At 42.5% G+C, this 144,179-nt stretch overlaps 2 protein-coding genes and 1 pseudogene across 8 annotated transcripts; 1 reads left to right on the plus strand and 2 right to left on the minus strand.

The window, feature by feature from the left end:
• Window positions 1–4,924: 4,924 nt before the first annotated feature.
• On the minus strand, window positions 4,925–83,793 carry SOL1 (carboxypeptidase D). 7 transcript variants are annotated; one of them, XM_087375643.1, is made up of 16 exons: window positions 83,636–83,754; window positions 83,231–83,515; window positions 82,419–82,506; window positions 82,175–82,265; window positions 78,154–78,184; window positions 77,985–78,041; window positions 49,206–49,294; window positions 35,999–36,121; window positions 35,721–35,825; window positions 35,543–35,589; window positions 35,317–35,442; window positions 12,859–12,964; window positions 9,733–9,795; window positions 9,556–9,639; window positions 5,546–5,609; window positions 4,925–5,431 (listed from the first exon to the last, which is right to left on the minus strand). In XM_087375643.1, exons 4-16 carry the CDS (start codon window positions 82,199–82,201, stop codon window positions 4,983–4,985), a joined length of 1,371 nt encoding a protein of 456 aa, XP_087231769.1. In that variant the 5' UTR covers window positions 82,202–82,265; window positions 82,419–82,506; window positions 83,231–83,515; window positions 83,636–83,754; the 3' UTR covers window positions 4,925–4,982. The 7 variants fall into 7 exon arrangements, with proteins under 7 accessions (XP_087231769.1, XP_087231767.1, XP_087231768.1 ...); XM_087375641.1 differs by having other exon boundaries at window positions 49,206–49,301; XM_087375642.1 differs by having other exon boundaries at window positions 82,175–82,270.
• LOC147900932 (uncharacterized) lies at window positions 31,417–33,439 on the plus strand (annotated as a pseudogene).
• Window positions 83,794–128,313: 44,520 nt separating the features above from the next.
• On the minus strand, window positions 128,314–130,317 carry LOC147900933 (putative inactive receptor kinase At3g08680). The gene is made up of 2 exons (XM_087376401.1): window positions 129,108–130,317; window positions 128,314–128,990 (listed from the first exon to the last, which is right to left on the minus strand). Exons 1-2 carry the CDS (start codon window positions 130,315–130,317, stop codon window positions 128,314–128,316), a joined length of 1,887 nt encoding a protein of 628 aa, XP_087232527.1.
• Between the last annotated feature and the right edge of the window lie 13,862 nt (window positions 130,318–144,179).

Below are 144,179 nucleotides of genomic sequence, written 5' to 3' on the forward strand. Positions count from 1 at the left end.
TGATGTCATAATTGGCCACTTGCCCTTTCATCTTAATTAACTCAGTATCGCTAAAAGTTGTGTATCTCATTGCTGCTGTGGGCTTAGATAGGATATTATCAGGTGCATTGTTTAGTAACTTAGCAACAGACACACACAATAACACAAGCACTAATCTTTGAGAAGATCCTGCTAATTGAATCTACATTTGGTGAGCTCTAGAACTTCCCTCCATCTCCACGTCACACTCTGAGATCACCATCTCAGCCATCCAAAGATCATTGTTCCATGGATAATCTTTCAACTGATGAGGTTGAAGGCATCCAATGCACACGCCTTCTCCCCTCGCTTTCTCTGGGGTCAATTTGACCAAGCCCGGGTTGCCATTGGAGTTACTTTTCTTTTCACCTCTATGGTGGTACTTTGTTCGAAAGGAGCCTCTGCTGGGTTTGCCTGCTTGGCTTGCACAGTGAGAACTACCTTTGCTAACCCACTCTTTTTCGAGTACTCATATCGAGTCCCAACCTGCACAAACCCATGTTGCCTCTTCCCTTTGGCATCCTCATAGTTCAAGGCTATGGCTATTGCTTCATCGAGAGTATTCACGTATTTATCCCAAACTTCCATCTTGAGTCTATCATTCATTCCAAAAATAAAATCCTTTACTTGCACCGACCGGAGGAAGAGGTTCATAAACCCTCATAACACATTCTTTAAATTTATTCATTGTATTCAACCATTGAAAAATTTCTCTGACGAAGGTTCCTATTAATCCCAAGCTCTGGATGCTTCGACAAGAGGTAAGAAATGCTTTTTAAACTGTTTCTTGAACCCCTCCCAAACAAGTAGTGGATGCCTCACCATCATTTTGGGTTGTTTAATCCACCACCTATTCGTTGCCTCATTAAACATATGAGTGGCCTTGTGGAGTTTATTCATGTCATTCCTAATTTCACAAATAGTTAAAGCTTCTTCCCATTTGTGAAACCATGCTTCTATGACATTACAGCTATGGTCAGTCTTGACTCTTTCACTAGAATACTTTTCTCGCCTATAATTGAGCAATATTAGGTATCTTAGCCCTCCTAGGCTCAACCATTTTTAGGCTCCATCGGAGCTTTTTCTTTATCCTCCCTAGATGGTCTTGTAGACATGCTATGAACCATCTATCTAAGGTCAGATTGCCCTAGATTTGCTTGCAATTGGTGACCCAAGCTTTGTTGTAAGGCATCCTCTAACAAAGCAATCCTACCTGATAATGTGTGGGCCGCTAGACACGACACTTGCTGTGTCAGCCGAACTTTTGATTCTATAAGTCTTTAAAAAAACTTACTGGGCTGGTTGGTTTTTTTTTATAAAACTATCGACACTATATTTACAATCGGAAATCCCAACCTCCAATATGTATAACTACCAACTATAAATTCCAAATGGAGCTATACATGCGTATACTATAATATTTGCAACTTAAAATTGCCACACTTTTGCCTATGCTAGGGAAATCCCTCTACCACCGAGTTGCTGGAAATATCTACTAAAATCAGAAGACTCAAAATTTTCATAACACAACCAAACTGAAATCTAGATAAGGTAACCTTGTGGCACACGCCTTCTTCTAAGGGGCTTAGCACATGGAAAGAAATAGGATGGGAATGGGAAAAGGTGGTCCCATGCATATTTCTATCCTATTCCCATCCCACCATGTGCTGACAAAAAAAGAACTAAGTATGGGTTTAGGAGGAAGGAGGGAGGAAGAGGACACATGGCATCATTTCATGTGTTTAAGAGGTGGGGACCTTGTGGGGACAAGGACACATGTCATCCTTCCATGTTTTTGAATCCCTAAAAAAGGGGAATCCATCCTAGACCACTTGGTGTAGGATGGGAGTACTGATGACAAAAATATTCCCATCCTAAACCCATGCTAGCCCCATCCATGTGCTAAGGCCCTAACTGCACAATGGAGATGGCAAGAGAATTGAGATGCTCCCAATTCAGACCATCGTATATAACGTGTGGCCCAAGGCAAAGGCTTGCAAAGACAAGGATCTCGAGTGAACCCCCACTTGGGACTCTCTGGCCACTCACGAGCTCATGCTACAACAAACAAGACACTTGGGCTAAGCAGCCCCCCACCAACGAGGACAATCCACGCACAGTAGAGTCCGTGATGACGAGATTGGCTCCATTCCATCGGCCTTTGCATCGACTGAACCGGCTCAGGCCATCAACGTGCATTCCATGTCATCCAATGAACTCACGTGACCTCCGGCTCTTCCTTACCCAGCCCACGTGACCTTGCTCACCATCTCCACCCGCGCAACAAGTCAAGGCTAATCCTTGTGTCCTAAAAGCTTTTCCAAGCCCAACACACCACTCTCGCAATGCCAAATCAGCTGCAAGATGCAAGCTTTCTATGTGTTGTGTTTCTCCAGAGCCCTCATCTCCCTAGATGAATCTAGATGCCACATGTCAACCCTCCTCTCTTGGTAATTCACACATTTAGGTGCACCTAGTCCTCAGCCTTAGATTCACCTACTCTCTGCCATTTCTCCCTCACCATGGGCCTTGACATTGATTCCTTTGACGATTACGCAAAGCACAACAATATATAATATAAAACCGGTCCTCTAACGAAAAATGTCGGTTGACCCTTCCACGGTCATGTTACCTCACCTAGAGCATAGCCATAATGTGCCATTCCATTTATTGGCCATAACAATAAGAAGCTTCTGACACTCTAAAGGAGCCTTTATTGTGCAATCCCATCCTCATCAATGTAGACTAGAATAAGGTCTACATTATTGCAAGCAGTAAGGATGTGTAAAGAAATTCTCACTCAATGAAAGATGATGGATCCTTGGACTTGGCCATATTGTTTGCCAATACTCCATGAAGCCAACTACTAGTTGGTAGAAAGAGTTTCTCTTCAAAAGTTGACAATAATAAATTTATTATGGTCATGGATCATGGAAAGCTCCCAGTTATATTTTGAAAAGATCATCAATGCTTACCAAATTTCAAAGATATTACTATCGTTTCAAGATTTTGGGGTTGAAGTTGTACTTTGCTTAGGTAGAAAAAACTTATTGTTGGTCATATGTCTAGGACTCGAGATCCAAACGGTAAACAGGGTCCACGATTCCTTGCCCACTGTGGCATTGTTTCAAGATCAGGCAATGCCATAGTTTATAAAAGCGTGACAACCCTTCTTTCCACTAACACTTTTCCTCAAGGTTTGGTGACAAGCGTTAAATATCAGATCACAAGACATGATATCAAATCACGAGTCATGATGGTAGACTTTCAAGGTGCACCAACCTCTAAGAGATAGGAAAATTTAAGTGTTGCACGGATTGCCTTGGCAAAGGCTACTACTTTGCATTCATTACAACTAAATAATTATTTGTAAAGATTATGGTGGCATAAACTTTTATTATGATTCCAAGGATGTTGCATGTCAACAAGTTGGGTCACAAGCAAGCCATTTATCCCCCCCCCCCCCAAAAAAAAAAGGAGTTATGGAATCTCTTTGAGAACTTGGCAATCAACAATCTTTCACTCACTCCATCGAGAGGTTGCCAATATCTTTCGGTAGCTACAAGAAATGAAACCAACTGGACTAAGGACAAGGAAATCAAGAATAGCATACCTAACATATTCTATATGAGAACATCTTTGCTCAATATGGCTGCCCACTTTTGGAGCACTAGCCTAGAAGTTTCTGTTTCCTCCAACAATAGGAATAATCATGCGTGCAAATATATAGTAACTTTAAGTTTTCTTCGTATAGCATGTCACTTTGGATTAATTAACATCATAGCTTTATAAAGTTAACTTTGTGAAAGCTAAACGCAATAGACCTGTACGGGCCTAAGTTGCTCTTATGAATAGAACTACAAATTTGGCAAGTTTATATTAGGGAATTGCTGTTACATAACACCTTTTAAATTTTATTATAAATGAAGATACACCAGCCGGACTGGATTTCACTTGAAGATTTAACATCATCATTTTTGCAATTATTCATGCAATCTTGAAATAGAGTTTTGTATCCACTTTTACATTACAAACTACATTCATAGTTGAGTTGGTCAAGTCTTTCTAAGTACAAGTCTAACACACAAAACTAAGAATGGTTTTATTATGAGTTGTTACATGCAAATTTAGTAAACTTCGTTTTGAGATCCCGCAATGGTCCCTTGAGAGTGGCCATGCAATGCCTTAAACATTACTTTTGCTCTGTCGAAAAATCTGTATAGTGTCAAGATCACTCAAAACCTACTAATTAGAACATGGATATGTTTTACTTCCCAAATATTTGTAGATTTTTTAAACAGTTTACGGTGTATACATCCTAACCCTATTACAAGAAGTTTACCTTACCTATAAACTTTGCTTATTATAGACTTGCTGGGTAACTCTAAAAATTGACATTTACAGCTTTACAAGACAATCATGAGACATTGCAACGCATTTTATTTGTATAGATTCTTTTCAAACACTAAATCAAATCTCTAAATCCTGGGTTACACTTATTCACGAGTTAATTGGTTGATAGCACGAGAGATTGTATCTACTTCAATAATATGGTCTATATTTCCTTTAGTTGTGAAGAATTTATTATTTACGTACTTGAAGAGAATCAAAGGTGCATGAATGATTTTAGGAGTTGATGATGCATGTCAGACAATTTTTGTATGTAGTTGTTTAAAGTTTGCTACCATTTAAGACTTTTGATATTATTATAACGCTTCTGATCTTGGTGCACCAGCAATCATTCACATCCATGCTGTGAAAAACAGTGTGTAGCTAAGCTTTTCGCTGGAGGACATTTCTCTCAAGACAGTATGTACATCCTGTATGAATGCAAAACCCTATTAAGATTGACCTCCCTTTAATTGTCTTCATGTATTGCTTAACCTTTGAACAGAACCAAAGCAACTTGCAGGATTAGAGACATTCTCTCCCTTCTCGTATAAAAGTAGATTCAAGCTGAGTCATTACAACTTGATTAAGTGTCTGGCTTTTTGAGCCTTTGGCACACACCTCCATCTTATGAAAATAAAGAAGGAAAAAACAACTACACCCAGCATTAAACAAATACTGGACATTTTAAGGTGACCAGCTATCAATTCGGAAATAACATCCATATCATAAGCTGTCCTCAATTCCTTTCTGCTGGACATGACATTACCCCAAATTCTTTCTTTTGATGTTACAGCATTATCTGTTTTGATTCCAGCCACCTTCTGTAAGTATGTAGAAACTTCATCAAACACTTCACCTTGATGGAGGCTTATGGCATTTATTTCATGTAATGAGGAATCCTCTATTATTTCTTTGCTCCCAAGGACCACAGGGTCAAGGATAAAATCCAGACGAGTTGCTTTCCCCTGTTGGACGGAAACTCTAGATGTCTGGCTTTTGTAGCCAAACATGCTTGCAGTTACTGATGATCACAAATCAGAACAAAAATCGTTCAAGATACTCAGTCTCATGAAATACATTATATGTTAACCACCACTTAAACCACCAATGTTGGCTTGGAAAGAATGCCCTGTACCTTCATAAACATTGGCTGGACTAAGCAGTCTATGGTAGTCTCCAAATTTTTCACTTGCTGTGACCTGAAGATGCCATAATGAGTGAACTCAGTCCAACCACCATGAGATGGGCCAAAAAGAAAGTCAGAAATAATGATGCTAAACCAACATTCATTATCTGCCAAATCCAAATTAAAGGTTGGAAAATTTGATGCACAATTACTTTCAGAAAATGTTGTCAGGTCAAGAAGTCCTTGCAAAAGGTGCCTGTGCCTGTGCATGTGCCTGTGCCTGTGCCTGTGCCTGTGCCTGTGCCTGTGCCTGTGCCTGTGCCTGTGAGTGTGCGCATGCGCGTGCTGAGAGAGACTCATGAATGCTCATATGCCTCCCTTGGAGTACCTGGCCAGTCCTATTAAGATGAAATACAACCGTGAAAATACTTAGGTGCATGTGCCTGTGCGTATGAGTGTGCGCATATGCCTTCCTAGGAGTACTGGGCCAGTCCTATTAAGATGAAATACAACTGTGAAGATACTTACGGCGTTCGAAGGGATTATATGAGATGCAAAACAAAATGGAGCTCTGGTCGAGGCAATGGCAAAGTGCCTATATATTATGGTGGGTTAACTAGTAGTAATGAATGGTTGTCAATCATGGCACCAGAATTAGCCAAGAAATGTAAAAAGGAAACAGAATATGTGCTTAATAGTTTTTGTTAGGGGAGACCCAAACCTCTTACCCATTGTATCGATATGATTGGTATTTTCCTTTTGGAAGGTGAGGCACTGTGCTAGTATACATTCATTTTGTTTGACTATCATAAATAGCATGGGAGCAGATACACACCATCAAGACAACCAGAGAAAGGGATGGCATGAGCAGGGATAAACCGGTTTGAAACTTGAGGATCAGACAGACAATTGGCAAGCTATGGCGGTGAGTCAAAGGAGACAATGGACTTCTACAAGAGGGAGATCAGCCCATGATTATCTTATGGGACATGGATACTTCAAACAAAATCTCTGTTTTGAAATGCACATCATTTGTATGCATGATCCCTCAAAATTTGTTGAGCCTGAAAAGCCGGCCAAGCATGTGGAAGATTTCTAAAAGGACACAATGGAGTTGAGTCCAGGGGTCTTGAGGCCCCCCAGCTTCAACATTGATCAGCTTGACCAGCTGTATTCATTATTGGATACTGCCATTCATTTCTCCTACTTGATTAAATGTGTAACTAGAGGACATTAAATAAAGTTCAATGCTGTAATGTGACCGCTAGATAGACCTACATCAAAGCATTGTATAACAGCTGTATGGGGTGGCGTTTTGGGCACCTGACCTCCGTGATGCCCGAGAGTGGAGCATGATGCAGCAAATACTTGTCCCAATCAACTCTTCAAGTATATGGGGCCTTCTAGACAACCAGATACATACAAAACCCATGGAGATGGACACCACCAGGCTACGTCCTTTTGCCTTATGCAAATTGGCAACAGAGGGTAGCCCAATTAAGGAAGTTGATTGGCTTCTTTCAGGTTCAACAAAGCAAGGTGGAAAACTAAGTTCGGAATTGTGTTATTTATGTAAAGCTTTCTTTGAAGTATTTTGAATCACCCCTGATCATTGGTCAAATTAATCATATTTCTCTTTGCTTGTGCCTACCTCCACATTGGAAGATTCCGAGCTTGCTAAGCTACAATATAGAACAAGAGATGTCTAGATCCACCTAACATCCCAAGTATGTCGCCATCTACCCCTGAGGAATCCAACAAAAACCTAAGTATGCGCCCAAACCTGAATCTCCCGAATCCCTATGAGAAAGGCCACTAATTTATCCCAATTGATCTTAGCACTTGATGCCAAATCATGAACCTCCACTGAAAGCCTCACCCTCTGCAAACTCTTGGCTGAACCATCTGCAAACACGGCATGTCATCTGCAAACTCTGAATCCAACAACTTCTGTTGGATTGGGAGCTGCCTGGTGCATCCCTACTATACCCTAGTGCCTCAGCCACCAAGAGAGAGAGGAAGGGAGCGAGTTGGCAGCCCTTAAACACTAAACAAGAGAATGAGAAGGCCTCTCCACTGCACCCTCAAACAAGAATATGGCTGGAGCTTCCTACATACAAGACAGAAATCACGTGCACAACTTAGGTCCAATCTGCATATACAGCCTTCTAGGAAGGTCCCATTGACCCTCTCGTAGGTCTACTCAAAATCCAAGAGTGTGATTACGAGAAGCAAAGACTCCTCTCATTCCCAATCAATTGCCTCCAAAAAAATGAAGTCACGCTCAGTTCTCACCTCCCTGATGTTATCCATGATACCTGCACTAGTTTTGTTTAGGAGAGGAGCTTCCTGGACAACATCAAAACCTTTGGCTAAGATCTTGTAGGTGGTATCCAACAAGGTAATTAGGCACCACTAGTGAATATATGTGCAGTCCTTTCAAGCATATACATCCTTGCGCGAGTGTCTAATAGAGCAATCTCAAATCAAATATCTCCAGAAAGCCAATGAGTGTAAATCTGCTTCCAGAAACAATGAAAGAACAACGGGGACAAGCCATCCTCACTCGAGCATTTCTACAACCAAAGGGCCTTAAGCATCTCCCCATCCAAGAAGGGAGCCTCCACCTACATCACCATGCGCATGGTGACCACAGTGGGGATATGGGCCCAGACCTCCTCTTGGCTACCACCACTTGCAAAGTCTCCTCCTATGCCGAGAAGAGCTCACCGTAAAAAAAGGTATTCATATCCAATATCTCCTGTAGGTCCAAGTGGGACTGCACCCCATCAATCTCAAGCACTAGAGCTAAATCCTTGCCAATCAGGGCCCATGGACTAGAAGAATTGCCATGTCATCCTGAGACGTAGTGCGCTCGAGAGGAGTGATAGGAATACTCTGCTTGTTGAATCTTGAACCCACCAACGTCAGCAGCGATGGTACTCTCCAACGATGAAGTCTCGAGGGTGTGATTGACCATGGATGATCTTGGGCACCCTCTTGAGAAGGTATTGCTGGAGGCATTGAGCAGAGGAGTTTTCTGCTAGCGCGTTGAGGTTTCAAGCTTACGATCACGGACTTGTATCACCTTCTTTGGCTATTGGCTATGATTAGCAACCTTTCCCCACAACTAGCTGAGACCACCAAAAGGCACACTAACTTCTACAGGCAAGGTCATGCAATTCAATACTTTTCATCAGATGTTAGAGCACAACCCCTTTTTAGGTTGCCATTATTTAGTTTGGAACCCTAAACAGACTGCCGATGATTAGCTGGAGGAAGGTGGGGATGATGTCAAGTCAGCATACCCCTTACGCCCTGGGCCACACGTGCTACAATGGCCCGTAATCCTTCGGGCTTCACTATTATCTAATGGCTCCAGCTCTTCAATGTTCATTAGAAGACTAGATTGTATGTGTGTGGCCTTCATTTCATGAGTTATGCCTACATTCATTATGAAGGGAGGGTAAAAACCTGTTATTCAGACAAACAACCGTTCCTGTCATAGTCATTTAATGTTTTTACTGGATCTTGAGTATATAAGATGCCTCGAAACCGCCAAGCTCATGGTTTAAACAGAAGGCATTAAGTCAGGACAACAAAAACCCATTTGCCAAACTTCTTCAATGGTCATCTGGAAGTCAAAATTTACAAGCTTTTTTCAACAATATATATATTGATACATCAGCAATGTCCCTTGCTCTCTTGTCGAAACTCATATAATGGCACTGACAAACAAACAATTCTTAGAGGAAATCAGTACTATCAGGCAGGAGCCTCAGGGATATTTTATATATGCTTGCTTCTTTTATTTTTGTCTTTAAAAAAAGGAATGTACAAATAGGAGCACAAGTTGAAGGTCAAGGTAAGATTAATGCCCTTGGAGGAAATCACAGGTTACTATCAGGCACAAACCTCAGGGATACTTTATTATTGCTTGCTCCTTTATTTCTTGTTTAAAAAAACTGGAGGACAATAACAAAAAGGAATGAAAAATAGAGGCAAAAGTTGCAACTCACAGTAAGATTAATGCCCTTGATAGAAATGGTGGCAGAAAGAGGGTGACTAGTTGAAGATGACACAATTCTCCCATGTATGCCACACTAGGGGAGGGGGAAAAGAAAAAAAAGATAAACATGCAAGGATAGAGAATGAATTCACCAGAAAAAGATTATCCATTTAGCTTCAATATTCACCTTCACAAGACTCGCAACAAGCAACAGCATGCTAAGCCTGTTTTTCTCCCAGATGTCTTGTATCTGCAAGAATAAGATTAGATTGACGAATTCAACACAGTACCATTCTCAAAATCCCGTCTCGGCTCCTTTAAAAAAAGGCAAATGCATTAACTAAAAGAAATTTCCTTTATCATAGATGTGAACCATTCCATTCAGCACAATAGTTTGTATGTGTAGAGAGAAAAATAGCACAATGTTTTTGTTTGCATGCTCTGAGAAGCAGCCACCTTCCTTGCAAAAAGAAAGGTCGTATTAAATATATCGCCAGTTTCAAACTTCATTTGCTCACTGCATTCTGTAATTGCTATTGCCTTTCACGTGAGAAACCATTCTCTGGCCGTCACATCATAGTTACCAGGGAACGGGAACGTTTCGGAAATTCGGGTTTCAGAACAAGAACGCTCTGGGAAGGGGGAACCGGAACTGAAACGCCACGTCATACATGACATGTCATCATATGGCTTAAAACTATGTTAGAAAATGAAAGATACTAACATTTTACAGCTTTTAAACTTTATATACAAGCTCTAAAATACCCATTTGAAACTTTCAAAGAGCCCCCCCCCCCCCCAAAAAAAGACGTTCCGGGGCCGTTCCGGTTCCGGCCTGCTACTTGGAACGGTGTTCCAGACGTTCCAGATGTCGGTACGCCGTTCCCTAGTAATTATGCCCTACATAGCCTTGCCAGCTTTCATGTCCTAGCTTAATACCTTTAGTGGGGTTGAATTGTCCTTCACGTCCTTGATTTAACACACTTAGTAGAGTAAGCACGCCATGCTTGCCTCCAGTCCGAAAATCACAAGATGCAGCACAGGAAAAAAATGGCAACACTTCCTAAGACAAGCTGTACACTCTAAATTTTGTTCTCATTGCCCCTAAGCCCCTCCATTTTTTGCTTTACCTCTTCACACAAACCCAACTAAATTAAAGAATTCCCTTTTGCATGCTTCACGTCAAGCACTAGAAGGTATTGCCTTAGGTTTTTCTCCTTACTAGTAGCGATAATTCTTCTACCTATTCTTTGAGCATTCGCGTTTTTTGCTGCAGATCCTACTCACCACCAGGTTGCAACACAAATCTTACACGTTTTACAACCTAGCATTGTCTCACCTCAGCTCTCCTTTGCCGCCATTTCCTATATGCATCCTGCCCTTGCTCTCTTGGAAACCAAGTTTCTATTTAGGCTATTTGTTGTTCATCACTTTTTTTATGAAAAACGTCTTTCCACATAGTGTGCAATATATTTGTCGCACCAAAATCTTTAGGTCAAACTAACCTGAGATTTGCATCATCCATACTAGATCCACAGTTACATCAATTTCAACATGCTAGCTCAAGCAAATTATTGAAGTCACCATCCAAAAATACGCCAGAAACAGTAGAATGCAATTCTGACCAGTGAACCACATCGGCAAAAAATGCAATATGTATGGATGAGATCTGACAGAATATTTGTGAGAATGTTAGTGACCTACAATATAATCTCCCAACACATATAAACAACAACCTTCCTAATGTGTGGAATATGCTCCCTATCATCTCTTCAAAAAGACATCCAGAGCTTGCCTACTACAAGAGCAAATTCTGAGAAACCTGATCCTCACTCAACGTTATGCCCATGCCTTTGCCAATGTAACACCTGCATGTCACCTCCATGAATTTATTGAGGCTCTCTTTCTCGGGCTGGACTGCCTTATATAAAGAAGGCTCTTACCTCAGTTTATGCATCCATCAGAAGCCCTTCTTGCCAGAGGAAGCAGCAGCAGCCTTCATCTCCCTCAGTTTTGACACAGCATCCTTGGTTGTATTTTTAACAGCACCTGCTGGAGTTTATGCTCTCTCTTTGGTTACTGTTTCCTGGTGTTGTGGACGAATATACGAGGAAGTAGCAGCAGCCTTCATCTCCCTCAGTTTTGACACAGCATCCTTGGTGGCTGTATTTTCCCAGCACCTGCTGGATTTTATGCTGTTTCCAGCTGGCAATTGAACTGCTGCATTAGATGACTTGTGGTCAACGTTGGTGATTGATGCAAGGTCATTGTTGTGTTCCAATATGGTATCTGAGTATGTTGAGATTTTGCACAGCTACATGTGATCAAGCAAGAGCCTTAAATAGCTTACATGACCTACTTGACTTGTGTCAAGTTGTATGAGCATGATAAATGTTCCATCTTCCTTAAGAATGATATCATCCTTTTTGCACATAAAAGGCCAACAAGACTTTGCAATTTCAAGATCTATCAGCAAGCCATACAAGCCATTACTAAGGTCTTGTTTGAATGTATGGGACTCATCAAGATCCAGAAACTTTTTTTGAGATAAACAAGGTCCTACATGAGGCCATAGAGACAAAGCTGTCCAAGCAAGAAATTCAAGCTCCTTGAACACTAGCCCACAAAAGTTCTTTGGCCTGCACCAAGGCTATAACAAGCAGCTAGTAATTGGTCCATCCAACAATCCATCAACCATTAGCTGCCTGCCAAGAGCTGTAGTGCGGGTTCAAAGGCCATGCAAGCTTCATTGTTGCACAGGGATTGAAAGCCCCAAAGCAATAGTGAGCGACAATCGAGAGGTAGTTGAATTAGTAAGAGGAACAGCACCACAAACTTTGGGTCACTTCATTTGGTAACTTCGGCTATTTCATTGGGCTTTTGGGGTGATTTTAATACTTCTATATTTCAAGGTGCTGATTACATCATCATGGCCCACCATACAAACAATGTCCGCTTGTTTTGGAAATTTGCCATTCCATGGGCCTTACTAACAAGGCCCCTTCAAAGTTTCATGACCATCATACAAAAACACATATGGGATAAGGCTACCGATGCTCATCTCTTGACACTCGAGTGTTGTGCATGGTCAAAAATGAGAGGGAGAAGTTTGAAAGCTATCAAGAAGAGTTTTTCAAGTGTTTTGTCTTATTAAGTAGTTGCAACACAAATCAAACAAAGAACAGACAAACACACAAGCAATCTACTGGAGTTTTCTAGTCAATTCCCTACAACGCTCTGCAAAATCATTCCATTCAAGTAAAAAATGTAGATTCATCATACAACATTGAAACAATGCTTCAGGTGCAATTACCTCAGTGGTGACTGCTGGCCATTTGTTAAGACTTATCTCTAAAGTTAGCTCCAAACACTTTCCATGAATGTAGTTCCAATCTTGCATGCCTCCATACACAGGGTACCTATCAAAAAGCACAATATAAAGCTCTTTATAAATCCTAATCATTATTTAATGCTCATTTCCACACATATCATGATTTAAATTTAATTATCAACAAAATTGGAACTGTGAAGGTACTCACGTGAAATTAATTTATATGGTTTCTTTATGCTCCGCTAATCAAATGCACCCCTTCTACCTCCTCTTTCCTTAATTATCAACACATTAAATTTTGATAACGGCACTCACCCATATACTCTCTCCTTCCTCACCTACACATCCGCTATCTATACCTTCTTCTATCCTCACATTACACGTCTCTCTTCCTGCAATGTTTCTTTTCCCTGTTTGGTCCTACAATGCCTCCCAAATCCCTATGGCATTGTTAGAGTTAGCGTCTACTGTGTGTACCTAAGTGAGGGCCTTTGTTGTGGGTGTGCCCACCCTATGTGAGGATAGAGTAGGAGGGGAGTTCGCTGTGTACCCGAGCATGTGTCTCTGCCACCAGGGTCTTGTGGAGGATCCAGCCAACTTTGGGGCGAGGTAAATGTGGCTGCTTGCAGGCTGTGCCTAGATACCACATAGTTTGTGGGGACTCATACAAGCCTCTACGGCTCAGCGCAGAGCATGGTCATGGTCCTTTGGACCTGTTTGCAGGTCGCCATGGAGATGCACTAGTCGCGGTTGATTGTAGGAGGTGCAGGCAACTTAGGCCCGCCTTGGGCTCATCTACTGCTGCCATGTGGGTGCCACATGGGTGCCACCTAGGCGTCTAGATTGGAGGGTCAACTAGGCCTCCAACCAAGTCGGTGACCCAACCTGCAGATCAGGTTACAATGAACCCGGGGTCAGGCAGTCTAGTCGGCTGGTTGGCCAAGTTGGTTGGTAGGGGACCCTTATATATAGGGCTCTTCCCTCTTTGTTGTATCATCTCATGTTTTGGAGGTTTTGCCTAGTAGTAGAGGGCCTTTTCTTGAGATCCCTTGCAACCTCTCACTCTCCGTTTCACAATTCGATTCTTGTGGTGTTCTCGCTTTTTAGTTCATAGTCCTTCCCGACGGTCGCTCCGAGGCCTTGGTAGCTCTGCAGAAGGTAAGGAACCAATGTCATGACAAGAGAAATGATTATTTAGTTAATTAATAGTAATTAGAACTTTATTATTATTAGGCGCCAATTTGATGGTGCGGTTATATGTTTGTATTTATGATCGATCAAGCGGTGTAAATAGTACCGCAAAAACTATGTAACATTGGCCAATGATTAGTAATAAAGATGTGCACACACGTGTCTAGGTCCTAGGGGCAATAGAAAAGGGAAAGGGTGCATTAGAGTGCATTGAATGGTAGGTGCATGGGTCATAGGCTAAGGATAGGTGTAAATGGGAAGATGGAACTTGAGTGATCTCAAGGAACATTAATGAAAGGGTATCACCCTTTCATTGAAAATCTCACGTAGCATTCTCTCTACCACATCGCATTCATCCGTCATCTCTCTCCCACCTTACATGTAGGTCGAAAAAGAAACAAGTACTCTCAAGAGGGCGCTCTTCCCCATTGGAGGGCTAATCGGCATTCAAATTCTGCATGCATTGCACACATTTGCATTTTCGAAAAGTGTGGATCTTCACATTTAGTATCAGAGCGGCGACGATCCACGAGCGGGACGAGAAGAGGGCGACAGTTGCGAACGACGGAAGTCGCAAGAGAGGTTGCGGAAAAGGATCACGACTGACCGATCTCGAGGTTCTGAGACAAGGGATTTTTCTGAAAAATTCTGGCCTTCAACGGTGAACGGGGTGCCCCCCCCCCTTTAAACCGTGAGAAAAAGGGATTTCCGTTCTACCCAACAGGAAGTTGGATCGGAATAAAATTTTAAGGGAGTGATCCACCCATCAAGTACCCCCTATAACGGTATCTAGAGCTCCAATCCGCTCAAAACAAGTATCCCAAACGGAGCGTACCAGTTTACAGCAGAAATACAAGAAGAAAAGCTTGAAAGAGAAGGGAAAGGAGGTCATTTTAAGTGTCTTCTCAACACAAACGAAGCGGGAGTCGGATAAGTACCACCAACTCTACAACACTTGAAGTTTGCTGTAAAATAAACCTTTTTTTTGAAATTACAGCAAGACATTTTCTCTCTTGTATTACTAAAAGGAAAGAATGGAAGGGGAAGGGACATATAACAATGAACTTATTCCTTTTTCTCCATTACCCCAAGGAGAGAGAGAAAGAACACCTTCACCCCCTCTTGAAGAGGATGGATTAGGTGAGAGTTATACACATCTTGAGTATGATAACCTACAAATAGATTTACAGCAGTCTCTCCTTCAAGAACCTCTTGATAGGGAGTTCTCCTTTCGTAATGAAAGAAGAAATGATACCAACCAAGAACGAGGGGCTGAGTTCACGCTTCAACTCAAAACCCAATACACATGGATTATAATCCAAGTGCAAGAGGAAGAGAGGAGACTCATGTTGATAAGCTGGTTTTCCAACTTAGCAATATGATTGAGCAGTCCATTATGACAAGATTAGGGACTAAGAGGACTTTAAACTTCGGGGATGAAGAGTTGAGTAACCCTTCTAAGAGGTCCAAATTCCAACCGCGAGAGAGAATTGAGTTCCCCAAATATGATGGGGCAAGGGAGGCTGACAAAATCCTCAATTGGATTCGTCATTTTGAGCTATACTTTGCCCATCAAGACAAGACCGAGCAAGAGAAGCTTGCTCTTGCCACATTGCATCTGCAGAAGGATGCTCTAATGTGGTGGTCCTTGTTACAAACAGGAAAAGAGCCTATTCATGAATTGGCTAAATTCGTGGAGCAACTGAAAGCCACTTTCATGCCACCGAGGCATGAAGAGAACCTAACCTTTCGTTGGGAGAGGTTTAGGCAGTTCGATAATGAGAGTAATGCAGATTTTACAGCCAGATTTTGGAAACTCTCTCTAGAGTTACCCGAAAAGAGTGAGGAAGATAGGAGAAAGAAGTATTTAGCAGCTTTAAGCCCAAAAGTAAGGTACAAGGTTGAAATGTTTAACCCGACCACGCTTAAGGACCTCACTAAGCTGGCTGAAATAGCCGAGAGAAAATTGAATCCTCGTAAACCCTTCAATAAGGAGTATGGGTCATCATCTAAGACCAATAATATACCCACTTTTAGGAAACCAAACCGGTTTAAGAATAATAAAGGGAAGGGTAAAGCTCTTGTAAGGAATGTGAACAGCCAATCACATCCTGGATGGGTGCCATTTCCTTCTATGACTGACGAAGAGAAGAGAAAGTTGATTAAGGAAGGAAAATGTTTTAGGTGTAAGAAACATAAGCCAGGGCACGTATGGCATAAGTGTCCCGTTCTCTTGGCTAAGATTGCCAAGACGAATTCAGTAAAAGGGAAAACCAAGGCATCCAAGCAGGAGGGTGAGGCTTCTACCTTGTCACCCTCGAAATCTACTACTGTGACTATTGAGCCAATAGTGAATGCTGCCCATTCAGCCAATACCTTTGGGCCTCATGATCTTTTTAAGGTGTATGGATTCGTGAATGGACAGAGAATAGTGGTTCTCCTAGATGATGGATGTAATTATGACTTAGTAAGTGATAGATTGGCAAAATTACTCCATCTTAAACCAGAACCTATAAAAAACATGTCGCTTTCACGAGCTTTTAGGGGACACAATGAAGAAGACACATCCATAGTACGGAATATTCCTTTTCGTATACAAAAATATAGAGATCGAAGGGATTTTCTAGTAGCCCCTTTACAAGACGTTGACATGATTCTAGGTAAACCATGGCGGTATGATTTTAACCCTGCTATTCATCCTCATACTCATCATTGTTGCTTTGTACATAAGGATGAAAACATAAGGATCGTAGGGGATCGGGACGTGTATACAATTCCATTGATTACTCTTACCCAAGCAAAAAGATTGGTAAAAAGAGGGGTAGATTGTAATCTTGTGTATATATGGGAGTCACGAGATCTTCATATCTCAAAAGAAGATCGGAAGAAAAATGAGTTCCTTAGAGCTTATGAGGATCGATTTTCAAGAGATGACTCATTCGAATTGCCTATGGAGAGAGAAGATGATCATGCCATAGACTTAGAGCCAGGAGCTTCTCCTCCATGTAGAGCCCCATATAGGATGAACAGGATAGAAATGGAGGAGGTAGAAAAACAAATTGAAGATCTATTGCAAAAAGGCCTGATTCGACCAAGCAGTTCTCCATTTGGAGCACCTGTATTATTGGTTAAGAAGAAGGATGAATCATATTGTATGTGTATAGATTACCGTGCTTTGAATTAAGAACCGGTATCCGATTCCAAGAGTGGATGATTTATTGGATATGCTTAAAGGTGCTAAAGTTTTTAGCAAATTGGATTTGAAAATTGGATTTGAAATCTGGTTATCATCAACTTCGTATGAAAGCTGGGGATGAACATAAGACTGCTTTTCGCACTCTCACTGGACATTATGAGTTTTTGGTCATGCCTTTTGGCCTAACTAATGCTCCAGCCACTTTTAGTAGGCTGATGAGAAGGATTTTGCGACCCTACTTGGGAAAATTTGTCATAGTCTTTTTTAGTGTTCAGCCAGAATGAGGAAGAGCATAAGGATCACCTTGCTAAGGTGATGGAGCTCCTAAGGATCGATTGTTCCTAAATACCAAGAAGAGTGAGTTCTTCAAGACTGAAATAGAGTATTTCGGACACATTGTGTCTGCCGAGGGAATTCGGGTTGACCCTAAAAAGGTCAAGGCCATAATTGAATGGCCAATACCCAAAAACATACATGAGCTGAGATCCTTCCTAGGGATGTGTAGTTATTATCGCAAATTCATTAAGAATTTTGCACGTCTTGCTTCCCCACTAACAGATTTGTTGAAGAAGCATTCCTTGTATGAGTGGGGAGAGGTTCACCAAGTAGCTTTTGAGGAGCTTAAGAGAACATTGGTGACTGCAACAGTGTTAACACTTCCGGACATGGACAAAGAGTTCTTTGTTGTATGTACGGATGCAAGTGGTACCTCGATTGGGGCAGTGTTGATGCAAGGAGGACATCCCATTGCTTATGAGAGTAGAAAACTTCAAGGAGCTGAATTGAAATATATCACGTATGAGAAGGAGTTATTGGCAGTCATTCATGCTCTAAAGTTATGGAAGCATTATTTATATGGTTCTGCTTTCAAGATTAAGACTGACCATCAAAGTATCAAGCACTTGTTTTCTCAACCCATTGTCTCTTCAAGGCAAATCAAATGGGCTGAATATATTCAATCCTTTGGGCAACCAAATATCGAATATCAGCCAGGAAAGGAGAATTTAGTAGCTGATGCTTTGAGTAGACGGCCCCAAGTTAATCACGTTTCTGTGATTAAGGAGAAATCATTAGGAGCAATGGTTGAAGCTTATCCTTTAGATGAGGACTTTGCTGACATTTATGGGAAGATTCAGCGTAATGAGGTCGGGGATTTAGAGGCTTACTCCATCGTGGATGGATACTTATTTTTGGGACATGCCATATGTGTACCCAAAACATTTCGGTATCTAGTCATGAGTGAGTTACATGCGAGTCCATATTCTGGACATAGAGGCATTAGAGGGACCATTGACAATATTGAGAGATACTTCCAATGGCCTAAACTTCGCAAAGAAGTTTCGACGTTTGTTCAACAATGTGACGCATGTCAGCGCATTAAATCTGACACAAGTAAGACTGCTGGTCTTTTGCAGCCTTTGCCTATTCCTTCGGAAAGGTGGGAACACATTACAATGGATTTTGTGTCTGGTTTCCCCAAGGTTGGCCAGTTTGAGCAGATTTTCACTGTTATAGATAGGCTGAGTAAACAAGCTCATTTTATTCCCTGTAAAAAAGAGTTGTCTGCTCCTGAAACAGCAAGGTTATTCATTAGGGAAATCTTCAGGTTACATGGGTTACCAAAATCCATTGTATCCGATAATGATGGCCGTTTCACTAGCAACTTTTGGACAGCCCTATTAGAGAATCTCGGAACCAAACTGAAATTTACTACAGCCTTCCATCCTCAAGGAGATGGACAAAGTGAGAATGCCAATCAAACCATAATTACTTTACTTCGAGCTTCTGTCCATGACCAACCTAGAAGGTGGCCAGAGTTCTTACCCATGTTAGAGTTTGCTTATAATAACACTGTACATACTTCCACCAAGAAAGCCCCATTTGAAATCATCCATGGGCAATGTTTACCCACTCCAATAACACACTTGGGGGAGCGAATTTTTGCTGCTGACCAGTTTGCTGAGGATATGTCACAGGTTATTGAGCAGGTAAAAGAACATATTAAGAAGGCCCAGGTTCAACAATCCAAGGTAGCCAATAAAAAAAGAAAAGAAGTTTATTACAAGGAGGATGATTGGGTTTTATTGAAGATTGATAAAAGAAGAATCAAGTCAGTGAGAGGAAGTACCAAACATGTCAAGCTAGCACCGAAGTTTTATGGTCCATTTCAGATTTCAGCAGCTTTATATCCAGAAGAAGGATCCAGAGCGTATGAGCTGAAGTTACCAGCCCACTGGCGTATGAAGAACATCTTTCATGTGAGCAATTTGAAGAGATACCATGGCGATACTTCTGCGTTTTTGGATACTCAGCATCAAGAAGAACCTGAACTTGAAGATGGGACTGAAGTTCTTACTCCGGAACAGATCATGTACCATAAAGAGAAGAGTACTCGTGGAAAGAAGAGATATATGTATTTACTGAAGTTTAAAAACCAGCCAGCTAGTGATGCACAATGGATGGAAGAAGAGTTCTTTACAGATTTTCCACAAATACTCGCAGATTACAAAGAGGCGATGCAATGGCAGAAGTAACAACAGAAAGTGCACGTAAGAGGAAGAGACAAGCAATAATCCAGAAGAGGACTTCTGCTCATTCAAGCAGGAGGGAGTGTCATGACAAGAGAAATGATTATTTAGTTAATAATAGTCATTAGAACTTTATTATTGTTAGGCGCCAATTTGATGGTGCGGTTATATGTTTGTATTTATGATCGATCAAGCGGTGTAAATAGTACCGCAAAAACTATGTAACATTGGCCAATGATTAGTAATAAAGATGTGCACACACGTGTCTAGGTCTTAGGGGCAATAGGAAAGGGAAAGGGTGCATTAGAGTGCATTGAATGGTAGGTGCATGGGTCATAGGCTAAGGGTAGGTGTAAATGGGAAGATGGAACTTGAGTGATCTCAAGGGACATTAATGAAAGGGTATCACCCTTTCATTGAAAATCTCATGTAGCATTCTCTCTACCACATTGCATTCATCCGTCATCTCTCTCCCACCTTGCATGTAGGTCAAAAAAGAAACAAGTACTCTCACGAGGGCGCTCTTCCCCATTGGAGGGCCAATCGGCATTCAAATTCTGCATGCATTGCACACATTTGCATTTTCGAAAAGTGTGGATCTTCACAACCAAGGTCAAAAGGCAAATGTAGAAAAGAAAGCACTCAAGGTGGAGCATACATGCAATCATTGTGCCCAGAAAGGTCATTACTGGCGGCAGTGTCATTAAAGGAAACATGAAAGGCTTGGTGGGCAGACAAAGAAGACGGTTTCGCAGTTGTCACCACGCTTGTTCCTACCTTCTAGCAGCTTGTGGCAAAATGTACTGCCCGCAGGTATTCTAGTTCGAGATGGAGGATTGCTCGCTTGTGTGTGGGAGCGGTACCTGCTGTACGATGTAGTAGTCTAGGAGTTTAGTTTGAGGCAAGCTTTTAGGCAGGACCTCAAGCCACAGGAGTACTTTCTTGCTAACTCAAACGGCTATATGTATGCCATTTTGTACTTATTTGGATGGTATGACCTAGTAGACCTAGAGGGCGTTTCCTCTTGTTCTATTGCAGTTGTATGTATGATGAGATACTAGAAATCCAAATGAATCGGATTATTGCCGGTGTGGGATCCCAGACATCGCAAATTTGATCCTAGTGAGCAGTTGGATGCCTCGTTGTTTCTGGAGCACATTGGTTCATCGATTTGGAGTCTGTCTACCAGATTGGACCTCAGAGGGAGGTTCAGAGGGGGCTGTATAGCTCAATGATGCAGTGACCATGCAAGAAAGCAGATCTTTCAAAAATGGCAATATCAGTTGGGTCTTGATATCAACAAAGTACCCGGCAAGAGGAGTTTGCCTTGTACCCTTAGCCTGGGAGCATGGGGTTCAAGTTCCAGTGATCATGCTGAGACGGTTCATGTTGGGAGGGACCCTCTTCCGACAATACTTGCGATAGTCTTCAACGACAGTGGTTCATGCGATGGATTCCTTTAGACGCTCCAATAACATGCCCGGTTCCCTAGAGATGATGCTACATCTAGGAGCTAAGAGGAGGTGTTAGAGTTAGCATCTCTTGTCTGTAGTTGAGTGAGGGCCTTTGTTGTGGGTATGCCCGACCCATGTGAGGATAGAGTAGGAGGGTGGTTTGGTTGTATACTTGGGCATGTGTCTCTGCAAAGTCTTGTGGAGGATCCAACCAACTCTGGGGCATATCTCGTTACTTGCATGGTCGCAGCTGATTGCAGGTGTGCAGGGCGACTTAGGCCCGGCCTCAGGCTCATTTGCTACTGCCATGTGGGTGCCACATGGGCGCCACCTAGACGCCTAGATTGGGAGGCCAACGAGGCCCCCAACCAGGTCGATGACCCGACCTGCAGGTCAAGTTACACCCAACACTGGGCCGGCCACCCTAGATGGCTGCTTGGCCATGTTGGCTCCTAGGGGAACCACCATATATAGGGCTCCTCACCCTTTATTGTATCATCTCACGTTTTGGAGATTTTTCCTAGCAAATGACCTTTTCTTAAGATCCCTTGCAGTCTCTCTCTCTCCATTTCACAGTTCAGTTCTTGTGGTGTTTGATCTCTCTTTTTCTGTTCATTTTCCGTTGCACTCTCACAGACATTATATTTTCTTTTCTAACGCCCGCCCTGTCCATTTCTCCTCCCCTCCTGTTTTGTCCCAGGAATGTGTGTGTGAGTGCACGTGCGTGTGGGGGTGGCTGGGCTCCTCTACTCAAATGTGCCCCTTCTCCCTTGTCACGAGGGTGTGAGTTTTGATACTCACATGTGGCCTCAACCCCGTGGCGAGGTCACGGCCCACGGGATGAGGATGTGCAAGTTTCCCCCTGGGAAACTGTGCCTTCGAGGCAAATGCAAGTTCTAGGGCCAAGAAGGGGTCCACAGAACCTTAGAATTAAGATTGGTCATTGGTGGGGCTTTTAAAAAGGCCCCACTAGAGGGGACTTGGGCAAATAAAGGCCCTTGGGGGGGCAACCCAAGGCATGGGCTGCCACGTGGCAAGCCCATGCAGCCCCCTTTTGCAAAGGAAGGCCAAGGAAGGCCTTGGGCAAGAAATCGATGGGGGGATTACGCAGAGGAGACGACGGGACCTTGCAGGCAACGTGGATGTAGAGAATTTGCAAAGAGCCATGGTCAAATTCTATGCGATGAGAGAGAAATTCCCTCTTCGCATTCAACTTTACTTCTTCTCATTTCTACGTCCTTAATATATTTCTCTTTCATTGTACGGATGGCAAGCTAGTATTTGCTATAAAAATGGATGAAGCTCAGTTCGTAAAAAAGCACAAGCTAGAGAGGGTGAGCATTTGTATTATGAACAACGCCTTGTGTTTTGCTCAAGGGGATGAGGAAGCTGAGCAGGGTTTCTCAGTCTAATCTGAGAAGTACATATAGTGGCTTGTAGCATTTGAGACCTCAAAGGAGTGCCACGAGACACTGAAGTGGGTTTTGGAGAGAACCGGGATCCCATCAATTATTCAAAGACAAGAGGCAAGGCAAACATTGACAATGGATGGGCATGGAATGTTTCAAGTTGAATGGCATCTAGCTGGTGCTTTGAAGACCGTCAATGCTTGTATGGTTGTGATACAGGTGCATATGCAAAATGGATATGCTTGTATTACACCCACTCTCAGAAGATGCAAACGGAAAGCCTACAGTGGAAAAATGGCATCCTCGCTTGCAACCAAAGTGCAGCCCCTGATCATCACCAAAAGGATCCTAAGTGGGACCCCATTTTGCCGATTCCATTAGAGTGGGTACACATGTGTACTTTGCATGCTAAACCGCGTATACTTGACAAGATACTCTATCTCCATTTAGTTTATGCTTGGAATTTGAGGCCATAGCAAGTCTCTACACCATGCATTGCAAAAGCTTAAGAACTACTCTCATTGATGGGACTTCATAGAGGCAATGTGAAGCTTAAGCAGGCAAGAAACAATCAAGAAATACACAAAATCTTCCTGCTAAAGTATCCATGGGTGGAGGAAAGGCAAGGAGGTCCTTGTCCAACCACAATGCTAATAAAGAAAAACATACATTGGCTTAGAGCACCCTAGGTTGGGAGTATTAGAAAGCTTTGTGTGAGTGCACTACGAATTAAGCTTCACATTCGCAAATTGCTTCTTTGACAGCAAAACTGTGGACAAAGCTTGATGCATTTATAAAGTTGCTTAGACAGGGTCAAATGGATGAGCTTTATTATGAGAGATTCAGGGCAGCATTGAGAGAATTCATAACATTGATGCTAGAAGCATGGGGGTAGTCACATTGTCACCACAATGTAAATATCCTAAGTCAAAGTACAGTTGACCATTTATTTGATCATAATTAAAGAGTTTTATATGTGTTAATTATGATCAAAGAGTTCTTTTAATGGTCAAATAATTGACTACGGTCAAAGATACTTGACTCTGGTCAAGTAAACCTGACCTCGGTCGGGGAGACTTGGTTTATTACCAAGAGGGTTAACTACGGTTAACCACAGAACTACAGAGTTGCAGAGAGTGTTGACTTCGGTCAACGAGAGAATAAATATATATATTTATATATTTATATATACATATATATATATATATGTATATATATATGTGTATATATATATATATATATATATATGTACTTGACACGATACTCTATCTCCATTTAGTTTATGCTTGGAATTTGAGGCCATAGCAAGTCTCTACACCATGCATTGCAAAAGCTTAAGAACTACTCTCATTGATGGGACTTCATAGAGGCAATGTGAAGCTTAAGCAGGCAAGAAACAATCAAGAAATACACAAAATCTTCCTGCTAAAGTATCCATGGGTGGAGGAAAGGCAAGGAGGTCCTTGTCCAACCACAATGCTAATAAAGAAAAACATACATTGGCTTAGAGCACCCTAGGTTGGGAGTATTAGAAAGCTTTGTGTGAGTGCACTACGAATTAAGCTTCACATTCGCAAATTGCTTCTTTGACAGCAAAACTGTGGAAAAAGCTTGATGCATTTATAAAGTTGCTTAGACAGGGTCAAATGGATGAGCTTTATTATGAGAGATTCAAGGCAGCATTGAGAGAATTCATATCATTGATGCTAGAAGCATGGGGGTAGTCACATTATTACCACAATGTAAATATCCTAAGTCAAAGTACAGTGAACCATTTATTTGATCATAATTAAAGAGTTTTATATGTGTTAATTATGATCAAAGAGTTCTTTTAATGGTCAAAGAATTGACTACGGTCAAAGATACTTGACTCTGGTCAAGTAAACCTGACCTCGGTCGGGGAGACTTGGTTTATTACCAGGAGGGTTAACTATGGTTAACCCGAGAACTACAGAGTTGCAGAGAGTGTTGACTTCGGTCAACAAGAAGGGAGGTAGTCTATCCATGTGGAGCCCCAGTCGCTCAAACCATCTCTCTGTACATGCATACCAGCACCTCTGATCTCCTCCTACTGCAAGTGCCATAGAAAAGGATAGAGCTATCCATGGTAGCCTGCTATGCCCTGAGGTATAATCCCCATATTCCCTAACTCGGTACAGATATGTGATGATCTGAAATGCAGCATCTAGCTGTAAAGGGGGTGACCCAAACTCAGCCTAAATGATATGGTGAGGAATGGATGACTTACCACGAATCATCCGTGATAGCATGAGAACTTGTAGCCGCTCCACACGGGCCCACTCTGTATCCGACAAGTCTGGCCCCCAACAAGGACTACCGTACATCCCCGCTGGGCGAGCCAAGGAGTCAAAAAGCACCCCTTGGTGCATGGATCCTGAAAGTGTGAGCGGAAGCACTGCCTCTCTAGCCTGGCCAATGAGGCATACCCTCTACTCAAGCGTGCCTGCATCGCGGGTCTCATAGTGAAGCTCGGTTCGGAGAAGATAACCCCAAGATAAGTGTATGATGAAACTATCTCAACAGATGACCATGCAAATGTGAACTGCTCCTGACGCATGATGGCTCGAGATGTATTGAAGATCATGACCTTGGTGTGATCTTCAAATCATGAGACTCACAAAAGGACTGTAGTGCGTCTAGGTGTCTCTAAAGCCCCTCTGCTGAGGAAGACAAGAGAGCCACGTCATCTGCATAGAGCAAAATTTGGATCAGCGTGTCCGCAAGAGAGCAACCTACACCCCCCTGTGTCTACATCATTGTCTCAAGCTCGTTAATGTAGAGGCCAAACAAGGTAGGCGACAAAGGACACCCTTGTTTGACCCCGATGGTACTCATGATCTCGTCTGTCCACCCGGATCCTACCCGAACTCTACCAGAAACTCTCTCGTAAAGTGCCATGACAGCCCAAATTATCTCCTGGTCATAACCCAAGTCCTGTAGGTGCCGTATAAGGCGGGCTCTCGGGACCGTGTCAAATGCCTTGCGAAAATCCACAAAGCAACAATAAACCCTCTGCTTCCATGACCTCACCTCCTCGATGATACATCTAAGCGTCAGAATGTGGTCCATGGTTCCATGATCACGCCGGAATCCGGCCTGTCCTGTTGCTCTGAGTCCTCGACACTCTGCAAGTCTGCTAACCTCGGAGTCAAGTACTGATGCATAAATCTCGGACATGACATGTCCAATCATAAAGGTCCTGTAGTTCTCCGAGCTCATGAGATCCCCTGCCTTGTGGATGGGTGAGATAGTGTTAATGATCCAAGTGTGTGGAAATCCCAAACAAACCGCTTCATTAAAAAGCTTTGCTAAGATCGGGGCTAGGAGGTTAATCCCATATGCAATGAACTCAGTGCATAGTCCCTCATGATCCTTCGCTCGGCCATTATGAAGTTTCATTACAGCATCCTTTACCCCTCCTCTAGAGAAGAGGGTGCAGGATGTGGGACGAGGCATGTGTGAGAGCTTAGGGACTGGCTGATTTGGAATGTCATAAAGTGTGCGTGCATAATCAAACCAGATCTGGGTGTCAGTGAGTGGCAAAGGGGACCGTCCTTCTAGAAATTTCCGCCATAAGTCCTTAGAGTTGTTACTAAACAAAATGTTCAGTAGCCCCTCCTCGTTTCGACGAAGGAAGTCTAGTTTCTTCCTCCGTACCAATCTACGGTATTCACGTAGCGTATCTGGTGTGCTCGGAAGACTGTTTTTGGTTTCGAATCTAAGTTGACGGCGTAAGGCCTTACACTGATCATCGTACCAACTATTACAGGGTATGGTTCCAGGGGGTGGTGGGCGGGTGGAGCGGGTGGTGTGGGGAAAAGCGTGAATGGCAGCCTCGTGTAGTGAGCGGGTGACAAGGGCAGCACGATCCTCTAAAAGGATATGAAGTCCACATAAGCGAGAAGTATGTACAGACAGCCACAGTAAGAAGGTGAGTGATCCCGATCAAAGCGTATATCGTGGTAGGTGGAGTAAGCACTGAGTGGGGTGGAAGGTGCTGTGCGAAGGGAGGTGGAGATGCGAAAGTAAAGGTATGTATGATCAGCCCCTGGGGGGAGAGGTGCTACAATGAAGTCAGTAATGCAAGATGTGAAGACAGGGGATCCCATGATGTAATCAACAACACTGGAGCCCCCCCCATGTGGAAAGCATGTGAAACCACATGAAGCGGGCCATCTGTCAAGACCATTATAGATAATGAGATCATGTATTCTGCCTAGGTCTAATAGGGCCTACCCATAGGATGAGAGTGGACCTCGCCTATCAGCCGAAACCCGTAGCATACCTGCCTCCTCAAGGTCAACATCTGCCAGTAGAGTGGAATCATCTCTGAAATCAAGAAGTAGTACCTGACGGGCCCTTGTCCTCGCGTTGAAGTCCCCCACTAGAAGGACTTCTCCGCGGCTAGAAAAGTCAACGATGGACTGATAAAGGGCAGCAAATGGGGATGTCTCATCATCACCTCGAATATCTCTAGCAAAGTGCGAGGTCTCCGGGGGGAAGTAGCAAACTGCGACAAACAGATCCTGGTTGTCCATGTGTCATATCCGGATCCAAAGAAATCTGGAATGTGTCTCTCTCTGCTCTACTGAAATGATCCCCCGAAGTGTGGATCTGAAAAGGACTGCAACTCCACCTAAACCTCGAACTCCTCCTGTACCCCTCGTCTCATCTCTGTAGGCAGACTCCCATGTATATCCGCTGAGCAAAGAGCGCCTCTCCTCAACCTGTAGAGGTGTGAGGTCCTCATCCATAGAGATCGTTGGCTGATCTCGAAGGACTGACCTGCGTCGTAGAGCTGAAAGTCGTGCCTGAGTGTCATGAAATCGTATGATGAGGGGTTGCTCTCGCTTGGGATCTCTCCCCACCCGCCATGCCCTCTCTATCCTGTGCTCAGCCACACCCAGGGTAGCGGTCACGAACGTAGTCGCATCTACCATCGGTGTAGCCTCAGTGCGTGGGATCCCGCGTACTCTGATGTTGAGAGCCTTACTGGCTCTCTGCTACTGCTCCATGAGGGTAGCTGAAACGGTGACCCTTGCGGGTTCCCGTTTGGCCACATCAACCCATCTGGAAGTCTCCTCAATAGCAGATTGCATGCATGTCTGAGTCCCTGAATAAGACCCGCCTGCTCCCGAATGGCCCTAGCCTGCTCCTGTCTGATGCGGCTCTACTCCTGGTTGAAGCGGACCTGCTCCCGTGCGAAGCAAGCCAGCTCCATCTCACGCTCACGAAAACTATGTATCTCTGTGAGTAGGGTCTCACGGGCCTCTGGTGTGTCAGTCCACCCATGTCCATGCTGAAACTGTGGTGACTGTGGCATGAAAAAGTGGGACTGAGTCCGAAAACTGGACGGTGGCTGAGTGAGGAATGGAGATGACAGTGGAATGGATGAGGCAGCCCCAATGGGCTGTGGGAGGGTGGGCTGACTGAGAGGGAGAGGGGAGAGTGAAGCGTAATGCGGCACAGTGTATGACACCTCCAAAGTAGGGGTCATAAGCTGTGCGAGAGCTATAACAGGAGAAGAGGGAAAGGGAACAACAACCGGTGCCATGGGCATGAGTATGTCACTGATCGTAGATGTAGATGGAGCTGATACTAGAACTAGAGCTGGGCTTGAAGCGGGGACTGAAGTCGAAGTAGAGATAGAGATAGAGGGAGCTGAGGTTGGAGCTGAAAACGAAACTGACACTGTAGCAGGAGTTAAGGTTGAGGTTGAGATTGAGGTAGAGATAGAGGCTGAAGAAGGCATGAGGGAGCAATATGCTAATGATGCAGGATTTTGTGAGATTTTACAGCAAATGCAAGAGGGGCAGTCCACCAGCCACTATTCCCTAAAAGATGGGTATCTAATGAAAGATGACTGCCTATGCATCACCCAAGAGATGAGGAAAAAGATTTTAGAGGAATGCCATGCACCTCCCTATGCTGGACATAGAGGAATTACAGCAACAACTCTAGCACTAGAGAGGTATTTCTTTTGGCCAGGGATGCAGAAAGATGCCTTACGTGTCAGAAAGTGAAGTATGATAGACGAAAGGCACCTGGCCTACTTATGCCTCTTCCCATGTCTCAGGCACTGTGGGAAAGTATTACAATGGACTTCATTTTCAATTTGCCAAGATCAAAGTCAAAGAATGATGGGATTTGGACTATCATTGATAGATTCAGCAAGCAAGCTCATTTTAGATCCCAGAATGACCAGTCTATTCTGGAGAGCTTTATTTGATAACATGGGGACGAATCTGAATTTTTCTTCTTCTTTCCATCCCCAGACAGATGGTCAAAGTGAAGTAGCAAATTCTACAGCATATGCTGAAATGCTACGTGGGTGACCAAGGTTCAGACTGGGAAAAGTACCTACCATTGGTAGAGTTTGCTTACAATAATATAGTACACAGCTCTACAGGGAAAGCCCCCTTTGAGGTCATTTATGGGAAGGTGATTCTGCCACCTATCCTGAGGACCAAGGATGAAATATTTGCAGCTGATCGGTTTGTGAGAGACCTCCAGACAGCTTACAGCCAAGTCCGGACAGCAATCGAAAGGTCTCAAGAGAAACATAAAAGAGCTGCAGATAAGCATAGGAGACAGTTAGATCTCAAGGAAGGGATTGGGTACTTTTGAAGTTTGAAAAAGCTAGGCTCCGCAAGTTAAAGGCAAACAAAAAGTGTATGCAAAGTTATCTTCCAGATACTATGGCCCTTCTATTCCAGGGGCCAAAGCCTACAGAGCCAATATCAGAGGATCCACCAGAAGTGGATGAGCTGAAGGAGGTCCTTCAGCCAGAGCAAATTGTGTACCATACTGTACGCAAAGGCCCTCAGGGCAAGGAGTTTTATAGGTATCTTGTAAAATTCAAGAATTATACGGCATTAGATGCCAAGTGGATGGATGAAGACATGTTATCCGATCATCCACAGCTTTTGGATGTTTACAAGGAAGCTTTTCAGTTGAGATCAACTGAATAGAAACCGAGGGGATGTCACCACAATGTAAATATTCTAAGTCAAAGTACAGTCGACCATTTATTTGATCATAATTAAAGAGTTTTATATGTGTTAATTATGGTCAAAGAGTTCTTTTAATGGTCTAAGAATTGACTATGGTCAAAGATACATGACTCTGGTCAAGTAAACCTGACCTAGATCGGGAAGACTTGGTTTATTACCAAGAGGGCTAACTACGGTTAACCAGAGAACTACAGAGCTGACTACGGTCAGAGAGTTGACTTCGGTCAACGAGACTTGGCATGCGCCAAGAGGGTTAACCACGGTTAACCAAGATGTGCCAACTTCGGTTGGAGAGTTGTGCCAACTTCGGTTGGAGAGACTTGGCTATAATTAAGGCGCCTTGACCCTTGGTCAAAGCCTCTTAATTATAATCAAGAGCGTTGACTTCGGTCAACAAGAGAATAAATATATATATATATTTATTTATTTATTATATTTGTTATGTGTGCACATGTGTTCAGTGGGACGCCCACCATAACTAGAATTAGTCCATAGTGTGTTATTTGCATGCAAAGCGCTAATAATTAATGGGTGCCATGGTGGTGCGCTTTAATTAATTATTGCAACTACTAGGAAGAGTTATTTTCCTAAGCGCTACGGGAGCCTAATCAGAGTTTAGGAGGCAGTTCGCGTGACCAAGTGCTTCGAAGACTCCACAGTTGCCCTTAGTGGCATGTAATTGGGAAAGTAGTGTAGAAATTTGACAAGTGGCTTGTTCCCAAGAAGGGGAGCCTTAGAGCCCATGTAATGATTCCTTCTACGTTGGATTTTTGGAAATGTACAGCTTCCACGCTGAACTCTTGTACTCATTTTCTCTCGAATGAATAAAAACCTTCGGGGGGGTCCAGCCCAACGATTGTCCTGGGCCCTAGTGTCTCTGTTGAGAGAGGGAGAGAGGGAGAGCAAATGAGAAGTGTTTTGGCTGTCCTTTGCGGGTAGTATTACACACATATTACACATTACATGGTAATCCTCCTTAGGTTGAAATTTTGTGCATTAACGTTGAGTCAGTTTATGTTTCTAATACAATGTCTTTCTTTACAGCATATTCTTTATGCACATGCAATGTGCTTTGTGGAGCAATGGGTGCCATTGTCCATTTGGAATACTCAAGACATGGAGGAATCGCACTATAGAGCAAAGGCAACCTACTTCAAGAATACAAGGCATGGGGGTGGTATCACATAAAACAATGCACTACACAAAATGTTCAACTGGTTTTATAGATGTCTAGGACTCTCAAGCGTGACAAGATAGAGGTCTCAACTCTCGCAAAAGCAGTTCGACATGTCAAGAAGACAAGGAGATGTGATGCTTGGAAGTCCTCCACAAGGAGTCAATGGGTTGCACTTTGGATACAACATAGAGTCAGACAAGGGAGGTGTTGGGTCCTAAGAGAACCCCAAATGTAAAATGTTTGTTAACACTATTTTCACAAATTCACAAATTTGTTTGAAAATTGCACAGTTGGTGTGCATGTGTGACATGGCAGGGCAGAGGGGTGGGTGGGTGGGTGGGGAGGAGGGTGGTGAAGAGTGAATCCATTGGATGGACAGCTTCCAGTAATGCCAAATGTACAGGAGCTTCAAACAGCAGCCCTTTCAAGGTCCTGGTATGTTTATGTACGGTCAAAGGGCTGATTTTCAGAATTTAAATCAAGGGCAGCAAGAACTTCCCCAACCCTTTATGCATCCAGGGTATTTTGGTGGGGGTTTGGTATTTCAAGCAATGGCTGGTCAAGTTAATGATGGTCAAGGAATGCTTGAGAATTACCCTGTTGGTTTACAGCCTAGGATGCAAGGGATGCAAGGCAATGTATTTGGGGAAATGCAGCCCGCAATGCCTAATATGATGTATGGCAATATTGGCATGCAGCCAGGAATGCAAAGTGGAAGGTCAGGAACCTTTGGAGCTCCTACACGTATGTTTGGTATGCTTGGGGCTGGTTTGATGGGTAGTGGTAATGCAGGGTAGGCTGGAGGGAATGCAATTCAACCTCCATTTTTACAACCACCTATGTAAGATAATCTAACACTCAAAGGGAAGTTAAAAGATTACAAAGGGGGTAGTGCAGTAGTGAAGTTTGAGACCTTTAATGGGGCTCAGGACAGGCTGAAGGCTTTAACTTTTGTGCAGCAGTTTTATTTCAGCCTTTTCAGCAAGAGGGAACTTCGTAGTCATCTAAAATGCGAAACGCAGCCACCTTCTTGAAGAAGAATGCTCTACAATGGTGGACAAATTTGCTGCTCCAAAATAGAGCACCCACGAGTTGGGTTCAGTTTAAGAAGGGGTTTTCAGCAACCTGGTTGACCACTACCTTTGACGTAGATGTTATGACAGCATGGCACAAGTTGGATGCAACTCACTATCATAACTTGGAAGAGTACAACAAAAAGTTTTGGGAAGATCTCTTGCCGGTCAGCTCTTATAGACATGTGCCCTTGTCAGAACAGATTGAAAAATACTATTGTGGGCTGCCAAAGGAAATCAGGGACTACTGTACTAAAACAAGAGTTACCAACATGTCTCAACTCATTGAGAAGGCTACCACAGCTGATGCATTATTGTTGGGAAAAACCAGCGGCTATAAAAACAGTAAGTCTGAGAGTTTCAAGAAAGCAGGGAAGCCAGGGAATGCTTCCAAGCCTCCTTTTAACAAAGGGAAGAAGCGTGATAGGCCAGGTTCTAATTCGCTGTCACGTGAGGAAAGGAAAGCCTTGATGGAGACTAACAATTGCTTTCACTGTAAAGAAGAGGGGGATATGGCATGGGATTGCCCAAAACATAAGAAAAAAGGGAAAGTGGACGATAGGGAAGAGCAAAAAGGTAAGCAACCTAAACCATCTGCAGGGTTAATGCCTAATGTTATCAGTGAACAACCTAATGATGATGCTACAGAGCTTTGCAGGGCATGGGGCAAAGTCAGGGATCATATGACATTCATTTTCTTTGACCCGGACGCTCATGCAAATTTTCTCTCTCCTGAATTGGCAAAATCCGTGCAGAGGAGATGGGGCCTATGAGTGAAGCAGGATTGGCTTGTCTTGGCTTTAGCCCTACGGTTACTCCTATCATTGGAAAGATCTGATTGCATATACAAAGCTTTATGGACAGTGAGGAATTTTATATAATGCCTCTTGAGGGCTGTGATGTTTTGCTCGGAATGCCTTGGTGTCACAGGGTTCATGCTTTGGTGGGCACGTTTAATCGAAAGATCTCCCTGGAACATAGAGGGAAGAAGCATGTTTTGGATGTCAAACTAAAGGGAGAGTCAGCCCTTGTCGTATCCACTCCAGCTATATGCTCAGTAATTAAACATCACATTTTTGTCTACTTAGTTTTTGCAAAGAATACTAAGTCTGATGATCCACAATTTGTAATCTTTAAGCTTGATAAAGAGCAGACAGGTTTCCTAATCAGTTTAGAGAATGTTTTTCTGACTCGTTACCGGGTGAACTTCCACCTGAGAGGCTTGAGGATCATGCAATTGATACAGTGCCAGGCACTAGTCCACCAAACAGGACCTTATAGGGTGAGTGCAGCTCAGCAAGAAGAAATCATGAGCCAAGTGAAGGACGTTTTGGCTAAGGGGCTAATTCAGCCCAGTTCTTCCCCTTACTATTCATCGGTTTTGTTGGTGCAAAAGAGTTATGGTTCCTGGAGAATGTGCATTGATTATCGTGCACTCAACAAGATAACCATAAAAAACAGATTTCCAATTCCAAGGATTGATGATATCTTTGATATATAGAAAGGTCAGCCATTTTCAGTCGCATAGATCTCAAGAGTGGGTATCATCAGATACGCATTCGTCCAAAGGATGTGTCCAATCCATTTGGGCTTACGAATGCTCCTGCCACTTTTAATCGGATGATGGATAGAATCTTCCGTGAGCATAGGGCTTTTGTGGGAACTTTCTTTAATGACATCATTGTGTACTCAAAAGATGAGGCAGAGCATAGGAAGCATCTAGCAATTGTGTTTGCAGAACTCAGCAAGCATAGGCTGATTGTAAATGCAAAGAAAAGTGAGCTCCTCATGCCTGAGATTCACTTTCTGGGCATATTATCTCCAAGGATGGAGTGCGCATGGATCCCGCGAAGATTGAAGCAATTCGCAGCTGGCCACAGGTTCATAATTTGCATGAAGTACGAAGCTTTTTGCGCTTATGCTCGTACTACAGGCGATTTATACACCATTTTTCTGAATTTGCTTCACCACTCTATGCAATGTAGAAGAAGGGAGCATCCTTCGTGTGGGCTGGAAAAAAAAATTGCAGCATTTGACATGCTAAAAGAAAAGCTTACCACAGACCCAGTATTGATCTTACCAGATCTTCGGAAAGCTTTTCACGTCCAAGCTGATGCATGTGGAAAGAATGGCCTTGGAGCGGTCGCTATGCACGAAGGACGGGTAGTGGCCTATGAGAGTAGAATTTTGCAAGATGATGAGAAACATCTGGGCATTTATGAGAAGGAATTGCTGGTTATAATTCATGCCCTCGCTACGTGGAAGCACTATTTGCTTGGGGCTGATTTCACAGTGCAGACAGATCATCAGTCTTTAAGATATTTCCTCAATCAGACGAAGTTATTTGAGAAGCATATGCGATGGGCTGATTTCTTATTCATATTTCACTTTCAGTTAGTGCATGTGGAAGGTAAAAGGAATGTAGTGGCCGATGCATTGTCAAGGAAGCCTCAGGTTTCCGCAGTAACCATTGCTTACCATAGTGAGTTGGATGTAATGAAGGACCAGTATGCTCAGGATGAGGATTTCTCAAGGATTTATGACCAACTATCTAATGATCAGCGGCATGACCATTATACTCTCAAAGATGGCTTCATTATGATGCATGGGCGCCTTTGTGTCACAAAGCAGCTAAGGTCAAAGGTTATAATAGAAAGTCATGCTCCACCATATGCAGGACATAGAGGCATTGATGCTACGGTTAAAGCAGTGGAACACTTTTTCTATTGGCCAGCTTTGAGACAGGATGTGGATACCTTTGTCAGAACATACATCATCTGCCACAAGGTCAAGTTTGACAGGCAGAAGACACCTGGATTGTTGTAGCCATTGCCAATCCCAGATAGACCGTGGGAGAGCACTGCCATGGATTTTATATTTGATCTTCCTAGGACGCCTACGGGGATTGATGGTCTCTGGACTATTATATGCTGGTTCAGTAAGCAGGCACACTTCAATCCAGTAAAGAAGAAAATTACAGCGGATCATATGGCAAAGTTGTTCATGTAGAACATTTTCAAATACCATGGGATGCATCAATCTATCGGAAGTGACAGAGATCTGCACATGACGAGTCTCTTTTGGAGAGGGCTCTTCAAAAATATGGGCACTACGCTGAATTGTTGCAACCCAAAGGTCCAGAAGAATAAGAAAGGGGGGAGGGGTGTATTTCATAGTGACATGTTTGGCATAAGACCTAAAACATGAAAAATAAATGTACTTGGCAAGTAAAGATAACACCCATGGTCTCCTGAATAGCCAAACACAACATGCCCTCTAGATCACATTGATGTGCTGTCTTTTAAACTTAGTAAAAAAGTCTTCTGGAAGTACAAATGAGAATTTTCAAGGTACTCTGAAAGTACAAAATCAACTGACCAGGCAGCTCCATTAGTAATCCCATTGGAGAATTCCTTACTGCCAGACATGCTGACATGAGATTGACTATAAGTCCTTGCAAGGTAACGAAAGGTGTCATCATCATCACACTTGGAGTAGTTTGTTCTGCCTCAGAAACAACCGCATTACTTATCAGAATCTTCCAAGGAAAACACTCAGACGACCATAGAAAAACTTATGCTCTCTCCACAAACCTCTAATTTACCTTCCATCTGGAGTGCCATCCCAAGGATAGTTTGCAACAAGAGCCCCCTTAAACACAGCACACCAGCAGCAAATACACGGAAAATTTTATAAGTTTCACCAAAAGAGGTTGCATAGTCGTTGTGACTGCAAATAAATGATATCATGCAGGAAGCAAGACACATTTTCATCTTTATTACCCCATGCAAACTTGCAGATGCCACAAATCTGTTGCTGCTGGTCCAATTCATGACTGCCTTTGTCTCTGGCTGTCGCAGGTTTTCATCATTATTCTGAGGCCAAAACTGTATAATGCTCCTTATGTTAGGTGCATTCTAGCCACCTCACTGAAAATAAAGTACATTAGAGATGTCACCCAAGAGGACCTAGCTTGCGGCAAATTTAGTATGTACTATGACCTTCCATTTCATTTAAGCAAAAGCTTCCTAAAAGCACTATACAATAATGTAAACATTACCTGGTCTGGGAAATCCCGGTTCAAATCGACATTATTGGCATTGTTCCGAGATTTCAACTTGAATCCGTCAGGATTCATTGAAGGCAAGAGATGTAGGTGCACACCTTTGACAATAAGGGTTGCCTGCAAGACGAATTTCATCCCAGTATTAATACTGTTACCTCACATATAAAACCATCACTGCAAGGTACGATAAATCAGTGACAAAAGTAGGAGGGGAGGAGAGGAGAGAGTGGAGACGGAGCAGAGAGAGCACAGCTAGAAGCACACATATGTCACTATACACTAACGAATGAATGCATACACCTTTGACCAACCGTTCAGGTTTAGGATTGGATCCTATTTGCCTTTGTACCACTCTTTGAGTGTTCGTGCGTATTTAACATTATTGCACATGTAATTTTGACATTGTTCCTCAACACCTTCCCTCAAATCTCTCCCTAACTGAGTTTTATGATCGGGGCGTGGGGTGGGGGGTTCAATTTTCACCTTTGTGGTTGAACTGTTGTTGATGTTGCTTTTCTACTTTGTTGATGCTGAGTCACTTTGCATGCGGTGTTTCTCTTGTATCTGATAGTTGGTTGTTGGTTTTGGACATTAAAGGCCATTTGTCTCTGCTGGACTGGATGTCATCATCCATGGTTGGCAGATCACATATGAGTGTATCAGGCATTATATATAGCAATCTCATGGATTATCCACAAATATGGCCTCATAAAGAAACTATGCTGTATAATCATATATTGGTACCTCAACTCTGTTTTGCTTTGCATTGTCTGGATCAGCAGGTAATTGCATCCTTTTGTCTGTTGCACTTTCTCTAATATGTTTTGCATTTGACTTTACATATTGGTCTTGCACATTTTACTTTTGTTGCTTGTTGCTTGATGTCCGTGGCCTTTGTCTCATGTTTCCAAAGGATTCATAAAGAAACTATGCTGTAAAATCATACGTTGGTATCTCAACTCTGTTTTGCTTCGCATTGTCTGTATCGAGAGATACTTGCATCTGTTTGTCAGTTGCAGTTTCTAATGTGCTTTGCTTCTGATTTTGCATATTGCTCTTGCATATGCACTTTTATTGCTTGTTGCTAGATGTCTATGGGCTTTCTGTCATGTTTGTATAAGTTCCAATAGGCCATTCAAATGCTCATTGTGATAGAAGCAGAACATTGGTCTATCAATGTTGCTTGTCTTGTATCCTGTCTTTCTGCAAGATTTGATTCTTTTACATAGCCCAAGGGGTTCTCGATATCTATCTATCTATCTATCACAGCTTTCCTCAAGGGAGACCGCACAAGACGAGGGGTCACTCTAAACATAGCCCAAGGGGTTCAGAGATCGAGGAGACCACGGCCTCCCTCGCCACCACAGTGTGAGAGCCCGATAGACGCATATCCGACACATTTTTGCTGCTAGCAAACAAGCTACCACAATGTCGGGCTTCAATTTCTGAGTCCCAGCTCTCAGCCTACTTCAGCTAGTCTCTGATTTATATCTGATTTTTGCTCTAGCTATTGAGCTCTGTAGACCAGTTTAGCACTTACCAAGGGCCCTAGCATGCCCTTTGCTCCAGCCCACTGAGGCTTGTATGAGATTTTCCTTTTTGGTATACTTTGTACTTTGTCCCATAGGCCTGCAAGGCCTCCCGTGGTCTCTCTCTCTCTCTCTCTCTCTCTCTCTCTCTCTCTCTCGCGTGCACTACAGTCATCATTCCACGGTTCTGCATAGGACGGGCAGAGTTATTGAGGGTGTGTTCTAGGCTCCTTGCCCATTACAAGAAGAGCTCGACACTAGCCTATCAATGCCCCTCCGAAGCTACCAAGGACTGCTATCTCAGATCACCAAGTGAACACCGAGGCCTGAGGACAAGAAGCACCACCTTGGCTCTACTAGTAGATTAAAGGGCCATGCCTACTCAAGCCTATTCTTGAAATTCACACATAAGTGGCCCGGACTGACCCAAGGAACCCAGCTCTTAGTTACCCCGAGTCCCAAGCTTTTTCTTGGATTCACGCTGAAAGTTTGCGCAAAATGTTAACCCCTGGCTTAGGTGACCTGAACATTGGATGCACATAGCTTTGTGTAGGCTCAAGCGTACCTATTTTGGCAAAGGTCCCACATGCACATGTAAGGAATCCCCATCATGAGCCTCATGTGAATTAATGAAATGGATTCCCTCATCACTTGGTTTGAATATATAGAGTAAAGGGTTCTTGAGTCCAAACACAATTTTGGGAAGGTTTCTTAATTGTGCATCCGGATGTCTATATGAGCATGGGGAATGCTCTTGCTACAAGGTTCCTCTCTCTTTTAACAGTTGTGTTTGTGAAATGAAACAGGGTGATTGTGTGTGCGAGAAGACAAAATGTGAATTGCTAGCGCTCTGCAAAATGCCAATTGAATGGATTATGTAGCATCCTCCCACTTTGATTGTTCTCTTTCAAAGCCTTATAATATTGTCTAGGACCCTATAGGATTTTGGGTGTCGTACTGAAATCAATTGCCTTGCTATTACATTCTTGTTACGGAAATTATATTTCTGATATATATCTTTCTTTGAACATTATTATTTTAGTCAAGTGTGACTATGGCAAAGTACTCCATAGGAGTGCATTGGACACGGCGGGGGTCCTAGTGGATACTTTGTGTGGTTAGTTGGGGATGCCTGACTAGCTTGTGTTTTGCCATGCTAGATGATCGGTATTGTGGGTGATTCCATGTTAATATTGATGTCGCCAATGTTATTGGTGTTGTGCTTGATTATTTTGCTTTGAGCGCGGTTATGTTGGGATCGGTTGATTCGGTGATTTGTTCAATCGATTGTTAATAACTAATGTAATTGGTGGCTGGAGTACAGGTGATGGAACTCATAGCGAGAATTGGAGTTAGTACAAGGGTACCGATCGAGGTGTCGCACAGCGCCTTATATATGGCCATGGGCCAATTTTGTATTGGTTTATTTATTGCAAGTTTGAACAATATATTTTGTAGTGGACATAATTCATTTTGGGCCCTAAGATGGCTATGTAAAGCAAATCCCTCATTTTTGGATGACAGGGATAATTTTGGCTCCTTGGTGCTTTTATAAAATATCATAAATACTCTAGATGAGGAAGCGTGAGCCACTTATCTAGGGGGGGGAGATTGTACCCAACTTGCTGTCGCTTTCGTGGTGTGATTGTGTTCTTCTTCTCCAATTGATTAAGTGGTGACTTCGTGTGTGGAAAGAATTACCTTTTGGTTTCAATTCTCATATCTCAAACTTATGTTTTTATTGTTAATCATCTAGTAATAGACGGAAATGGAGCACAAATGCATATTTCTTAAACATTGTAAGGTGTAGTCTTCATTGCATGCAACCAAGTAGTTAACAAGGTGTACCAGTGTAGTTCAAGCGACTCTATATGTACTTCTGAATGGACATCTAAGCAACAGTAATGCACAATTTTTGTGCGATCCACATACAAATGGCTCAATACATATCTAACCCTATCAGTCTCCTTGCCGATGCTCACCCCCACTAGCACCAACAAAACAAGACACTCTTGGGGGTTTTTGCCTCTAGCTTCTTAATTTTTGCCCCTTGTCCATTAGTAGCTCTCATTTGGAGGCCGAGTGAATTAATTAGATGCTGATTAACTCCTAAGGCAAGATATTTCCTAGTACAAAGAGACAAAAAATCATTAACAATTTGCCCCCTCAGGCCTTGGGCGTGTGCCTACCGAAGGGGGCACTTTTCACCACGATTATGTTACTTGGCTTACCAATTGTGAACATCCCTATACATACAAACATACATATACACGTACATGCATACATATATATGTGTAAGTATGCACATACATACATACAAACATATATGCATGCATACATGTATATGTGTAAGCACATATGTATGTATGTATGTAAGTATGTATGTATGTGTGTGTGTGTGTGTGTGTGTGTGTGTGTGTGTGTGTGAGGTGAGAGCGTGAGAGCATGAGAGAGCGAGAGAGAGGAGGTCAACGCAGAGACAGGTCCCCGTACAGCTCCCCTTTCCGTCCGTACATCTGTACGGACGCCGTACGCTCACCGTACGGTGGTACGAACAGATTCGGTCATCCCTGCGCAACCTCGACTGATCCCGCTGCTTTTTACCTCACCATCGTTTTTCCCCTTCTGAAGTTTCCTCCGTACGTCCGTACTTCCCAAACTCTTCTGTACAACTTAGCGTCGGCATCTCTGTTCCGTACAGTCCTGTCAGATTCTCCGTGTGAAAGTTCCGTACAGCTCTGTCTACTAATCCGTAAGTCCGTACAGTGCATCAGTCCCAGCGTCTCTTCCGTAAGTCCGTACATCCCTGGCTCTTCCATACAGCTTAGCCCCTTTGTGTCCTGTCAGCATCTCTGTTCCGTACTTTTTTGTTAGATTCTCCGTGTGAAAATTCCGTACAGTTCAGTCAACTTCTCCGTACGTCCGTTCTCTGACTCAGTACAACGTCACTTCCGTACAGTTCTGTCAGCTTCTCCTTTCTTTCGTACAGTGCTTCAGCCCTATCTCATTCTCATCGTTTGATATCTATTTGAATCCCTTAGCCTCCATGGCAGAAGCAAACAAGTATTATGTCAAGAGAGCACTCTCTCCTGAACCCAAAAGACAATCAAGGAAAACCTCTCCCCCCATATCTCCTTCATCTGAAGATGCTTCCTATGTGTTTAATATGTTGAATGATGATTTTCAACAAAGTAGAAGGGAATGGACTCAACCTCCTCCAGAACTCACTTACAAAATGAAGTTGCCCTCTCTTGTACATCCTTTGAAGAAGCTTTCTCCAACTGCAGTTATCATCTTTTTTCCAGGCAAAATTCCCTCTCCTAATGATGTGGGTCAATGGGTGAATTCTCTCGTAGGTGGATGCTATGTAGAAGGAGTCTATTTTGCCTCTCGAGGATTTTATGAACTTCATCTTTTGGATGCCCTGACAAAACAAAAGATGCTGGAAATGTCCCCTTTATTTTTTGGTCGACAAATGGTGCATATCATGACCTGGTCCCCTAATAAGGACTACCAGAACCTCATCAAGCATCATTGCCCTGTGTGGGTTGAAGTGGTTGATTTTCCAGATTACATGAGAACAGAGCTTCCAAGTTTAGCTATGACATTGGGACAAGTGATCTGTCCCCCTCGTCCCACAGGTAATAAAAATCGTTTTTGCATCTTATGGAATACTGATAGACCGACCCCCTCCTCTATTGCAGTTGAGATTGAGGGTGTTAATTTGGGAAGGAAATATTTCACTCTAAAATGGGGCATTTTTGCTGGAGCTTGTTTTTCTTGTCACAAGTTTGGGCATCTTGCTTCAGAGTGTCCCTCTATCCTTCATCCACCTCCTCCAGCAGCTATCCCTCTGCCTTCTAATAAAGGAGGTCAGAAGACATATGTGGAAAAGATTGAGGCTAAAGGAGCAAAGCCTTCACTGCATACAAGGAGCCAGGCCAATTCAGCTCAAAATAAGGATAAAGGAAAAAGCAAGTTAGGGGAAAATAACACATCTTCTCATGAGGGATGGCAGACTGCAAAGAAGACGGTGCCTCTCAAACAAAGACCTCTCCAATCTTGTAATTGGGATGCCTCTGCTCCTTCTCCAGGACAATCTTCTACCTCTCCAAGCAACCCCATCTCAAAGGCATGGATTAATGCAGTCAAGAAAGGTCTTCCTCTTTGTGAAGAAGATGATATTATCAGGGAATTAGATGCTGAGGGTCAGCAAGACCCTGTGGCAATGGCAGAGGCTTGAGGCCTCCCTTTCTTTTGGAGGAATGATCATCTCTTGTATATATCTTCATGCATGCTTCTCTTAAATGATCATCTCTTGTATATATCTTCTAGCCCACGCCGGAGGCGTATTCAGTCACGGTGAATAATGTTGATATGGGAAGTGCTTTTTATAAATTGAAATGGGGATTGTTTGCAGGGGCTTGTTTTGAATATAAAAAATGTAGGCACATGGCTTCGCAGTGTCCAATGCGTCAGCATAAAATGCCTCCTGCTACCAAAGATGCCCACTAAGGATGCTCCTGCCTCTATTGGAATAGACAGCTTTTTGTGAATCAGGATAAAGGCAAAGCCCCAGTTGTTTCAAATGAGAATGCTTCTTCCCCTGTTAGAATTATTGTTATTATTTAGCAGTGACCAATGTAATGTAATAAGTAGGTTAGGGGATACAGACATTACGCACAGATAGAGGAGGGGAGTATTTGTCTGCAGATTTTGATGCATTTTGGAAAGACAAGGGCATTGCACATCAGCTTACAGTGAGGCTAACACCTCAGCAAAATGGCAAAGCTGAGAGGAAAAATCGTACTCTTATGGAGATGGATAGATGCATGCTAAAAAGCAAAAAATTTCCTCACAAATTTTGGCTTGAAGGTCTCATGTGTGCCAATTATGTTTTGAATCGGGCTCCCACAAAAGCTTTAAAAACCAAGACTCCCTATAGAGTTTGGCAAGGGAGAAAGCCTTATGTGGATCATTTTCGTGTTTTTGGATGCCTTGCATATGCTCATGTGCCCGTTGAGTTTCGGCATAAGTCGTCTGATAAGGCAATCAAATGCATTTTTGTTGGGTACACTACAAAAAGCAAGGGCTACCGTCTCTACAATCCTGTCACACGCAAGATTATTGTCAGTAGAGATGTTATATTTTCAGAAAATTCAGCTCACACTCAAGCTGAATTTGATATGCCTACTTCTTCCGATGATGTGGAGGTATCTGTTATTGTGATTTGCATCAGATATATCAGCAGGGGAACCCAAGGCAATGGGTAGTAATCCCTCCATGCTCCGATTCAGCCACAGGATGTCTTACCACCTCCAGAAGCAATGGAAGAGGTTGTTCAGCAAGAAATTGCAGATATACATGCAGCAAAAACAGTTCCAAATTGGCTGTTACAAACTCTCAGGGAGAGTAAAATTGATGCTCCATTACCTGGCAGAACTCGGAGTGCAGTAAGGCATGGGGGGGGAGCTCTTTCAGTTGAATCAGCTTATGCACGTACTCTTCTTGATGAGGAGCAGCCTAAGACATTTGAAGAGGCATAGGATAATGTGCATTGGATGAATGCCATGCACGATTAATTGCAGTCCATTCAGAAAAATCAGACATGGGAAGTTGTCGATTTGCCACCAGGTAAACATGCCATAGGTACACGGTGGGTTTCCAAAGTCAAAAGAAAGCCAGATGGGTCCGTTGATCGGTACAAGGCAAGGCTGGTTGCAAAAGGATATGCTCAAAAAAAGGGCATAGACTATGAGGAGACTTTTGCTCCTACATCCAGAATGACAACCATCCGATCAGTTATAGCCATGGCTGCAAATTTTGAATGGAATGTTCATCAGTTGGACATTAAACAGCCTTCCTTAATGGAGACTTGTTGGAAGAGGTTTATGTCAAACAACCTCCGGGCTTTGAAATTTCAGAAAATGCACATCAAGTATGCAAGCTGAATAAAGCTTTGTATGGGCTGAAACAAGCCCCACGTGCATGGTATGCCAAAATTCATGCCTTTCTGACCAGCAAGGGGCTGCACAATAGTCCAACTGAAAGCACTCTCTACATCAAGAAGGATGGGGGGGATATTTTAGTCATCATTCTTTATGTAGATGACTTACTGCTCACAGGGTCAAATGAGGATAATATTGCAGATTTTAAAGCTGAATTGCGGACCACTTTTGACATGTCAGATTTGGGGTTGCTACACTTTTATTTGGGGATCCAGTTCACTCAAGAGAAAAGTGGCATCGTTATGTCTCAATCCAAGTATGTGCAGAAACTCTTGGACAGATTCAACATGCAAGATTGTAAGCCCATAGCTACTCCCATGGAGCCGGGGCTGAAGCTTACAATGCATGATGCAGGTGAATCAATTGATGTCACACTCTACAGTCAGGTTGTTGGATGCCTCATTTATCGCTGCAATACACGACCTGATATTCAGTTTGCAGTTTCAGGTGAGCACGTATATGCACAGCCCAAAGACTATGCATTGGCAGGCTGTAAAACGCATCTTCCGTTGATAGGAAAATCTGTATATATTTCTCTACACATAGATTGTGCATGAGGGTAGACACTGAACACATGATAGTGTTAACTTGCGGGTTGTGTGTGAATAAGCCAATGTAACTGGCTGCACATGTAAAAAGACACTTTTATTTTGAACTTGAAAGACTAAAAGCTTTTTGCAAGGACTTATCAGGGAGATGATGAAATGCAATGTGGTTGTATCAGACTTCCAGAGCAAGGGTATCCAGTGTGTGGTCAAGTGAAATGTTTTTGGGGTCATGTAAAGTCAAGTCATGTACGGGTGGTACGGACTGAAGTGCCGGTTTTGTACGGGCTGCAGTACGAGATTGTACACATGTGTTTTCGTCAATCAGTACGGACTGGTAGTACGGTGCCTTGATCGCAGGCTGAACAGGCACGTACGGGTCATCGAAAGTGGCTTCTACGAGCTGTACGGAAGGTGGTCGACATTTAATGCAGACTGTACGGATTACTGAATGGTTGTACGGACCTGCCGTCGTACGTACAGTTGTACGGCTGTTTGCACGGTGAATAAACCTGCAGTTTTTCAGATGATGGTATCGGCCAGTTCTTCTTTTGGAATAGCTTGTGGCCTTGGGAGTCGTGTTGGCCATTGAGCACTGGACTGTGGGTTCGTAGTGTTTGAGGTTGACTGCTTTCTGAGATTTTTTTTTTGGGGAAAAGTGCAGTTCTAAATTCAGTTTGTTTTGGGCTGTGTAGTCTCTCCCCTCTTTCAAAAAGTCTGGGTGTGCCAGTCGGATTATGTGGGAGGTCGACTTGTCTCTTGTGTGCTCTGGATACCCGCTCTGAAAGTCGGTGCATAGGCTCTACCTTAAGAGCTACCATATTTCAGTACTGATCCCAAAGAAGTCCTGAAAATACGTCTTTGCCTCTAGAGTTGGATTCTGAAGAAGTGGATATGATTGTATGGGGGTCAGCGATGAAGTATTGAGTCATTTTGAGTTTGTTTGAGGATAGTCTTGTGTTTCTTTTTTTTTCACATCACCGTTACTTGCAAGGTACCAAGTCTTTTGGCTTGATGTTTCCCGGGGGGGTAACTTGCAGATGCATGCCTACAGTGACTCAGATTGGGCTGGAGACTATGACACTAGGCAGTCCACAAGTGGCAATTGTTTCTTTTTAGGCAAAGCTTGTATTTCTTGGTTGAGCAAGAAACAGTCTACAGTGGCTACCTCCTCATGTGAAGCTGGCTGAGTACAGGGCAGCTTTCACAGCGACAGTTAAATGTGTTTTGCTGCGTCGTTTATTTGCTGATCTTCATCTTTCATTGGAGGGTCCTTCTCCAATTCTCACTGATAGTCAGAGTGCTATTGCAGTGGCAAAGAATCCTGTGTTTCATGCTCGCACGAAGCACATTGAGGTTTACTATCACTGCACTTCCACGTGAAAAGTTTGAGGCATTTCGCAGTGCCCTGAACTTATCTCCTTTTGGTGATTGATCATTTCCTTGTACATGACATTGGCACTGCAGGGGGGTGTTAGAATTATTGTTATAATTTAGCAGTGACCAATGTAATGTAATAAGTAGGTTAGGGGCACTTTTCCCTCATTTTAGAGGTTTTCCCCCCTAACCACAGTTAGTTCACTAACTACGGTTAGTGAAGGATAAGGTTGTCACTTAGACAAAACCTATCCCACTCTTCAGTAGTAACACACTCTTCTATTGCAACTATTGCTTTCAGCTCTCACTCTCCTACTCTCTTACTCTCCTCCTGCTCTCACACTCTGCTCTCTCTCCCTCTCTGACTCGCATCCCCTTCACTTCCTGCTATTCAACCTTCAGCAAAAGGACCAAAAACTCCAATTGATGGATGGCAAAGTCCAAGAAAAGTTATTTCTATTAGAAGACCTCCCCCCTCGCACTTGGAATGGTGCATCTTCTAGTGGAAATTCTCCAGAGGTCAACTCAGGAATTGGAATCACGTGGGCTGCAGTGACAGCTAGCAAAACCCTCTTCGTTGAAAAAGAGGTTGCTGCATTGCTGTCCAATCCTCACGCGGATGTTTCTTCTCAGGAAAGAGGCCCTGACCCTGAGGTAGAAATGCAGGGTTGACATCCTAAAGGTTGCTGCTGTACATAATTGTTTTTTTCCTATCAATATCTGTAAATATGCTTGCTCATATCAAATGCCTTACCTTAAATGTTCAGGGGATGTGCGACAGTAGGAAATGGAAATATGTGTGGCTGTATATCAATCGATTTCAGCCTGATATAGTGAGGATACACTTTTCAACATAATGCCCTTTCTTCTAACCAGGCACGTCTGGATCGCTGGTATAGCGTAGCCCCACAACAAAATGATGATTTCACATGCAAAATGTGGGTTGACTATGCCTTTGTGCATTCAGATCACACACCGTTATGGTTGAGGCTATCTTTTCATGATATGCCAAATGATAGACTGCCTCAAAGGCGACATCTGGTTGTGAACAATAGCTATTTGCAGCATGTTACTTTCAAGGCAATGGTTACTAATGCCTATCAATCTCTATCTTCTCAGAGCCACTTTGATATTGATAATGCATGGGATTTTTTTGTTTCCAAAATGCAAGTTGTAATTAGAGGTTATGGCAAGTCTTACATGAAGACTATGAGGGAAACTATTACTCAGGCTAAACTGACTTGCCAAGACCTCACTGAACTCAGTCAATTTCGTCCTTTGTTCTTACATGAGCAAACAACACTATGCCAAGCTAAACATTATCTCCAAATCAATGATCACAGGAAACTTGCCAAATGGGAGACTTGAGCAAGACAAAGAGCTTTCATAGATAAAGGCTGTTCTTCCAAACAATTTTTTAAAAGCTTGCATCAGAAGAGATTAAACACAAACATTTGCAGGGTGCTTACGCCTGATGGTTCATGGACTACATCACGATCATAGCTTGCTTCTGTTTGTGTACATCATTTCTCGCAGTAGTTTGGTTATGCAGATCCTCCTTCACAGCAAGTTTTGTCTACAAGAAATTTGCTTTTACAGCATGTCTCTCCTATTATCTCCACTACTCAGGCTTTGGAATTGGAAGAACCTTTTACTGAAAGGGAATTGTCAGATTCAATCAAATCTTGTGGTAGATGGAAATCTCCAGGATTAGATGGTCTTACAATTGAGTTTTTCTTAGAATATTGGCCTCTTTTAAAGCATACTTTGCTGCATATGGTGAATTCTGCATGGCAAAATCAGAAAATGCCAAACACATGGAAGAGAGGTCTTGTTAAACTCCTTCTAAAAAAGCAAATCTGTGAATCTTTGGCTGATTGGAGACCTATCACGCTTATGCCAGTTATTTACAAAATTACTACCAAAATGATTGTTGATCGGATAAAAGGCTATTTGCATGATGGGTTGCATCCTGCGCAATATGGTTTTGTTCCTCGTAGGCATATCACATGGAAGAAAATGCATGATGGGTTGCATCCTGCGCGATATGGTTTTGTTCCTCGTAGGCATATCATGGTGAATTCTGCATGGCAAAATCAAAAAATGCCAGACACATGGAAGAGAGATCTTGTTAAACTCCTTCTAAAAAAACAAATCTGTGAATCTTTGGCTGATTGGAGACCTATCACGCTTATGTCAGTTATTTACAAAATTACTACCAAAATGATTGTTGATCGGATAAAAGGCTATTTGCATGATGGGTTGCATCCTGTGCAATATGGTTTTGTTCCTCGTAGGCATATCACAGACAACATTGCTAATGCCCATGTTGAAATAGAATATGCCAAATATATGCAGCTGGATGTTTTACTATTATAAGTTGATATTGCCAAAGCTTTTGACACTGTTTAGTGGGACTTTATATCACAAACAATGCAGGCCTTGGGATTTGGCAAAAAAATGCAACAAGTTATCAATTGGCTATATTAAGATAGCAAAGCTGCCTGCATACTTTTAGGAGATATTTTTACAACCTGGACTCTTGGTTGTTCTGTTCGGCAAGGCTGTCCCCTTAGTGCTTTACTATTTGCCATAGTCACTCATCCAACGCTTACATACATACATACATACATACATACATACATACATACATATATATATATATATATATATATATACATATACATATACATACATATACATATATAAACATATACATATACATATACATATATATATATATACATATATATATATATGTGTGTGTGTGTGTGTGTATGTATATGTATAACATTTGAGCTTCAAAACTCCCTCTTCGACAAAAGTTTTTCTTACGGCACGTCATGCTTGCGGTTCTTCCATTCGGACATATCTTAGCTCGTCGTCATATTGCTCCTGCCACTTGTCGATGATGTCTGTCTCTACGAGAGTCCATACCTCATCTGTGTTTTTCTTGCTTTTGCTACAACAGCCGCTTCAAGCTCATTTTCCCAATGCTGTTTTTGGCAAGAAATTACGGCTCTTTGGTTTTCATCTAGTAAGGCAAGTACTCTAGCTAAATACCAGTTCTTCCGTGCATCTCTATGACAATCATTTTATGACAGTACCCATGCGCGGGATCTAGACTATCTTACCTTCTTGTCATATAATGATATCTTCTGATGTTTGTAGCTGGTTGTACCACTTTTCCGGACTGCTCTTTGTATTACAATGACAAATGGTTTCACCCCAAAAACAAAAAAAAAGTGTATGTGTATGTACATTGTATATACATACACACATACATATGAGTAGTAGCTGTCTCACTTTGGGACAGCTATGAATGTATATTCTTCTAAACGAAAGGTTCTCTTAACCCCCCCCAAAAAAAAGTATGTGTGTGTGTACATACATCCATATCTCTCTCTCTCTCTCTCTCTCTCTCTCTCTCTCTCTATCTATCTATATATATATATATAAGAGGAGGTTCCACGGAGATTGCAGGCCACTTTCCCCTGATAGCACTTCCCTTTTGGAGAACAAGCTCACCATCTGTCCTGCCTCTATAAGCTTTGACAAACATAGATACAATGTGGTATGTGGACAACTCTGCATAAATATGTAAGTAGGCTTCCTTGCTTCAGCATTTTTCCTTAATAAACCCTCCAAAAAATAGCTTACTAAGATCCTCCTAAAAGTAGATACTGTATAGCAGCCAACAGTACAAAATAAGGGATTGCAACAGAGGATAAAGTAGACTTACAAGAGGATCCTTCAAGTAGTTTCTGCAAAGCCAATGCGCTAGAAGCAAAAGTATCTCACGACCAACAGGTTCGTCTCCATGCATGTTACCTACATACTGTTCAGAGAGTTACAAAATTGTTGCAAATGAAACTTATTTAAGGTAGAATTCTAATAGAGACAGACATGGCCATCTCCTATCATCCGCTGACAAATCTTTGAGCCACCAACTTAACAATACATGAGACTATCCTCACCCGTCTACACACTGCCACACAGATAAGCATCACGGTCCCCGAGAGTCTCAGCTATCCTGGTCAGGATTATGCTGAGGCTGTAAGCAGTAGTACTTTCCATTTAACAGAAGTTTAACAGCATAACTACAATTCAATCTGTTCATAGCACGATTCTCCCACTTTTATACCACACATGGTATAGCAAAAGCATTTCCAAACCAGGTGTCAAACGCTAATTCTTGCAGCATGTGACGTATGATAACCATCGAGCCTCAATGCTTTTTTCCAACTGTCTGGAAAGCATGGTTGTTTGATTGTACTTTTTTCTTACATTTACTGGAAACAAGAAAAAATCTTGTGACTTTCAAATATCAACAGAAGGACAGAATTGTGCGAGTGCAGTGGAAATAGGAGCAGAAAACTGAGAGTAGAACAGCGAACTGGCATAGCAAGAAAACTTGATGGCAATCGACACAGCGATCAGGGAAAAAACTCTGCTGATAATGCTGAGAAAAAACTCCACGTGGATGATACAAGAGGGAAAGGGAGGTCTCTACATATAGGGGAGGCCCCCCTTGATGCTGGTCAGCCTGCTTATGCAGCTGAAAGGCCGACCTGCTGGTTGGCCTGCCAAACCCACATGGGTCAGCTCTGGTTGGTTCTACCAGACCAAGCTGGTCGATGTTAACCGACCTGGTGGGTGGACAAACGTCGACCCAACCCCGGCTGGTGAGGCGGCCAACTGTATCCCTTACCAGCTTCCAAACCTGGCCTGGCAAAGCCCAAACTCAAGCAAGGAATCCTGGCGTACATGTCCCTCCAAATCTGTGAAAATACACTGAGAAAGGATGAATATCCTATGCCTCTCTCTGCTCCTGGATGTCTAACGCCCTCTCTCAGCTCCTGGATGTCAGATCAACCCAAGGGAGCTAGAATGTTCACTGACCAGCTGCTGTGTCAGAGGCTTGGTAACCAGAAGGCTAGCAAGATATCCCCGCAAGGATCTTTTCATGGACAATGTGGTAACATATCTCAATGTGCTTGGTACAGGCATGGGAACACCAGATTCCTCGGAATCGCCATACAAATCTTATTGTCGCATTTGATGATGGTCGGATTTCTCTATGGGAGCCCAACTTCTCCAAGTAGTCTCTGAAGCTAGATGACCTCGTAGGTGGTTGAACACGCAGCCCAGTACTCAGCCTCTGTGGAAGACAAGGCCACAGTAGGCTGCTTCATATTACTCCACATAAAGGCAGATGAACCAAGGGAAAAACCGTAGCCGGTTGTCGATCTCAATGTGTCCCGATCCCCCCTAGTCAGAATCCCACCATCCCTATGGGTAGATCCTAGGCTTTACTCTAATTAGATGAATCCAGGAACATGCCAAAACTCATCCTCTAAAAAAACAACACAGTGTGCAGTTTCAATCTCACAATAGCCACTCATAAGATTGAAAGCCATAAACTCCATCATGCATAGCAGGGACTAGCTAGTATGGCATCCCCACTGACGTCATCAGCACCTATCATCTCAAGTTCCTATGACAAAGAAGCCTTTGTCTCAGCAATGTGGGCCACATAGCTTCCTATCAAAATGAGATCATCGACATACAAGATGATGAGGGTCACCACACTTAACTCCCGGAAGCCATACAAGTTCAAATCTGACTTACCTTCGAAACCCTTCCGAAGAAAGAATGCATCAATCTTTTGATTTCACATCCAAGGTGCCTGCTTCAAGCCATAACGCCTTCCTCAACCTACCATCCCCTTTGGGTTGGGAACTTCAAATCTTGAGGGTTATTCCACATATCTCCTCTGCAAGTCACTATTCAAAAAGTCTTATTTAACGTCCATCTAATAGATTGGCCGCATCTGGTAAGAAGCAATGCCAGAACTATTCAAATTTAGCCATCCTCGCAATTGGGGCAAAGGTATCTCCGTAATCGATTCCTGAGCACTGTGTGTATGCTTTAGCCACAAGGCGGGTTTTGTATTTGTCCACAGCTCCATCAAATGTGTACTTGGTCTTATGGACCCACTTGACATGTAATGAAGGGGGGGAAAGAGCTACTTTAGTGGCCCTTTAGCTTATATTTACTGGGAAATGTGGGAGGACTACTAAGTCCCCATCCACCACTCGTTGTACACTTTTGATGTGACATCCTATCCTATCTACCCCCTCCTCCTTCCTCCTACTTGCAACCTACTCTCTCTCTCTCTCTCTCTCTCTCTCTCTCTCTCTCTCCACCCCTTCTCCTTCTCTCCCACATTCTCTCTCCCTTACGCTCTTCTATCCTCCTCCTCTAATCTGCCCCTACCCCCTTTCCTACATTGGTATCAAAGCTCCGACTCAGCACCTTTGCTTCCCCTTTCACCTTTCAGCCATTAGTAGCTTCAGTTGGAACATGAAGTCAAAGTGAGTGATATTTGTGTGTATTTAGTCTAGTGAGTCCTAGACATGCCGCCATGTGTCACATTGGGAGTTATCCCATTTACACTATGGCTTTCTAGAGTCTAGTGTCACACTGTATATGTGTTGTACGTGTCTAGTCTTGTCACATCAGTCAACATCAAGCTTTTATATCATGTGAGTATTTTGGTTATCATTGCCTTGCACTTGTACTTTCTATTCTTGCCTTCCATTATACTTTCCATCTTTCCATTCCGTTCCTAGTTCTAGATTGGTGCTCTCCCTGCCACCATGTCTCTTCATGTGGTATCAGAGCTAGCTTTCCACTTTTCCCTTCTTCTCACTCTCCCTAGAGGATGAGAGAAGCCTGCAAATGGAAGCTCCTCTCTCCTCCTAGATAGAGTCTCCATTCCCTTAGCCTCGCCATCAACTATCCCTTCCGCTCCAAATGCCTAACCAACGGCCAATCCTTTAGTCAGCACGGAAGCCCCTTCATCGCGACCTACAAGAAGATCGTACAGCCCACTGCAAATCAGTTGTACAACCTCTATGGCTTGCTTGCCGTACGAACGTACTTGCACCGTACATTTGGTCCTGCTTGCCTAACGTCCGTACTGTTTGTGCCGTTCATGGTCTTGGTCGCGCTTCAAATGGTCGATCAAAACTATATGTTTGAGTTAAAGGTTCTCTCCCTTGAGTAGTCCCTCTAAAATGAATGTTTGAAGAGTCAATAAAGGTCCTCTGCCTTCGATAGTCCTCCTAAAATCATGTATTTTATTTTATATTTTTGGGGTGTGACTCCATGTTCCTAGTTAGTCCCTCGAGTCAAGAGGGGGATGTACTGTGCGAGCCATGTATTGACATTGATAGGGTCTATTAGAAATGACCCAACAGAGGGTATGCACAGCGGAAGACTTATAGTAATGCCCAGGAGCTCACATAGTGTGTGTGTGGGGTGTGGAATCACAAACTTCTTATGTGCTTAGATGTGCAAGCCAATAAATAGACAACGCTCAGAGACAAATATAGAAGCAACACTTTATATTTCCGTCCGTCCAGAAACTAGGATAGGATACAATACCAAAAGGTCCTTCTACTACAAGCCCGCACTTCTAGATCTCTGAGCCCGCGTGCTCCACCTCGAGCATATGTAGACTCTCTATCTAGATCCCTTCCACCTTGCTGTCCGGAAGCCAGCCTAGGTGGGCAGCACCTTGAGCTCAGTCTGCAGCCCTATGTCAGCCTCCTTCTCCTTCTGTGTGTAGGTCCAAGGGTGGGCAATCCCCATGAAAGGCGCGATGACTCAGCAAGATGTACGGAGCTGTACGGCGCTGAAGAAGGGGCTGGCAGAAGCGCAACATGGCAGGGGTTATCCGCAGGTTGGTCAGCCAGGTGTAGGGCTGGTAGGGCTGGTTCCAGCCAGCCTACCATGCCTAGAAATGGCAGGGCAAAAGGGGGCTGGACCCTGCATATATAAGAGGGCATCAGCCCTTGAAGTGAGGGCCAAAGACCTAATTTTGTGGGCCAGGGGCCCTGGTTAAGTGAGCCTCAGTCCTATAAAAGGAGGGCCTTCAGCCCTCATTCAGCATCACTTGCAGCAGCAGTTGGGGAGCAGTTACAGGCCATACGCCTGCCATGAAGCTTTGTCTTGCCAAGCCAGATCCAAGGCTACATGCCCCCGCCATCTTTCCTGCACAAGGTCTTGTTTGGCTGCCCATGTAGCAGGCTAATCATTCCTTGGTCTACCTTCCCCATGCTCTCCTCATTTGGGGGCTCACAGATGGGGAGGTGACCATTCCAACACCCCCTCTCACCGACACATCCAAGCCTAATGCCAACACGTCGATGACGATGCTCTAGTAACTCCTTGATCATAGTCCTCTGGAACATTCTGATGTCGAAATCTTTTCCTGGCTTTTCATCCAGTGGCTCCTGCTCCACCAGGTCTGGTTCCGCTTCCGCACACCATCCTGGTACACAGGTCCATCTTTGGTAGCACCTCCTGGCACCACCTCCTTCAGTCATGTTCTTGCCATCCACCTTTTTCTTTCTGCAATCCTTTGCAAAATGTCCTGGCGTATCATAGTAGAAGCACTTCTTCTACTTCCTCTTCGAAGTCTCCTCGTCGTCAGAGTCGTCTTTCTTGGACTTGCCACCATTAGGCTTGCTCTTTCCTTTGCCAGTGTAATCCTTCGCCAACATCGCCTTGTCGTCTTTGTCGTCATTGTAGAGCTTCTCCTAAGCTTTCTCGTGTAGCAGTAATGGACCCAACTCTTCAAACGTCAAAGGTTTGGTCCTCTGTCCTGCTGTTACGATCGTAACAAAGCTCTTGAAACTCCGAGGTAGTCTCCTCAGTACCATCAAGGCCAAATGGCATGAGTCTGTCTTCTGACCAACTGCTCCCAGATGATCCCTCACCACCTTGACCTTTGTCAACTCGCTATGTACCGTATCTCCTTCTTCCATATCAAGATTGTAGAGTTGATGATGAAGAAGCAAAATCGGGGAGGTGTTGTCAGTCTCGTACAGATCCTTCAGAGTGACCCACGTCTCTACTAACGTCTCGGCCATCTAGATATGTGGAAGAATAGAGTCCGCCGTAGTCCCTATGATTAATGCCAGGGAATGGGCATCTCTGTCTTCCCAAGCTTCGAGCTCCTCTCTGTCTACAGCCATGAATATCTTCCCTTGCCTATCCACTTTGTCCTCCGGCTTCGCCTCCACTCCCGTTGTCAGGTTCCACAACTTCCGAGCCACTAAATGACACCGGGTTTTCACCTTCCAGATCGGGTAGTTGGTCCCGTCTAGTTTCCTATACTCTCCGAAGTTAGGGATAGTTAATGAGAGAAAACTGGGGGAGGAGGAAGGGAGAGCAGGGGCTGAAGAGGCTGTAGCGGTAGACATCTCTGCTTTTTAAACCACACAGCAAAAGTCAACCAATCTCAATTTCCATTAGACCAGAACTCTGAACGCACCTAACTGAACCTTAGTCACCCTCCTTCTCGCAAGGGCACAATCCTCCAGCCGTGGAAGTCAATTCCCAAGAGCATCTGAATCAAGGTCGTCCTTCAACAAGGTCCCTGCCTTCAAGCTCCCACACCGGGTACGCACAGCGGAAGACTTATAGTAATGCCCAGGAGCTCACACAGTGTGCGTGTGGGGTGTGGAATCACAAACTTCTTAACTTATGTGCTTAGATGTGCAAGCCAGTAAATAGACAATGCTCAGAGACAAATATAGAAGCAACACTTTATATTTCTGTCCGTCCAGAAACTAGGACACGATACAATACCAAAAGTTCCTTCTACTACAAGCCTGGCACTTCTAGATCTCTGAGCCCGTGTGCTCCACCTCGAGCATATGTAGACTCTATCTCTCTAGATCCCTTCCACCTTGCTGTCCAGAAGCCAGCCTAGGTGGGCAGCACCTTAAGCTCAGTCTACAGCCCTATGTCAGCCTCCTCCTTCTCCTGTGTGTAGGTCCAAGGGTGGGCTCTTGGCTATAAAAGGAGGGGGCTATTCCTTGATGAGACACGCTCATTCTTGTAAAGCCACCTAGCTAGTACTTTCATATTCCTGTGGATAAGCTCGTCTTGAATGGTTTATTCTCAATCTCACTACAAAGGTTTCTAGGGCTCGGCTATGGTTGGTAATGTTTCGACCAAGGAATCTCTTTGTACCTAATCAACCCTTTGTGTCTCATTTTGAGCTTCAAGTTATAATTCTTTTTTGTCTAAAGATAAACTATCAACAAAGGATTGCAAGTTCATTTCGTGCTGAACGTTTGGCTCAAGTATTGAATTCTCCCCACCCTTTCCTTCTACCTATCTTGGACTACCGAGAAACTTGAGATGTCCGGATTTTAGTCTTGGTGTAATGACATCTTGAATCCTTCAATTTGATGGAGCTTACAAACCTTCAACCAAGGCTGTTGTCGTGGGTGTGAAGCTTACTTCACCGGGTGGTGAGGAGTATTGTTATAGCAAGTCTGCACCTGCAAGTACTTGCAACCAAGCTGAGTACTCGGCACTCATTTTTGGCCTACAAAAGGCACAAGAACATCACATCAAGCAACTTGAAGTGCAAGGAGATTCTCAACTAGTGTGTGAACAAGTTAGTGGAAGGTGCGGAGCAAAGGCTTGGTTCCACGATATCAACAAGCATTGGAACTTTGCAACCAATTTGAAGAGGTAAAAATTCAGCATATCCCTCGAGCTCAAAATCTAGTTGCTGATTTCTTGGCACGTAAAGCTTGTACTTCAATCACGCATGAAGCGAGTGGAAGCACCACCCCAACAAAGCCACAAGCCACGAAGGAGGGTGATCATTTGTAAGGAATGCAAAGGTTGTGGTCATCAAGAAACTAAGTGTTGGGCATATTTGATACGAGATTACCGACTTCGGAAGATCATCAGAAAGGTCCTCAAGGACATTGCTCAAAAGAAGGATGCTAGACCGCACACCCCTTGAAGAAATAGCATGGCAATTACAAGAACTAGAAGAAGCTGAAGGTGATGTGCAAGCTCTCCAACTGTTGACATTTGTGATGGCATTCTTGTTTGCCTTGATGAACAACCTCATGCAGCGCCGTGTCTCTAACCCTCGCTTGTAAAGATGGATGCAATGTCATGCCTCGACCAATAAGGATTGGTCCTTTCAAGATTGTCTATGAGCTATTCTATGCTGAAGATTCTTCCCGTACAGTATTTCACAAACCCTACCCTGCCTATGTGTGCTTTGTGTATGTATCTTCACCTGATTTTTAGTTCAAGCTTCCCCTTTCCATTGTTTGCCAATAGATAAGCCTCAGTTCGCCTCTCTATTTTCCATTTTCCAAGCATGGCAAACATTCCTGTGTTATGTAGACGGGTTGAAGAAAATCCAAGTGAGTATCTTATGGCCTTTAAGCGCTGTTGTGTTTCTCTCAACTTTCTTACTGAAGATAGATGGTTGTTGGTTCTTCCCACATTCTTAGAAGATTTTGCCAAGGTGTGGTACAAGAGGCAGACTGATGAAGTTCAAGAAAGCTGGCCCCGTTTGACTGCAGCATTGGTCGAGTATTTCGGCAAAGAAGAGGAGCCCGAGAATGTTCATCTGTTGATAGCGAGGTTGAGGCAAGAAGAAGGAGAGACAGCGCGTCGATATGTGGATCGAGCGGCTGGGATCTTGGATTGCCTAGTAGCTATGCATCCAAATAGTGAGGGGTTTGTTGCCGGAATGACTCAGTATGTGTTGAGCCATATGGTGTCTGGTTCAGCTGATGAGTTTCGTCTCAAGTTGAAGTGGGAGGACCCGAAGACCATGGAGCATGCAAAGGCAATTGCAGTGAAGTTTGATAGAATGTCTAGTGATTTAGTCATCATTCCTCCTTTCCCTTTTGCAACGACAGTCAAGGTGTCTCATGGTGGATCCATCTTAGCAAAACCTTCATGGAATTAAAAAGTAAGGCTACTCTTGCTCCACATGATAAGTCCCAGTTACTTTGTCACGGTTGCAATCCAAAGGGGCACTACCGCTCAAAGTGTCCAAATGTTCCTCTAGTGCATCTCATGGAGACTTCCAGATCAGTTACTGGGGGGTCAGATAATGATGAGATTGAATGTGGCAATGATAGTGAATCAATTCCCTCTGAAAGCTGTAGTGAATCCGCAGATGATAATGAGCCGTATGGACTTCACATACCCCACCAGATTGTATTGAATCCTTCAGGTTCTCTTTCTCCTCCTTTGGATTTTTCTTATGATAAAGAATTCGAGGGTCTTGATGGATTGTTCGATGATGAAAGCATCAATGAGCTCGAAACTTGACAGTAGGCGCCGACAGCAATGAAATCCTCACCCCTTCTTCTCCCCTTGATGTTGTGAGTCTCTTGGAACCTGGCGTGATTATATGTATTGATAGCATGGTAGAGATGTTTGAAATGTGCTCAGAAGATGCTTTGATTGATATTGAAGAACAATGCAACCAACTATGGGCTGAGCTTATTGATGAGAAAGACATGGTGTTAGATGAAGTATTGAGCAGTAAGGATGAAGTTGAGGCCAAGAAGTTGATGGATGTGATGCATGCTGAAAAGGTCTTGATGGTATCTCTTGATGATTTCACAAGGTATGATCCCATGATTGATTTGGAAAGGAGCTCCAAACTATTCTTGCAAGAGTCAATGTGGGATGGTGTTTTATATCAAATGATAGATTTCCCTCCATATGGGAGGGAGTATGTTTTGGAGGTCCTTCCATCCCAAACTGGGGGGAGTGACCCGCTCCTATGTGCTTTGATGCAGCATCCGGGTTTTGTGGCCCTTTTGAGTAGTAGCCGGTTTGTATTTGATCCAGGGCGTGAGGAGATGGCAGTGACACCACAGATTGTTTTTTATCGAGGAAAGTATAACGGTAAATGAACACAGACTCTTGGATCTATTGAGGTCCAAGATCATTTCCAGAAACCACATGAGAGGAAGGTGTTCAACAAAAGGGATCTCAAGCTTTTCCTTGTTGTGTTTTTTTTCCCAGGCATGAAATGCTGTGCATTCCCTACTGGGGGGGGGAAACTGTTATGGATAAATTTGACCAACGAAAACTGCATAAATATGTGTGTGTGCTTGTATGTGTCGCAATAGTATAATAAAATATGGTATGCATAGGGCCCAGGGTTGAGGTGGCAGGGCATGACCATGTGCCACCCTGCCACGTAAGAGGACCCATAAGGTGTGATGTACATAATCCATGGTAGTAATATTATAAAATGTAAGGTGGCATGGCTCCTCCATAAGCCACCCCTCCACCTAGGGTGCATTTAGTGAGATATGGCCCAAAGTCCGAGTCAAGAAGGAACAAGGTGGTGGTGCAAGAAGATCCTATAGAGATACTTCATGTGAAGGATGTGGAGCACACTAAACGACGCCAATGCAAGGAAGAGCTTCTTGGTGATTCTCTATCAGGTAGTGAGAAGCTCCAGTACTTGGATATGTTAGATGATTTTCCATATCTCTTTGCAACAAGCTATTCACAGGTTCGACCAGTCTCTCTTGTGGAGCACAAGATTAAGTTGAAGCCAGAAAGCAAGCCCGCTGTGCAACGCTTAAGGTGATTGGGGATAATCCAAGCTGAGACACTAAAGAAAGAGGTAACACAACTACTTGAGACGGGATTCATCTTTCCTATTGATTCAGAATGGATATCTCCTATAGTTGTCAACTACTTGAGGCGGGATTCGAGGCGGGATTCATCTTTCATGTTGATGATCCAGAATGGATATCTCCTGTAGTTATCACACCAAAGAAAGGAAATAAGTGGCGGGTTTGTGTGGACTTTCGTCCTTTGAATGCATGCACTAAGAGGGATCATTTTCCTTTGCCATTCCAAGATGAAATACTAGACCAAGTGGCAGGGCATGAGATGTATACTGTATGTGATGGGTATTCAAGGTACTTTTAAATTCGTATTGGGGAGGAAGATTAAAAGAAAACATCGTTTGTCACACCTTGGGGAGTTTTTGCTTACAGAGTGATGCCTTTTAGGTTGACCAATGCACCAGCTTGACAAAATCTCTATAAAAAGAGCCCTCCTCTCCCTTGTTCATCATCTCTTCCACCATTAGGCCTTATGCTGCTGTAGCTCTAGTCTCCTCAAGGCTTTTCCATGATCCTTCTCTCCCTCTTGTAGATATTCTCTTATGTAGACTCTTGAGTCCATCTCTCTCTAGTTCATTCTCTCTCTATGAGTAGTCTTGGAGCTTCGGCTCCCTCTTGTACATATGAAACCTCTTCTTCTCCCTTGTGTTTATAGTATTTTGAGTTGCATTGGAGTGGAGTATCACTCTATTGGTAATGAAGCATAGTTGCCAGGCAACGCCGTTCCATAGCTATGGAACGTTGGAACGGTGTTCTCTTCACTCAGCTTGAAAAGAACGTCTATGAAACGTCAGGTCTCTGGAACGGCTATGGAACATTCCATATCCCTTGTGGAATGTCTAGGGAACGTTCCCTAAGCCGTTCCCTTCATGCAGGTAAAGATTTGGAGCAAATTATCTAATCCTAATCTAATCGACGCGATTCACGGCTCTGTGTGTTCCCCGCTTGCAGTCGACCTCCATGCTTTGCGTGTTCGCCGCTTGCAAGCTTGCTTCGACCTGCAAGGCTGCATGCAATGATGCAACGCCTAGCCTATGCCTAGCAGCTTGCTAACGCTATAGCCTATCAAGCTACGCTAGCCTACGCTACCATCGCGCAGCCTATGCTACAACCTACGCACAGCTAGCCTACGCATAGCTAGCCTACTGCATGCAAGTGTTCCAACACACATAGGCGACGGCACAAGACAGACAGCAGCCAGCTACACTAACGCCCATCTTCCGACTGCATACACAGGTGAAGGCTACACAAAAGAAGAGTTCTAGCTTGTCGCTAGAGGCTGGGCCTTGGCAGCTACACTAGCTTCTACGAACTGTTGGCAATAGACTGTTGTGCACTAGTTTGAATTCTCATGGCTCCTCCACGCCGTGATGCCCAATCCCCTTGGTGGAAGGAAGCGGACCTTCTAAATCCCGAGGAGGCGCTTGCACGAGGTTCACGAAAATGGACATGCCGCTATTGTGGCCAGCCAAAGATTGGCAGTTCAATGACAGTGAAAGCTCACTTGTTGGAAGAGCAGAATAAAGGCATTAGCATATGTCCTTCAGTGCCAGAATATGTTCTTTTACGCCTAAAAGCATTGGCAAATGCATCTAAGCATGGTGCTCGAGCTTTTATGCCTATTGGAAGTGCAGTGTCTACAAGTATTCCAGTCTCAGCAATGCCTTCTATTTCAGTTGCCACTTCCAGTCTTGGGAAGGGCAAGAAACAAGCTTCCTTAGCTGCCACTTGGCACCTTGGCAGGAAGACAGAGGTAGATGATGCAGTGGGGCGTTTTTATTTTTAGTGGTGACATTGCCTTGAATCAAGCCCGCAATCCTTATTTTGTGGACATGGTGAGGGCTATTGCAGCTTTTTGTCCCTCTTACACACCGCCATCTTATGAAGCCTTGAGAACCAAGATTTTAGAAGGAGAGAAGCACAGCATAGAGCGGGCTTTGAAGCTTGTTAAAGAGGAATGGAAGACATTTGGTGCTACCTTGTGAAGGAAAGGGAGTGAGTGAGAGCAAGAGGGAGTGAGAGAGTAGGAAGCTTGGAAGCTGAAGACGTAGTTGCAATAGAATAGAGTGAAAGAGTACAACACAAAGTGAGAAGGATAAGGTTTTGTCCTAGTGACAAAACCTTAGTAGTCACTAACCATAGTTAGTGAACTAACTGCAGTTAGGGGGAAAAACCTCTAAAAGAGGGAAAAGTGCCCCTAACTAGCTTATTATATTACATTGGTCACTGCTGAATTATATCTATAATTCTAACACCCCCCTGCAGTGCCAATGTCATGTACAAGGCTGATCAATCACCAAACGGATATAAGTTCAGGGCACTGCGAAATGCCTCAAACTTCTCACGTGGTAGCGCTTTGGTGAAAATATCTGCAACGTTGTCATGTGTGGACACAAAGATCATACTGATCTCTCCTGCATGCAACTTCTCCATGCAACTTCTCTCTGACGTAGTGATAGTGAACCTCAATGTGCTTCGTGCGAGCATGAAACACTGGATTCTTTGCCACTGCAATGGCACTCTGACTATCAGTGAGAATTGGAGAAGGACCCTCCAAAGACAGATGAAGATCAGCAAATAAACGTCTCAGCCAGACACATTCAACTGTTGCTGTGAAAGCTGCCCTGTACTCAGCTTCACATGATGAGGTAGCCACTATAGATTGTTTCTTGCTCAGCCATGAAATGCAAGATTTTCCCAAAAAGAAACAATTGCCACTAGTGGACTGCCTAGTGTCATAATCACCAACCCAATCTGAATCACTGTAGGCATGCATCTGCAAGTCACCCCCCCTGGGAAATAGTAAGCCAAAAGACTTGGTGCCCTGCAAATAACGGAAGATGCGCTTAACTGCCTGCCAATGCATAGTTTTGGGGCTGTGCATGTACCTGCTCACCTGAGATACTGCAAACTGAATATCAGGCCTAGTATTGCAGAGATATATGAGGCATCCAACAGCTTGACTGTAAAGTGTGGCATCAACTGATTCTCCTGCATCATGCATTGTGAGTTTCAGCCCCGGTTCCATAGGAGTAGATATGGGCTTACACTCTTGCATGTTAAATCTGTCCAAGAGTTTCTGAACATACTTGGACTGAGACATAACAGTGCCACGTCTCTCATGAGAGAACTGGATCCCCAAATAAAAGTGAAGCAGCCCCAAATCTGACATGTCAAAGTTGGTCCGCAGATCAGCTTTGAAATCTGCAATTTTTTCTTCATTGGACCCTGTGAGCAGTAAGTCATCAACATAAAGAAGGATGACTAAGATTTCCCCCCCATCCATCTTGATGTAGAGGGTGCTCTCAGTAGGACTATTGTGCAGCCCCTTGCTGGTCAAAAAGGCATGTATTTTGGCATACCATGCACGAGGGGCCTGTTTCAGCCCATATAAAGCTTTATTAAGCTTGCATACTTGAAGTGCATTTGCTGTAATTTCAAAGCCCAGAGGTGGTTTGACATACACCTCTTTGAGCAAGTCCCCATTCAAGAAGGCTGTTTTTATGTCCAACTGATGAACATTCCACTCAAAATGTGCAGCCATTGCAATTACTGATCGGATGGTGGTCATCCGGGATGTAGGAGCAAAAGTCTCCTCATAATCTATGCCCTTTTTCTGAGCATAGCCTTTAGCAACCAGCCTGGCTTTATATCTGTCAATGGAGCCATCTGGCTTCCGTTTGACTTTAAATACCCATCGTGTGCCAATAGCATGTTTACCCTGTGGCAAGTCCACAACATCCCAAGTCTGATTTTTTGCAATGGACTGCAACTCATCGTCCATGGCATTCATCCAATGCACATTACCTTTTGCTTCTTCAAATGTGGCAGGCTCCTCCTCATCGAGGAGAGTACCTGCATATGCTGATTCCACTGAATTAGCACCTTCCATGTGCCTTGCTGCACTGCGAGTCCTGCCAGGTAACGGAGCATCAAGTTTACTCTCCCTGAGAGTTTGTAACAGCCAGTTTGGGACTGTTTTTGCTGCATGTATGTCTGCAATTTCTTGCTGCACCACTTGTTCCACTGCCTGTGGAGGAGGCAAGACATCCTGTGGCGGAAGTGAAGCATTTGAAGGTTGCTGTAAATTCTGATTTGGATCAGAAAAATCAGCAGGGGAACCCAAAGCAATGGGTAGCAACCCTTGAAAGACATTCTCTGAAGATGAAGGCATTTGAAAATCAGCCTGAGTGTGAGCTGAATTTTCAGAAAATATCACATCTCTACTTACAATGATTTTGCGTGTAGCAGGATTGTAGAGACGATACCCCTTGCTTTCTGCACTGTATCCAACAAATATGCATTTGATGGCTTTATCTGACAATTTGTGCCTAAATTCAACTGGCACATGTGCATAGGCAAGGCATCCAAAGACTCGGAAGTGATCCACTGAAGGCTTCCTGTCATTCCAGACCTCAAAAGGAGTTTTTGTTTTTAAAGCCTTAGTGGGAGCCCTGTTCAAAATGTAATTGGCACACATCAAACCCTCTAACCAGAATTTATGAGGCATGTGTTTGCTTTTCAGCATACATCTGTCCATCTCCATGAGGATTCTATTTTTCCTCTCAGCTTTGCCATTTTGCTGAGGGGTCAGCCTGACTGTGAGCTGATGCACAATACCCTTTTGCTTGAGAAAAGCATCAAATTCTGCAGATAGGTATTCCCCACCTCTATCCGTGCGTAATGTCTGTATCTTGAGTCCGGTTTCATTTTCAACCATGGCTGAAAAGTGTTTAAACACTGTGAACACTTCAGATTTCTTTTTCAGCCCATAAACCCAAGTAAAATTAGAGTAGTCATCAATAAATGTGACAAAGTAGAGATGACCACCCAATGACGGAGTCCTCATGGGACCACAGACATCACTGTGTATAAGCTGCAATTTGCGAACAGCTTTAACTGAATTATCCTTTTTGAAGGGGAATCTATGCATTTTACCTAAAATGCACCCTTCACAGGCATGTGGAGGAGGTATCTCAAGAGGTGGCTCACAGGCATGTGGAGGAGGTATCTCAAGAGGTGGCAATGCATCAACCATTGAAAATTTCTGAAGTGTCATTAAGCTGTTATAATGCATGTGGCCATATCTGGCATGCCATAGTGCTGCATTTTGCATGGCAGCTGTAGGGGTAGAAATTGCCAAAGCATGGGCTGCTCTTTTCTCAAAAATATCAAGCTGAAAAAGCCCACGCAGCAGAGTACCAGATAACATTAAGGCATAATTAGCTTCCCTGTCTCGGACAGCACATTTGTCATCCTCAAAGATGACCTGAAATCCCCCTCTGTTAAGAGTGGACACTGAAAGGAGATTTTTGGTTATGCCAGGCACATATAAGACATCAGAAAGTCTGAAAATTGAGCCATCAATTGCAGTGAGCTCAACTTCTCCTGTGCCACGTACTGAATATAAGGAGTTGTTGGCACAAGTGACTTTCTTACCAACAGGAGGTGGATGCAAGGAAGTAAAAAGACACTTCCTCGAAGTGATGTGCTTGGATGCACCGCTGTCAAAATACCATGTGTTCAGTGTTTCATTAACACTGAAAGCAGATGCATCTGTAGAAGAGTCAAAGCTGCAAGTCAAAAATGCATATGTATCATCACTGCAAGAGGCTGTACTATCCCGAGCATCTGGAACAGCCAACCTAGAATCAGAAATGCAAGATAAAAAGGCATAATCTTAACCAACAAAGTTGGCTGCAGCATCCCCACTGTCAGATGCACAAGGGGCTGAATCTGAAACAGCCATTCCTGAGCTGTTTTTCTTTTCTTTTGCAATCCTTTTCCTACATTCTGCTATGTGATGACCTGGCTTTTTCCAGTAGTGACAAAAACCCTTCTTTTTGGGCTTACTTGCATCACTTTTAGCCTTTTGTGTAGGCTGTCCTGACCCACTGGAAGGCTGATTTGCTGTTGTCTTTGCCTGTCCCTTTGTTTTTGATTTAAATTTTGAGAGCATGGCTTGTTCACCTGCACGTGAAGCCAAATTTGTCCTGGTCTGCTCTTCCTGAAGCAGAAGTCCTATCAACTCATGAAAAGAGAGAGGATTTGCACCCCCCCTCAATGATAAATTCAGCGAAGTGTGAAAGCTGAGATAAGACTCAGGAAGAGAATTCAGAGTGGTTGTAATCATCTCTGAATCAGGAATAATTTCATCTATGTTTAACAACTGCTCTCTGAGATCCTGTAGCTTTGTGAGGTGGACTGACATGGAGTCACCCTCCTCCATATGGGTATTGCTCAACTCTCTTTTTAAGAAAGATACTCTGGCATCATTCCGTGCTGCATACATGCTTTCCCACGCTGCCCTGGAGGTCTTACACGACCGGATATGCGGAATGATTGATCTTTTCACTGAAAGAGAGATGCATGACAAGGCTAAGGCATCCCGTGAATCCCATCTCTTTTGCTCTGGAGTATTGACTGTAGCTGCACCAACAACTTGCCCTGCAGCTGCACCCTGTGCACGACCTCTTCCACCTCCTTGCTGAGGAGGGGTAGCAGGTGCAATATCTGCTGGTCGGATTTCATCCCCATTGACATAATCCCATAAATTGCGAGAAATCAGAATATTACATACCATGAAACTCCAGAGGGAGTAGTTGGTACCATCCAACTTGTCTTCCTGTGAAAGACCACCGAACTGGAACTCATTCTGATTTTGATGGGCCATATCTGAGAAAGAGATTGAAGCAGATACAAAGCTGAATTCCCTTACTGGGAATAAAATGCACAACTCCCAAAAACACAGCCAAGCACGGGCTGTATATGCAACTTAGATTTCTGTACTTGAGCTGTCAGAAATCTGTCCAAGCATCAAACACTCTCCAAAATCTGCCAAAAGTGTTCCAAACACTCCAAGAAAGGCAGTATGTACTGAATACTCCAAAAAATGCTCTCCCAACACAAAAGCCCCAATTTGTGGCTAGAAATTGCAGCCAGAAAGGGGCAAAATTACTAAAAGCCCCAAATCTGCAATTTTAAAACAAAAGCCCCAAATTTCAGACTAGATCTCCCATTTTTGCTCCAGATGTAGCTCCAAAATTGCACAATGGATTGCAATGGCTGCAATATGCAAAATGCCCCAAATGTACTCCAAAACAACTGCACCAAACTGTAGTTTTCTGCAAGATGAGCCTGTCAAAGAACACCCGAGGCTGACAGCAACCGGTGTAGATCTGCAAGTACAGATGGTAAGTCCAAACTGTACGGTAAATACAGATTGTACGTACTGTACGGTAAGTACGGAACAGGTACGGATATTGTACGGCGTGCAGGTTACGGGAGCAGAGCTCTGTACGGTGGCAGATGGCGACACGTACGGAGCTTGTACGATGATGTACGGTGGCAGATAGCGACACGTACGGGGCTTGTACGGCGATGTATGGCACTTCACGATGTACGGGGCGCAGGAATGTACGGCGAATTCCGTACAGTCGTACGGACTGTACGGACGATTTGGAGCAGACTTGTTACGTGGAGCAAAAAAGTACGATGAAAGAAGCAGGGAGCCCGAGTCTCTTGGACCTGCTCTGATACCAAATGAAGGAAAGGGAGTGAGTGAGAGCAAGAGGGAGTGAGAGAGTAGGAAGCTTGGAAGCTGAAGACGTAGTTGCAATAGAATAGAGTGAAAGAGTACAACACAAAGTGAGAAGGATAAGGTTTTGTCCTAGTGACAAAACCTTAGTAGTCACTAACCATAGTTAGTGAACTAACTGCAGTTAGGGGGAAAAACCTCTAAAAGAGGGAAAAGTGCCCCTAACTAGCTTATTATATTACATTGGTCACTGCTGAATTATATCTATAATTCTAACACCTTGATGCATGATGGATGGAGTGATACACGTAGTCGATCTATTCAGGGCATAGTTGCATATTGCAGGGGTAAGTCATGCTTCTTGAAGTCCATTGATAACTTAGAGGGCGGAAAGACAGCAGAGAGGTTGGCTGATTTGTGGAGTGAATCTATTAATGAGGTGGGGGCTGATTATGTCATTCAATTCATAGTAGATGGGGAGAATTCCAACAGGGCAGCAAGTCGCATTTTGGAGGCACGTTATCCTAAGCTCACTTTTAGTGCTCGCATGGCACATTGCTTGAATAACTTGCTGAAGGACATAAGGAAGCTTGCTTGGGTTCATCCAATAATTGATTTTGCAAAGGATATTATTGGTTTTATCACGCGACACCACTACATTCTTGAAGTGTATCGTAAGCTTGCCTCCAAAGACCTCTTGAAGTATTCAGAGACACGTTTTGCATACAACTTCATCATGTTGGAGCATCTTCTAGAGGTAAAAAATGCTCTAAGGCAGCTTGTTGTGTGTAATGAATGGGAGGCGTGGAAGGAATCAAAGAGTGCAAATGCCTTGGAATGCAAGTCTTTATGCTTATCTGATCCCTATTGGGAGGATGTCAATCATATGGTGAAAATAATGAAGCCCATCATCCTTTTGATGAGGCTTATGGATGGTGATGAGCCATGCATTGGCAAAGTTTATGAGGGGATGGACAAAATGATTGAAAATGTAAAGGAGGTGGTGACTAATCCTGATAGGAAGCAAGAATTAGTAGACTTGGCAGTGGAGCGGTGGAACTCCTATCATTCACCCTTGCATGCTGCAGCTTATGTCTTGGAACCTGAATTTCAAGGTAGCAAGCAAGAGTCAGATAAGGAGGTGATGCGAGGACTTGGGACACAAAAGGCAAGTGACCTTGTTTTTGTGCATGCAAACTTACGTTTGCTTCAAAAGATGAATGCTGGGTACAGCCGTGAGGAATTCATTGGATGGCAGGAGAAGAATGGTAAGGCAACATGCCAGCAAATCGTTCCTGTGGTGGGTGCATCCATGGATGATGTTGGAGATAACCAAGAAGATGGAGATCAACCAGATGATGGAGATGATGAAGAGGAGGAAGAGGGCAGCAACCACAATGCTGCAGATTTAGATTGATCATTGATGTTGACAGTGTTGAGTGGATCATGCATGTAGCAGCTAGTTTTTTAAGTTCTAGGAGCCTCAGTAGTAGGAGGTGTCACTCTCCTTTTCTTGTATCCAGATTCAAGATTCCAAGACTCAAGATAATCTCATATGTTTATGCCTTGTCTCTGATGGACTTTTCTTTTGTAATGCCATTGGCAAGCTATAATGATTAATCTAGATTCTATTATCAATGATTATTTGTGAACTATGTCCTGAGTCTTGAGTCCTTAAGGCTTACTCCAAAAGCAATTGCAATATTTTTGAGTCTTGGATTCTAAGTTTAAGCTTTCTAATGTATATAATAGTATGTTTGTTTATGGGTATGGTGACGTGGCGTTCCCTTCCCGTTCACGTTTCCTAGGATTTGGGCGTACCCGTTCCCCAGGGGGTCGACATTCCGTTGCAGTTCACGTTCCCTAGTAACTATGTAATGAAGGTCACTTCAGGTTCTCTCTCTTGAGTGTTTCTTTCCTTTTTCCATTGTTTTCTCTTCCAAAGTGCTCAAAAGTGTTGTTCGTTCGGCCGCTCATTGCGCATACATGGTTTATCTATTTCCCAAGCCACAAAGGGAGCTCTTCCTTTCCTCCTAGGCGACCTCTATGGGACTTGGATCATTGATGAAGTCTAAGCATGGAGGTAGTATTCTCCCAAGTCGGTACCAGTAGAAGGAGTAGGTGTTTTCATGACAGTTTGACCCCCTGTCAGTATTTTGCTCATAACTTTTTGCTCCATCGTCCGATTTGGACGAAGATTATATCAGTGCAAAGCTCTCTTCAAGGAGCATCATCCTATGTCTTTAGTTATTCTATTAGATTTCAGACCAAAAATCTATGACTCTCTGTCACCACCATGTAAATATCCTAAGTCAAAGTACAATTGATCATTTATTTGATCATAATTAAAGAGTTTTCATATGTATTAATTATGGTCAAAGAGTTCTTTTAATGGTCAGAGAATTGACTACGGTCAAAGATACTTGACTCTAGTCAAGTAAGCCTGACTTCGGTCAGGAAGACTTGGTTTATCACCAAGAGGGTTAACTGCGGTTAACCAGAGAACTACAGAGTTGACTACGGTCAAAGAGTGTTGACTTCAGTCAACGAGACTTGGCATGCGCCAAGAGAGTTAACCACAGTTAACCAAGATGTGCCAACTTCGGTTGGAGAGTTGTACCAACTTCGGTTGGAGAGACTTGACTATAATCAAGGCGACTCGACCCTTCGGTCAACCAGAGAATAAATATATATTTTTATATTGTTATGTGTGCACATGTGTTCAGTGGGGACGCCCACCGTGACTAGAATTAGTCCACAGTGTGTTATTGCATGCAAAGCGCTAACAATTAATGGGTGCCATGATAGTGCGCTTTAATTAATTGTTGCAGGTACTAGGAAGAGTTATTTTTCCTAAGCGCTACCGGAGCCTAACAAGAGTCTAGGAGGTGGTTCGCATGACCAAGTGCTTCGAAGACTCCAGAGTTGCCCTTAGTGGCATGTAATTAGGGAAGTGAAGTAGAAATTGACAAGTGGCTTGTTGCCAAGAAAGGGAGCCTGAGAGCTCATGTAATGATTCATTCACGTTGGAATTTGGGTGTGTAGCTTGTACGCTGAACTCTTGTACTTGATTTCTCTCAATGAATAAAAACCTTCGGGGCGGCCCAGCCCGACAATTGTCCTGGGCCCTAGTGTATCTGTTGAGAGAGGGAGAGAGGGAGAGAAATAAAAGTGTCTTTGCTGTATTCTACGTGGAAGGTTTTGGCTGTCCTCGACAAGCTGATTACATTGGTATCAGAGCAGGATTAAAGGCTTTCTCAAGCCTTTGACGATCCAAGCAGTAGCTTAGGCAAGGAATTAGCATTCCAGCTTGCGCATAAGATTGGCGTACGGGAAGCTTCATAGTCTGTTCTCTTTATGCTAGTCCCTAGGTGAGATGCCAGCTGAAGGATAAAGATAGAGGCTGTGACGATCTAGCAAAAAGGTAACAAGCGATGGGCGCAATCTGAAGTGTATGTACGAGGAGAGGTTTCAAAAGACCTTGGCTAGCCGTCACGAGTTTTTTTTTGGCTGCCCACGAAGGTCTACTTTTCCTACTGACACACTACGGGCAGAGATAGCGTTGAGTGATTAGTTCTCGATCGTACGCTGAATCTAGGCTATACGTAAGTGTGAACCAAGGCTAAGCGTATGGCGACCAGAAGCAATATCCGAAGTGCGAGCACTGGCGAAGTTGTGAAGCTGGTCTGTGGCTCGATGGGAGGTTTCTGTTTCTTTTCTCGTCGGACGTGAAGGCGCGACGCGCGAAGCTCTAGAGAATTCCGTCGCCTGCGCATATTTTCTCAGCCAAGGTTCAACCTTAGGCTTACATGGCAGCCAGTAGGGCAGATGACATGGCACAAGCGTGCACAAGGCATGCACAAAGCTGATGTGGCAGACACGTGTGGATGCTGACGTGGCACACGTGTGTAATTTGACACGTGAAAGGTGGCGTGGTGACCACACGAGTGAGATGACGTGGCAGTTTAGTGGATGATGTGGCAGGACATGTGGCAACTGACCTGGAGTGCTAGCTAGACAGGTGGCTGAGGTGGAAGACCTGAGGTTAATCTAACTTAACCTTGGTTAGTGGACTAGTAAGAGGTCCAGTTAGTTGACCCAACCAGTCTAGTCTGGTCACTGTAACTAGACTCTGACCAGTCCAGTTAGTCTAGTTGTAGACTAACCTACCAGAACCAGTCAGTTTGGTTAGAGTAACCAGCCGGTTACTTCATCAGGTTACTGTCCCAAAAAAAAAAAAAAAAAAAAGTTACAGAGACTGTTTCTGCTAGCAGTTTTCACCTATCTGAGAAAGCATTTACTGTCAGAAAAGCAGAAAACAAAGAAATCAGAGATTTGCATAAAAGAGAAAATGTATGCCAGTTGTTGATACCTTGGCAACCTTGTGGGTATATGTCTTGAACTGGCAGCCCATTACTGGCATAGATTGTGAATGCAAGACATCTCTTGTTGAGGTAAATTTTCTCTTTAAAAAGCAAAGGCAGTGTGCATCAGTTGCATACACAGTGTGTGTGTGAAACTTGCAGATCTCAGACAAGTTGAAGGAAAATGGCTCAATCACCTATCCAGAAGGATTCACAAGATAGGGATGCACATCCAAGACAGAGAAGTGTGCAACAAACTCAGCAAGAGTTTGAGCAGATGGTACGCACACGTATACAGGAGATGGAAAATTTCAGAAGGGACCCAAGAGCTCAGCATTTGTTTCAAGTAGAAAATATGCCTAATGCAGCTTATGATGTGCCAATGCCAGAGGCACACTCTCGTGTACAGCCAGAGAGAGAGAGAGATCTCATAGGGGACGGTCTCATATCAGGAAGAGATCGAGGCATCATCACCGATCTCCCAGTCCTTCACCATCTACCTGGAGCTCGACTTCTGTATCTTCTTCTTTATCAAATAAACCAGCCGGGAAAAGAAGGACACACAAGAAGTCTAGGAAGAGTAAGTCTTCCAGAGAGACCAAAGAATTTAAAGAGGGAGGTAAATCTGTCAAGTTTATGACCTATAATTGACAATATGGTCATACAGACAAAGCATTGTATTCATCAGGCAGTGTGATGCTGCATTTGGTACATAAAAGTTTTCAAAATCTTCCAAGTTAAGAATGGTCAGTTTGCACTTGACAGCTATAGCTAGTGCATGGTGGAGTGCACAGACCACAGATGGGTCAGCCCCAAAGAGGTGGAAGGACTTCAAGAAAGCCTTCTACCAGCAGTTCATGCCTAAATAGTTTAGAGATCATGTTCTTCAAGATTGGGACAGTTTGCATATGGATGCAGGAGATACTGTGGATGTGTATAACCAAAAGTTTTGGGATGCCTATTTGCAGCTTGCACCTTTCAAAAAGATCTCCAAAGGAACCCAAATGAGAAAGTATAGACCACGTCTCAGTCCAAGAATTCAGGCAGTAGTAAATGCTTTGGGGGCAAAGAACATTCAAGACCTTATGCATTCAGCTTCAGTAGCTAGTCTTGTGCCGTTACAAGATCCATTGCTTTTCTGACGTTTTGCTAGGGGAGCTACCCCCTAAGAGACCTGAGGATCATGGCATAGAACTCATTCCTGGCAGCGAGCCACCCAATAGGCCCCCATACAAAGTTAGTGCAACTCAACGAGAAGAGATTGTGACTCAGGTGCAAGACTTGTTGTCCAAGGGGTTGATTCAGCCCAATTCTTCTCCTTTTTGTTCCCCTGTACTGCTAGTACAGAAGAAAGATGGTTCATTCCGTATGTGCGTCGATTAACGCGCACTGAACAAAATGACCATCAAGAATAGATTCCCTATTCCGCGCATTGATGATGTGCTGGACCAGTTAAATGGAGCTTCACTTTTCAGCAGGATTGACATAAAGAGTGGCTATCACCAAGTGAGGATACAGCCTCAGGATGTGCATAAAACAGCGTTCCGTACTACTTTTAGGTTGTATGAATATCTGGTGATGCCTTTTGGATTGACCAATGCCCCAGCTACCTTCAATAGGATGATGGATCGTATCTTCCGACCCTACAGACAGTTCACTGGTACCTTCTTCGATGACATAATTGTCTTTTCTAAGTCCGAAGAAGAGCAAAAGGAACGTCTTGCTATAGTGTTTAAAGAGCTGAGAAATCATCAGCTCTATGCAAACAGCAAGAAAAGTGAATTCTTTTTGGAAGAAATCCATTACTTGGGGCATATAATATCCAAGAATGGGATACAGATGGATCCAGCAAAGATCCGTGCCATTCACGAATGGCCAGAGCTGAAAACTGTGCATGAAGTTTGAAGTTTCCTAGGCCTGTGTTCTTACTACAGAATGTTTATCAGGCATTTTGCGGATATAGCCACTCCACTCCACGATCTTACTAAGAAAAATGCAGCTTTCAGATGGGGAATTCCTCAAAAGACAGCCTTCACCACACTCAAGGAGAGGCTGACTACAGAGCCAATCTTAATCGTTCCAGATTTGTATCAACCATTTGATGTGGATTGTGATGCTTGTGGGGAATGTGTTGGGGCTGCATTGCATCAGAATGGTCATGTAGTGGCCTATGAGAGTAGGAGACTTCGGGATGCAGAGAGATATTTGGGAATCTATGAGAAAGAGTTATTGGCTGTAATCCATGCCATCCATACATGGAAACATTATCTTTTGGGTGCAAATTTTACTGTTAAAACAGATCACCAAAGTCTGAGATATTTTCTAACTCAGACAAAACTTTCTGAGAAGCATATGAAATGGGCAAATATGCTGTCAATGCATCATTTTCAGATTGTCCATACCCCAGGAATTCGGAACAGAGTGGCAGATGCCTTGTCCCGAAGACCCCAGGTCAATAATGTGACTATTGCTTATCATCAGGACCTGGAAGGCATGAGGGAGCAATATGCTAATGATGCAGGATTTTGTGAGATTTTACAGCAAATGCAAGACGGGCAGTCCACCAGCCACTATTCCCTAAAAGATGGGTATCTAATGAAAGATGACTGCCTATGCATCACCCAAGAGATGAGAAAAAAGATTTTGGAGGAATGCCATGCACCTCCCTATGCTGGACATAGAGGAATTACAGCAACAACTCTAGCACTAGAGAGGTATTTCTTTTGGCCAGGGATGCGGAAAGATATACATCAGTTTGTTACTGAATGCCTTACGTGTCAGAAAGTAAAGTATGATAGACGAAAGGCACCTAGCCTACTTATGCCTCTTCTCGTGCCTCAGGCACCGTGGGAAAGTATTACAATGGACTTCATTTTTAATTTGCCAAGATCCCGGTTCGCAAAACCATAAAGGCAGATCGTATGGCTAAACTTTTCATGGCACAAATCTTTAAGCACCATGATATGCCTAAGTCCATTGTCAGTGATCGAGATTCCAAAATGACCAGTCTATTCTGGAGAGCTTTATTTGATAACATGGGGACGAATTTGAATTTTTCTTCTTCTTTCCATCCCCAGACAGATGGTCAAAGTGAAGTAGCAAATTCTATAGCATTGGATATTCTGAAATGCTACATGGGTGACCAAGGTTCAGACTGGGAAAAGTACCTACCATTGGTAGAGTTTGCTTACAATAATACAGTACACAGGGAAAGCTCCCTTTGAGGTCATCTATGGAAAGGTAATTCTGCCACCTATCCTGAGGACCAAGGATGAAATATTTGCAGCTGATCAGTTTGTGAGAAACCTCCAGTCAGCTTATAGCCAAGTCCGGACAGCCATCGAAAGGTCTCAAGAGAAACATAAAAGAGCTGCAGATAAGCATAGGAGACAGCTAGATCTCAAGGAAGGGGATTGGGTACTTTTGAAGTTCGAGAAAGCTAGGCTCCGTAAGTTTAAAGGCAAACAGAAAGTGTATGCAAAGTTATCTCCCAAGTACTATGGCCCTTTCAGGGTTACAGAAAGAATAAATGAGGTTGCATACAGGTTGACAATGCATTTCATGTGAGTCTTCTAAAGAAATTCCAGGGGCCAGAGCCTACAGAGCCAGTATCAGAAGATCCACCAGAAGTGGATGAGCTGGAGGAGGTCCTTCAGCCAGAGCAGATTGTGTATCATATTATACGCAAAGGCCCTCAGGGCAAAGAATTTTACAGATACCTTGTAAAATTCAGAAATTATACAGCATTAGATGCCAAGTGGATGGATGAAGACATGTTGTCCGATCATCCACAGCTTTTGGATGTTTACAAGGAAGTTTTTCAGTTGAGGTCAACTGAATAGAAGCCGAGGGGATGTCACCACCATGTAAATATCCTAAGTCAAAGTACAGTTGATCATTTATTTGATCATAATTAAAGAGTTTTCATATGTATTAATTATGGTCAAAGAGTTCTTTTAATGGTCAAAGAATTGACTATGGTCAAAGATACTTGACTCTGGTCAAGTAAGCCTGACTTCGGTTAGGAAGACTTAATTTATCACCAAGAGGGTTAACTGCGGTTAACCAGAGAACTACAGAGCTGACTACAGTCAGAGAGTGTTGACTTCGGTCAACGAGACTTGGCATGCGCCAAGAGGGTTAACCACGGTTAACCAAGATGTGCCAACTTCGGTTGGAGAGTTGTGCCAACTTCGGTTGGAGAGACTTGACTATAATCAAGGCGCCTCGACCCTTGGTCAAAGCCCCTTTATTATGATCAAGAGCGTTGACTTTGGTCAACCAAAGAATAAATATATTTTTTTATATTTGTTATGTGTACACATGTGTTCAGTGGGGACGCCCACCATGACTAGAATTAGTCCACAATGTGTTATTTGCATGCAAAGCGCTAACAATTAATGGGTGCCATGGTAGTGCGCTTTAATTAATTGTTGCAGGTACTAGGAAGAGTTATTTTTCCTAAGCGGTACGGGAGCCTAACAAGAGTCTAGGAGGTGGTTTGCATGACCAAGTGCTTCGAAGCCTCTAGAGTTGCCCTTAGTGGCATGTAATTAGCAAAGTGAAGTAGAAATTGACAAGTGGCTTATTGCCAAGAAAGGGAGCCTGAGAGCTCATGTAATGATTCATTCACGTTGGAATTTGGGTGTGCAGCTTCTATGCTGAACTCTTGTACTTGATTTCTCTCAATGAATAAAAACCTTCGGGAGGGTCCAGCCCGACAATTGTCCTAGGCCCTAGTGTATCTGTTGAGAGAGAAAGAGGGAGAGAAATAAAAGTGTCTTTGATGTATTCGACGTGGAAGGTTTTGCCTGTCCTCGACGGGTTGATTACACTCTCTGTGTGTGACTGTTTCTTTTTCAGACAGTTTTTACCCCCGTCCAGTAAACTGCCCATATCTTTCCGACCGCTTCTTTGTTTCTTACGAAACTTATATCAGAGCGAAACCCATTTCAAGGCACATCTCAATATGGGTTTGAATATTTTATATCATGTCTCTGCCGAAAGTTATGGGTCTCTGTGTCTTATGATAGTTTGGAGAGTGTTTTGAGCTAAGTGTAAAGGTGTCTATGAAGGAGGTGCAATGTTTCCTCGGAACCTACCCATTCGACCCAATCATCCCCTTCAAACTCCTCGATATATAGCAGTTCATGTCATGTTGAGCTGCAAGATCTTCTTTCAACAACGTATCCCTCTTCTCTTGGGTACAGACCGGCTTGCTGAGATTATGGCCTCTGCTGATCCTTTCCTTCTCCCTATGCTTGAGTACAACATCACTTGGGATGTTACCATCTTCATTCTCATCGAAGGGAGGACAGTATAGTGTGGTCTCTTGGTATAAAAGCTTCTTTTTTAATGTCCCTTTGCCAATGATAACTATCTCTATCACTCAGTTCAAAAGCAGTAAGAAGTGAAGAGGTGCGTGAAGTTTATTACCCCCAACTTCATGTCACAGTGCTCTCCCTACCACCATGTCTCTTCAGCTTCAATGGAGCTCACTGCTATACATGCGAAACCAAGGGTAGCAAGCGTCAACGCGAGGAAGATGTTATGCGACAAAGGCATCTCGACGTTCTCCATCGATTCGTCAGCGCTGCCCATCAACCCTTCTGCTCACTAGCCATCTCCATGGTGCCATCTTTCTGCAAGTGTTACAACCACAGAAGAAGCTATGACAAAAACTCCATAAGCCCATTGGGACATAGCAGCTGGTAATCCATAATTCGGAGGTCCATTGCGTAATAGAACTGCCCCACAGTCGCTTCTTACAATCAAACTAGCCCTTCTCCAATCTAACCAGCCAAGCAAGACCCAATCGAACGACCTGCTCCTACAGCCATATGTTAAGGCCTCCCATTGTCCTACATATATCAGCTGTGAACTTCCTGCATGCGGACCTCTAACGTAGCTTATGCAAGGCTCCGTCGCCCAAAGCCTATCCACCAGATCCATCCACACAAAGTGCCGCTCATCGCTTGCAGCCTGCGTACGAATCGACCCCCTGAGCTTCTCCATTGATTCGTTGCCGAGTTGGGCCACGTTTTTTCCATTCTAGTCGTGTTTTGTCCGCCGCCATCACCTTCCATCGCTGCCCGTCGCTACAAACCTTAAGTTTCCTAAGGTTAATCTAACTTTAGGTTAGCTTGGTGGGTTAGGTTAGGTCAGTTAGCTATAGTTAGTATGGGATTAAGTTAGGTGAAGCCAACTATGGTTACTGGTCAGCATGATTATGCAGCCGACTGGCGGACCTGCTGGCCGGCCTAACCCGACCCAAATGGGTTGGGACTGGTTGACCAGGCTGGTTGGGGTTACCCGACCTGATTGGGTGGCCCCCAACCTCGGCTGGTGAGGCAGCCAAATGTGGCCCTTACGTGCCTCCAAACCTGGCTTGGCAAAGTCTGTAGGGAATCCTGCGTGCCCTGGCTCGTCTCCCTCCTAACCTGTGAAAATACACTAAGAAAGGATGAATATCTTACGCCTCCGGGCACACCCACGTGGCAACCCTCACTCACTACTGTACATACAGAAAATGACTAACTCAACATAAATATTTTGCTTATCTTTCCAATTTGCACAAAGATCATCACTAGATCAATATGAAACTGTCAAAGTAGCAAGTTCGCAGGAGTTGTAAGAAAGCTATCCCTTTGCATCAACATTCTGGTTGCCAAGCCTACCGAATGATCTACTATGTATCTACTATGGAGGAGGGATGGCATTAATCATAAGGGTTTAGCATTAGCACGAATCCTTTTTTGTAAACAATGTCCCAGGAGCTCCATACCTAACATTTCTTATTGCATAAGAAGAGGGACAATTATGAAATGGATATTCTTGAATAGGCATGTGACGTAGTAGAGACGAGGCCATCATAAGACAATAGCATTCCAGCATAAATATCCCCCATATATCTTCTGACCAAGAATCAAAGCAACAAGTTTTTCCTGGGTTCACTCACGGCCCTTGCCTTAGAAGTGCATCATGTTAACTGTGTTACTCTACTCCAACACTTCAACTCTGAGCTTTGTAAAATTAACACTGCAAAATGACACTATGAGATATATATGCTGACTACACGACACTTCCATTCTATTTTATCCAGGGCTGAATGTGGTTACCTTGAATGCAGGCTCTGCTTCTATTTCCCCAGGCTTGTCTGAAATCTCCAAAACCCACTGCAGAATGCATTGACAAACATCATCAGCTTGCAATTAGTAACATGGAGCTGAAGCATTCTGCTAGCTGGAATCAACCATTGTTTATAATAGGCATAAAATAAAACCTTACCAGTGGAAATCCCAATGAGCTCCTTCCAATACTGTTTTGAATGGTTATGCACACCAGAATATACCACAGCAGCATAATATGAGATTAGTCAGCATATCGCAAATGAGAGAAATTAACCAATGCACAAAATGCAGCAACTTCACAACAAAATTGAACAAACCTATTGCAGGTTCAGAATGCAAAAACATATTACAGACCAGCAGGTCTTTGGCCCCGATCAGCATGCAATTCTCTCCCTTTCATTTCCTATTTCCTAACATGAGTATGCCTTGGACATGTTATAAGCTCAATTTCAAATTTGTTAAGTCTGAACTCTGTTTGCCTTGAATGATTATTGATTCATGGCCTAATAGGAAATCCAAGTTGTGTAAGATGAGAGAAGATAAAGTACCTTTTATATGGGGACAATCAACAAGAAAGTTTTAACGCTATAAAACAAGCTATGGTCTCAGGACCGGAGTTAAAAATAGTTGTTCCCCAGAGACTGCTTTTCATAGAAACTGATGTAAGTGGCATTGCGATAGGAGCAGTTCTCCTTCAAGAGGGAAGGCCAGTAGCCTTTGAAAGCAAGAAGCTTTCTCTCTCTCAACAAAATTGGCCAACTCATGAATAAGAGTTGTATGCCGTTGTCCATGCTTTGAAAACATGGAGACACTATTTGTATGGATTAGAGTTTTATGTTGATGTTGATCATGATACTAAGAAACATTTCTGTAAACAACCAGACTTGAGAGGCCGCCAAGCTAGGTAGGTAGAACTCATGCAGGAGTTTAACATGACTATTCGGTACCAAAGAGGGAAGGATAATAAAGTTGCTGATGTGTTGTCACGCATTATGCATAATATGAGTTTCACGGTATTAGAGAGTGCTCTAATGGCCGAGATTAGAGAAACTCAAAAGGTGGACAAGTTCGTCCAGAGCCTTTGGCCTAAGGCTCATGTGCTTAAACTCGAGGAAAAGGGTGACCTGGCATCTAGAAAAGGCCAAACTTATGCAAGATATACCATAGGGGATGGTATGCTGAAAAGAAATGGCAAGGTAGTAGTACCTAATCAGAATTATCTCAGGCAGAGAGTCATTCAACTGTGCCGTGAAAGCCCATGTGCAGGACATCCAGGAATCGAGAAGACGTATGATCTCGTGAAACAAGATTTCTTTTGGTGGCCAAAAATGAAAAAACATATTCATGAATATGTGACAACGTTGTTTTTCATGTCAAGTGTGTAAGGCAAAGCAGATGAAGCCACCTGGACTTTTACAACCCTTGGAAATACCACTAGGTAGGTAGGAGAGCATTTCCATGGACTTTATAGTAGGTCTACCTACGACACAAGGTAGATATGATTCTATCCTTGTGGTGGTTGATCGTCTTACCAAGATGGCTCACTTCATTCCGACTAGAGAGTCTGGTAGTGCCCTGCAAGTGGCGGATTTGTTTATTAAACATATATTTCATCTGCATAGATTACCAAGATCCATAGTGTCAAACAGGGATGTTAAATTTACCAGTAATTTTGGACTACAATGTTTGAGGCACTAAGGACTGAGTTGGGAATGAGTAGTGGGAATCATCCAGAAACCGATGGTCAAACGGAAATAGTCAAGAAGACTTTAGAGGATATGCTTAGAGCATATGTTTCATTGAGGCAGCATACGTGGGACAATTGGTTGCCACTGTTAGAATGTGCCTGCAAAGATAGAAAACATTCCTCTACACGGATGAATCCATTCAAGCTGAACTATGGTTATATCCAACTACGGTTGGAATGCCTCAAAAAGTGCCTAGTGCCACGAACTATGTGGTTCAAATATGGGAGATGCTAGCACTTGTGAGAGCTAACATCCGTCAGGCTATGGATAGAGCTAAGGCATATGCGGATGAAAACAGGTCCGTTAGGGAATTTAAGGAAGGAGAAAAAGTTTTTCTCAGAATTCCTTCACACTCCAAGTCTTTGACTGTAGGAGAGTGTGCTAAGTTGTCACCCGGATATTGTGGACCATGGTTATTCTAAAAAGAATAGGCAAGGTGGCCTATAAATTAGAATTACCACAGGGTTGTATGGTGCACCCATTGTTTCATGTTTCCCGTTTAAAGAAGTTTTTGCAACCAGGTGACTCACTAATCGAGGGTGTTGTTTTGTTTCAGGAGATAGAGGATAATGCAAGGTGCAAACCAACAAGAATCCTGGACCAAGGAACAATGCAAGCACACAATCGTAAGACACCCACGGTGTTGGTCACATGGCATGGTCTACCTCTATCTGAGGCTACTTGGGAATCTGTATACTAGATGCGGAGAGCATTCCCAGATTTTATCATTAAGGACGCTGAATCCTGAAGAGGGAAGGAATGTTACGCTCAAGTCGAGATAATATGACCTCAAAAGGATCAGTGGGCATTTTCCTATAGAGGATCAACTTTTGTATTATATTTTATTGTGTTTCATGTAAATGGTCAGCGGAATTAGTGTCAAGGTCCTTCATGAGGGAGACATGGCACGAACTAGATGGGTCTAAGGCGATGGGTCTTAAATGCATTAAATCTGTAAATGTGCCTAGGGACAAATGAATTAAATGTGATCCCAAGAGGGGGGTAAATGATGGCACCCTAGTATGATGACATGTGGCAGACTAGATCCATCTAGGGATTTGTGGGCTTTGTGGATTAGTATGCAGGATCTTGAACGTAGCTTGCTAACACAAAGATAGGCTGGAGATTCATCTCAGTGCCCGTCACCCATGATTGTTAAGAAAAGGATGAGATTAGTATTTTCATTGTATTATACAAAAATGCATACCCTTACCTAATGTCAATTAGCTAAGTGCACACTCTGGCTACTCTTTTATTTTATTTTATTTTCTTAATATAACCTTAGGAGAAAGATGTCACATCCTAGGTATTTGTGAATTAAAAGCTCCATAACCCTGCTATTGCTGCATTTTGCAGCTGTGCTAGCTGATAAGTAAAGCACTACCTTATCGTGAAAGACATAAAGCTTGGTCTTCCATACCTAACATTTCACGTGTTTGCCAGGTAAACCTGTGAGTTATAGAAGATATTTGGGGACATGTGCCCTTAATGACATCTTCCTGTGTGGACTAGGAACCTCCTGAATTCAGCCAGAAGCAGGGATTGTATGTGCATGTTGGGCATCTCTAAGAGGCCATTGAGTAACCCAAGAGAATTAAGCTCAAATCTGAAAGCATGTACAAAAACATTAACAGAGCTGGACGCCACAAATGTGCATTGAAGAATCTAAATGGCTACCATAACTTTGCATCGCATCCAGTATTGATATCCATGGAGGCAGCACCTATAATGATGACCCATATAAGCAACAAGGGCATGCATGCTTCCACTATTGATTGCATGCAGCTGGCATTCAACAGCTTCTGCGTGTCCCATTTATCCAGCATGCAGCAGGGATTTTTATTTAGCTGCAGGGATTTTTACTTAGCTGCAAGTTTGCTATACAACTGCTTGTTTAAGTCACAAGTAACGCAAAACTTGCGTGGAACCATGTTAAAACTCTGCAGCCTCATGCATGCTTACAAATAGCCAGCATTGTCTCATGACCTTGCAGGCATAGCCAGATTACACGAGGTCTTACGTTTACATTCAAAATGAAGGATAAATAACCACACTGGTAGCAAACAAATAATTACAGTGGACTAATTTACATCCTTACACAGGATGTAAATTAGTGCAGCTAGTGTGCTTGTGCAGATGTTAAGAGCAAAGGAAATAAATTGCACAGTCTGTACACAACTATACATAAAAGACATGCGAGAGAATATATTATTTGATGAAAGGTCTAGGTGGTCTTGTGGAGGGGTCAAGTACAGAGATAACTTACAGAAAGACAGACCGAAGAGTGCAGGACACAGCAACCCACGTCGTGTTTCAGTCCTACTTACACTTGCCTACCTAGTCATGTTTGTTTGAGCTCAAAAGATGGGAGAACCCCAGGAAATTCAGCTTTCTGTGACAAAAGAAAATCCGGAATTCAGAGCTGCATACCTGTAAAGTCTCGCAATATTGTGGCATTTCTTCGCAAACTGTTTCATGGATTCCTCTAGCTCCATGTTACTCCTAAACGTGCGATATAGATCTAAACTTTGCAATGGTTAAGGACATTACATCGGCAGTCATAACACATATTAAAACTACCTGTCAACCAGTGCTCACATTCATATCCAACATGCCTACTCAATTTAGCACTTTCGATCAGTGATTCAGAAATGAAGGGGGCGATATAGGATACGGTGGTGCTAAGCTTCCTGACTTCTCACTTAAAAGTGATCTCGCTTTGGAATGATGGAACTCATGGAGACCTTCCCATGTGCTGGACTCTGCGATGCAAAAAAACAGTGAAAAGCAGAAATCAGAGTTGTCCGTAGACACCGCTTTGATATTGTCCACAAACCCCGCTTTGGAAAGCCAAATACTATCCATAAACAGCGCTTTGATATGCAGCATCACAAACTAAGAACATCAAGTTTGAGTTAACTTGAGAAGAGAGCAATTGCTACGTTATTCGTAATTCGACTTCAGAAAAGGAAAGAAAAAAGCAGATTGATTTCTTATTTACTATAAGACCAAGCACGCTGAAGGTTTGCGTCGTCTTCAGGAAAGTTGAAAACCGCAAACGGGTGCTACATAGAAGCAATACACAACTTTTGAAGCCACGCGAAATGTTCGCCCGAGGAAAGGATGTACACCAATGTTACCGAATTGTTCCAGTTAAAGCAGTTCTTTCAGCAAAAAGAGGGAATCAGAAACACCTTCGAAACGTAAAGGTAGTAGAAAATCAAAAACAGAAACAGGCAGACAAGCCCGCGCAGACAAACGGTGTGTATGGTGGTGCTACATAGTAAACGAAGACATGGCAAGCCAGATCGTTTTCAAAAACTTTCCGTAGAATGTAAGTAGCCGCCTTCGACATAGATTAAGAATAAGGCGGATAGCGAAAGAATCAATGTTCGGAACACAAAACGCGGGTCATTTACTTTCAATGCAAAATGCGTTATAAAGGTTCAAAATTCGTGTAGTGGTATGTCCTGTTACAATCTCTACCGCTTCCACACCATTGCTCCCCAGGAGATTTGTGGACCTTTCGTGAAATTCAGCTTGCCACTTGTTCCTTTCGATTGCTGCTTGATAAGCTTCGTTCCAAAAGTGCGCAAAAGATTTTGTCACCATTCCTTCTTCAATCCGTGACGTGATTTTTGTTTCATCACGTGCAGGGATGGTTCTATCGGAGCAGGCGACGAGATCCCGCTACGAATGCACAATTTGCGCTGAATGTCAAGGAAAGACCGATCGTGTGGAAGCGGTAATCTATCGGAGCAGGCAAAGGCGCTGGGCCAAGCTCTTGCAGAAGCAGAAGGCGTGAGGGCAGGACGATCAGGAGATTCAAATTCAAAGCTTTGCTGTACCGTGGCAAAAAATGAAGCGATGGAAGGGAAGGGAATAACGTACCATGAAGATGGAGAAGAGCGGAAGAGAAGGAGGAAGAAGAGAGGAAGAGGAAGAGGAGGAGGAGGGGAAGGAGGGGCGCCATGGGGAGCAGAAATTGTGAAGGGGAGACGGCGATGGTGAGCCCGAGAGCATCTGGCTATGGCGTTCTTCTTCTTTTTCTTCTGTTTTTTGGCTATGGCGTTGACGAAGACGATGAGTCAGTTTTTCTTTTTTTTTAATAATAAGACTTTCTTTTTGTTTTTGCTTTTACATTTGCATTTGCATTTTTTCCCCCTTTCCTCCCTCGGCCACCAAATTTTTTTTACTTTTTTCCCTTCCCTTCCTGCCTGCCTCACTCCCCAGGCTCCGGAACCATGAGCCTCCGCTTCGCCTCACTCCCCAGGCTTCGAAACCATGAGCCTCCGCTTCGCCCCCCGCCCATTCGAGCTCTCTGCCTGCTTCGACTACAATCGACAAGAAAAACCCGGTTATATTGCTAGCTAGAATTCCAACCCTGTCGGTTCAAGTGCCAACTGGCTGGCTCAACTCCTTTTTTAAAAAAAATCAAACACCCTTGTTGTTGTTAACTCGGCTTTTCCCATCATGCCTCCGGGAATAAAGAGCACCGACTAATCATCTAGACTGTTTAAATTTCAAATTGGTTGGTCGGATTATGCTCACTTTCAGTCGAAATTTTAAACTTTTCAGTTATATTGCTAGTTGGAATTCCACGTCTGTCGGTTTGATGGGCTAAGCTTTCTTTTTCTTTTTTTACTTGAACAGCACTATTGACTCAGCTTTCTCATCATCGGCTTCCAAAGCCACCAATAGACATCGGATGTTCTTGAGATTGAAGCCTCATGCCCCTTCCCCGCCCGGCAGCCCTGCTCAAATATGCCTTCCTAGAGATGGCCCCACTAACTCCTCCAGTTGCCCCCTCCCAAAAAAGTGACACACACGCAACCCACCAAAAGAAAATGCAAACACTTGCATGGAGATCTCGCTTTTGATTTCATTATTGCATACTATAACACCCCACGTCCTATGCAATCATGAATTTTACCACCAACCATAACTATTTTATGATCTCAAAATATTGCAGCCCCACATAAGTATAACTCATTGTTTGAGGACCCTACCAATCCAATTCCAAAGCAACACTCTTAGTTCCATTGATGTGCTCTTTCATTAAGTTTTTGAGGTCTCTTCCATGATCCTTTCTGAAAATAAGAAAGTTTTGAACTCCCGACAATATTGTATGTCCCAACATATCCAAGGCCCAATGGCATAAAGTGTATCGAAAGGACTGGATAGGATTGAGACAATGTGGGATAAAAAATTATGATTCCTAGTGTCATAATGGCATTTTGCACAATAATGCATGTAAGAATTTTCAATCATCTTTGTGAAGCATTGGTGGAAGTAGACAAGGGTACCTATCCTACCAATGGGCCTTCTAATAGCTAGAAATGACCTTTTAAAATTGTGTTTGAAAGAAGAAAGGTATATAATTGATGGCAAGGGCAAATAAAAAACTTGAATAATGACCGTTCAAAATTTTTGCACAAGGTAGAGTGATTAAAAAGTTTCATAATTCTTTAAATGCACTTTGTAGAAGCTCATTCACTTTTTTTTTTCGAGTTGACTAGTCAAATTCAACAAACCATTAAAGAGACAGAGGTTTCTCATGTGCAAGTGTCATTAACTAGAATCATCTGTAAGAAATTATCCCAAAATTACAATCATGACTTTTGACTTGCAAGTGCAAAGTGGTATTTTAGAGGGCCAACATCGGCAAAATCCTCATGACATAGAGGGCACCAAGAATGTGCTTCACTGGCAACTTATGGGGACCACACTTGGCCAATGGCACAAACGCATGGAAATGTGATTAAAGGTTTTCTTTTGCTTATTTTAGGACATTTTGTAGTGTGCTAATGTCTCTGCTCACGTAGCATCCTTTGGGATAAGAAACTTGATAGCCTCCAAAAGATTACAAAAGACAAAGATGGGCTATCAAAGATTGTTCTAACATTCCAATCCTTGTAACAAGTTCTAAGGCATCTTGAGTATGCCATGCTTCAATACGGCAGGTGAGACATTTCTGTGAGTATCTTTTGGTGCAACCTGTGCAAAAAAGATGAGTGCACTCTCTCTTCTCTCTCCTCTTCACCACTCTATTTCCTCCTCTCTCTCTCTCTCTCTCTCTCTCTCTCTCTCTCTCTCTCTCTCTCTCTCTCTCTCTCTCTCTCTCTCTCTCTCTCTCTCTCTCTCTCTCTCTCGCACGTGGCATTTCGGTAGCTGAACAAAAAAATATTCACACCCAAACCAAAGGAAAAACCTATGACACTAAAATAACACTGAGGACTTGCTTGCAAGAAAGTATATCCTATAAAAGTGCCATTGACGTATTTTCTCATCACACGTACTACTGTAACACACACAACCACTCAAAGCATCAAAACATTCCCATGTCTAATCAAATTGATGTACACTCTTCAAAGTTGTTTTACAGGTCTTATAAATAGCTTATATATTCAAATCATTAGGGCAAGGAAAATGAATATCTCATTAGCCATTAATGCAACACACATGCTTAAGCATGTATTAGTCTTTTGCATCCTTTCCAATATGAAGCCCTTTATAAATTCCAAATAAATGTTTCAATATTTTCCAACATGAAATTTTTATCATGGACAAAGAAGAACATGAACTTCCAAACACTTTTCATCCTTGGACCACCATCACCATATGAGTTGGATGTAGATACTTATGATACATCTTTAGCTTCCTCATCTCCTTCTCATATTGGTAAAAGACTATTTTGAGGCAAGTGCCCATCAGGTGCACTCTAACTCTGGTGGTCCCAGGTGTCAATTTGAAATATTTGCCATCTTTACATTCTCTAAGTTGTTTAGCACACTCTTGAGAAAGAGGCTAGAAGTCCATTCAGTTGCTCTATTGCTGGTTGAACCGGTCTCCTTCCAAATAACCTAAACTTTTGGTGGTAGCTCGAAGTGTTAACTCCACTAGTTCTACTAATCTGAGCTTTGCAGAATAAATCTAAAACGTCCTTTAACTCTCCAAGAAACAAGCCAATGCAAGCTATAATATTTCCCAACACATGATTAATAGGATTTAAACCCTTAGAATCATTTTACCTTTTAGGGAAACATGTCTAACAATAATGCAACAACCACACAGTGATTTTATGCTAGAAAACCCCTCTTTTAAAGGCTCGTACATCATTTTTGTACCTCCACTTAAGACTTTACAACTTGAAATAGGCCTTTACATTTTTTCTAAAGCCCTTATCTAAGCATGCAAACAAAAATAGCTTGAAATGTTGAGTAATTTCCCCTTTTGGGCCACCTTATTCCAAGTTATGCACAAAAGTTATGATCCTTTGAATTTTTGTTTATGTATGTGTGAAAACCTCACCCCAAAAAACACCACTTGGCATTTCAACCATTGAAATCCACGTGGTAGTTTTTTCATTTTTAATAAAAAATTTGTGTGTGTGTGTGTGTGTGTGTGTTTCTAAAGACTATCAAATTATTAACAACTATGAAAACAAGTTCTATGTTAAAAAAGAAGTTCTATGTTAATTAGAAGTCAAGAGTACAAAATACAATTTTTTGGAGAGGCTTCCAAATGCACGTGGAAAGAACATATAGTGCTCAAAGATGAATCATGGAAATAAGGTGGACTCAAAAGAAATGTCCTTGACCATTCTACTTAAGGTGCTTTATAAAAAAACATGTTATACTTTGAATGCTAGAGAAAATCTCTCTCTTCACATGGTATCCTCCAAGTAATTTTATCTCAAAGCACCCTCCAATGCAAGTAGGCCACCAACCAAGATATGTAAAGACTTAGCTTCTCCAAGTGACCTTTATGATGGAACAAGCTAAATCATAAGCATAAAACTTCCTTAAGTTTAGTAGCAAGAGCAATTGGCAACTAATATCTTGGATATAGCTAAATGTGTGAACAACCTTCCCTCCTTGATAGCTTCCAATGGATATGATAAAATAAAATGAAACCTTGAATGCTAAAGTATATGGTATCTCTTCAAGGGATTAACCTCCAAATATGCAAAATCCAAGTAAATGAAACCAACTAACACGATGGACTCATGAAATTAATTGCCTAAGTAACATTTGACAAAGAAGAAGATTATTATTATGAAAGTGCATGCATAGCAACAAGATTTAAAGCACAAAAGCACAAGACACATAAGAGCAATGTGCATTATGCATTGAACATGATCAAAGGCCACTATAAACGGTCATGATCAATGTAAAATAATGCGGTCAATGGCACATGAACCAGAAGATTATGTAGAAGAGTATCGAATAGATAGTGCTTGGTACGGGGCTCCTAGAATTGAGACTATTGGCATTGTTGCTCAGACATGGCTAGTGATGAGTATTCACAGCTTAATCTTTTTCATGGCACGATGAGGATCATAATGCCTAGGTATATGTATTGTCAAACACACTCTACCTTCTTCGCGCGGTATGTGAACTATGGGGTTGATGCTAACTAGCAAGGGACATATTGAAGATCATAACGCTCTTGCCAAGGTTAAATATGATATCCCTTTGATGAGAGGAGGTCTGAAAGGAGTCCATAGGTCATTGGAGCCCCTTAACATGATCTCAAATTAGTCATAATACTCTTGCCAAGGTTTGCTATGAGATCCCTTTGATCAGAGGAGGTATGAAGGTTGTCCATATATCATTGGAGCTCCTTGACAGGATTTCAAATTAGTACAATATCATTAGCAAACAATAGAATAGGGATCAAAGTACTTGTGAAGCAAGGATCCTATCTAGGGCTCCTATCCCACCCCATTCGATAAGTGATGAATAATGAGGTTTAATCAATGTAGAGGCCAAAAACTATGGATGATAGGGTGTAGCCCTGGTTAACACACTGATGATGGTATCTCTTATGATAGTCCTCGTGCCACTCATGCCCATTGCATCACATATTCGTATAGTGTGATGATGCTTCATGCTATATTTGATGGAACTCCAATATAAAGAGTGCAATGTGTTAATCACTATGCAAAATTCGAACAAAATTCCTTATGCAGAATGCATTGTGTAAAGTGTGTTATCCATGATTGGCCACAATTCACTATGCACATTTTATTATATAGCACATTGTCCTTAACACTTTGCAGGGAGAGAATCAAAAAGCTAAAAAGCAATCCCTACAACCATAGTTGGACAACTAGCCAATGAAAAGCAGGATGCAATCCAATGACAACACAAGGAACATATTACTCAACAAAGATAAGTACTAAAGGGAGATGGATGGCTACAAGCTATCAACAAGAGCTTGCAAGCCAATAATATATGTATCTAATAAAGGATTTCAAGGGGAAGTTTGTGCAGTAGAAGTTTTGAGAGGACTTTGATCTTAAGAGGAAAACCCACAAGCTACAAACTTATTAGACAACATTAGTTAGATCTAGAGACTCATCCCAATAACCTAAATCAATGATGAGCTAGGCTGCAAAGCCATCTCGGAGTAGAGTAAGTTCTATTTGATGGCTTATGACCTTGTTTTCATTCCCATGTGCCTTTGTAAGGATCGAAAACTTAACCTCAACCTATTGCTATGTATATTGAATGTCAATCTGGGCTTCCCATCATTCACACATTAGTGCTCAGCACTAGACCCGTCGAGTCAATGAATCACCGAGCTGTTGAAGTACTATGATTCATCGAGTGACTCTCTTACAAATATGAAATTTTACCTCAACTGATGCTAAGCTAAGGGCCCCTTTTCCCATGCCTTAGTTGGCATAAGGTGCACTTTCCTTGGGTTTCAACTAAACCATCTACAAGGATTTACAAAAGTTCCATCTCTCTCTCTCTCTCTCTCTCTCTCTCTCTCTCTCTCTCTCTCTCTCTCTCTCTCTCTCTCTCTCGCACATGGCATTTTGGTAGCCGAACACTAGAAATGTCACACCCAAACCAAAAGAAAAACCTATCACACTAAACTAACATAGAGGACTGGCTTGCAGGAAAGTTTATCCCATAAAAGTTCCATTGAAGTATGTGGTCATCATACATACTACAAAAACATTCCCATGTCTAATCAAATTGATGAACACTCTTCAAAGTTGTTACAAGTCTTATAAATAGCTTATAGATTCAAATCATTCTTTATGGAAAATGAATATCCCATTAACCATCAATATATATATACATGTACATATATATGTATATAAATATAAGTCTTTTCTATTTGGAATTTTGAAGCCCTTTCAAAATTTCAAATAAATGTTTCAATATTTTCCAACATCAAATTTTGATCATGGACAAAAGAAGAACATGAACTTTTCATCCTTCGACCATCCCCATATGAGTTGCATGTAGATAATTATCATTTATCCAATGCAGGCCATAATATTCCCCAATATATGATTGACAGGATTTAAACCCTTGGAATTATTTTGCCTTTGAGGGAAACATTTCTAATTTATTCCCAATAGTAAAGCAACAACTACAAATTAATTGTATGCTTGAAAATCCCTCTCTTAAAGGCTCTTGCATCATTTACATACATGCACTTAAAACTTTGCAACTTGAAATAGGCGGCCTTTACTTTTTTCTAAAGCCCCTATCTAAGCATGCAAATAGAAATAGCTTGAAATGTTGAGTAATTTGCCTTTTTGGTTCACCTTAATCCAAGTTATGCATCCAAAGTTATGATCCTTTGAAGTTTTGTCTATGAATATGTGAAAACCTCACCCCAGAAAAAAGGCATTTCAACCACTAAAATCCATGTGGTAGTTTTTTCGTTTTAAACAATGCGTGTGTGCTTACGTGCATGTGCGTGTGTGTTTGTGTGTGTGTGTGTGCACACATGGCATCTGTGTATGTGCGTGTATGTGCACACGTGCATGTGCATTGTGTGTGTGTGTGTGTTGTTGGAAAGTGGGAGTGAAGGAGGACATCATGGAAGAGAGTGTGGGAACCAAATGGAAAAATGTTCCATTGAGTTGAGAGGAAGTCCTCTCGTTTATAGAATGGGAGAGAGGGTGGCCTAAATCGATGTCACCTCTCCTACAACAAAGGAGGTAACTCCTAGATTATAGGAACTCCACAATCATAGGCACCACCCCATGTGGGCCCTTGCATTACATCATCACCTGTGTCATGGCCTATGGCACTACATGTGCCTCTTCTACACACACACACACAACCATATGATTGCTAGTGGATGCACACATATCCCAACATTCCCCCCCTCAAGGGTTTGCCTCATGCTATGTCAAGGATACATCTAGTCATATAGTTTCTCATGCCATCTCATGGTGGTCAAGGATAAATCTATGGCTAGGATCTCATGCTAGCAAAGGTGCCCAACGGTCAAGGTTTACAAAAATGGGATAGACCCCCCCGAATGGTTATCTCCCTTGCATGTACAAGGATGAATCTTAGGCCTTTGTGTGGACCTAGTTTCTCATGTCTGCAAGAGGTACCATGGGAGCAAACACATATCACATGGCCTATATCATATGGGTAGAGGTGATTTACAAAAGCCATCCTCTTCAAATCACACATGAGACCCCTCATTTCAACGGTTCAAAGAGAGGAACATGCACGACGTATGTGAGTCCATGTTCTGCTACCTAATACTCGATCAATATACATTGCAGTGTGTTACTTCCCTCCAGATACATCATCCTATGCACACATAGTCACTACACAGGGACATAGCCCATATGAGTCGATACATGATGATCTCATTGAGTTCTCCAAGCTAGGAGACACCCTCCTTCTTGGTGACTTCAATGCACGCATAGGTGATAGGCAGGTGGGCCTATTTGACTTTACATTAGATTCTCTCATAGTACAAGAGCTAGATGCTACAAAGCTTGGGATAGTATGGCACTCAGTGGATGCACCACACATGAAGGGATACGGTTGGATATCTACTTGAGCTGGGGGATGTTCATGACTTGGTCATATATAATGGCTTACAAAGATGGCCATTATCTGGTGGGCTCACTTGTTTCCTGCATGGCAGAGGTACAAGTACAGTGGATTACTTACTTGGTCCCTTAGCCTTCACCTCACGGTGGGTACACGACTTCATGGTGCCTCCCCCCCCCTTGGTGCCGACCACTCATACCTAGCCTTCTATGTCTCCATCACTACGCTAGTCACATGGAGAGCCCCCTCCATGCCCACTTGTGTACGGGCCTGTCTATGTGAGTCATTTGGACAGGAGCTCCCAGGTTTACTACTTGGTGAGACGAGGTAGACCTCACCCATGCATCAAACACCCTCGCCATAGTGGTCATGGATGCATCCATCAGATCCTTTCCTACAACTCGATCTAGATGTGTTTCAGTGGGAAAGATGCCTCAAAACCCTTGGTATGATGATGATTGTAGAGACATGAGAGCTCACCTCATACGCGAGTAAGCCATGGGCCATTTGACACCACCTAAGGCACAGAGGATTTCACGATGGCTGACATGCCCCAAGTAGCGGGCTTTTCTCGCTCATAGGATGGACGAGGTGATCAACTCTTTCAGATGAGGGGACCCTACCATCGGATGGGAGCTCTTATCGGAGGGGAAGCCACCCAATCCCATCATAGACCCAAGTGTTTGGCACACGTATGCATGCTCTCTCTATGATGTCCCGATGCAGGCACCACTAGATATGTCCACTATGCCCATACCAGCCACCTGTCACTTATTCACTGCACAGGCACTTCGTCGGCACCATAACCAGAGAGCATAAGATCATGAGGGACTATAGATGGAGCATTTTGCCCACAGGCATGAGGTTTTGGCCCTGATTCTAGTGCAAATGTTCAACCACAACATATGCCATGGCTTCCCACCCTCTTGGAGCACTACCACCATCATCCCAATACACAAGGCAGGTGACCCCATGAAAACTGGGAACTACTGCACTCTCATGATTGGCCATACTCTGGCCAAGATCTATGGATCGATACTAGAGAGAGATCATTAGTCACATAGAGGCGCATGGGCAATGCACTCTAGGACATGTAGGAATTCGGAGACAGCATTCCACCCTAGACCACATCTTCACACTAAGGGCTATCATTGAGGAGGCGAGGTCGAGGCATAAGAAAGTCTATGCTTACTTTGTCGACTTTCGGAAGGCTTCCCATGATCCCGCATGATCAAGAGACTCTGGGAGATGCTGATTCCAGAGGTTCTAATTTGGGGAGTGATGAGCCTATATGAGTCCATTAGGGGACGAGTTTGTGACCCAGGAGGCCTATTAGATTGGGTGGAGAGCATGATTGGGGTGAAGCAAGGGTGCCCCCTCTCACCGACTCTCTTCAGGCTCTACATTGATGAGATCACATCCTTCATAGACCGCCTGGGAGGCGAGGGATCACTGCTTGTGGATCTATTGGTATCGATACTATTATATGCAGATGACATGGTCCTTTTGTCGTCTTCGGTAGAGGGGATACAGAGACATTTGGAGGCTCTCGAGATGTTCTGCACAGAGCAAGACCTGACAGTTAACCTTGGGAAGACCAAGGTCATGATCTTCAACACCTCATACCTAGTGCTCCATCGACATAGCTTCACATATTGTGGTTAGCCACACAGTAGAGATTGCAACAATCCGACACATACTTGGGTGCAGTTTTCACAAGGCTAGTTTTCATGATGATCCATGCAGCTCGAGCATGACTCACACGAGGACACGGTGCTTTGGATCAACTAGAGAGATAGCGTTTTCACGCGCACTTCTAGGACCCACCAACGAAGTGCTAGCTTTTTGACACTATGTGATGAGAAATATGAATGACTTTAATAGATCTTTGTCTTGTTACCTTTGATGTATATAAAGATAATGGAACAACTACCTTAACAAAAGGGGAATGTTAGGAAAGACAAATACAATTTCCACATGGGAACATAATCCCATATTGTGACAGTCATAGTTTTCATTATTGATATATTGGGGATAATTAGCCAAATCACTTGGGAAATGTTACTCTGTAAAATATGATGTGAAGTATCTTATGACCCCTTACGTGGGGATTTTGAAAAATGGCAGTTCAGAATCCATACACATGGAACATCTGGATACCTGTGACTCAAATGTTGAGGTACCACACGATGCACCACCATCCAAGGTTGATATGATTTACCGTTATAAGTGGCTTATGATGTTGTGACATCGATAAGAAGTGGAGCTGTGCTTTGAAGCCTGCAGTCCCACAAGTAAGGATTCTTGTTCTAACTTATCTTTGTTGTGGATGGATGCAGGTGAGTGGAGCTCCTTCAATATCATTCGGTAATTATAATTTAGTAAACTAAATATATTTTCAATGCCTTCGTGTAAAAATTATCTTGTCACGTACTGTCTTGATTGATAAGCCTAAGATGGATAATATTTGTCTTGAAATGCACACACACACACTTGGGGATGGAGAAGGGAGGGTAACCCTTGTCTATTGCCATCCATAACATTTATCCAATCTCTTTCTTGTTCGAATTAAATAAGACTATGCTTGGCATGGTGATCTACTAAAAATGGGATATATTGATCCCCTTCTGGCTCCTTCCATTGGAATCCAAGGATTTTTATCCATCATTTCCAGCAAGGAAATCCATAAATTCATCCAACAGCATGATAGTGGTCTACTTTCTATAGATCCAGAAAACAAACAGCTACTATTGATCTAGCTAAGTCTTTGTGATTGTTGGTGCCGCATTTGGAAACTTTCTGCAAAATCTTCTGACAATGCCCTTTCCACTATTCAAAAGCTATCAAAAGTTATTGGAAGGATAATTTCCAATGATGAGTCACAATACGAGGAGTATAAAAGAAAATTTGATGTGGTGATCAAAGCTTTTTACCGCTACCACAATGCGGAATATCTTTTGGATAGTAGTGGAGGAAGGAAGCATAACACCATTGTTACACCTTTTTCCATAAAATTACACTCTCTTATTCCATTTGATGCTTTATCTCAGGAAGAGAGAAATTTCCTTACACAGGACTTTCCTGCACCAAACACTTTGGCTCTGAATATCAAGGATATTTCAGTTAATCCCCTTATTTCAAGAAGAATACTAGAAGGGACATTTGCACACTAGGTTGACCATTAGTTTTAGTCGCTTAGTGACTTGAGCATTACAACACCTATCACATTTGAAATGTGGGCAATTTTGGCAGGGATCAGTGAGAATGTTGATACTGTTTTGAATATAGGAACATGGCTATTGAGGGGAGACCAACACATACTGATAACATTATCTTACCAAAACTCTTTACTCTAAATGAGTTAGGAGAGTCTTTTTGCGCATCAAAGCATGGGATTTTTTGCAGCCACACAACTTTGCTACCTCTGCAAAAAAGGTACTAGATGTTTGAAATTATATGCGACCTTACTTAAAATGCAGTTGTACAATCAATGTAGGGTTACAATGCCCAAACAAGGTAATGTGGTTTGACCATGTTATATGGTACATACTGAATCATGTACACATATTTATGCATGGCAACACCCTTATAGTCAAAATGTATGCCTTCATACAATGGTGTCATCTTTTCTTCAGTCCTTTGTTAAGCAAGCTATGATTTTCTCCTACTACTAGGAGTTGGTTAATGAAGGTGTAAAAGCTACAGTAAATGATGTAGACAATGATACATTTCAAGAACTTAATGGCAAAGGGATTAAAATTTTGGTTAGGTCTCTCAACCCAAAATGAGCTAGAGTTATGGATGAAAGGCAACCCAGAAATTTGAGGTGGTGGCAACTCAGCACATGGTGGGAGAAGAAGTAATGTACCTAGAAGAGGAGTCTATGGGCCCCCCATGGATAGAGGTAGAGGGCAACATTCAGTTGATACCTATGGATTTAATAAAGGCAGTGATGTCGAGGGAAGACAAGAAACTTTTGATTTCCCCCTCACTGGATCATCCGTGATGGACAACTCAAGACATGGCAACACAAAATATGATGCTGAGAGGAGGGAAGTAAAAGCTCTTCAAGAATATTTATTTTTCATTTTTTTTTCACAAAATGAGGGTTATATTATATTATCACAAAGGTTATATACAATTGTGTGTTATCAAGAGAAAAGCTTTCTGTGATAGGCACCAAGCATACTATCAATGCAAAGAGACGTGAGTACAAACAAGTAGTCCTCAGAGGTACAATAGAACATGATCTGGCCAGTAAGATGGGTTCCTCACAAGATACACATCTATTCTGGTTCTTCTTTGACTTCAGTAGGAACTGACAGAGAGGCATTAGGAGCTGTAAGAGTAGCCATAGGAGTTGGTGGAGGGGCAACGGGATTACACATTCTTTCCCTGAATTCTTCAGTAGTGAGTGCTTCTCAGCGAGCCTTGTATGAAACACTAGAAGGATTTGCACTTGAGGTTGGTCTCTTGAAGGGACACACAGTAGGAGACATGATCTGATCCACTGATGCAGCAATGATGTTTGGTCTAGTAGTAGAAGGAAGTGGTGATGTAGGAGGAACTGAGGAGGGGGGGGGAGGAGTCGGCAAGACAGAGGGGGTTGGGGGTGGAGCTAGTAGGGTTGAGGCTGGGGTGCCACTGTTCTGCAGGAACTCTTCTTTTTTGGCTTCCACCAATTCAGCCAGCGCCTTGGCTTGGTCCAGCAGCGTGAATTCTTCGTTTGCAAGTTTTTCTTCAACCTTGAAGTTGTCTTGGGCTTGAGTGTGTAGAAGGCTGAGTTTCTTAACATTAGCTCTTCGTTCTTGTGGTCATGCATAATGATTCAAAAACACTTTTAATATCCATTAGAACATTATTAAATAGCTTATTGCATCTCTGAAGCCAAACTGACCAAAGCACTGAGGCTCTAATGACGTTCCAATTTTGTGGAGCTTGATAAAATATGAAGAGGTGAGAGGAGAAGAGTGGAGATAAGAAGAGAGGGCACAGCTAGAGAGCACACCACAAATGACTAACTGTACACTAGATTTAGTTGAAAATGTAGAATATATACAAATCCGTTTAGGGTTAGGGCTAGGGCATCTAACCCTTTCCTTTATAGCACTCTATTGGGTTAGTGCATGCACACATGATCACATGATGTTAAGTGTGAACTCTCAACACCTTTCCTCAAGATCAACATCATGAAGTAGGCCTTCCCTCAAGATGATGATTTTGGCGAATCGAAGAAGGACTAAACATTACATTCCATCACACCCCTTTAATGGGAATGTCCTTCCTCTGCATCAAACCAGGAGCTAGTCGGTGTTTCTCAAATAGCTCTTTATCGAGTGGTTTGGTAAAGATGTTTGCAACATTCTTTTTGCTATCTCAATGCTACAGTGTGATGTCACAAAGTAGCACTCTTTCTCTAATGAAGTGCTCTCTGACATCAATGTGCTTTGTCCTGGAGTGATATACTAGATTCTTGGCCAATGCTTGAGCCGATTGATTATCATAGTATATTATTGTTGGCTTTGACTCATCAAAGTAGTCTATTTCTAACAATAGTCTTTTGAGCCATATAGCCTCACATGCACTTGTAGTGAGTGCTCTATATTTTGCTTTAGTCAAAGACAAAGAAACATTTGGTTGTTTGTTTGACAACCATGATATAGCACCTTGAGCAAGGAAAAATGCATATCCCTGTGTCGATCTCCTAGTCTCATGATCTTTGGCATAGTCATTGTCATAGTATCCATCCAACCATGGATGACTTCCTCTGTATTCTATCCCAAACTGCCTTGTACCTCTAATGTATCTCGAGACTCTTTTGGCTGCATTCCCGTGAGACTGTTTTGGATTTGCCATAAACTGTGCTAGTGAGCTCACTGCATAGCAAATATCTAGCCATGTGATAGTCAGATATATAAGAGATCCAGCTGCCTGTAGTACATGTCATTGACTGTAGGCTTTTTTGAATCTTTAGTAAGTTTTAAACTCTATTCCATGGGAGTGGCTGCAATCTTGCAATCTGCCATATGAAACTTCTTCAGGAGACTGTCAACATACTTGAGCTGACTCATGAATGTGCCATCTAAATCTCTCCAGAACTCAATTCCAAGACAATAATGCATAAGTCCAAGATCTTTCATGTTGAACTCTGTAGATAAGTCTTATTTTAGTTTTTTGATGAAGCTATCCTTGCTTCCGCAGATCATCTACATACAAAAGTGCAATAGTAATGTCTTCCCCTTGAACTTTGTAGTAAGGAGTATGATTTGCATTGGACTTCATGTATCCCAGATCAGCAAAGTACTTATCAATTCTGCTGTACCAACTTTTTGGTGCTTGCTTTAAGCCATAGAGGCTTTTCTTGAGATGGTAAACCTTATTCTCTTTTCCTGGTTCAACATAACCTGTTGGTTGTTGCATGTAGACTTCTTTGTCTACATAACCATTGAGAAATGCATTCTTGATGTTGAGCTGATACACATTCCATCTGCTGAGTGTCGCTAGTTGTATAAAGAACCGTATGGAATCCATCTTTGCTCTGGAGCATAAGTCTCATCATAATCCTGACCATATTGCTGTGGAAATCCTGTTGCAACTAGTTTGGCTTTATATCTTTGAATATTGCCATTTGGATTGTACTTCACTTTGTATACCCATTTGTTTGCTATGGCCTTCTTTCTTGGTGGAAGGTCGCATAATTCCCAAGTATTATTCTTATACAAAGCATCCATTTCTTCATTCATAGCAGTTTGCCATTCTGGCTTGTCTACTGCATCTTTGAAGTACACTGGCTCTTCTGTAGCCATGATGGTAGTCATAAGTGCATAGTTGGTCATTTCAATCTGAATTGCTTTGCCTTTCTGAGCATATGTCAATCTGGTTGGTGGTCTGCTTTCCCTAGTAGACCGCCTAAGTTGCTGTAGCTCTACTTGGGGTATTTCTGGCAATTCTTGCTCTTCTTCATCAACCATTTCTATAGATGACTGTGAAGTCGATGCTTCTATCTCCTGTGTGTTTGAGGTTTTCCATTTTGATTCCTCATCAAAGATTACATCTCTAGTGATAATGACCTTGTGGTTGATGGGATCATATAACTTGTATGCTTTGCTTTCTTCACTATAGCCAACCATGATGCATTTGTGTGACTTTGCATCCAATTTCTGGCGATGATAATCATGTATGTGGGCATATGCTATGCAACCAAATATGCAGAGATGCCCAATGTGTGGCTTATGTCCAGTGAATGCTTCATAAGGAGTTATACATTGTATTGGTTTAGTAGGGAGCCGATTAAGCAAGTAGTTTGCTGTGGCTATTGCTTTTGCCCAATACTAATTCGAAAGATGCTTCTCATTAAGCATTGCTCTAGCACTATTTGCCAAAGTCCCATTCTTCCTTTCAGCTCTTGCATTCTGCTGAGGAGTATCTGCACAAGTGAATTGTCTTTTCGAATGCCGTGATCTTTGCAAAAGTTCATGAATGCTAAAGACATGTATTCACCTCTTCTATCTGATCCATGACTTTGATCTTTTTGCCTATCTGGTTTTCTACCATGGCTTTGAATTCTTGAAGTCTGGAAAACACAAGATTTCTCTTTTAGAAAGTAGACCCAACAATATCTACTGTACTCATTGATGAAAGTCAAGTAGTAAAGTGAACCATTGATGTTGCAGGTCTGGGCATAACCCCATACATCTATATGAATCAAATCAAGAATACCTTGTGCTTGAGAGGTACTTCTCCCAAAGTTGGTTCGCTTTTGTTTGTCGAAGGAGCATGCTTCGCAAACTTTTCCAAGAAACTGTAGCTTCGGAATCCCAATTGCCATATTTTGATTCCTGAGATCTGACAAGTACTTGAAATTGACATGACCATATCTCTTGTGCCATTTTGCAAATAGTGGCATCTGTTGCGGTTGAGCTAACATGGCATGCTTCTTTGGTACTATAGCTAGCATTTTGTACAAGCGTCCTTCCTTGACACCTTTTGCTACTAAGCTGACATCTTTTGGATTTGTCTCTGATAGTGTATTCATCTCCATTAAAGATGACTCGGTAGTTGTGTTCTGTCATTTGACCTACTGACAAGAGGTTCTTGCTGAGCTTTGGAACATAGAGCACATCTTTCACCAATCCTTTTGTACTACTAAAATTGTTCATAGGGATAACACCTATCCCTTGAACTAGATTCAGTGTATTATCTACTGTGTAGATGACATTTTTCTGACCTCCTAATGGTTTCATCTCTGTGAACCATTCTTGATGATTTGTCATGTGAGATGATGCGCCGTTGTTGATATACCAAGGATCCTATTCTACTTGGTCGACTTGATAGTAGTTGAAATCCTCTTTTGGATTGAAATCAGTGTTTAGTACACTGTATCAGTTTGCTGCATTTCCTTACTTGCAAGAAACATATTCCCATGTTCATTTGCAAAATGATTATGACTAGAATGTCCACCATGATGATTTCCTCTGCCTCGAAAATTCCCTCGATTACTACTTGATTGATTGCCTTGGTCGTACTGCTTCTTGCGGCAATCTCTTTCATAGTGTCCAAACTTATGATAGTAGTTGCACTGGATGTTTGACACGTTGGTGGATGCATTCCCTCGTCCTTGAAATCTTCCTCGATTGGAATGATTACCTCTTTGCTGATTCTGATGTTTCTGAGGATGATGCTGACTTTGCTAATGACTTTGTTGCTTATGATGACCACTTTTCTGGAATGATCTACCTCTGCCTCTGTTTCTGTCTGAAGCTGTGAATGCATCATCATTAGAATGACCTTTTCGAGCATGAATAGCCTACGTCCTGAGTTCTTCACCAAGTAGGACTGACTGGAGCTCTTCCAGTGTCAGAATTTGCCGTTGGATGGCAATACTTTGGACTAGATTCTTGTAACCCTCTCCTAGTCCATTCACGATGACTTGAACCATTTCTACTAGGTTCATAGTCTCTCCTGCTACTGCAAGTTGATTGTTGTAGTCTTTTATCCAGAGTACATAAGCATGACCGGTTTCACTGCTATTGCGGAAACTCTATTTGGTCTAGTTTCTCAGTGTGAGAATCTTGGATGTGTTCTTGGACTCGTAGAGAGTTGCAAAGATATCCCATGCTTCTTTCAATGTCTTGACTGTGTTGAGCTATCCTAGCATGACATCTTGCACATTCTGCTTGATCAGATGATATGCATACTTATCTTTCTTATCCCATTCTGCTTGAGCTCAAGAAATGGCAAGATCTGCTACAGTTATGAAAATGGTTTGTGTAGCTATAGATCCCACTACTGGTGCTATGAAAACAGGTGGAGTAGAGCTACTGGTGGCTTGATCATCCAATGGTCTAGGTGTAGATCCATCGACAAGCTCCCATTTGTCCTAAAGTACTAGAATGGTCTCCATTTTGTATTTCCATGTGCTATAATTGGAGTTGTCCAGCTTAGCATATGCCTCCAGATTGAGGTTGCTAGTCGTAGACATGGTGCAAAAAATGTACCCAAAGTGTCATGAAAATCACTATATGAATCAATTGCAAAACACTAACTGTGGCAAGTGAAATCTGAATTATCAATGAAGATAGAATTGCAATGGATAAAATTTGATATTATAAGGCTTGTGGCAAATGATGCTGAGAATAGCCAAGAGGCTTTACAAGGCTCAAATGATGTGCATAATGCCGTGAAATAGCCGTATAGGCTTTACAATGGTGGCATGTGTGTGTGAAATCAAATAATATGCTGTTTGCCCACTGAATAATGGTGGCATGTGTGTGTGAAATCAAATAATATGCTGTTTGCTGCTGTTTGCCCACTGAATAATCAGCAATGCCTCTGAACACTTTGAAGTCTGCTCACTGAACTGATGAACATTAGGTTTCAGGTAATGTGATGATGTGAAACCATATGTGAGCTAGTCGGGAATTTTGAGCATGGCTTAGATTGGCAACTTTCGGGAGATTCAAAGCATCCCCTCTATGGCGATCTAGTCTACTATGATCTAGATCTATACCAACCGTTGATTGATGAAAGAACAATAAATAATTCCTTTTCTTTTGTTCTTTTTAAGTGCTAGGTCAGATGCATTGATGTAGAGGCTGATGTGCATGTAGGAAGTGGATTTGTAGAGGCAAAGCTCAAAAGTGAGTGTAACTTGCACCAAAATGTGCATGCACATGATGTAACGAGCATGTAGAGCACAAAAAATTGAGCGACTCTCCTTTTTGGAGTGCCCTCAAGTTCTTCCCGGATCAAGAGATACGCCTTGATCTAGGTGGAGGGGTAAAAGGAGTGCAATGGTGCTCAATGATGATGTGTCACTGTGGGTCACATGCAGTGATAATGTGGCACTGTGCTTAGCAAGAGGCTCGGGGGGGTCACTCATCATATGTAACCCTATCACGTGCGTTCAACAGAAGGATATTTTTTATTTCTAAAATTTACAGAAATAAATATACATAAGGGACTATTTAAAATAGTTTTGAGAAAACTTTACAGATTTGTATAGAAAAGGGGTACATTTTATTAATGAAAATTTTACAGATAAGGGATTTTAGAAATAGGCCTTGAACGCATGTGGTATAGAGGGTTTATACATAGTGACCCCCCCGAGGCAAGAGGTGTGCGTGTGGAGCCCTGTGTTGAGGTGGCAGGAGTGGTCACATGCAGTGCCTATCAAGGGGTGACTGTGCCTACAGGATAGCTGAGGTGGTAGTTTGGTTAACCTAACTTAGGGTCAAGTTGACCTAACCAAGGTAAAGGTAACCATGATGATGTGGTAGGATGATAGCTAGCAGGTGAGTTAGCAATGATGTGGCAGAATAAGGGTTTGCCTACGTGGCATGGATGATGTGGTTGGATGGTGATGTGGCTATCACGTGTCAGCTTAGGTGGTAGGGATGACATGGCAGAGCCCTGCTAATGTGGCAATTGGGTGATGATGTGGCCTTCTGACATGGACTACCATTGTAGCAGATGAGGTTGTACACGTGGCACTAAGGATAAGACATGTGGCCACTCAACCCAGGGTTGGTTTAAAAGATGCCATGTGGCTTATTTTAGACCACTGTGGTTAGGGATCACTTAGCCGATGTTGAAGATGACATGCAGAGATCGCTAAAGATGGCACTGAGTCGACGCTAGTTGATTGGAGATCTACATAGGAGAGGCTTGGAGCAGCATCAAGGTGCAGAGATTGGAGCATGTCGTCGTTGATGAAGAAGCAACCCGTTGGCTTGGAGCCTTGGAGCTATGTGACAGGAGCGGTTGGCTCATTGCAGAGAGCCGATAAGGTAGCTAGAGCGTTAGACTATGGCGTGCATTGCATGGAGCTCATAGGTCAAGTTAGTTGGTTTCCTTATGCAACTCATTGAGGTCGTGGAGGTCTTTTTCATTTGATGGCTTGCTGTAGATAGTCATGGGAGCTTTGTTGGAGTCGTGAGCTTGCAGATAGGCTGTTGTTGATAGCCTCTCAATCAACAAAAATCTCTTTCTCTCTCAAATCTCTCAGAGTGAACTCTGAAGGATATCTCTCACACTATGAAGAACCACTCACTCTCATAGAAGAATGAACGGAATAGAGAGTCGAATGAATCTCTCAATGAAACTCTCACAAAAAAAATGGACAGAAATTCCTCTCAAATGGACAGAATTTCTCTATCAAAGAAGACTTTCTCTCAATGGAAGAAAACACTCGATCTCTTGATCTCTCAATCACTCTCTCACACTCTCATAAAGATGGTGCCTCAGCAAAAGGCTGAACCATGCTCTGATACCATGACAATATATGAAGAGGGGAGAGGAGAAGTGTGGAGATGAGGAGAGAGGGCATAGCTAGAGAGCACACCACAAATGACTAACTGTACACACTAGATTTAGTTGAAAATGTAGAATATATTGTTGGTAAATTGAAAGGAAAGTATAGAGTGAACACAAACTCAGAATACTTGCATATAGAATGAAGAAGAGTGAGGTCCTTATGTAGGCACCTCTTACATGCTCATTGACATCATTGATGACTTTAGAGCTCCACAATCATCTCCTCAATCTGCTCCTAGATTCTCTCAATCATCCTATGTGGCTTCTACCACCACCTAACTGTGCTTATGGGCACCTAACTGTGCCTCTAGCACTCACACATAGAAACCAAGGTGTGCCTGAGGCATACACCTTGAGATATCCCAACAAACCCCCCCTCAAGGGAATGCCTCAGGCTATGTCAAGGATACAACTAGCACAAGGTGTCTCATGCCATCTCATGGTGGTCATGGATCTATCAATGGCTAGGATCTCAAGCTAGCAAGGGTTCCCATGGGTGTAAGGTAAACAAAAGGGATACAAAAGACCTTCCAATGGTTATCTCCCCTGCATGTACATGCACACAATGTCTACAGGAGGTACCATGGAGCAAAACACATACACATGGCCTACATCATAAGGAGACTAGAGGTGTTTACAAAACACACAAAACACAATAGTTTATTTCATTCATTTTGGAGGACTATCCAGGCTGAGTACCTTGACTCAACATAAAAAGAGAGATCTGGAGCATACATAGAGATGATTTAAAAAGCATAATCTTCAAAGGATGCCTCATATTGTGGAGGCACATCAACTGAAAGTAGATTGGCATTTTCTGTCTTTGAAGTTGCTTCCTTTTTGGCTCTGCAAAACTTCTCATGATGATTGTTTTTGCCACAGTGTTTGCATGGATTGATTTTGAAGCAGCCTTTTGAGAGGTGATTAGTCTTCCCACAATGATTGCAAGGTGAAAACTTGCCCTTCTGGATTTTTATGGCATAGGCTGTGTCATTGCCTTTCCGGAGCTCCATGTGCCTTTCTTCTTCTTCGAGAGTAGAGATAAGACCTTCAAGATTAGGATTAGGAAGATTTTTCAAAGTGGTAACAATATGATCATAATATTTAGGCATACTCTTAAGCAACACTGCCATAGCATCATCTGTAGTGATAGGAGAGTTGATAGAAGCAAGTTGAGTCATAAGACTCCGCATGTAATTGACATGGGCAGCCAAAGGAGTGCCACTAACCATCTTCAATTCAAAGAAAGAAATTTTAAGTGATAATTTTGAGATGTGAGAGCTAGCACCAAAAATCATGTCAAGCTTCTGCCAAGCTTCTGATGGAGACTCCAAGTCAGAGATGTGATGAATATAATCATCTCCTAAAGCAAGAGCAATGATAGCATATGCTTTCTCCTCTCTAGCGGGATCCCTTGTCGAGCGTGTCGAAGCTAAGGATTCTCCAGCATTGGAGGCTGTTGAAGAAGAAGTTGAAGCCGGTTTGACAAGTCCCAAGAGGTTTTCCCTCATCAATGCAAATTTCACCTTCATTTGCCATGTGTGGAAGCCCTTACCATTTAACTTATCTATATTCAATATGGTAGCCATGAGAGGGTCTAACCTAGGTATTGGGCAGTGCCTTCTCTCTTACAAGGCTAGAAAAATAACTGAAAAGCTTCAAAATATAAGCATTTAATGTAGCAAAGACTTGTGACCAAATTTTGATCAATGATGCTTTCACTTACACGCTTCACAGAGGTGGCTAAATGAAAGCTTTCCAATCAAAACCAGGTATAGCAACTTAAAAGAAAGTTGTAGCCATAGTTGTACTAATGCTTTTCAAAACTTCAAGACCTCAGAAATGCTAAAGTAGCATCTAATGTAGCATCACTTTCAAAACCTTGTCAAAACTGTCAAAAACAAAGGATTGAATTTGGAGGGCTTGTATCTCACTCTCCAAAGCAAAGAAAAAGGGGATTTGTAAGGCAAAAGAAAGCTTATATACCACAAAAGGTCCATTGAGGAGGAGGAGTGCAAATCTGTGTCAGATCGCCATAGCTCGCTTCTTCAAATTCGACTGGTTTTTCTCAGTTTTCACCTTGAATATGTAGTCATTGTTGCTCAAATTTCAGCACAGAATAGCTCAAGACATGGAGAATCTTCCCCTGAAAGGAATTAGAGAAATATGAAGCAGACTCAGAGAAAATGCAGGAAAGAGAGTTGTCGATTTTCATGCAATGTCGTCGAGCAGCGGCGATGATACTTCAATTCGTTGCAGGCAGAGGTTCGCCCCTTCGAGATGTATCTCCAGTAGGAAGGGCTTGGAAAATTGCAGAGAAACGGAGGAGAACAGGCTTTAGCAAGATTTGGGAAGAAGGGGAAGAGATGGTGAAGAAGAAGATGGAGAAGAAGAAGATGATGCAGCAGAAATGGGATCAAGGGGGATCAAAGGGCTCTGATACCATGTTGGTAAACTGAAAGGAAAGCATAGAGTGAACACAAACTCAAAAAACTTGCATATAGAATGAAGAAGAGTGAGGTCCTTATGTAGGCACCTCTTACATGCTCACTGACATCACTGATGACTTCAGAGCTCCACAATCATCTCCTCAATCTGCTCCTAGATTCTCTCAATCATCCTATGTGGCTTCTACCACCACCACCTAACTGTGCTTATGGGCACCTAACTGTGCCTCTAGCACTCACACATAGAAGCCAAGGTGTGCCTGAGGCATACACCTTGAGATATCCCAACATATATACGAACCCATTTAGGGTTAGGGTTAGGGCATATAACCCTTTCCTTTATAGCACTCTATTGGGTTAGTGCTATGCACATATGATCACATGATGGTGCTATGCACACATGATCACATGATGTTGAGCATGAACTCTCAACAAAGCCCTGTTAGGAGAGTCTCCGAGCAGAATGATCGAGTAGCTAAAAGGGAAGGGAGCAATGAGTTGGTGTATCAAATCCCATAGTTCCCTGGAATAGGAACAATTGAGGAACAAGTGTAGGATATCCTCTCTCCCTCTGTTGCATCGTTTACACCAGCCATTCCCATGACCAATCTTTTGGGCTCGAACTACGGTCCAGATACCTCGGTGATGTAAGATGAGCCAAAGAAGGCACGATTGCTTTTCAGAGATCTCCTGGTCCTAGACTTAAAATAATCTGTGAGACCATATGTTATCATCGTCTCTCTGGTACCATGTTTTGTTAAGTCTGGCTATCATCTCTCTTGTCCATCATCAATGATCAGGACTGGAGAAAGGTTCCATTGGCCCACCCATCTAAATTCTCTCCTCACGGGAGGTAGTCGACCACCTAGCCAGGGGAGGTTTTCTCTGTCCCAAAGAGCCTGCCATTCCTTTATCAAGGGTACACCGAATCTGGTTAGTCTGTGTGATTCCAGTAGGAAATTATCGTTGTGCCACTTACCTTGAGCATGGTTTGATAGATCTCCCCAAACTTTGATCCCTCTCTTGCATAGTCAGAGAGCTACTCTAAGTTGGTCCTCTCATAGCAGATGGGTGCTAAACAAGATCGAGAACCAAATTGAATCTTGGCTGCAGAATGTGCCTGTTTTCCTTGTAAAACCCTTCCATTTTAAAAAAGGTCGCATACTTTATCAGGCTCTCCACATCCCTTTCCAAAGCTCTGATCCTTTTGTGAAGCATCTTTCTTGCCTGAATAGGAGGGATCCTAGAGGAATCTCTTTCCAGTGCCTACATCGTCCAAGCTTGACTTTCCTCATGTTCTTCAAGAGTAGAGAAGCCTAAACTGAATCTGGGTTTTGGTAGGCTTTTAGGATCCACTGAGCCATGAATCTTGCTGATGATTTTTTGACATCTACCACTCATAGACCCCCTTTCACCTTCGGCAGAGTACAATTCCATCTAACCTTGGTTATTCTGTTATGCTCTAAGGAGCCCCCCCTGAAAAGGTTGAGACAATCTGTTGAGTTGGTCAAACTATTTTTTTGTAGGGAACCAACAAGCTATAAAATACAGAATGGACGGGTAGATGTAGTAATTCAACACAAACTTTCTCCTGACTAGTGAAGGTTGTAGTCCTTGCCATCTATTGATTTTACTCCCGATCTTGTCAATTACCCAATCCCATTTGTCTTTGTTTGTGCATCTAAAACCCATTGGGATCCCAAGGAGACAAAATATCTCACCCTCCTTATATCATCACACCAAGACTAAAATCTGGACATCCCAAGTTTCTCAATAGTCCAAGATAGGTAGAAGGAGAGGGTGGGGAGAATTCAATACTTGAGCAAGACGTTCAGCACCAAATAAACTTGCAATCCTTTGTTGATAATTTATCTTTAGACCAAAAAGAATTACAACTTGAAGCTCAAAATGTGGCACAAAGGGTTGATTAGGTACAAAGGGATTCCTTGGTCAAAACATTACCAACCATAGCCGAGCCCTAGAAACCTTTGTAGTGAGATCGAGAAGTTATCATTCAAGACAAGCTTATCCACCGGGATTAATATGCAGATGCGCCAAATCTTTCCCCAAGCTTGTGGATCATCCCACCCTTGGAAGAATGTCACCCTATTAACTACCTCCGATGTAGCAAGTAGCTCGATCATCACATAGTGAGTAGAATTGGAATCAAAGCCCCTCCTAGTGTATCACAATTCTTCACCTTGAATCATCCATGGTGTATCATCCCACCCATCGTCTCCTTGAGCAATGCATTGTACAATGAGTTGTTGAAGATCGACATGAAGATCAAGAAAGAGATCTTGCCAATTGGTAGCCGTAATGAGTGGAGGACCAAGCACCAAATCCTTGAACTCATCAAGAAGTGACAAAAATATCCACCATCCTCATGTGGCATGCGTCCAAGGAGTGAACTTGAAAAAGTTTAGAATCTGTGATCTAGTATGAGATATGACTAGAGCACATGAAGTGAAGTACTTTTGCTTTTTATAGCAAGAGGAAACTCCCCACAGTTAGAGAGTTATAATTCATGGGATTTCAACATATAAGTAGTATCAGTACATTTTGATCACTTCCTATTTGCTGGCCCAGTGGTAAGTCTTCCTTTTGTGAAGGTGGTCTTGGGTTCAATTCCCACTCCTTAATAAAAGGAGAGGAGAAGAGAAGAGAAAGTGAAAGAGAAGGAGAAGAAGAAGAAGCGCGAGATGTGTTACGGTTTTGCAGAGGCCTCAAAAATTTGACGTGATCTGTCCACAACCAAAAGACATAGGAACCTAAAAATTCAGTCACGATCTGCCCGCGATCTGTCCGCGATGCACAGATGCACCAGTCGCCAACTAGGGGGCATAGATGTAGTTTTGCAGATGCACCTGGTACGACCAGAAGATTCGTTGGCCAAAATACACGCAAATGCACAGGAACCACGAGCAGAAGGCACAGAGGCTGGAAGCACAGAAGCAAGGGAGTTTTGCAGTCGCAGAGACGGAGAACCACGAGCAAAAGACATGCAAATTAAAGGTGCAGAAGTAGAGAACCACACACGGAAGATGCTGTAGAACTACACCCAGTCGTAGGAGTAATGAATTTTATGCCACTAGCTGTGGAGACTTCGATCCCAGCAGCCACACCAATTCTATTAACTAGAAAACAAATCAAGGCATGAGGCTAGATGCTAGGCATGGTGACACTCGAGGCCATAGAGGAAAAGGGAACGTGAGGGAAGAAGCATTAACATGGGTGGGAAAAAGGAATTAAGAGGGGTGGGAATGAAGACGGGGACTATGGCACAAGGAAGAAGGAAGAGGGGGAAGAGAAGCATGTACATGATGGGAGGTGGGAATGTAGAGATGGAGACATCAAGGGAAATGTAGAGATGGAGTCATCAAGGGAACAGAGTCATGCTTTATTTGAAAGGAAGGATGGCAGAAGTCAAAGTACTAGCTAAGTGGCTTTACAAGAATGGGTGTGTCCCCAATCAAGGAATAACCCCCTCCTTTTATAGCCAAGAGAGGGGGTCTTGAGAGTGCTCTCAACAGAAGCAAGAACGGAAGAGGGAGAGAGAGAAATAGAGAGCCACACAATTAGAGAATGCCAAGTCAAAGTGATTATTGAGAATGCCAATCACCAAGATGACCAACTTCAATGACATCATTAAAAGGGAAGAAGTATTTCCATTTCGTTTGTTTTAAAGTCATTAAATTACTACACCCACCATCACTTTTTTAAGGAAAAAAGGGAAAACTTTGTCTTTATTTTTAATTAATTAAGGGATAATAGTTATAGAAAAGGTCACCCCAGATTATAATTAAAACCAATTGGTTCTTTTATTTCCAAAAAATATATAGTAAAGGATTGGCCAAGGATTTTGAAAAATAACCTTTAGAGGCCATAGTGTACTTAAGGCACAAAGGGGTTGAAAAAGAACCCAATGGACAAAGGACTAAATATCCTAAGGTCCAATTAGAATCATAAAGTCAAAAATAAAAGGTCATGGGTCCAAATATCCTAAAGTCTAATTTAAAAGGTCCAAAGGTCCAATTAAAAGAGCCAAAGGCATTCCAAAGAATGGCTCTAGCCCCTACATCTAACATCATGTTACTCTGGTGGCTCAAGGCCATAGGACCACAATAGAAGGGCCTACCTTATAGCTATATGTTCACTGCTGCACTTTTACCACCATGGATTAGTCTGCAACTCCCATTAGTGCTTCGCCTTGCACGTTGTGAGACTTGCCATTTAAATGGTATGACTATGTGGGTGTGGGATTAGGGCAGTTGTTTCTTCCACTGACGGTGCTGTGCAGCTACCTTCAACCTTGAAAGACATGACTATGAGGCCACCTTGTATATCCTAATGTTAATCCCATGGCTTGAGGCCACAAGACCCACAGTACAGAGGACTCCCCTGCAGTGCAAAATTTGTTGTGGCACCAACCATGTTGATGACCTTGGCCATTGGTGTGTCGCCTTGTGCCATTATAGTGCATGACTGTGTGTGTAGGCTCAGCCTATATGTGCAGTCACCTACAAGGGCAAGAGGCCTCATCGTAGTACATACTCTATGTCAAGGACTACACGGCTCGGCTCAAGAGCCACAGTACTAAGTGACCAGTCTCGTGACTCATGACCCGTACCCCAAGCTTGTGCATTGGGAGTAGGGTGATAAGGACGTGGCTGAGTGTTGTCTCCATGGCATCTCCCAAAGCATAGTGAGTCAGTGAAAGCTTGTGCACCTTGTTCATAGCAAGTATTCCTTGGATTTGCAATTGAACAAAGAAGCTAGGTACTAGGTATACATATGATCTTACCTTGTCATGAAATACACGAGCTAAATTGATATCCAACTGTCTTTTCCTCCACACAGTGATCGACGATGCTCAGTATGGGATACTAGGTGGTATTCATAAAGGTGTAAGCCCATAAATGAAGGGTCACCCAAGAAATGAAGGGTCACTTTGCCTTTTCATATTCCTTTGCCTGAAAAATGAAGGGTCATTTGTCAATTTTACATATCCCATAGCCCTCGTGCACACATTCTTACTTTTTTATCCATAAGCAAGGGTTAATTACATGATATTGATCAATTAGCTACCCTTTATGCTGATGACTTTAGCACAAATAAAGGTCATGCGCTAATTGACATATGACATGAATTTTATGGGGTTACTTTAATGCTATTGGCCCCATTTTTTTCCCCAAAGCCTTATGACTCATTAAATAAAATGTACAAAAAACACTTTATTTGAAAAAGAAAATCATTTCTTGACCATAACAAGCAAACAGTTTTTTGACTCATTAAATGCTATGCAAAAAGATGGCTCATAAAGTACATCCATTCTTGAACTTAATTATCAAGAAGGGATGTGTGTGTGTGTGTGTGTGTGTGTGTGTGTAGACCTTCAACATTCTAGCCTGGAGTTGGTTTACTTATGTTTTTTATCTCTTGTTTCGAACTCTCCACTTTGGAGACTTTGTGATGTATCTTCTTTTCACATAATATAATGCTACTGGATTTGCCCCAAAAAAAGTGTGTGTGTGTGTGTGTGTAGGGGAGGGGGATCTGTGTGTGTATAGCCTTGAAATGCATAATTTTGAAATCAAGCACTAAGGGTTTCTTGGAAAAGTTACCAATTCACCATACATTTTAGATAAAAGAAACTAGCCCTACCATTTTGAACCACAAGTAGCCTAAGTGTGACTACTCAAATATGCTTAATAACCTTCCTATAATACCATAATAGTTACCTCCATATGTTACAAATTTAGCGCAATTTTTAATGCTTTATTTCAGTGACAAAAGACACAATTTGTAACCAAAATAGAATATTTCAAAACCAAAATAGAACATTTCAAAATCATCCCTACTATTTTGAACCACAAAGAGCCTAATTGTGACTTCTTAAATACCCTTACTAGCTTTCTTATAATACATAGTAGCTACCTTAATGTATTGGACATTTAATAAAAATTTTAAAGTATGCTTTAATTTGGTGATGAAAGGCATGATTTCACCAAATTAAAAATTAAGATTCAACTTTGATTCTAATGACTATAAAGTTTGGAAATTACAATGGAATAATTAGATAGATGGAGAGAGAGAGAGAGACAGAGAGAGAGATTATTAAAGTCTGCTAAAGACTGATGGGTCTATGAGACTGAAGGAAAACCTGACACAATGAGCAACATTAAAAAAGTCCCATGAAAAACTTCATTGTTGGTTATTGTTGAGAGTTGTGGTGCCATGAGCACATGTAGAGCAAAGGTATAAGTAAAAGGCAAGCTGCCACATGGTATGGAGGAGATATCCCACATGTGAGCAAGCATATGGATGTAAGGACCCTCACCTATAAAAGGGAGGTTCATTTGAAGTAATATCAATCAAGCACTTTGCACTATCTCAAGATTCTCTTTATGAGTCCAAGCTAATCTATCTTGGAACCTAATTGACTTGAGTTATAGATCATGATCACTCTTAGGATTCATCCACCTTAGATTAGTTTTGTCATTAGAGTAGATTAGGGTCCATAGGAGAGCTCGATCCATGTGCTTTCACATGGTATCAGAGCTTAGGTCCTAGCTCTCCTAGATTAGATGTAGATTTCTTGATTGAGAGATTGAGAGCTTCTCAAGTGTTCTTGTGAGAGTTCACTTCTGTAGAGAATTTCCATTCATTGTAAGAAATTTCCATCCATTTCTTTTCATTGAGAGAGAGAGTTTCTATTCTTTGATCGAGAGGTTGAGAGAGAGCGCTTTCATTCATGTTGTTCAAGAGAGAAAGAGTTTACTCTTTCATTGAGAGAGGATAGATATGTGTGAGAGAGAAGAACTGCTTTATTCCTATTCATGAAGAATGCCTCAAGCACGAACTACATCAAAGGCTAGGTCTCATCACGCGAATCTATCTCAAAAGCCCGTATAGCTTTGACAAGCCTCAGCAAGCTCCAACAAACACCTCAGCTGCTCCATTGAATAGCAGCAACGCAAGAAACAGCACACAACTCCATCAATCAACAATGTCTCTAGCAACCTGCAGCCTACGACCTTCTAAATCACGGTGTGCTACCTTTTTGGTTCAGACATGCCATCCTTTCCAGACTCAGCCATATAGCCTCCTTGCAACCCTCTGTGGCTGCAACATACTGAGCCTCTGTGGTAGACAAAGGAACGCACTTCTATGCATGAGACATCCACGACACTGCACCACCTGCAAAGGTGAACACATAACCAGAAGTGGATTCCTACTATCCACATGCCTTGCATAGTCTAAATCTATGTATCCAAGTACATGCATGTCTCCTCTACCAAAGCAGATGAACATCTCCTTGGTACCCTTCATGTAGCTCATGATGCACTTAACTGCCTCCCAATGCCTCTTTCTTGGATTAGCCATATACCGGCTAACAACTCCCACTTTAAATGCAATGTCTGGTCTAGTAGCTATCATAGCATACATAAGACTCCCAACCACTGATGCATAAGGAACCTTGGCCATCATGGCCCTCTCCTCATCTGATTTGGGACTATCTATATGACTCAGTTTCACATATGGAGGCAATGGAGTACTCACTGCCTTCCCCCCCTCCATATTGAAACGCTGCAATACTTTTGTAAATACTTTTGTAACATACTCCTTCTATGAAAGCCAAAGGAGTTTCCTACTCCGATCACGCGTGATGCGCATACCAAGAATATGACCTGCAAGTCCCAAATCCTTCATATCAAGGGCCTCATGCAACTTGGCCTTTAATGCATCTAGCTCATAAGTATTCTTGCTGGCCAATAGCATATCATCCACATATAGTGTCAAGAGTATCAGGCTATTATCCTTAGCCCTTTTAGTGTAGAGGCAGTGATCAATTTCACTCCTTCTAAAACTCTGGGACCGAATGAAAGCATCAAACTTTTGATACCATTCTCTAGGAACTTGTTTAAGTCCATAGAGACTCTTCTTCAGCTCACAAACTAAATGCTCTTTGCCCTTTTCTTCAAAGCCTTCCGGCTGCACCATGTAAATTTCCTCATGCAGATCCCCATGCAAGAATGTTGTCTTGACATCCATCTGCATAAGCTCCATATCCTCGGATGCCACTAGTCCAAGCATGCATCTAAGTGTGGTCATCTTCACAACCGAAGAGAATATCTCATCAAAGTCCACACCCTTCTCTTGCTTGAACCCTTTAGCGACCAAACGGGCCTTGTACCTAGGCACATCATCACCTGTGACTTTCATCTCATAGACCCATTTACATGGCAATGCTTTCTTTCCATGTGGCAAAGAAACCAAGTCCCAAGTCTTATTCTTCATAAGTGAACTCATCTCTGATTGCATAGCATACTCCCCCTTGCATTGATCCTCGCGCATCATAGCCTCTCTGTAGCAAGAAGGCTCCCCGCAATCAGTAAGCATCACATAGTCTACCCCTCAAACAAACCTATCAAGCGATCTAGACACTTTAGATGATCTTCTCAAGGGCGTTTCAGCTTGCTATCCCACCTGCATATCAGCCACATTTGGCTCATCATTTCCACTGATAGATGACCCATCATCTACCCTTGATTGTATACCTGTGGCAGTACTTAGTAGTACCATTTCTTGCACATTTGGTGCATGGATAGCTTGCTGTCTATCAACATATGCAGGTGGATTCACATCCTGGAAAGTGATTCTCCTCATTTCAACATCCCTCATGGGTGCCTTATGCATCTTGTTCTCATTAAAGACTACATCATGGCTGCGTATGATCTTCTTTGCTTCTGGATCCCAGAGACGATAGCCCATGTCTCCACTTTCACCATAACCCAGAAAGATGCATTTCCTAGACTTAGGATCTAGCTACTTTCGAAGATCTTTTGGCACATGTGCATATGCCTCACACCCAAATATATGCAAATGAGAGTAAGAGGGCTTCTTGCCACTCCATGCCTCTTCAGGAATACCACCATCCAAACTCTTACTAGGTGATCTATTGATCACATGCACTGCAGTCTTCATTGCCTCAGCCCAAAAACCAGCAGAAAAAATTGCATTGGAAAGCATGCATTGCAACCTTTCTTGAATGGTACGATTCATCTTTTCTGCAACTAGATTTTGCTCTGGAGTACAAGGGGATGTGAGCTCTCTCTTAATCCCATGTGTATTACAAAAATGCTAAAAGTCATGAGAGAGATACTCTCCACCATTGTCAATCCATAGGCATTTAAGTGTTCTACCTAGTTGATTCTCAACCAAGGCCAGTCATCTCTGAAATACCTGGAACACATCACTCTTCCGAGCTATAGCATAAGCCCACACTTTCCTAGTTGCATCATCAATGAATGTCACATAGTATTCAGCCCCGCCTAATGACCGTGTAGGCATGGGACCACATACGTCTGAATGCACCAAATCAAGCTTTTCAAACTCTTTCTTTCCCCTTCTTTTATGGGCTGATTTAATCTGCTTCCCATAGAGGCAGTGCTCACAAAATTCAAAATCAGAGAAACTCAAATGCGATACATAACCCAAATGGCATAAGAGTTTCATTCCATTCTGGCTCATGTGCCCCAACCTGCAATGCCACAAAGAAGTTCTTGGCTGCTCGGTTATTGCAACAACATGATCAAATACCCCTGATACATGTAAGGGATACAAAGTCCCACACTTGGCACCCCTAGCCAAAAGCATAGAGCCCTTCTGAATTTTCCAGCTCTGAAAACCAAAAGTGGTGTGAAAACCAACATCATCTAGTTGACCCACTGAAATAAAGCTCTTGGTCAACTTAGGCACATGTCTCACATGTTTTAAAATAAATGCAGACCCATTTGCAAAAGAAAACTTTATGTCACCTACTCCCACTATGTCACATGCATAGTCATTTCCAAGATGCCCACAACCTGTCTTTCCACTATCATAAGTGGAGAACCATTCCCTATGGGGAGTAACATGGAATGAAGCACCAGAATCCAAAATCAAATCCTGGGAATATGCATCATCTGAAGTGGTAAGCAACTCTGCAAATAAACTAGACATGAAGAGAACATCATTATCACTATCATGTGTGACTGCATTGATCTCCTCAATCTTCACTTTTCCTTTGTCCTCCCTTGGACTCTCTTCCTTCTGATTTGCACCCCAATTTGCATTCTTTTTCTTATCCTTTTGCTCTCTTTTCAGCTTGTAGCAATCCTTTTTCATATGGCCCTTCTTGCCACAGTGGTAACACTCAATGTTTCATGCCCTGGATTTGCTACGAGACTTCCCTCTTTCTTGGGACTTCCCCCTGAACTGTGATCTACCCCTTTGCACATTTAAGGCTGCATCTTGCTTATTGCCGTCGAATAGACTTCCATCTAATCTCCTCGGCCAACAAGCTATCCACAACATCATCAAATTTCAGTACTCCACTAGGTGCAGAGTTACTGACAGCTGTATGGAAGGTATCCCATGAGGATGGCAATGAACATAAGAGAAATATTGCCTTAGTCTCCGCATCAAAATTCATCTTCTAAGCTTGAAGCTGGCTGAAAATAATATTGAATTCATTCAAGTGAGAAGCAATGGAGACCCCTTCCTTCATCTGCAGCTCAAACAACCTCTTCATGAGGTAAACTTTATTAGAGGCAGTTTCCTTCTCATAAGTGTCACACAGTTTCTTCCACAAATCTTCCGTAGTCTGCTCATTTACTACTGTGAAATAAACTGACTCTTCAAGATGAAGTCTAATAGTAGACTTTGCTAATGCATCCAACTCATTCCAATCATCCTCAGACATATTTACAGGCTTAGCTTCAACACTTGCCAAGGGTTTAATCTGCTTCTTTTGAATAAGCACATCCCTTATCTGTTCTTTCCACAAAGAAAAGTTTGTCCCATCAAACTTTTTAATGCTGAAAAACTCCGTTTCAAACATGGAAGAGGATGCCATGATGCAAATAAAGCAAAATTCCAAATGCTAGTGCCTGTAACAGAGAATCACACCAAATACCAGGTGCACCCAAATGTGTATGCCACAATAGAGTGAAATATCACCAAAACTCAAAGTTCAAAGCATCAAAAGATGCATCTGACTCATGTGCATATACTATGCATCCATATGAGCAAATCTGGCCCAAAAGAAAATGCCAACTGCAATGGCAATCCAAAATGCCAATAAGTGCCAAATGACTCAAGCATAAACACCGTCCACTGGCATATGCATCAATAATATCTCATCCAAGAGAGCATAGCACTATCAGTGCATCACTTGCAATGTGTTAAAGCTGTCCCTCAGCATAAAATAGCATCCATGTGCAAAGCATCCATAAAATGCAATGTGCATTTAGTCTATTGGATTGTATCTAGGCACTTGTGCAAAACTACATGTCCTCAGAGACACAACTGAGTGTTATTAAAGAGAGCATATGAGCTTAACTTGGAAACAAATGAGTGCCTTGAAAGCGACAAGGAAACATGTGAGAAGCACCTTTGCATATGTGAAGTAACACATCCAAGAAGTAATGATATCAAAGCTAAACAGAAAAGAAACATTGAAAGAAAACATGTTAGCATGTTAATAACACAAAACATTTGGCAAGTCCTTTTCTTCCATAGGATGGACCAGCTTATGAAAGTGAAGCTAGTGTTGAATACATGATGAGCAAGTCAAGGAAGATCTAAGTTTATAAGAGATAAAGAAACATTAGATTGACATTTTCTTTTGCATATCAAGCACACCTACATGATTAGCAAGTCAACCCAGAATGACAAGAAACTGTTCACAATGAGGAACCTCCAAGCAGTAATAAATGAAAAGCTCAATATTAAATCTTTACCCTACTCTTGATCAAATACAATGGATGGCCTATAGACATCCTTGATTAATAAAAGATGAAAGATAACCTGCTTTCAAAATCATAAGATACTCTCACCTTCAAAATAACACAAAACATTTAGGAAATCAAGAGTAAATGAGAAGATAATCATAGAAAAATGTAACCTTCAAAATAATACAAAACATTTTGGAAGCTCCTTTGAATCAATCAACTCATGCTGAAAGTAAAGCTTGATATAGAATATTTGGCAAGTCTCTTTAACCAAGATTCATGGGGAAACTTGAAGCTATAGCTAAACTTGTTAGCAAAACATAATAATACGTGTTTTTACTGATGGCCTAATAGAAAGCAAAAGTTTCTTTCATATGGTAGATAACCTTTTGTCCAAGTGATTTTCTCAATCAACTTTCTGGTATGTTGAACACGCGTATATAATTATCATTGTAAAAGCATTTAGATTGGGCTGCCTTACTTGTAACGAAAAGATTGAGACTCTACTTGCTGGAATCGATTAGACAAGATATTCATCCCTAAAGATTGACTATGCTTGCAACAATGATCCTACACTCTTGGTTTTTATGGATATGGCTGGCGAGCGTTAGGTCTCCTTTTCATCTAAATGTTTGTGGAGTCATATAGCTAAAGAAGTTTGCTTTATGTGATTGAGACTCTTATTGCTCCATGTGGGAATCTGAAAGCAAGTTATGCTAGTGTGTTTAATCCAAGCGAACATAAACACTAAGTGCAAGATGGTGTGATCAACTGGGGGAGACTGAAAGCAGGAGGGCAAAACCATATCAGGAAGCTTCTTATCATTAAGTCTATTTTTTTATTGCTTTTGCTTTTGGTTCAAATATTGTTGATTCTATAAAAGTATGAACCTTTTCCATTCTCATGTCCTAGATCAACAAGTCCTCTTTGGTTATGGGTGTTCATCTTCTTGTCCAAACACTCTTCTACCAGTTTATTGAGAGCAGGTAGCAAAAAGAAATAACCATAACTTTCTTACCTAAAATCGAAATATAATGATCCAACCAGTCAAAATAACTGATGCATATACTTTGAATAAGCCAACGTGAACCATTTTCATCAATCATGATCACAGCGTTGATTTTTGCTGCATCTTTGATAACTTTTGCATATCAACTCAAACCTAGCGATCAATTCTTTGAAAAAAAAACTCTAGTGATCAAGTAGTCAAAATGATAAAAAATAACGTTCTGTGAATGATCGCATTTTGTCAGATTGACAAAAACCATGTTTCTTTCTTCTCACAGTCATGCCTCAGAGTGTAACCAAGCTTTGATACCATGTTGAGAGGAAGAGAAAGAGGAGAGATACAGGCACAAGAGTTTCTTCCAAGGAAGTGGTTTTATTCATAGATCATAGGCATATATATAGTTGAGGACTAAGCTGAGTTAGGGTGATCCACAACAACACAAAGCACCCATAGATGCGCACATAGACGCATTTCCTTAACTAAAAAAAAAACTTACGGGTGCATCTATTAGTGCATCTACAGACCCATGTCTATGGGTGCATCTATACAACAAAAAGATGCACCTATAGATGTGCTATTAGATGCTCTGTAGAAATTTAAAAAAAAACAAAAAGATGCATTGATAGATGTACTTATAGACGCTCTATAGATTTTTTTCAAAAATAAAAGCAAAATTTTTTGTGGTTGAACAGAATGCTGTGTATGTTGTGTATGATGTGTGGTTACAAGAATCCCATTTCCATAGTGTGCAATTCAATTCTTACAGCCAACCGCATTTTAATTAGCACGGTTGGCATTTTAATTAGCATGATTCAAGCACATTTATAGCCGACGATTACAATTCTGAATAAAACATTACAATTCTGAATAAAATATTTAATTCGTAAGGCATTCATTGATAGAACATTGCCAAAAAAATAAAAGGAGTGTATATTAATTCATAGCCTAAAAAATGCTTGTATGTACATATAGCATGAAGCCAAGCCACGTCCTATGGCTTCAAGTACAAAAAATAAGAGGAGTGTATATACAAGAGAGGCATGAAGTCAAGCCTATGGCTTCAAGTACAAAAAAGAGTAGCTAGCACTACTTTTACGACTAATCTAAGTCATCTGCATCCTTACTCCCTTCTTCGTCGCCTTCTTCCTCCTCCATATCCTCATCTTCTTCCTCCTGATCAGCCCCAGGGGCTTGTAAACGAGGGACAACACGTATAAATGTACGAAAAATCAAAATTTTTTTATAATATTGACATTATTTAAGTACCTTTAAATATTTGGGGGGGTGCTCCAAAAGCCCGGATATATTGCTCCTTAGTAATCAACCCGTCATCATAGAAGTGCCTCCATCAATGTTTGCACATGGGACCATTGTAGTTGCAGATATTGATATCTGGCATAACCGCATTGGTCATGTTAATGTACAATGACTTAAATTAATGCAAGCCCAAAATATTGTTGTAGGATTACCTAAGTTCAAGGTTACAGAAATGCATAAGTTATGTGAAGCTTGTCAATTTGGAAAATAGGCAAGGAAACCGTTTCCTAGACATGTTCAAGAGAGTAAGAGGCCATTGGAATTAATCCACTCTTATGTGTGGAATACTAAAGCTGCATCTATTGGAGGCTGTCATTATTTTGTCACTTTTATTGATGACTATAGCCGAAAAGTTTGGGTGTATTTTATGAAAAAGAAAAGTGAAGTGTTTGGGCATTTCAAAGCTTTTAAAGCTATGGTTGAAAAAGAAATAGGTTGCAAATAAAATGCCTAAGGTTAGATGGAGGGGGAGAGTAGCTCTCAAATGAGTTTGCAAGGTTCCTACAGGAGCAGGGCATAAAGCAGCAATATTCATGCAGTCATACCCCATAGCAAAATGGACTTGCAAAAAGGGAAAACAGGCATATTGGAGAGGTATCTCGTGCCAGAGGAGAGGTATACTGGTAAAAACCAAATATTTCTCATTTGAAAGTTTTTGGTTGCATTGGCTATGTTCATGTGCCAAATGAGTTGAGATCCAAGTTGGATCCAAAAGCTGAGAAGTGCATCCTTATTGGTTATTCTCTGTAGCAAAAAGGGTATAGATGCTATAACCCTTCTACTCGTAAGTTCATAGTATGAGCAGAGATGTTTTTGATGAGATGATCAGCTGATATAAACCAGTAAATGTGATTGATGATGTAGATGCACAAAATGGTGATGCTGCATAGAATTCATAGCAGCAATCACAAAATATTAGTGGACCTATAGTGTCCTCTAGCAGTGGTTCACATACTTTACCATGGATAGGCAGATTGAGATCAGGAGGATCTCCTTAAAGCAATGCAGATAATGGTATGCAAGTATCACGAAAAGGAAAAGAGAAAGTAGATCAGCCCATGGTTGATGTGAATGCAGGTCACTCTTATGTGGATGGTGAATCCAGTGGCTCAGAACAGAGCCTTGATGATGAGTTGGTTATTCCTTCTATTGTTACACCTGGAGTAAGGAAGACAAGGGATGTTTTGAGAGCACCTAGTAGTGAGCCTATTTTGTGCAGGTCTACTACAGTTAAGTATCCTATGGATAGGCTGAAATATGATGGATTTATAGCCATTCACTATGCCTATATGGTCAAAGTGATACAAGAACCAAAACCCACTTCTTTTGAGCAAGCCATGGGAAAAGAAAAATGGGAGAAAGCCGTGGATGAAGAAATGGATGCCTTGGAAGAAAATGCTACATGGGAATTGGTGCTTTTGCCTAAAGACAAGAATGGAATTGGATGAAGTGGGTTTATAAGGTGAAGCACAATGTAGATGGTTCTGTGAGCAGATACAAGGCAAGATTAGTTGTCAAGGGGTATGCACAGACATATGACATTGATTATGAAGAAACATTTAGTCTGGTTGCAAGGATGGAAATCGTAAGAGCAGTCATTGCTATGGCTGCATCAAAGGGATGGCCTTTACATCAGATGGATGTAAAGAATGCTTTCTTGCATGATGATTTGCAAGAAGAGGTCTGTATGGAGCAGCCACTAGGTTATGTTCATGCTGTTCATCCTTGTATGGCTTGAAGAAAGCCTTGTATGGCTTGAAGCAAGCACCCAGAGCATGGTGTAACAAGATAGGATAGTATCATGTCACTATTGGCTTTCAGATTTCCAAGGTAGATTTCTCACTTTATGTGAGAAAAATAGAGAAAGATATTATGCTGCTTTTATTTATGTTGATGATTTGATCATCACAGGTGATAGTGATGAAGATATCCTTCATGTGAAAATGCTATTGAAGTAGAAGTTTGAGATGAAGAATTTGGGAGAGTTGCATTACTTCTTGGGCATTGAGGTGATTAGATCCACAAGTGGGATATGGCTCTTGCAGAGGCAGTATGGATTGGACATGCTGTCCAAATATGGGATGATAGGCTATAAGCCTATTTTCAGTTCCTTTCAAGCAGAATGTGAAGTTGAGCACAGATGCAGGTGAGCTTAAGGAAGACTCTACTATGTACAAACGCATAGTAGGAAGTTTGATTTATATGACCAGGCCACATTTGGGCTATGTTGTTGGGTTGGTAAGTCAGTTTACATAGGTTCCAAGGAAACCGCATTTGGATGCGGCTAGACGCATACTGAGGTATGTAAAGTCCACATTGCAGTATGGACTATTTTATGAGACTGGGGTTCGGATACAATTGCATGGATACACTGATGCTAATTGGGCTGGTACTATTTCTTATAGACGATCTACCAGTGGATATGTGTTCTCTTTTGGGAGTGTTGCAGTCACTTGGAGCAGTAAGAAACAGCCTACAGTTGCCTTGTTGAGCACAGAGGTTGAGCACAGGGGTGCATCAATGGCTGCATGTGAGGCAGCTTGGTTGCATAAGCCACTTTATGATATGCATCAGTCTACAGATGGACCAGTTGTCATTTATTGTGACAACATGAGTAGTATACACTTGGCAAATAACCCAGTCTATCATGCTAGAACAAAGCACATTGAGGTGCATTATCACTATGTGCAGGAGAAGGTTCTAGTAGGTTTTATTGATCTAGTTTATGTCAACACAAAGGATCAGGTAGCTGACATATTCGTGAAGGCATTGGGTGCAGAGAAGCTACGCAAGTTCAGAGACCTGCTTGGTGTGCAGGAATTGATTGAGCCCCACTCATGATATGCCAAGGTGACCGTTGTGCATTTATGTCACCAACTTGTTAGCTATAGATGTGGTTGGTACACTACCCATGAATAATAGCTGGATGACAGCCATCTTTATGTACTCTAGTTAGTGGCTTAGTTAGTATGCCACCTAGGTTAGCTGAGTTTGGTTCGAGACCCACATATAGGGTTCATCTATTTCTTTTGTACTAAGAGAGAGTTCTTTTGGCTTACACAACTAAGAAGAGGAAAACTATTTTCAGCCTCCACTTTTGTGCGTATTCCCCCATTGTGTATGTGAGAAAGCTACAAGTGAGACTCCTTACCTCTCTCCCACTCTCTTCACAGAAAGATGCCCTAATGCAACAATCAAAGGCCATGCAAGTGGCTTTGTAACTATTGACTCCACAAAGTTTTGGCAAAGCAAGGACACACTAGTACTACCGCAACAATGTGAACAGGTACTGTACACACATATAAAAATACTCACTTTTAAATATTTGATACCTTGGATGCAAGAAAAATAACATGATTGTATTTGTGTTTGAATTAGGTTGTCTATCAAGCAATGGTGGATAATAATAGGTGGTGGCATGTCATACCTATTATGCCACATTCCAAAGTGATGTATAGTACATTTACTAACATAGAGCGTATGGAGGATGCTCATGGTCATGGAGGTGATGATGATCATGATACAAGAGAGGAGGATGATCATGAGATAGGAGATATAGATATTGAGTCCATTACCCATGAGGATGAGCTTACCATTGGTGATGCTAATTTCAATGAGCACATGAGTAGCACAAGTAGTAGTGGGATGAATGTATTTGTAGATCTCAACATTGGTTTCGATTTTGAAGTAGATAGTTTGTCAAGGGTTGATCTCATTGAGGATGAGATCAAACCGTAGCCCATCATTGATATTGGCAAAACTATTTTACATATTGTCTCATTCTCCTCACCTCACTTAATTTTTGTATATGTGGGTTTGCCAAAAAGCATTGATATTTTTATTAAAATTATGTGCTTTCGTAATCATGGGCAATGTTTGGAAAGCAGTGATGCACATTTATCAGCATGTAGCAAAATATCACTCTCTGTATTCTTTGTTCCATGTTTATAAAGGCATCTAAATCCACAGTGCAGATGCGCTATTAGACGCATTGATAATCGTGCTATTAGATGCACTTACAGATGCGCCCATATTTTCACTATTCTAGTTGTGCTAATAGATGCACCTGCTATTTTTCACATCTATCAGGTGTATCTATAGTTGCTTTGTCTTGTTGTGTGAGCTATATATAGCTCTAACAAAATATACTTGCAAATGTAAGCACTAATAACCAAGGTCCAATGATGATTACCTTTTCATATCCTTTCATCCCATTACATTATAGAGTGTTTCCTTAGCCCAAGTCTCAAGAGGCTTGGAGTACATAGATTATAGGTTTTTTGCCCAACCTATGGACCAACCAACCCATCCTTCCTTGTTGTATTTTTTTTTTAAAGACTAGGTATATACTAGTCTTATGAAGGTGTGTGTGTCTAGAAAGAAAACATGTTACAAAGAGGTTACAAAGTAAAAGAAAAATAGGAGACCCATGATCATCTCACCTATCATGCTATAACTGTGCAAGCACTATAAAGAATAAGCTCCTAAGCATGTGACTGCTCCAAGGCTTGGAGCCTTCAAGACCTATGTCAAAAACAAGAAAACAAATGCAACACCTATACACACACACAGTACTCCTGCTACATGATATTGTCATGTCCATCCAAAAGAGAGGGAAAAAATCATGGCAATGATCTACACCATGCAAAGAGAACTAGATACACAGGTAATGCATCAAACAAAAGAACATGTAAAAGGATGGATTCAATAAATCTAGAGGCATAAGTGACACTAAGAACAATGTATTACCTCCTGTCTTTTGCTTTGAACAAATATTGCTAGAATATTGTAATCTCTCTCTCTCTCTCTCTCTCTCTCTCTCTCTCTCTCTCTCTCTCTCTCTCTTACACATACATGTACACATGCACGCATGCGTGCGTGCACGTGTGTACACACACACACACACACAACTCTTATTTCTCCCTATTCCATGTTAAATCAAATGGTTAAATAGAGACTCATAGAGGGTGTGTGGTGTAGTGATGGAGGGCTATTCAACACGGTAATACTTTGAGCTACCCATCAACAAATTGTGAGTGCTCTTGTGACCTCATCCTAGATGGGACAATATTTAAAAAACTACTGTAAATTGAGATCTGAGAATAAATGTACTCTTTCTGTTAATTTTAAAATTATGTATAAAATTACCCTTGCTATAAATATAATTCCGTAAGTTTTAAGAATAAAAATACCCCTCATTTTGAATTCTCACAGTATACTTAAATTTCCCAAGTGGATCCCCCGAGGATGATTGTGCATTGCTTATTCAACCACTGGAGCCATGTTGGTCCTTCTGATTGACATCATCTTCGACATTGTGCACCCAAGCCATTTCTCCTTTGTTTCAGGGGACACTGACATAGGTAATGTCATCCTCTTTGTAGCTAGTTGATCTAAGATATGCACCCCTTTCACTTTCTGTAGGCTATTTCTCAGGTTAGAGAGCATCGCCTCTTGGGCGTGCATCTCCCGAGGTGTTGGTAGGGTTGTTACTCTGTGAACTTTAGGGTGTAGGCTAAAGCTTGTGAAGAATCAAGACTGATGATCATCTGAATGGCCTGATATTGGTACCTCAAATGCTCCCACCAATCGTGACACCACAACTTGTGTTCTTTGCTCAATCGCAATGATTGAATGCGTGCATCTACAACTGCTTCTTACTTATACTCTATAAGGAATCTTCTTTCTTCTTATTTTTCTCCCTTCACAGATGTTGCAAAAGTGTCTTTCGTTGTTGATTCGATACCGTGCCAGTGCTTTCCTCGACCTGCCCTCTGTTCCTTGTGCCTTGACTTGGCTTTTCAACTTTCCTATCTTGTAGTCTCTGTCTGCTTCTCTTGCAAGCCATGGTGAGCTACATGTTGCCATTGACGACATGGCCACAATCAATCTAGAATAGACCTAGAGAACCTACATCTGCATCGGTCACGGGAATGAGGGCATCGAGGGTGAGGTTGTAGCTTCCTCGTGTGTGCTTGCTGCCAGTTGTCGAATGATTGTGTTATGAACTATGTGAGAGGAAGCACCTCTAGAATTTCGTAGAGATGGAGGTTGGAGCCCTCGAGCTAGTGCTTCCAGTGGTGCATTAGCACAGTATCCAGTAACTCTTAGAAGGACTGTAAGTCTGGATGCCAATGAAGATCTTTAGGAGGAGACCTTGGTGGGGATAGCAGAGCTTTGTCATCTGCCAGTGGCATTGGCTCTATCTCTGGGGGGCCCCTGTAGGAGTCGCGGCATCGATGCTTTGTACAAAATGTGCTTCTTTGAGCAGCGTGTTGAATGCCTCATCAGGGAGGTTGACCGGAGTGTTGGAGGTGATGGACAGGGAGGGTCCATGCTGTGCAATGGTGGTGTTGGAGGCATTGACTGAGGTAGTGTTGTCGAAGGGAGAGGAGGTTAGGTGGGCTGGGCGGGATCTAGTGGAGGTGGGAATGGAATATCAGTAGGGGCGGCGGTGGTATAAAAGAGGGTGCAATGACCTGGTGTCTATATTACTACCAAGCAAGACGATTAATCTTACTAGGTAAAGTGATAACAAGCTGGGAAATTGAATAGGCATTACCTATTGTAACACCTAGTTTGCTTGGATGGTGGCAAGTAAGTGGACCTCGACCTCAGAACCTAGACTGTCTGAGGATTTGACTCCTTTTTCATAATTATGTTTGTCAAACTCAATATTTGCAGAAATTTTAAATTTTGATCGAAATTTTTGCAAACTCTAACTGTTGCATTTTTCAACTTAGATGTCTCAAACATTTTTTGCTTTTTTTACTTTTTATCTAATTGATGGAATTAATTGTATGGCTCAATTATTGATGGGACTTTATAATCTAAACACACTTTGATTTCCCAACTAGCCTTTGGTCAGACTAGTGCCATATAGTTAATTCATATCCATTGGATAATTCTTTAGCATGGATAATCCCTAGTCATTTTGTGATCCACCTTATTTTTTACCAACTTTTATGTCTATTTTGCAGAAGTGGTTTATGCATCATTTTTTCATTTTGACACTTATCATACAAATCCACTTTTATTCACTTGTTATCAATAGGTAGGGAGTGAGTTCCACATGGTGGGCTTACTCACCATGTGGTCTTATCATCTAGGTTGGGGGTGGGCCAGACACACACACAAACACACACATATACACAAAAATAATTTTGATTATTAAATATCTCTCTCACACAAAAACACTTATTTCTTTACACTTCACACACACACACACACACACACATGTATACTTTCCCAAGTATGAATTATTCTTTTATGTATCCCCTATGAAATTACTTATTCGCTCCTTATTCCACTCGTGACTTAAACTTCACTTGTGGCCTAAATTTTTTTAATTATCTAAGAATCTAAATGGTTGTCTATATTCCTAGGTAAAGCGATAACAAGCTACGGAAAACATGCATTACCTGTATACCCAAATGTAACTATGATGTTATAATACCTAGTTTGTTTGGATGGTGGTAGGTAAGTGGAGCCTGACCTCAGAACCTTGGCTGCCTGAGGATTCAACATCTTTTTTTCAATATTATGTTTGTTAAACTCAATATTATTAAAAAATATTAATTTTAATTGAAATTTTTGCAATCTCTAGTTCTTGCATTTTTCAACTTAGATGTCTCAAACATTTTTTCCTTATATGTTTTCCTTTTTTTACTTTTAATCCAACTGATGGAATTAATTATATGGCTCAATTATTGATGGGACATTTTAATCTAAACACACACACACACACACATGCATGCATGCATGCATGCATGAATGCATGCAGTCATGACTTAGATCTGCACACATTGATTTTTATTGAGCATGCACTATTTTTTGCCTTCCAGCCATTACTCTTTTTTAAAAGTTATACTCTTATAATCATCCCATTGAATTAGAAATCAGAGAATTAATGGTGTAAATGAGATAGATTATATGTTTACAAACTCTATACTTGGAGAAGAAGGAGTGGGCACATTCATACAAAGAAAGACCGAATTATATGGTGTAAAGATGAGTTACACTTGTAGAGTTTTCAATGCTATGACATGGAAAATAGGTAGAAAATTCATATACACTTGGATCTTTCTTAGCAAATTGAAATTATGTACAACATGTCATATAAAAATTGTAACACTAAGGCATAGAAGCCATTAAAGGTCCTTAGTAAGGGAAGAAGATGAAAGGGAGAATACCTAGAAGAGCTAGAGACCACTAGGGCGATCACCAATGATTTACAAGCCATGAACGATCAATTAATAACCTCACAAACAATGATCTTAACGAGAAGTTGGGTCTCCTTTTATATGGGGCGGTATTTTCAATGTTATGGAGTTCAAAAAATTTAGCGGTGACCACCAAACTTGTGTTGCCATCTTCACCGATAAACTGGCGGACAAAAATGCTTGGCGGATGCAAGTTCATCTTCCGAAAACTCAGAGGAGCTATGGCTTAGAGCAATCTGCATGGACACTGCACCTATCCTCCCCAGCAACGTTATCTCATCTGCGATGATTTGAAGCACTTGAGCCATCTTTGGCCTTTGCTCAACTTTCGATGATACGCATGCCATGGCTAATCTGAGTAGCACTACTAGCTCATCCTCCTCTGCCTTTCCGAAGGTTAGCTCTCGATCAAATACCTCCGCTGTCCACTCCTGTCGCACTACAGAGTGCACCCACTGCGGCAGATCCACCCCCTGGCTGCCCATTGTCGACTGCGCGGGTATTTTACCAGTCAATAGCTCGAGCAAGAGCACTCCATAGCTATAGATGTCGGCGGATTGAAATATCTTCCTTTCTTTGCGGCATTCTGGTGCAGAGCGGCCGGCCATGTAGTTCTCGGCTACCGTGTTGGCGAGGAGCGGAGCAACGCCGAAGTCGGCGATGAGAGGCTCGTTGTCCGGGCCGAGTAAGATGTTGGTGGATTTGATGTTTCCATGCAGGTTGTACGTCGATTGAGAGTGAATGTAGTCGAGGGCACTGGCAACTCCAACAGCGATTCGGATTCGAAAGAGCCAGTCCAATCCATTGCCATATTCATTCCGGCGGGGACCTGAAAGATCATGAGTTCGTGATGCCAAATTGTTAAGATTTTCTCGTAAAAACACAATCTGAACAAGACTCAAGACAAGCTAGAGATTCCAGCTTTGATTTGGTGCTTGCAATTCACCTGAATGTAAAGCGTCGAACAGGTTTCCATTTTCCTGATAATCGAACACCATGAGCTGTTCATCTTTTCCGTAGTAGTAAGCTCTCAGCGGCAAGATGTTCGGATGTTCGAGCTTGGCTATGGCTCTCATGTGATCTGCGAATACGCTTCTCCCGCAACCGGTCAAAGCATTTAATCTCTTTACCACCACCTCGAAGCCTCCCATCAACGCTGCTTTGTAGGTCGTGCCCAAAAGGCCTTTCCCTAAAGTCTCTGCTGACGCTTTGAGAAGATCTCGCAGCTCGAAAACTATCTCGCTGTCCTCGAAGAATATGAGCTTCCCTTTCTCCGTTTCGGATTCGACGGAGTCATCCATGGGACCGATGCTTAAGTCGCTTTTGTTGCTTACTTTGCTCTCAGAAAGGCCCTTGCTGCCGCCATCCCCGAATGCCTCCATTTCTCTTTCTTTCTTCCGCTGGAAGCACTGTAAACCCACCACAATTCCTAAGGCTCCAGCTACTATTCCCACCACTGCGAAGATCAGAGTCGAGAGCTTCAAAGTCATGAGGCCCATTTGGTCGGGGCATGTACGATTGACAACATTGCCACATAGCTCCGGATTTCCTTGGAATGCCGACGCAGTCATGGATGATAGGGACGGCGGAATCGGGCCTGATAGATCGTTGTGTGAGACGTCGAAGAAAGACAACTTTTTGAAATTGCGGGAATCCGGGATGGTCCCACTGAGCTTATTATAACTGAGGCCAATTTTCTCTATCAAAGGCAGGTCTCCTAGCGAAACGGGGATTGAACCAGACAAGAAGTTTTGGTCGAGGAGCAAAACGCGTAGACCTTGCGCCCCCTTCACGTCTGGAATGCTGCTGAAAAGCTTGTTTTGTCTCAAGTTAACTTTTTGCAGGCGATTGAGCTTGGAGAACATTTCCGGTGCAACAGTTCCATTCAGTCCTTTAAATGGGAGGGTGACGCTAGTCACCCGTTCGCTCGTATCGCAACCTACTCCCTCCCAATTGCAGTACGAGATGCCCACGTCGTCCCAGCCTTTGAACGAATGAGAAGGATCCGCTGCCCGTATGAAACTTTGGAGAGCGGCCTGATCTGCCGCTTCATTGGCCTTCACTTGCCAAACAATCAGCCAAGGAAGAACCACGAGAAGCAACAACAGCGCAAAGTTTGATTGACGAATAGCATGGCAACTGCGGAAGGAGCCCATGGCTGGAATAATAATATATGACTGGAGTGCGGCCGGGAATTTTCAGTTTGCTGGAAGCTGATTCGTTGATCTAAGCCTTCATGAACCAAATAAGCCAGAGCTAGATATTGAACGTGGATACCTCTGGATATAGTGGAGCGCTAGTTTGATCTCTGTTTGGGCGTCGAATCAACTGAGCCTGAACGTTGATCAGGAAAGATCTACGTGCAAAACTAAATGATCAGGCCTTTCGCGGGAGTTTCTTACATATATTCACCTCGTCTGGAGAGAGATACCCATCTTGATTCATATCAAAAGCCCTGAAAGCTTGCCGGATATAAGGAAAGAAGTCGATGAGAAGATGCACGATGATGGAAACCGAAATCGTGAATTATAAGAAGCAATGCGAAGGTGTACGGTGGGCTGAAAGGTCGAGGATAGGTGATGCATGCAAATTTAAATGCATAATAATATGCAAAGGCTGCATATATGCACTGAAGAAGCGATGATTTTTGAGTCATGCAAAACCCATAATTGTACATGATAATATGCATGTGAGCTGTATATTAAAGACAACTTTGGAGAAGCGGCTCGAGGACGGCCACTCCTATGGCCCTTCCCTTTGTCCTTTTCAATTGCGCGCTTTTTAGAAACTCCTTGGTCCCTCATTCGGTCTCACACGTACAACACTCTTGACCTTTGTTGCACAAGAAACAATTTCCTTCTTTCTTTCTTTTATCGGCGAAAAGAAGAGTTTTATTAAATCAGCTCGACTATCTTCTTTTTTTCATTCCGTACAACATTTTCATTCTTTCCTTCTCACACATTTTCCTAAAGAGATCTATCATTAGAGGATAATTGGGGTCTCAAAAGGGCCTCCAATTAGTGTTTCCTAATTTCAAGGATTAGAGAGTGATTTGAGGTGTACCAATGAGAGTGCTAGAAGGTGTGGGGCAATGGTATGCTAAGGTGGAGGGTAGGCAGGCCTGCAAAGAGCCCCTATTGGTTGCTCCCCTTACACTAGGGACCACCCAAACCATCCCCCCCCCCCCTTTACCCATGTTTGACCCTCCTACCAGGTGCACCTCCTCCACATGAGTCCAAAACTGCCTTCAATGGGATGGTAGGGCCCTTGTGACGAATTTTTCTTCTCCCCTCCCTCTTTCTAGGAACTCTACCCCCCATTGTTTTGGTCCAGCCTGCCAAATCACTCAAATTTGAACCAAATCCCATGCATTTTCCCTCTCCCCCACTTTCTCTGCTCCCTCCTGCTGGCTTGCTTGCTACAGCTCCTCTCTCTCTCTCTCTCTCTCTCTCTCTCTCTCCCCCCTCTCCCTCTCGTGTGCCTCTGTTGGAGCTACTCTGTCCCTCTTCTTCTCCCTCTCCTATGCCTCTATTGCTGTTGCTCTGTCCCTCTCCTTCTCCCTCTCCTGTGCCTCTGTTGCTGCTGTTCTATCCCTCTCCTGTGCCTCTGCTACTGCTGCTCTGCCCCTCTCCTTCTCCCTCTTTTGTGCCTCTATTGGAGTTGCATTGCCTTGTGTAGGAGTCCCATTCTTGCTATTGCAACCTCTACAAGCATGGTGAGGAGAAAGGCTATAAGACCACGTAATGCTATGACCTCTTGTGTCTTCCACAACACCAGAAATGCATTGGATGAGTAGATCCCTTGCACCTATAGCTTAAATGATTGGATAGTGATGAAAGGATCAGCCAAAGGTCCACATAAGCTTCCCAAGAGCAAGAGAGGTGACATCTTGCATGAGTGGAAGGGGCGCATTTTTAAGTTCAAGTTTGGGAAGAAAGGATGGCTCGTAAAAGTGCAACATATTTACATGGGAAAAGATATGTGGCTTCCTCCATCATTCAATCAATCTAGGATACCATCACACTATGAGCCTTTCTATCTAGGTACCTTTTTCACCTATAAGTGTAATGATTCCATTTGGAAATTTTGTTTTTGGTTTCTAAGAGTTCTTATTCATGGTGGCAGATGTTTTCCCTTCAGACCTCGAGGAGTAGGAACTAGTTGAATCATTCATAGGCAAGTTCACTGCGATTCATGAGGATTTAGGTAAGCAAATGCATGCTGGGGAGAAGTTGGCCTCCTTGCGAATGAAGAATGTGTATTGGTATAATGCAACATACATCACTCCAACGACATCATGAAGCTATGGCTGTCTGCAAACCATTGCACCACCACAACTTCAAGACATAGGTTGCACCAATGTGGACTTGAGGACATTGCAATCATACAAGGACAAGATTGCAAAGGATGTGAGAATGGTCATGAAGTTTACATTTGGATTCAAATGGGCAAGTTTATCTTGGTTATTTCTTTTAATGTTTTCTCCTTTCAGTTCATGGTGGTAAATGTTTTTCAAAAAATTTGGGGATTTTTTGATTAATTTCAATTTTTAGGGTTTTGATATATATTAAGGGGTAAGAGCCCTTTTTACATCACATTCCCACTTTCACATTTAGAGAGCCATAGAAACTCCCGTCCTCAGAAGTTACTCCTTGCATCAACTGCTATTTGCCATGGATTCAGCTAGAACTACGTTCCATGAATTCATCTCATGAACTGCAGTTATAGATCGTGAGGAAGAACTAATTTTAGTGTTTGATAGGACTTTAGATGTCCTAGGCACATATATTTGCAGATCGTGAGGAAGAGCTATTTTTAGTGTTTAATAGGACTTTAGATGTCCTAGGCACATATATGCGAGCCAAGAATGACTTCTCAGATCTCATCCTTTACAGGCAAGATAATTTCTAAAATTTTGCCTATACACTTGACCACACTTCAAAGAGATGGGTTCCCATAGATTACATAAAGTATCTGTTCATAGAGGAACCCAAGTTTGTAAAGTGCTTGGTCCGCTTTTGTGACAACCTTATAGATGAAGGGTTTAGGACAGTCGAAGTTCAAGACATCCTAGACGCAAGGATCATAGGAAATACAAGCACCAAATTACTTTCATGGGAGATGACATTCATCTTCCTTCTCCAAGAAGGAAATTTAGAGGAAGAAGCCTCATCGTCTAGCACCCCCTCTATTAGAACTACTGATCTGGTCATCCCTAGACTAGACTCGGACATCTACATGGAAGAGAGTCTTGACGATCCAACAGAGGAGATGGAAGCACCTCAAGCATTGAGCCTACTTCAAGAGCCCCCAGTAGAGCAAGAATCTGCATCAGAGACCATTGATCCACACTGCTCTTTCAGTATAATTTGTTTTGTCGTCTTCTAATGTTTATTGAATTGTTGTAGGATGCGTTCGAGCTTGATGAATTCTCATCTCGATGAGGTAATGTTTGCAGCACACTTGGGTGAGATCATTCTTTCGCCCATTACCTTGGCAAAGTCATAGAGCATATCGTGGTCTTTCACGGCAAATTTTCTCCTCGAGGTCCTTTGAAGCTGCAGAAGTGCAAGGCATTATCATGCACTATCGGATACTTCGGAATGCTGACAAAGTCATTTTGGTACACCGCCTGGCTGCTATCAATGCCTTTGGATCGAACATTCATGGCAAGGCATTGACAACAACGGGTATGTCTTTGGCAGCAGGAGAGGAGGATGTTAATGCTATTGTGGCTGGATTTATATCTAGTAATCCACTAGGGGATTCAGAGAGCCCTATTCTTGACGTACTCAAACTAGCCAAGAAGAAAGATAGCCTGTGAGGCCTTTTATATATATAAACATATATTTAAATGGATATTTCAATGGATACATGACTACATGTCTTTATTATTTGTTTTAAGTTATCATTGCTCGTCATGAATTCCATTGTATTTTGTTTAAGTCGTTGATGATATATTTTCTCCATCATTTTAATTATGTTAACTTAATAAATTTCTAGCCAATTTAGTATCATTTTCACCACTTCTGGGTATCAAGAGTTCATTTCTGTCCAATCCTGAAGGAATTTCACCATCGCACAGAAGGGAAAAGTGACCGACATGTCACCAGGACCCTAGAAAAATCCCAAAACCCGCCACGGCGTGAATTTGGGCATTCTGGAAAGCACAAATTTGGGCATTCTGGTTTTTGAATTTGCACCGTGGCAGCTTTTGGGATTTCTAGGGTCATGGCAACATGCTGGACACTTTTCCCTTCTGCGCCACAGTGAAATTCCTTCAAGAGTTGAAAGAATTCAAAACTTAACTTAAAATGATCATTCACTGCAAGCATTGATATGGAAAATATACAGCAATGCGAGAGTGTAGAGAATGTCGATATATTTTATTTTAAAAAATTGACCCTTCGGCCTTAGATACAAGATAGTGCCTTCAAGGGCAGGGGGTGGTCTAAGTCCTAAGAGTGGGCTGTAAGAGAATCTAGGCTTCAAACTTGGGTCACTCCGTAGCCACTTCACTAGAGCCATGTCCTTGTCCATGACCGTGACGCGCTTTGCATGGATGGCACACAAGTTGGCGTCCTCGAAGAGAGTGGTGGCACTTGCTCTGCAGCCTCCTGGAGTGATCCCATAGCTCCTATGATAAAGCACACGTCATCCTTGTATCCCTGTGCGATCTCTTGTACCACACGTTGTAAGGGAGTATGCGGGATCAAGTTTTCGGTGGTCTTTTGCATTTGCATGATCTCCCTCAAGGCCCGCACTCCTGGTGGGGGCCTTACAGGTGCCCTAACACCTTCCCATGTCTCTTGTCTGCCTTGAACTTCTTCCACTGCTCCTGTCTACATTGGCCCTCCTTCGAGTCCTCCTCTCATTGACGTCTGGAGATTTGGCCTTCCTTGGGATGGGGCTTCCTCGGAGTCTGCTTTACCCTCATGGGCACAAGGGTCATCTCTGCCATGGGTTGTATCTCTGGGAGAGGGAAGATGGTGCTCTTCCTGGCAGTCTATTGACTCTTAGCAAGCCTCTCTATATCCGAGAGTTTATCAAACACATTTTGTTCGATCAGGAGAGGGATCTCATGGGGACGGGAAGGCCGAGGGGAAGGATGAGGGGAAGGTTGAGGGGAAGGTTGAGGGGAAGGCTAAGGCTGAGGCTGAGGGGAAGGCTGAGGCTGAGGGGAAGGCTGAGGCTGAGGCTGAGGGTCAAGCTGAGGCTGAGGCTGAGGCTGAGGGGAAGGCTGAGGGGAAGGCTGGGGAGAAGGTTGAGGGGAAGGCTCATGCTCTTGGGGCTGGGGAGTGGGCTCACGGGACTTGGGAGGAGAATAAGGCTTAGGAGACTAGGGAGTGGGCTCATGGGACTTGGGGGAGTTGGGGGAGGGCTCACGAGAGTCAGGGGAGGTGCCACTAGACTCGAATAGGTTCTTGTGCGCAGATGCCATGGAGGTGGTGGAGCTAGAGGAGGAAGGGTGGAGGCAGCATCCAGTGCGTCTAGCAGTGTTCTTCACTCTTGCCATTGAATAATGAGAGTTAAGGTTTTTTTAACTTTTTATAAGGGCCCATCATGTTTTGACATTCCTTTTAATTACATTTAGGGTTTCATCGTGCCCTTGCCCTAACCCCTCCAACCCCCCCACCCTCGTCGCCCTCCCCCCCCTTGCCCTCCCCCTACTTGCCCCGCCCACACCTATTGCCCTCCCCCATACCCCCATCCCCCCCTCCCACCACCCTTGCTACCACTCCACCCCTTCCCTTGCCTTTCCCCACACCCCTCCCTTCTCTTCCCCCTCCTTCACCATGTCCCCACTTTCCCCAACGTCATGTGAGTACAAAAATTATGGTCAAAATAAGCAAGATATTAAAGAGTGAGTACACACATTGTGGTCAAAATAAGCAATATATTTATTTCGTATTTGTATACAATTACACCATAGATTCTGTTGGTGGTTGGACCCATCTGCTCCCTTCTCTCACTCTAGCTTGCAACCAACGTGCGACTCCTTGACTCCCTATGGATGCTTTCCAAGCACTATGCCTTCTATTCTTTGATACAATTTGAACTGCTTTTGTAAGTTCTGATGCCTTTGCCTTTTCAGACTTCAAAGTCCTTCCTAGTAAACATCTAAAAAACCAGTCGAACATCTCATGCAATGCAATGCATTACTACGAGTGACACCACCACCATACCTTGAGTTCTTGAAGTAGGCTGCCTTGGCTCTATAGTGTGACTTCTCCATGCCTTGTGTATTCCAAATTGACAAAGGACCCCAATTTTGTACAAACCATGGTCCATGTGCATAGAGAATATGCTGCAAATAGGATGAGAATCAAATTAGCAACAAAAACTATTTATAAAGCAAGTGCTAAATATTACGATGGTGCCAATATTACCATGTAATGCGTAATGTGCGACTCCCCCATGCTTTCACCATTAATTGCATAAACTCTTTTACAGCCATCCTGAACCTTTCATAATACATCTCATCGATTTGAACCTGGCGAAGCAATTTTATCAATGCATCTACCTTTGTCCATACTTTAGCTCTCAAAGTTGCTACTTGAGGATGAGAAGCCTTATTGGTTGTGCATTCACACAATGCTTTCCAGTATTCCCAACCCAAACTACTTTGAGACAATGTATGTTTGTCTTTGTCGCGATTGTGCTTCGATAGGAATCTCCTTGCCTTCCCTCCACCCATGGACACTTTTGTAGGAAGATTCTATGTTGACCTAGACATTTTCTTATCCTCCTTAAGTTTGACATGTCCTCCATGGAATCCCATCTCTAACAACTTCTCAGCTTTTGCAATGCACCGTGCAGATACTTCTTGCAGAATTAAATTCCAAGCATAAACAAGATGCAAATACAACAACTTATCAAGTATGCACAGTTCTACGTGTAAAGTACATATGTGTACTCTCTCAAGTCCGATGGGCAAGATGGGATCCCACTTTGGATCCTTCTTGCTGCAATTCGGAGCTTGCATTTGGCTGCAATATAGAATTCCATTCTCCCATTGTAAGCCAGCCTTTTGCTTACGTTGCGAACACATGCAATAAAGGCATGTGTTCATTGCATTTGCCCCTGTATCACAACCATGTAAGCACTTGAGGGTTTTCAAATCGCCAACAAGATGCCATTCAACTTGAAAGGTTTCATGGCCATCAATTGTCAATGTTTGTCCTTCCTCTTGTCTTCGGATGGTCGATAGGATTCCTGTTCTATCTAGAACGCACTTCAATATCTCATGGCACTCTTTTGGAGTCTCAAATGCTACAAGCCACCATATATATTTCTCTGATTGCACTGAGAAATCTTGCTCTACTTCTTCATCCCCTTGAACAAAGGCTAAGGCTTTATTCATAATGCAGATGCTGACCCTTTCTAGCTTGTGTTCTTTCACCAATTGAGCTTCATCCATTGTGATGACAAATATGAGCTTTTCATTGCAATCTGTACAACAAAAGAGAAAAATTGTTAGGATAAACATGATATAGGAAATGAACTAGGTAAAGTGTAATGCTATAATGGATTTCCTCTTACCATCTTCCCTCATGCCATAGAATTTGACCATTACTTGTTGCAGTTTCTCAACATCTAAGTAGACATTGTTGAAAGCATTCATCTCAAAGGTTTACAAGCCAGATTTCTTTTTACTCTTCCAAGTCATTGTGCCCCTTATGCAATGGTACCCTCCAAGCATTTCTCTTGCACATTGGTTTGTTTCTCACCGTGCACATCTCACAGACCAAGGTGTGGGTAGGGGCAGTGTAGACTTCTTATACTTTCCCAAAATAGCAAACTTGAAAATTTTAAAAATAAATGTGTAAGCTTCACCACTTACACCAGCAGTATCACAAGCTACAAGCATCTCCTTTGCATCCACAATCTCTCCACAATATCCTTGAAGTCCTTCATCACCTCCTCAACAACTTGCACATGTAGGCGCTTGTGTCTTGGGTCCCTTAGTATCCCAATGACATCGCTTGATTTCAATAAACTAGCTAGAGCATATGAACAGTCAATATCATCCCCTCCGTTCCATGAAGTTCCTAAAGAAGAACACAATAGAAACTTAGTCACAAATAGTATAGCACAAAAGAATGTAATCTCATTGGAACATTTGATAACCAACCTTGTAGCCCGGACTCTCCTCTTTCTAGCACCACCAATGGGTGCCAATGCATCCATGTTATGTAAGTACCTTCTTTTCCTCTCCTTCAATCCCAAAGGTGTTTCTTTCATCTTTTGCACTCGTTCTTCTGCCTTCTCTCATTCCTTCTCTATAGCTCATCGTACTTGATTGTATATAGATCTTTCCAAGCCTTTTTTGGACTCGGCTAGCTTATAGAGTGACTCTTCTAATTTATGTTGCTCCAAGTCCAAATGCATTTCACTCCAAGTCCAATTCTTTGGCTTCATCATAAAGATCCTGGTTCTCCCTTTGAAGATCCTGCATAGAGTTATGCATTGCAACAATGGTGCTATTTCCTAAATGTGCTAGCATCTCTACTTGGGCTATGCACATCTCACTTGCTTGCATAGCCATTGACTGAGCATTGTTTAACCGATTGCAATAACCAAGCAACCCCGCATGTCCATTTCCAAAAAACCAAACTAGCTCATGCATTGTATGGAAAGGAGGGCTCTTTTGGTTGGCAGGATCTAAAGGATACAAGGATCCTTCTACCCAAAGGTTGAGATGCTTCTTTCTTTGCGAATGAAGACTGTGGATTTTGGAAGCTCCCCTTAATCCTAGACTACGTGTGCTTGCATATTCAGCCTCCAACTCTAAGTAAACCTAGTACTTGTTGGAGACGTCCTCGAATGGTGCCATGACTAAAGGAGTGTAGAGAAGGAGGTGTGGAGATGCAGGCTTGAAGGAGCAGCATGCAGGAAGAGGGAGGGCGAGGAGGAGGAGGGATGGGGGAGGGAGGACCAGTAAATGAAGAGGAGGAAAGGGGGGCAGACCAGCAAGTGTGTAGGGTGAGCAGGAGTAGGCGTGGAGGAGGAAGGAGGGAGGAGGGAGCAGCAGGAGGGAGGGGGTAGGAGGAAGAGCAGTGGAGAAGGAGGGAGGGGGAGGGCAGGAGGAGCAGGCATGGGGGAGGGAAGGAGGGGGAGGGAAGAAGGAGCAGGCGTGGAGGAGGGAGGGAGGGAGGGGGAGGAGGAGGAAGGGGGAGGAGGGAGTGAGGAGGGGGAGGGGAGGAGAGGGGAGGGGGAGGAGGGAGGGAGGGAAGGGGAGGGGGAGGGAGGGGGAGGAGGGAGTGAGGACAGGGAGTGAGGCAGGGGGAGGGAGGAGGGGGAGGGAGGGACGGAGGAGAGAGGAGGGAGGGAATTCAAAATTCAAATTTTTGAATTTTGAATTTTGAATTTTTTGGTTCCGACCTAGGAGTAAGAGTTGTGTAAGAGGTGGGGTCACTTGTGGGCTTAACCCACCTAGGTGAGGGGGGGTTAGGACTTTTTGGGACCTACCTTGGCCCTTTCATTAGGACTAATCCATTCCTTATGAGGCCCTTTTGAGACCCCAATTATCCGCTAATGATAAACAGATACACACTCACCTTCCAGTTCAAATTTCTAAGGGTTTTTATTGAAATTTTGCATCAGCAATAGACTTGAACACAACCAAACCCAAGCTAGTTGCCCACTCCAAGGGCTCAGTGTACCAATAGCCAAAGGGAAGTGGAACTAACATACCTAGGAACTCACAATAGGCTCGGGGGTTGCCATTCCATTTCTAATTATTGCCCACTTTTTTAGTGGGAGAGACAAGGTTAGCATTCAACTTTAATGGTGGAACAATACCCTCTACAACTAGCCTATTTCCAATTGGCAAAAGCTTTGACATAACTTTCAAACACCATCCCTAAGCCGCACCATGTGTCCTTGAATGTAAGTGTTGCTCTAACCCTCCTCCAGTAGTGTTAATTGCTGAATGGAGTGGTATAGTTAAAGATCATGGACGGATCATGCCAAAGCAGGTGTGTTTAGTGTCGAAGGATAACCTTGGCATGTCTACCAACATGCAAAACACCACCACAAAAAAACTCCTAGGAGATGTGCCTAACCATTGTGCCAAGATCGATTTAAGCTCACAACCTCACACTGGGTTCCCCAAAAGTTTGCAAGTTTTGAGCAAACATATACCAAATTGCCTCGAAATTCTACAGCTAAATTAGAACCTTCCATTTTCAAATTTAAAGGATAGTCTCTAAAATGTTCAAAATAGTAGGTGTTAAGACCTTCTATTTTTTAAATTTAAAGGTTAATTTCCAAAATTTTCATTTCTCTTTACATTAAACCTTGATTTTTCATGAACACAGCTCTTGACCTAGAAACTTACACTACTTAATGGTAGCCTAAAAGTCCCATTTCAACATTATTAAATGGCAACTAAAAGTGCCATATAGACTGGTCATTTCTATGTATAAAATGGCAACCAAGTGCCTTTTTTGGAGGGGGGTATGAAATGTCAACCAAAAGTGCCACATATTTTGTCCATTTTTTGGAAATGGCAACAAAAAATGCCATTTTTATGTATGAAATGGCAACAAAAAGTGCCATTTTTTTAAACATGAAATGGCAATAGATTTGAGATTAAATGTAAAAGTTGTCAATTATTACATTTGAAATAACAAATGTATGATATAAAGTTACCAATTATTACGTTTGGAATGGAAGATTTTAACATGAATTTTGACATTATTATGTTGAAAATGGCAAAAATGCGATCATTTCTTATGCTAGAAATAGCAACAAATGAAAAACATGATTGTCGTTTCTTAAATTGTGACTTGGATTAGTCCCTTAAGATTTGTGATTAGCAAACCAGCTAATGGGAAGGCTTGGGCATTAAAAGAATGGAGGATTCCATATTGGCCTGTCATTGGTGGAGAGTCGTCCTTGGTCCCCATTAGGCTGTCACTTGCCTCTCTCTCTTGCCCCCACCACCTCTTAAGGCATTTACTCTTGCCCTATACTTTTGGATGGTCTCCATACCCTCCTAGGCTCTCTTGGTAGACCCCCAAATCCGCGACTTGTTTTTCCCTCCAAAAAATCAAAAATTTCCAAAAGTGTCCCTAGCACCCCAAACTCCTCCCAAGAGTCTCCCCAACCTATCCCCATTGACTCCCTACCTTTCTCTGAGCCTCTTCCTCCTCTCTATCTCCTCTCAACCTCCTCCCAATCTCTTTCTCCTTTCAACCTCCTATCAGCCTCCTCCCAACCTCTTCCTCCTCTCAACCTCCTCTCAGCCTTCTCCTCTCAACCTCTTCCTCCTCCCAACCTCTTTATTTTTGCCTTCTCCCATTCTTTCAACAATGGTGAAGCACTCCCCTTCCCCTAGGCCAAAGATATCAATTCAATCTTGTGTGGGTTGCATTTTGAAGGACAACAGTGATATTTGGATCCCTCGAGAGTTTAGGTCAATGTCCTGCACAACAAGATAAAGCAACTATAGGCGCACTTGATAGATGTGCAAAATAGCGAGCGCATCTATAGACATTGCTAGAATAGTAAAAATACAAATGCGTCTAATAGCACGTCTAATTGCGCGCTTATTAGTGCATGTGCACTGTGAATTAGACGCAGATTTAGACACAAAACAGAGAATACAAAAAGTGAGATTTTGGTGTAGGCTGATAAATGTATATCATTGCTTTCAAACATTGCCCATGATTACCAAGGCACGTAATTTTAACAAAAATATCAATGCTTTTTGGCAAACCCACATATACAAAAGTTAAGTGAGGTGAGGAGAATGAGACAATATGTAAAATAGTTTTGCCAATATCAATAATGGGCTACGATTCAATCTCATCCTCAATGAGATCAACCTTGCCAAACTATCTACTTCAAAATCCAAACTAATATTGAGATCTACAAATACATTCAACCCACTAATACTTGTGCTACTCATGTGCTCATCAAAATCAGCATCACCAATGGTAGGCTTGTCCTCACAAGTAATGACCTCAATATTTGTATCTCCTATCTCATGATCATTCTCCTCTCTCATATCACGGTCATCATCACCTCCATGGCCATGATCATCCTCCATACGGGGTCCATATTAGTAAATATACTATACATCGCTTTGGAACGTGGCATAATAGGTATGACATGCCACTACCTATTATTATCCACCATTGGTTGATACACAACCTAATTCAAACACAAATACAATCATGTTATTTTCCTTGCATCGAAGGTATCAAATATTTAAAAGTGAGAATTTTTATATGTGTGTACAATACCTATTTACATTGTTGCAATAGTACTAGTGTGTCATTCTTACTTTGCCAAAACTTTGTGGAGTCAATAGTTACAAAGCCACTTGCATGGCGTTTGATTTTTACATTAAGGCCTCTTTCCAACACATCCTTACACCACTTTACATCCATAACATACACAAAGAAGCATCGAATGTCACGCTTAATAATATCTTGGATTATGCCACAATAATCATCCATGGCTCCATTGGCTCCCTCAAAGCTAGCAATGATACCGCAATCTTGTGTGTTTCTCTTATCATCAATCTGTTGTGTTCGAAAATGCTTGCCCTCACACCATATAGCATTGAACATAGTACACTACACCAAGACAAAATAAATTAAATAAGCAATATAAATTGTTGAAAGCTCCTAACTTATGCATAACATTCTATATACCGACCTTGCTCATGTATCCCCTCGTCTCTATCTGCCCTCTCCATTTCGTCAAGTATCCAATCCACATGGATATCCTTTGGAAGTGCTCTTAGATGCTGAGGGTATGGCACACGAGATCCGTGGTGTGTACGAAAGAGGGCCCTTTCTCCTTGTCTTCTTACCTTTGCATCCTCGTATCCTCTCACCCATCTTTTCATCAAATCACTATTAAGCATGCAATAGAGGTTGATATTATTAAGCAACTCCGTGTCTATAACTTTGTTGTGTCCTTTCCCTTGAGGCACAATAGAGGTCATCCTTAGGTCTTCATCATCTCTCTATAGTCATGGGAGAGAGCTATCCACATCAACAAGAAACTCAGAAATATATACAAGTGACTCTTGTACCAACCAACCCTCGGCCATGCTACCTTGTCTTGCATTTTGTCTTACAAAACCCTTCGAGGTCTTCATGAAGTGCTCGAGGAAAAACAACCATCGTGCATGTACAGTACCGCATATAGCAATCTCATCTACTAAATGTACTATGAGATGTAGTTGTTTTGTGAGAATAGAACGTGGAAATGTCTCCTCCACTAAACAAACCACCTCCACTAACACAACTCGCGCATTCTCAAGTGTGATGGGATCTATTTCCTTTGAGCTCACATACCTAGAAAGAAAAAAGTACGCAATATTAGCAATATAAACACCTTGCATCCTGTAAAGTACCTCACAAGCTCACCCATCTTGTAAATACAATATTCACATTTTGTATCATGTAAAGTACCTCACAAGCTCACCCATCTTGTAAATACAATCCTTCACATCCTTTGATGCACTACGAGAAATGCTAGTAGGTAGTATGAATTGAACACACGAGGAATGGTTGATTAATTACTTCTAATTCACTCACAAATTTGGAAGGAAAAAGATGTTATGCACATAAAATACTTACTTGAAGCATCTTGTGCCAATCATGAGATTTCAAGCCATATAATTGCTCTACACCTCTTTTCTTGCTCTTTGTGAAGGCCCCCTTTAAACACCTCATGCATCTAATGGGAGTACGAACTGTAGTGATAGCTCGATTCACTGCCACCATCTCTAGCTTTAATAACCTCCATAGTGCACGAGGTAAAAAGACACACCCATTTGGCCTCTCTTGTGGCCAAGCTTCACTGCAAGCAGAATGCACACTTCAGCCAGTTTCACACTTTATGATATGTAATCCTTACCAACAATCCACTTGAGCTCCAAAATTCCTTCTCCGTATATATGTTCCCGAAACACTCACTCGATCTCGCCCATGCATCCGCAGATGAAGCAGCAAGCTTGCAATTGATATTGCTAAGTGACATCTCACTGAAA

The sequence above is a fragment of the Dipteris shenzhenensis genome, chromosome 6 (assembly GCF_047967505.1).
Source record: "Dipteris shenzhenensis isolate YYH24624 ecotype China chromosome 6, Dip_SZ_1.0, whole genome shotgun sequence".
In the NCBI taxonomy this organism is placed as follows: Eukaryota; Viridiplantae; Streptophyta; class Polypodiopsida; order Gleicheniales; family Dipteridaceae; genus Dipteris; species Dipteris shenzhenensis.

Coding starts and splice junctions, on each gene's coding strand:
- SOL1 (XM_087375637.1), bottom strand. CDS start 83,717: ATGGCGCCCCTCCTTCCCCTCCTCCTCCTCTTCCTCTTCCTCTCTTCT. Junction 78,185..82,174: donor AATATTGCGAGACTTTACAG/GTATGCAGCTCT, acceptor CATTCAAAACAG/TATTGGAAGGAGCTCATTGG. Junction 9,640..9,732: donor TTGTTGCGAGTCTTGTGAAG/GTGAATATTGAA, acceptor CCCCTCCCCTAG/TGTGGCATACATGGGAGAAT.
- LOC147900933 (XM_087376401.1), bottom strand. CDS start 130,317: ATGGGCTCCTTCCGCAGTTGCCATGCTATTCGTCAATCAAACTTTGCG. Junction 128,991..129,107: donor GTTCGACGCTTTACATTCAG/GTGAATTGCAAG, acceptor ATGATCTTTCAG/GTCCCCGCCGGAATGAATAT.